Source organism: Chiloscyllium plagiosum, unplaced genomic scaffold, assembly GCF_037043375.1.
Source record: "Chiloscyllium plagiosum isolate Xiang-an unplaced genomic scaffold, Cpla_swu_hap1 HiC_scaffold_26, whole genome shotgun sequence".
Taxonomy (NCBI): Eukaryota; Metazoa; Chordata; class Chondrichthyes; order Orectolobiformes; family Hemiscylliidae; genus Chiloscyllium; species Chiloscyllium plagiosum.
Window position 1 is genome coordinate 31,344,945 of NW_028270164.1, and position 122,688 is coordinate 31,467,632.

Here is a 122,688-nt window from a genome sequence, read left to right on the forward strand (position 1 = left end):
AAGTCATCTGCCCCCTCTCCTATGAACACTTTTCCACCCATGCTCACCTGAGTCTAAGGATGTCATGACAATCTCTGGTAAAGACCCTCAGGCATTTTATGATTTTCTTGAGTGAAATAAAACAGTAACTATTGGCTTGAAGAACAAGATACTCTAACTATTTTTTTGTTTTTCTAATTTATACTGGAGATTTTGTACTTAGGTATCCTTGTACCTAAGATGGCGACTTCATATCTTTTTTGCTCTAATATGAATCCCTGTACTTAAGTCCATGTGACGATACACCTAATTCTAATTCTAATTCTAGTCCAAGAGAGATAGGATCAAGTGTAACTTTCCAATTGTTCCTTCTATTGAGATCTCATAGCTTAGCAGTGATTACAAATTCTTATGGAATATGATCCTTCATTTCTAAATTATAATTTAAATTTATAGAGCATGAAAAAAGCAGGGAGCCAGGTCACTTGATCTAACATCACAATTGAAAAATACAACTTTAAGTATGAACTAGAGGAAGAATCATCTGCTGCTATTTAAATGCACATCTAATATTCTAATTTAAAACTACATTTGAAAGGTAAAAAAGAAACACATTTTATAAGTGGCCATTCAGATACAACTGATGATTCATGCATGAAAGTAAGAATGAAAGTTAAGAGCATTGCCCTAAAGTAGGCCAGGTTGCAGTTCTGACTGCACAAGTCAGTGGTGTGGTGTTTAGTCCCAAGAACAGGCCTTCCACTGCAGAATCTGCTATATTGAGTCTGTCCACCTGCAGTTGTTAATATGTGGATCAGTTCACTTTGTACCGCTGGGCTATGCTTGAAATTGGGTGTGTGATGTTAAAGGGCATCATCTACACCTTGTTGCCAACTCGCAATTCCAAGATTTCTGCAAAACCACAATCCTGGCAGTGATTATAAGAGAAAATAGAATTGCTTATGAATGTTAGCTTAGAAATAAGTGTTACTAAGTGGCATTTGAACAAAAGAAAATTAATATTCACAAAAGGTTAACATGCTTATTTATATTAGAAATGCCAGGGTTATGATGTTCCCTTGGATGTGTTAGTCAAATTCCTTCTTGCTTGATCAAGGAAAATTTTAGTAAAGGAGTTAAAATTTGATTAGATTGTGTTCTATTTATATAATTTATAATTTCATGAAGATTGAATCTTGATGTATTTATAGAGTACGTTGAAAGGTACAGATTGTGGAACACAAATTCTGAAATGTTTTAGGGCCATCTTACATGTTTAACATTGCTTTCCAAGAAAAGCTGGCAAGGATATATCATCCACTGCTTAACTGTACCATATATGGAAAATGTAAACAGTAAGTGAACTTAAAATTGCTCATTCTCTGAGAGTCCTAGGGGAGAAAATCCATAAATTACCCTATCTATCTCTGTATGCCTTTCTGATAAAGCAATAATGGTGAACAGTGGCATGCTGTTAAACTCATGATATTTAAATTCTGATTTTAAGGTTTAAGTACGGGATGGCCAAGGTGTCCATTGACGTCCACTGAAATCAAAGAGAAGGTAAGTGCAATTTGATAACTGACTTTCAATAACTGGATAATGAAGCAGTTGGATCTGGATGGATATCAAGTACTCTGTGACAGTCCAGTGACTCTGGTAATATAAGGTAGAAAGTGCTTCTTTTGAGAATGATTGGGTAGGTTTAGCCTTACAAATGCAGGGCAAGCTGGGGCAACAAATCTCAGGCTGGTTTTCTGGAGCCTGGATAAGCATTTCTGAACCCAGAAAACTAAACACAGACTTGTCTGTGGAGTCCTATTTCATTGGATGCTAGCTCATACTGGATGGACCATGAGTTGCATCTATTATTCTCCTGAAGTTTTAATCTGGGTCCACTTGAATTGATTGGACAGTGATTTATATTTTATACTGGCCTAATGGTAGTAGAGAAATGTACAGGTGTAGAATGTTTAAAAACAAAACTTAAGCCACTCCTTGAATGGTGGCCAATGTAGGTCAGAGAACACATGGCTGATAGATGAATGCATCTTGTTGCAACACAGCAGAGATTTGGATGACCTCATGTTTACTGAGGGTAGAACATGGAAGGTCAGTGAGGAGAGCATTGGAATAGGCAAGTATAAGGTTAAAAAAAACGGATAGAGGTTTCAACAGAGGCTGTACTGAGACAGGGATAGATCTGATAATGTTATGGAGCTTGAGAATAGTTGTCCTCAGAATATACGATCACCATCTCATCTCAGAGTCAAATAAGACACCCAATTGACAAACAGGTTGGAACTTCAGTATTTCTGATGTTTTGTTGGAGTAAATATCTAATCATGCAGTACTGGGTTTTGAAAAACAATCTGGTCGTGTAGCAACAATGGAGGAGTCAATAAAGATGATCATGAGGTATAACTGGATATTAGAACAATACAGCCAGAACAGGCCCTTCAGCCCTCAATGAGAGCCATAGGGCCTGTTGATAAAAAGTAACACTCTATTTTGGATGTTGTCTCCTGTGCAGTATATAGGGGAAAGAAAGGAAATAAATATATTAAATAGTTTAGAAATAATAATAGCATGCCATACGTGGCAAATAAATTGGTTAAAGAGATGTTCTTATCTCCCATCCATTGATTATGGAATTTACTTCTGTCCATATTAAAGCATTAGGGTTAAGATTATTTAAAGAATGAGGTTGACCTTGCAATCATCATTCCTTCTACATTTTGTTTATCACTGTCAACGTTTGGAAATATCTTTGCCGTGTGACATAACTGTTGGCTTTTCCTGCAGGATTTCTGGAGCCCAATAACATGAAGGAGATGGATTATGAGCAGCAAAGATGCAATCAGCCTCAACCAGTTCCCAAATGATATCATTATCATTTATTGTTCAAACAATTCTTTAGTGAAAGGCTCCATTGAGAAAATAAACAAGAAGACGATTTTTTGTAAATGCTTTGTAAAGAGGCCCAGATGGCAAATCTCCTGTACGATTCACTCACCCAGAACATCTCTGAGTTTATATAGTTGCTTTGCCAATCAAAATAACAAAGAAAAATTGCCACAGAGCTTTCTTACAAGGTTGACTGAGCACCTCAGAGAAAATACATGGCATACTTAGCAGCGTAGTTCCATCAATAGAGTTTAAAATTGAAATGCAAGCCTGAAGTGAAATAAAAACTGACAAAATATTTTACGAGTAAGTGAAAGATATCTGTGGCATATCAAAACATTTGTCATGCTTGTTCCTGCCTGGTATATAAACAGTGATGAAGAGAAGATGTAGATTGCAGATCTGAGACTCGTAAAGGGCACAGCAACATACACTTGATATTTGCTGAAGCAACTGTAGGTTTTGGTTGCAATGATTTTGCTGCATAGGAATATTAATGCATCCAGGTATCATGCCATGCCTGTGTGGGTCAGAGAAATGAAGTACAGTCAGTTTTGATATAACATGATTTTTCCATTCTCGTGCAATCTTGTAAGAAAATCGCGCATTAGCCATGCCATTTTAGCTAATGGCTAGCCAACACAAGGAAGGAAAGTTTGCATTCTACAAATAACGGTCTAAATTCTTCAATCACTTTAATGTCAATTTGCATTGAAGAAATGCGTATTATAGCAGAACCAACAATAGTGCGTTTGACCTCAGATTCTGGGGATTGATAAGGTCGTAAGCGTAGGAAAGGGAGTGTTGTTGGTTGAAGGACTTAACAGTTAATACTTGTGTTACCTCAATACCCTGGATAATTTGGTATTTTGCCTGTTCCAGTTGAAGACAGATTACTCACTTTAATTGCTCATCAGCTAACTTGTTCTGATAAGAAAATAAATTTGTCAAAGTAGGGAGATGCACCTTTTTATAACTAGAATGTTTTATTTTTCCTGTTAATTTGCTCTCCACTGGGCAGATCCTTGAAGGTCTGCACCATATTATCTGAGTTACAGGACCAGCTATTTCCTAGATAATTATTCAAAGCAGTTGATGGCTGAAAGAAGGCCACAATATTATTGGGCTCAAACCATCCAACAGTCACAGGATATCGATTGGGATAAAACTTCTGGAGGTGCCGTACACATGGTATTATCCTGGGTTGATATGCATGCAAATGGTAGGGTTGAAGATCCATCTCTATGCCTCTCAAGACATGTCCATTTTGAAACACGTTTGGGCATTGTGCTCAGGTTGTCTATCTTATCTATGATCCTTGCAGTGAGCAAGGGACACCATATAAAGATGTGTTCATGATAGACTATTGGGAGAAATGGGAAAACTACTATGTTAATAAAATACAAGGACATTTTGCACTTAACCCTCCTGCATATACTATGTGGATTTATCCTGATGCAAATTACTTGAAACGTTAAGCAGGGCAAAGGGAAGGAGGAGAGATGGGACAAGCTGTCTGCCCCCTCCATGAAGTGGAATCCCATTGGTACAAAATCTGCCTTATGGTTATGAGTACAGAAGTTTAATCTACCTCTGCAATGTTTTACTTCAAAATAATAATGTTCTTGATTATTGCAAAGAGGATTTTCCATCTGATCCAGCAGAAGGATCTTTTCTGCATCTATGGATGAGTATAGATTAGTATGTTATATTATAAAAGCAACAATTTGCATGTGTTCAGCATCCTTGCTGCCAGGAGACTTTGCAGGAGTCATACAGTCAAAGAATCATAGAGATGTATAGCACAGAAACAGACCCTTCAGTCCATCTTGTCCATGTCAACCAGATATCCTAGATAAATCTTGGCCCATTTGCCAGCATTTGGCCCATATCTGTCTAAACCCTTCCTATTCATATGTCCAGCCCGATGCCTTTTAAATGTTGTAATTGCACCAGCCTCCGCCACTTCCTCTGGCAGCTGATTCCATATGAAGATCACTGTTTGCATGGAAAAAAGTTGCCCCTTAGGTCCCTTTAAAATCGTGTCCCTCTCATCTTAAAACCTATGCCTTCTAGTTTTTGACTCCCTCAACCCGGAAAAAGACCTTTTCTGTTTACCCTACCTATGTCCCTCATGATTTTATAGACTTCTATGAGGTCACCCCTCAGCCTCTGACACTCCAGAGAATATAGATCCAGACCATTCAGCCTCACCATATAGGTCAAACCCTCCAGCCCTTGCAAAATCCTTGTAGATGTTTTCTAAACCCTTTCAAGTTTCACAATATCCCTCCTATAGCAGAGAGACCAGAATTGTATGTTGTATTGCAGAAGTGACCTAACCAATTTACTCTACAGCCGCAGCATGACCTCCCAACACTTATACTCAATGCACTGACCAATAAAGGAAAGCATACCAAACACCTTCTTCACTATTCTATCTATCTGTGGATTCACTTTCAAGGAAATATGAATCTGCACTCCAAGGTCTTTTTGTTCAGCATCACTCCCCATTACCCTACCATTAAGTGTATAAGTCATGCCCTGATTTGTCTTTTCAAAATGTAGCAACTCACATTTATCTAAATTAAACACTTTCAGCCACCTCTCAGTCCATTGTCCCATCTGATCAAGAACCTGTTGTACTCTGAGATAACTTCCACTACACTTCCAATTTTGGTATCATCTGCAAATTTACTAATCATACCTTCTATGTTCACATCCAAATTATTTATGTAAATGATGCAATGTAGTGGACCCAGCATCAACCCTTGTGGCACACCACTGGTCACAGATCTCCACCCCCTCTGTCTTCTACCTTTGAGCCAGTTCTGTATCCAAAAAGTTAGTTCTCCCTGTATTTCATGTGACCTATCCCTGTTAACCAGTCTACCATGAGAAACCTTGTCGAATGCCTTACTGAAGTCCGTTTGATCACGTCCACTGCTCTGCCCTCATCAATCCTCTTTGTAATTCCTTCAAAAAACTCAATCCATTTAATGAGACATGATTTCCCACACAGAAAGCCATGCTGACTATCTCTAATCAGTCCTTGCCTTTCCAAATACATGCAAATCCTGTCCCTCAGGATCCCTTCCAATATCGGTCTATAGTTCCCCAACCTTTCCTTACCATCTTTTTTAAATAATGGTACCATGTCAGCCAACCTCCAGTCTTCCAGCATCTAACCTGTGACTATCAATGATACAAATATCTCAGCAAGGGGCCCAGCAATCTTTTCCCTAGCTTCCCATAGAGTTCTAGGGTACACCTGATAAGGTCACATGGATTTATCCATCTTTGTGAGTTTTAAGCTATCCAGCACCTCCTGCTATGTAATATGGACATTTTTCAAGATGTCATTTTTTTCTCCCGAATTCTATATCTGCTATATCTTTGTCCACAGCAAACACTAATGCAAAATACTCGTTCAGTATCACCCCCATCTCCTGCAGTTCCACACATTGGTGGCCTTGCTGATCTTTAAGGGGCCCTATTCTCTTCATAGTTACCCCTTTGCTCTTAATGTATTTATAAAATCCCTTTAGATTCTCCTTAACCCCATTTGCCAAAGCTATCTCATGCCCTCTTTTTGCCCTCCTGATTTCCCTCTTAAATTTACTCCTACTGCCTTTATACTCTTCTGGGGATTCACTCAATCTCTGTTGTCTCTACCTAACATACACCTCCTTCTTTATCGTGACCAAAATCTCAATTTTTCTGGTCATCCAGCATTCCCTACAACTACTAGCCTTGCCTTTCACCCTAACAGGAACATACTGTCTCTGGGACCCATATTCTCTTATTTTTGAAGGCTTCCCATTTTCCAGCCGTCCCTTTACCTGCGACCCCAATCAACTTTTCAAAGTTCTTGCCTACTACCGTCAAAATTAACCTACCTCCAATTTAGAACTTTAACTTTTAGATCCAGTCTAACCTTTTCCATCACTATTTTAAAACTAATAGAATTATGATTTCTGGATCTGAAGTGCTCCCCCACTGACACCTCAGTCACCTGCCCTGTCTTATTTCCCAAAGTGTGTGGGTCAAAGTTTCTCCTTCTCCAGTAGGTACATCCACATACTGAATCAGAAAGTTTTCTTGTACACACTTAACAAATTCCTGTCCATCCTTGACACTATGCAGTCCCAGTCTATGTTTGGAAAGTTAAAATCCCTTACCATAACCAACCTATTATTACATTGAACATAGAACATAGAAGAATACAGCGCAGTACAGGCCCTCGATGTTGCGCCGATCCAAGCCCACCTAACCTATACTAACCCACTATCCTCCATATACCTATCCAATGCCCGCTTAAATGCCCATAAAGAGGGAGAGTCCACCACTGCTACTGGCAGGGCATTCCATGAACTTACGACTCGCTGAGTGAAGAACCTACCCTAACTTCAGTCCTATATCTACCCCCCCTTAATTTAAAGCTATGCCCCCTTGTAATACCCGACTCCATACGCGGGAAAAGTTTCACACTGTCAACCCTATCTAACCCCATAATCATCTTGTACACCTCAATCAAGTCACCCCTAAACCTTCTTTTCTCTAATGAAAACAGCCCCAAGTGTCTCAGTCTTTCCTCATACGATCTTCCTTCCATACCAGGCAACATCCTGGTAAACCTCCTCTGCACCCGTTCCAGTGCCTCCACATCCTTCCTATAGTATGGCGACCAAAACTGCACACAATATTCCAGATGCGGCCGCACCAGAGTCTTATACAACTGCATCATGACCTCAGGACTCCGGAACTCAATTCCTCTACCAATAAAAGCCAGTATGCCATATGCCTTCCTCACCGCACTATTTACCTGGGTGGCAACTTTCAGAGATCTGTGTACATGGACACCAAGATCCCTCTGCTCATCCACACTACCAAGTATCCGACCATTAGCCCAGTACCCCATCTTTTTGTTATTCTTCCCAAAGTGAATCACCTCACACTTAGCTACATTGAATTCCATTTGCCACCTTTCTGCCCAGCTCTGCATCTTATCTATATCCTGCTGTAACCTGCCACATCCTTCCTCACTGTCAACAACTCCTCCGACTTTCGTATCATCCGCAAACTTGCTCACCCAACCTTCTAACCCCTCTTCCAGGTCATTTATAAAAATGACAAACAGCAATGGTCCCAAAACAGATCCTTGCGGAACACCGCTAGTGACAGCACTCCATGAAGAAACTTTGCCATCAACTACTACCCTCTGTCTTCTTCCATCCAGCCAATTCCTAATCCAAACCTCCAACTCACCCTCAATGCCATATCTCCGTATTTTCTGCAGTAGCCTACCATGGGGAACCTTATCAAAAGCCTTACTAAAATCCATATATACCACATCTACCGCTTTCCCCTCATCAACCTCCTTCGTCACCTTTTCAAAGAATTCAATAAGGTTTGTGAGGCACGACCTGCCCTTCACAAAACATGCTGACTATCCTTGATCACATTATTCCTATCCAGATGTGCATAAATCCTATCCCTTACAATTCTCTCTAAGACTTTGCCCATAACAGAAGTGAGACTCACCGGCCTATAGTTACTAGGGTTATCCCTACTCCCCTTTTTGAACAAGGGAACCACATTTGCTATCCTCCAGTCTTCTGGCACTACTCCTGTAGACAAAGAGGACATAAAAATCAAGGCCAATGGCTCTGCAATCTCCTCCCTTGCTTCCCAGAGAATCCTAGGATAAATGCCATCAGGCCCAGGGGACTTATCTATTTTCACCTTTTCCAGGATTTCCAACACCTCTTCTCTACATACCTCAAAGCCATCCATTCTACTTATTTGTGACTCAGTATTCACATCGACGACAATGCCCTGTTCCTGAGTAAATACTGAAGAAAAGTATTCATTCAGTGTCTCCCCAATCTCTTCCGCCTCCACACGCAACTTCCCACTACTATCCCTGACTGGACCTATTCCTACCCTAGTCATTCTTTTATTCCTAACATACCTATAGAAAGCCTTAGGGTTTTCCCTAATCCTACCGACTAAGTACCTTTCATGTCCCCTCCTTGCTGCTCTTAGCTCTCTCTTCAGGTCCTTCCTGGCTACCCTATAACTCTCAATTGCCCCAATTGAACCTTCACGTCTCATCTTGAGATAGGCCGCCCTCTTCCATTTAACAAGGGATTCCAATTCCTTATTAAACCACGGCTCCCTCGCACGACCCTTTCCTCCTTGCCTGACAGGTACATAATTATCAAGGACACTCAATAGTTGCTCCTTGAACAAGCTCCACATATCATTTACACTCTTGCCTTGGAGTCTACTTTTCCAAGCCACACATCCTAAGTCATGCCTCACCGCATCATAATTTCCCCGACCCCAGCTATAACTCTTGCCCTGTAGTACACACTTATCCCTCTCCATCACGAGAGTAAAAATCACCGAATTATGGTCACTATCCCCAAAGTGCTCACCTACCTCTAATTCTAACACCTGGCCTGGTTCGTTACCCAGAACCAAATCCAGTATGGCCTCACCTCTTGTTACAGATAACGCAAATTTATTATTCAATTTCCTGCTGACTATTGGGGGTGCTATAGTAATTTAATTTGTCTGTCCTACCTTGTTCTCTGCTTTGTTCCTGCCTGCCCTGACTGGTTGACTTAGTCCCTTTCCCAACTGTACCAGTCTTAAACTGATCTCTTTCCTCACCATCTCCCTGAGGTCCTCCTTTTTAAATTCCTGCCTAACTTCTTATATTCTCTCCTCAGAATCTCATCCTTTTCGCTTCCTTTAGTTTCAATGTGTACAATGACCTCCTGTTAATCCATCTCCCCTTTGAGAATATTCTGCATCATCTCCGAGATATCCTTGATCCTGCCGCCAGGGAGGCAACACACTATTCTGATTTCTCACCGTCAGTCGCAGAAACATCTGTCTGTGCCTTTGACTAGAGACTACGCTATCACAATCAATTACTTGGAACCTGACATACCCCTCGTTACATTAGAACAGATGACCAAAAGCTTGGTCAGACAAATAGATTTTAAATAATGTATTACTGGAACCAAAAAATAGGGAAATGTAGGGGTTTAAGGAGGGAGTTCCTGAGTGATAGGATTAGGGTTAGGGTTAGGATTAGGGTTAGGATCAGGGTTATAGTAGATGATCAAAAGCCACCAAGACCAGCATTGCTATGAACAAGTCTAGAAATAACAAAAATATGGATCAGGGTTTCAGCAATAGATGAGCTGGTATCGGGCAATAAAATGGAAATGCTAGATATTGCTGATGATAGCATCTAGATGATTGAAAACAGATTTGGACTTAAATATAGCACCAATTGTAATCCATCCAATTCAATTTCTGGACATCGTCAGGGAGGTGTGTATTTTGTGTCTAAGCAGCAGTGTTTAAAGTGGCTTTGAACTTCCAAATATTTAATTGGAGAAAATTTCTCCGGTCCAGTCGGGCAAGCATTATTGTCCTAGTGAAGAATGTTGTGCATGGCAAACATCCAATCCAAAAGGACCTCAATTTTAAAATACTTATTTGCGTATTCAAATCCATCCACAGTTTCATGCCTTCCTACTTGTGTAACTTCCTTCAGCTGTATAACCCTCTATGAGTTCATTCTGGCATTACTCAACGCTGGCCTGTTGTTTATCCTCAATTTTAATTTATTGTTCATTAACAGTCATTCATTCAGTTTTATTTTATTTGGTCTAGATACTCACCCCCTCCCCATACATCACTTTCAGGCACATCTCAAACTCTTAGTTCTTTGATAAGCTTTAGATCACCCATCTCAATTTCTTGCTATGTGGCTCGGTATTAAAATTGTTTGACAATGTTACTGTGAATCACCTCCGGATGTTTGCCTATGTTAAAAGTGTTATATAACTCTGAATTGTTGTTGAATCGTGCATCTGATTGGGATGGTAGATAGACTGGTCAGACATGGAAAATATTCTAATTTAAAGTCGCTGTGTCTTGTATTATACATTGAATTGTCGTGACAATGTCTGTGAAGTAGTTAAATTACATGATAAGGCTTTCAAGCATAGCAACACATTGGGATAGCTGTTAAAAACATTGGGATAGCTGAAAGCCTTAACATTAAATTTTAATAGAGATCTCTGTTCAGTAGGGATAAGCATGCAGCAACACTGGTACTCCATTCCAGGGACAGCAAGAACTCTATAGCTGTATTCTTATTATTTGCTGCTATTCATTCTTAAGGTTGTTGAGTGAGGAACAGACTGCAGATAGAAAACCAAGAGGAAAGATGCAAGATGTTTTGAATCTTCAGGGATCTAACAGTTGCTCTTTCAGCCTGACACTGCAAATACTTTCATTAATATGCGCCCTCTAGTAAAATATTAATGGAACTGATTTAATTTGTTTTGGCACTAACAGAACTACAGTATCTAGTACACTTATTCCCAATGGTTGGGATATCTATATTTATAACTGCTTTAGTCTTCATTGCATAAAAAGCATGCTTGGCAAAACAGCACTCTTGAAAGATATGTAAACAGTAATCTATATATAATGAACAGGTGTTTGTCCAAAAATAAACTAAGTTTGATTTAAACTTTTGGACTAAGATAAAGGTGCATTTGTCAAATAACTAATTTCATATAAAGAAATGCATCTATCCATTCCATTTTTTGGTTAAGAATGAATGACAATTAGTAAGCTGGGAATGAGTTTGCAAATTTGGTTCCAGTCTATCTGCATGGATAATCAGGGAATAAATATATTTACCAATTGACACTACTTTCAGTTGAATGTATTCATAAACAACATTGCATAGTTCATAAGAAGTAAAGTAATCGACCATAACTTGTGATGACAGGCAATCCAAAAGTGTCTGCTTCTTGTTAGACTGCCTTTGCACGTTGAGGTTTTTACATTTTTTGCATGGCAAGAGCTGAAAATATTGAATAAGGGAAAATTAACTAACTGAGATCTGAGTGAACACAGCAAGCAACTGTATATTTCATTAATCAGTATTAAAGTGAAAAATCATTAAATCAATTGGGTAACTACCAAGAGGGCTTTCAAAACTTTTAGAATTTCTAACAATTACAACCTGAAGGAAAAGGACTGCTCACTTGAATTAGTAAATTTTCAATGCCAGAGACTTTGAGTGATAATAATTATTGCTTATTACGTTATTAAAAGAAAATCTAGACATGAAATGAATCACTTATATTTCTGCGAGGAGTTTGTTTTATATCAACCATGCAAATAAATTACCTTCATGCCATGCAATATATGTCAATAGCAAGGCAGTGAGGCATTTTTTACAAATCTAATAGCAAATGAGACAGCAACTTTTCTGCATTTAATCTCACATTTGCCACAGCATTAAGCTCTTTTAATGTTTTCACATACATAGTACCATTAGCTTTGAGTTCTTTTTTCATATATTTTTAGAAAAGGAAAATATTACAACAATTAGAAAACCAAACAATTCAAAATCAATGTTAAAAAACAAACCCAATAATGATATAAATAAATAATAGCAAATAACTAAGCTAAAAAAAGGATAATCTTAACAATAATAGTAATGATGATAACCATTACACAGCTTGGCAAAACAAAGCAATAGCCTTCAATCATCAAGCACATAAGTTTATACGTATTCATATGTTCATAGTTCCTCCCCTCTGGATACTAGATTCATTACATAGAATTGCCCTGACTATATAAAGGCTCTTATTAGTATGGTGGACAAATCTGTACCCAGGTAATCCAAAAAGGGCCGTCACGTCTTATAGAAATTCTCAGTTTTATGGTGTACCATACTCATAAGATAGGCCAACGGGATGTGCTGTGTGACCAGCTTATGCCAGCCCGCCAGCCCACTGGGCCCAGGGGATGTTCCAACACCCACCATAACAGAATGTTCTTCCTTGCACAAAAAGTGAGGATAGTGAAAAGCCTTTTTTTGTGTGCATCTAATAAAAGTGAATTAACAAAGCCAAGAAGAATAGATACTGGGTCCATCTCCACCTCTGTCCCCAAAGCCTTCTCTGTTTCACCTACCACAGTGTCCAGTATGCTTGCAGTCTGTGGCAGGACCACATCGAAGATGCTCCCGCTTTGAATTTAGCGAGGCGGTCTGGAGCCAAATGGACCCTGTGGAGAATCTTCAATTGCAAGGCATGGGTCCTATTGCAAATCAAGATCCTTGCATTTTCCCAGATACCCTCCCATATTTCAGAAGAGATGTCAATGTCCAACTCCCTCTCCCATACTTTACAGAGCCATTCGATCTCGTCCAAGGGACCACCTCCCAATAGATGATAAGCATTGCTAACAGATAATTTACACTCAGCACTCAACAACTCGCTTCTCCATGGTGGACCTATAAGGGTCAGTTAGAAGTGTGGTCACTTTCTGTATGAAATTTTTAATTTGAAAGAAACGAAAGAGGTCCCTACTAGGCAATTCATATCTCTGAGCCAACTGGTCAAAGGACATCATCATGTCCCCTTTGAATAAATCAGCCATGCAAGACACGCCCCTCGCTGCCCATAGTTTAAACCCAGAGTCCGACACCAACCATGAGTGTCAAAAATGATGTTTTGGCAATATTGCCCTCAAACTGATACTTTACCCTCCACACCTTGATGAAATTGATGACTATTGGGCTACGGCAATATTCCTTAACTGTTCTCATTTTGTCTAAGTATAGCAGCTTATCTGAGATAAGGGGCAGCTTATCTGAGATGCTTCAAAGTCCAACCAAAATAAGTGAGGGTCCCTCCGGTCAGAAAAAAGATCAATCATGGTATGGCATTTTTTTGTGGATTCAAAAAGAATGCGAAATCTCTGCCAGTATGGTGAAGGTGCCTCCAAACATCCATCAATCCCAATTCAGCACACAAATCCCTTAATAGTTTAGATCACAAAGAAGAGATCGGCAGGCCTTTGGGCAATCTGTCTATCATAGGGTCTATGAGACTATTGAAATCCCCTCCTATGATAATATGCTGAGATGTAAGGTTAACCAGTCTAGAAAGTGCATCTGTCAAGAATTTTAGGGAGTGGGCCGGGGGACAGTAAACATTTAAGGTCCCGTATCCTTCCCCATGTATCAATGCTTTAAGGATTACAAATCTCCCGAGTGTGTCTTTAATGCACTCTAATAACTTAACTGGGAGATTCTTTCTAGCTAAAATGACCACCTCTCTACCCCTCATATTGAAAGATGAAAAATAAACCCAGTCATACCCATTCTGTTACAGCTTCAAATGCTCTGCATCACCCAAGTGTGTTTCTTCTAATTATGCAACATCTATCCTCTCCTTTTTAAGGCTGGAAAGTACCTTCTTTTTCTTGATACGCGAATGACTCCCCTTAATATTCCAGGTGCACCACTTAAACACATCCTTAGCCATAAAAATCTCTAGCACTATTTCGGCTCCAGAGAGGAAGAACCCGTACTACAGATCGCTGAGCTTTAATGCAAAAGAATCGACAAAACACAAAAACTATACAAACTAAAATAATTGCAGCCAACAAATCTACAAAACTTACAAAAACTATATACAGCAAAAACAGAAAACAAAAAATCACCAAAGGCACTGATTGGAGGAATTTACACACCCCCGCCCCCCCCCCCCGTGCCATTTAAAGGGGACACCTACACATCCTACAACCCTACTAACAAACCCAACCACCCTCTCAACTCCTACCAGCTAAGGTCATGCCACGTACACCAACCACCAGTAGAGAAACAAAAAAGACCTATAGCAAGGTTAGTACTATAGACAGGTAAACTAAAAATGAATATGTCACCCATCCCTTAACGTAACTTAGAGATTAAAGATAAATACTTTATCCATCCTGGACATCATTTTGCGCAACTTATTACCAGAAAGGAGACTCCACCAAGTCGTTTTTAAAGAAAAATAAACTTAAAAAGCTCTGTCCTCTACGACCTATACAGCCGTTAAGTCAACATGTCCACAAAGTTCTTCACCTTCTCTGGCAAGTCACAAATGTATGGATCCATTTTGATCGATCTGAAGCACTGCTGGATATCTTAAAGAATACTGGCTCCCCAAAAAGGGCTTCCTTTTCCAGACCACTGCCGCTGAGAAGTCTTGAAAAAGAATGACCCTGGAGCCGCCACATACCAACACTCTCGAATCCCTCCCCTGAGCTCTAGAGGCTTTACGACCCTCTGCTTGTCTTTATAAGGATGGAGCTAATCCAAACCTGGCTTTCATGCCACAATCTGGTGGGCTCTTTCAATTGTTATCCTTCCCTTCTCAACCTCCAAACCAAGGAATTGTGGGAACCACTTCTTGAAGAACTCCATCGGCCGTTCACCTTTCATCCACTCCAGTGTGCCAGCAACGCACACTTCTTTCTTACGTCCCTGCTTTCAAGATCATCTACCAGATCCAACAGACCACGGATCTGTGTTTCCAGGGTTTCAGTCCGGCTCTTGGAGGACTCAGTCTCTGCCTCTACTTCTGCCGCCTGGCTCTCGAGCTCATCGGTCCTTTTTCCCAAGTCTTGCAGCATAGCAGATACAGGAGCCAGTTTCTCTTTGACTTTTTTCTCGATCTGCTTCCCCAGGACCTCACAATATTTGGCCAGCTCCTCAACCAGGGTCTGGTGAGTAAGCAAGCCCGCTGCTTCAGAGGGCTGGACCGTGGCTCCCACCCTGTGTGAGCTTCCTCCTTTTTTCAGCATTCTCCAGCTGCAAGGACAAAAGTAAGTCAATTTTTTTTTCAGGTTTCTAACTCATTTAGAAAGTGTTTGGGATGAGTTCTGGCTCTGTCGGGTTGGTGTTGCAGTGCGGAGCCCAGGAAACGCGATACTAACGACACCGCCATCTTGGATCCCCTGGCTTTGCCATCTTTTTAACAGAAAATTGTGTGGCACCATGTCTTTCCTATGAACACATAGGTTGCACAGTGCCAATTAATTCAAAAGAGTTGCAGGTAAATGTTTCCATTTCCTTAGTCAATTCTCTTTATTCAAACTTTTACTAGAGTGCACTGGCTGGGTCAGATACAGTTACATGTTGTCATATTCATGGAGAATGGACACTGCACAGGCAGCTCAGTAAGCCAAAGAGCGGATTTTATTGCCACTAGTTTGTGAAGATACTGCAAAAATAAAACAGGTAATGCTTCCAGAAGATTAAACATTTCTAACAATTAAAAACTATCAACTTTATTTTAAATGCCAGTTTATTCACGGAAATCCTTTCAATCCAAAATAAATGAGCAACTTTTAAAAAGTCTATATTTAGCAATCTTGTAACAAATTGACTTCAAGAGAAACGTAAATAGAATTTGTTGGAAAAACTCAGCAGTTCTGGCAGCATTTATGCAGAGAAAGCAGAGTGAATGTTTCAGATCCAGTGACCCTTCTTCAGAACTTGTCCAAGCACTGATCCCTGTGGAACCCCACTGCTTATTAATAGCAACCTTGTCTCTACTTACCATTTCCTGCCCATTAGCCAATTCTCTATCTGCGACAATATACATCCCCAACACCATGGACTCTTAACCTTTTGTGAGGGACCTTGTCAAATACCTTCTGGATATCCAAACACAGCATATCTACTGGTTCCCCTCCATCCACTCTTGTTGAGACCTCCTCAAAAAATTTCTAATAAATTAGTCAAACATGATTTCCCCTTTACAAAGCCATGATGAGTCCATTTGGTTAGATTATGATTATCCAAATGTTCCACAATGACGTCCTTAATCATAAAAATATTTTTCATCAATAGATGTTACACTAATCAACCTGTAGTTGTTTTTGCTTCCCTCCCTTTTTGAGTAGGGGTATCACATTCACAGTTTTCCTCTGGTACTTTTCCAGAATCCAAGGATTGTTGGGAAATTACAACCAATGCATCCATTATCTCTGGAGCCACTTCTTTTAGGATCCTTGGATGCAACCCATCATAGTCAGGGGACTTGGCTGCCTTTAGCCCCATTAGTTTGTCCAATACTACTTTCCTCATGATAGCACTTAATTCCTCACCTGTACTCTTTACTAGCAATGGGATGTTCAAAGTATTTTCTGTCATAAAAGCTATATAGTTAAAAAAAATTTGTTAGTTTTTATATTCCTCACTAGTCTGCCCTTATAGTTTATTTTCTATCATCCCTTTAGTCATCCTTTGGTGGATTCTGAATTTAACCCAGTCTTTGAGGCTTTTCCTCCTTTTACGCTTTTCCTTTTATCTTTATATTTTCCTTAACTTCCTTGGCTTATCCCTCTCTTAGAATCTTTCCTCCTTACTGGGATGTCAAAGTCATGAATTGCCTCCTTGAATATCTGTCACAGTTTACTTCCTGTCATTCCTACTAATCTATCTGCCCAGTTCACTTTAGATACCTCTATCCTCATTTCATTGTAATTCCCTTTATTTAAGTTAAATATAGTTGTTTCCAATCCATATTTCTCACAAACTGAATATTAAATTCTATCATGTTATAATTACTACTTCATAGATAATCTTTTAATCAGAGATAATTTACTAAACCTGCATTATTACCTATTACCAGATGCAAGATAGCCTGCTCCCTGTCATGGTTAGTTCCATGACATATTGCTCGAGGAAGCCATCACTAATGCACTCTGTGAATTTGTTGTTGTAGCTACCCTTTTCAACTGGATTGATTCAATAAACATGAAGATAAAAGTCACCGATAATTATTGCTCTTTTTTCTCATGCTCCTATTATTTGTTAATTTATACCCTTTCCTGCAGAGTGGCTACTGTTTGCAGGTCTACATGCTGCTGCTTCTTTCCCCTGCTGTTATTTACCTACACCCAACTGAGCTCTACATCATCTGATCCTAGATCATGTCTCCTAACTGTCTTCGTATTATTCACAGTACTACTTTACCACCTTTTCCTTCTCTCCTGTCTTTCCAAAAGGTCAAATATCCCTGAATATTAAGTTCCCTGTTCTGATCTCCTTGTAACAATGCCTCTGAAATGGCTATAAGACCATAACCAGTTCTCCTGATTTGCATCATTAGTTTGCCTAATCCCAAATGTTTTGTGCATCAGGATAAAGAGCTTTTCGGCTTGCGTTTTTGTCATTTACAATCATTCAATTATTTTTGTTCTGTGGCTCTAATTGCCTCTCATCCTTGATTATCCTGTCTACCACTTTTGGTCTTTATTGTTCTTTCTTTTATTGTTGTCCATGTTTCTCTTTCTCTTGTCAGCCTGATTAGGTTCCAACCCACCTACCATTCTAGTTTAAACACACCCCAACCACATGAGCCAATTCCAGTCCTGCTCATGCAGTTTGTGCTGGTTTCCCAGACTGGTCCCAATCTCCGAGTAAACTGAACCCCCTACCTCTTGCATCATTCTTCCAGTTATGTATTCATCTGACATATGCTGCTATTTGTATTCTGATTGCTACTAGTGCATGAGATCACTTCCTTTGAGGTCCTATTTTTCAACTTACTTCCTAACTACCCATATTTTGCCTTTAGAACCTCATCCTCATTTTTTTAAACATGCATCATTGGCACCAATGTGTACCACGATCATTGGCTGTTCACCCTCCCCCTTCAGGATGTCCTGTAGCCGCTCTGACAGACCTTTGACTCCAGAACCAAGGAGGCAACCTACTTTCCAGGAGTCTCATTTTCAGCTTCAAAAAAAACCTACCTGTTCCACTTACAGCTAAACCTTTTAAGACTATTGTATCCCCATTATTTCCCCTCCTCTCCCATGCATCAAAGCCTGTGCAATGAATTTGGCTGTTACTGGTTTCTGATGCAAAGTATTCATTTAGAACACTATCTACATCCTCCGGCTCCACACACAAATAACACTGTGGCCCTTAATGGGTCCTATACATCCTTCTATCCTTAATGTATTTATAAAATAACTTAGCATTTCTCTGTATTTTCCAGCTATTATCCTTTCATGCTCCCTTTATGCTCTCCTAATTTCATTTTTTAAGTTGTCTCTTGCACATTCTGTGCTCCTATTGGTTTCTGTTCTGAGCGCTCAGTGTCTGCTATAAGCCTCCCTTTCACTCTTTATTCAATCCCTATATCCCTTGATAGCCAAGGTTAGCTGGACTTGTTGGTTCCACTCTTTATCTTTGGAACATATTGGCCCTGCACTCTACTTCTTTCCTTCTTGAATATGTCCTACTGCTCTTACGCAGATTTACTTAAAAGTATCTGCTCCCAGCCCCCTCTGGCCCAATTATACCTGATCATATTAAAATGGGCCTTACTCCAATTTATAATTTTGATTTCAGGCCCGTCCTGGTCTTTTCCCATAACAATCTTGAAGTTAATATGTTGCCCCACACCGACCAGAAGCAGCCACTTACCCAGGAAATGTGGGAGATGTGCTGGTCTGCCAGTGAGATTGAAGCAACGTGATTTCAAGAATTCCCCTTCCCCAGCACACTCCTGGCAAACTTCCAAGCTATTAAAAACAAGCTGGGTGAACTTAAAGCTAGACTCACCCACCAAAAGGAATTAAGAGACTGCGGTGTTTTTTGTTTTATGAAGATGTGACTCACTCCTGCTTCACCTGACTAGGTCTTACACCTGAGGGCTTCTCAATCCACTGATAGAGCACACCGTATCCTCAGGCTAGACACAGGGTGGAGGGGTCTGCGTCCTGATCAAGCTAGTGCTTGGATGTGCGGACCCTGGCTAGTTACTGCTCCCCAGGCCTAGGATATCTAATGGTGAAGTGCCATCCTTACTACCTGCTGTGGGAGTTCATCTCTGCTAACCTGACAGCAGTTTACATCACGCCCCATGGAGAAGTCAAGAGTGCACTTGATGAAATACACACTGCTACAAATAGCCTTGAGATGGAATACCCCAAGACTTGTTCATCGTGGCCGGTGACTTCAACCAAGCCAACCTCAAGCATATGCAGCCAAAATATAACAACAATCTCCTGTTCCATCACAGTCCCAAACACCTTGGACCATTGCAACACAATCATCAAAGACACCTACCACTCCAATCCCCGCCTGCATTTTGGTAAATCAGACTACAAGGCTGTGTTCCTTCTCCCGGTTTAGAAGCAGAAACTGAAGCATGACGATCCGGTACAGAAAGCTGTACAGTGCTGGTCCACGTGACTGCTTGGAATCAGTGGGCTGGCCCATATTCAAGAACTTGATGATCAACCTAAATGAGTATCGCCAGTACCGTCACAGACCTCATTAGTAAGTGCAGAGAGAAATGCATGCCAAATAAGTTGATCCTGTTCCCTAACCAGAAACTAGGGATGAACCAGGAGATCCAGTCCCTTTTGAAGTCTAGGTCTGAGGCGTTCAAGTCGGGTAACCCTGACCTGTACAGGAAATCTAGGTATGATCTTTGCAAAGAAATTAGGGATGCCAAGGAACAATACTAGATTAAACAAGATCCTAGACTAACCACACAACCACATGTCAACTGTGGCAAAGCTTATATGATATAACAGGCGAGTAGAAGTGGAGTTGAGTAGAATTGCTGACAACAATGCATCCCTTTCGATGAGCTCAATGCATTCTATGCTCATTTTGAACAGAAGGTTGGTGAAATGATGTTATCAGCCCCGACAGCCTTGGCCACCATCCCGTACCTTCAGATCGGCCTTCTTTCGGGTGAACCCATGGAAAGCAACTGGCCTCAATAGAGTCCCCAGCCTTCCACTCGGTTCCTGAGGAGACCAGCTGGCGGGAATATTCACAGATATCTTTGACCTCTCCTTGCTACAATCTGAAATCCCCACCTGCTTCAAGAAGACCATTATCATCTCAGTGCCAAAGAAAAATTAGGCAAAGTGCTTTAATGACTACCACCAGGTGGCTTTGACATCCATCATTATGAAGTATTTTGAGAGGTTAGTAATGGCCCATATCAACTTCAGCCTCTCAGACCACCTTGATCCACTAGAATTCACCTACCATCGCAACAGATCTACAGCTGACAGCATCTCCCTGATCCTACATTCATCTCTGGAACATCCGAATAACATGGATTACATCAGACTCCTATTTATTGACGTTAGCTCTACCTTTTGCATCGTAATACCAACCAAACTCATCTCCAAACTCTGGGATCTGGGACTCTGCTCGCCCTTCTGCCTTGATTTCCTGACCTGCACACTGCAATCAGTAAGGATAGGCGACAACACCTCCTCCACCATAATCCTCAACACCGGTGCCCTGCAGGGCTGTTTACCCAGCCCTTTACTATACTCATTATGCACTCACAACTATGTGACTAAATTCAGCTCCAACTTCATTTACAAATTTGCTATTTACATCCACCATAGTAAGTCAGATCTCAAACAATGACGAGAGTGAGTACAGGAAAGAGATAAAAGTCCTTAGCAGCATGGCGCAAAGACAACAATCTCTCCCTCAATGACAGCAAAATGAAGGATCTGGTCATCGACTTCAGGAAGCAGAGTGGAGGACACACCCATGTCTGTATCTATGATACTGAGGTGGAGATGATCAAGAGCTTCAAGTTCTGAGGAGTAAATATCACCAAACATTTGTCCTGGTCCATCCACATCAATGCTAAAGTCATGAAAGCACAGCAATGCCTCTACTCCCTCAGAAGGCTAAGGAAATTTGTCAAGTTCACAATGACTCTCACCAGTTTTTATAGATACACCATAGAAAGCATGCTATCTGGATGTATCACAGATTTGTATGGCAACAATCTGAGTTCCTCATTTCCCCTCCCCCCACTTTGTCTCAGTCAAATCCCTCGAACTCAGCACCGCCCTCCTAACCTGCAATCTTCTTCCTGACCTCTCCGCCCCCACCCCACTCCGGCCTATCACTCTCACCTTGACCTCCTTCCACCTATCGCATTTCCAACGCCCCTCCCCCAAGTCCCTCCTCCCTACCTTTTATCTTAGCCTGCTGGGCACACTTTCCTCATTCCTGAAGAAGGGCTTATGCCCGAAATGTCAATTCTCCTGTTCCTTGGATGCTGCCTGACCTGCTGCGCTTTTCCAGCAACACATTTTCAGCTTCCTTTCAGTGACTCCACCTATACTTCCCATTGCCTCAGGAAAGCAGTCAACATACTCAAAGACTCCTCTAACCCCAGTTATAATCTCTTCTACTCTCTTCCATTGGACAGAAGATACAAAAGTTTGAAAACATGTACTAACAGATTCAAGAACAACTTCTTCCCTGCTCTTGTCAGACTTATGAACAGACTTCTCATATATTAGATTTGACCTTTCTCTGCACACTCTCTGAAGCTGTATCACTATGTTCTGCATTCTGCTCTATTATCCTGATGTACTTATGTAAGGTATGATTCATCTGGATAGTTTGTAAACAATAATTTTCACTGCATCTCAATGCATGTGACAATAATAACTCAATACAAATCAAATTAAATATCTGCAATATGTTTCATCTGTGATGATTCAATCACTTCATTACCTAAAATTAAATCCAGGACCACCCCCTGTCTTGTCCAACCTTCTACAAATTGGCTTAAAAGGCTCTCATGGATGCATTTCAAGAATTCCACTCCCTCGAAACTTTTCACACTATAACTATCCCAGAAGATGTTAGAGAAATTCAAATCACCTACTACCATAATCCTATTTTACATTTAGACAATAGACAATAGACAATAGGTGCAGGAGTAGGCCATTCAGCCCTTCGAGCCTGCACCGCCATTCAATATAATCATGGCTGATCATTCCTAATCAGTATCCTGTTCCTGCCTTATCTCCATAACCCTTGATTCCACTATCTTTGAGAGCTCTATCCAACTCTTTCTTAAATGAATCCAGAGAGTGGGCCTCCACTGCCCCCTGTGGCAGAGCATTCCACACAGCCACCACTCTCTGGGTGAAGAAGTTTCTCCTGAGCTCTGTCCTAAATGGTCTACCCCATATTTTTAAGCTGTGTCCTCTGGTTCGGCACTCACCCATCAGTGGAAATATGTTTCCTAGTGCCAGAGTGTCCAATCCTTTCATAATCTTATACGTCTCAATCAGATCCCCTCTCAATCTTCGAAACTCAAGGGTATACAAGCCAAGTCGCTTCAGTCTTTCAGTGTAAGGTAATCCTGCCATTCCAGGAATTGACCTCGTGAACCTACGCTGCACTCCCTCAATAGCCAGAATGTCTTTTCTCAAATTTGGAGACCAGAACTGCACACAGTACTCCAGGTGTGGTCTCACCAGGGCCCTGTACAGCTGCAGAAGCACCTCTTTGCTTCTATACTCAATTCCTCTTGTTATGAAGGCCAGCATGCTATTAGCCTTCTTCACTACCTGCTGTACCTGCATGCTTGCCTTCATTGACTGGAGTACAAGAACACCCAGATCTCTCTGTACTGCCCCTTTACATAAATTGATTCCATTGAGGTAGTAGTCTGCCTTCCTGTTCTTGCTACCAAAGTGGATAACCATACATTTATCCACATTAAACTGCATCTGCCATGCATCTGCCCAATCACCTAACTTGTCCAGGTCACCCTGTAATCTCCTAACATCCTCATCACATTTCACCCTGCCACCCAGCTTTGTATCATCAGCAAATTTGCTAATGTTATTGCTGATACCATCTTCATTAACATATATTGTAAAAAGCTGCGGTCCAAGCACGGATCCCTGTGGTACCCCACTGGTTACTGCCTGCCATTCCGAAATGGAGCCGTTTATCACTACCCTTTGTTTCCTATTAGCCAACCAATTTTCAATCCAATCTAGTACTTTGCCCCCAATACCATGCACCCTAATTTTACTCACTAACCTCCTGTGTGGGACTTTATCAAAAACTTTCTGAAAGTCCAGGTACACTACATCTACTGGATCTCCCTTGTCCAACTTCATAGTTACATCCTCAAAAAATTCAAGAAGATTAGTCAAGCATGATTTCCCCTTCATAAATCCATGCTGACTCTGTCCTATCCTGTTACTACTATCCAGATGAGCAGTAATTTCATCCTTTATAATAGACTCCAGCATCTTTCCCACCACTGAGGTCAGACTAACTGGTCTATAATTTCCTGCTTTCTCTCGCCCACCTTTCTTAAAAAGTGATATAACATTAGCCACCCTCCAATCCTCAGGAACCGACCCCGAATCTATTGAACTCTGGAAAATAATCACCAACGCATCCACGATTTCCCGAGCCACCTCCTTCAGTACCCTGGGATGTAGACCATCAGGCCCTGGAGACTTATCAACCTTCAGACCTAACAGTCTCTCCAACACCAAATCCTGGCAAATATAAATTCCCTTAAGTTCAGGTCCTTCAGCCACTGTTACCTCAGGGAGATTGCTTGTGTCTTCCCCAGTGAACACAGATCTGAATTACCCATTTAATTCCTCTGTCATTTCTTTGTTCCTAGTAATATATTCCCGTTTCTGTCTTCAAGGGCCCAATTTTTGTCCTAACCATTTTTTTGCCTTGCACATACCTAAAAAAGCTTTTAGTATCCTCCTTAATATTCTTGGCCAGTTTACCTTTGTACCTCTTTTTTCCTCTGCGTATTTCCTTCTTAGTAATCCTCTGTTGCTCTTTAAAAGCTTCCCAGTCCTCAGTTTTCCCACTTATCTTAGCTATGTTATACTTTTTCTCTTTTAACTTTATATGTTTCTTTACTTCCCTCATCAGCCACGGCCACCCATGCCTCCTCCTGGGATCTTTCTTCCTTTTAGGAATGAACTGATCCTGCAACTTCTGCATTATACACAGAAATATCCGCCATTGTTCCTCCACGGTCATCCCTGCTAAGGTATTGCACCATTGAACTTTGGCCAGCTCCTCCCTCATAGCTCCATAGTTCCCTTTATTCAACAGAAGTACTGTCACTTCCGACTGTACCCTCTCCCTCTCAAACTGCAGATTGAAGCTTATTGTATTATGGTCACTATTTCCCAATGGCTCCTTCACTTCGAGGTCTCTGACCAATTCTGGTTCGTTACACAATACCAGATCCAGAATTGCATTCTCCCTGGTCGGCTCCAGCACCAGCTGCTCTAAGAATCCTTCTCTGAGGCACTCCACAAAGTCTCTTTCTTGAGGCCCAATACCATCCTGATTCTCCCAGTCTACCTGCATGTTAAAATCCCCCATAACAACTGTAGTGACATCTTTGCGACAGGCCAATTTCAGCTCCTGATTTAACCTATATCCGACATCCAGACTACTGTTTGGGGGCCTGTAGATGACTCCCAAGAGGGTCTTTTTACCCTTAGTATTTCGAAGCTCTATCCACACTGACTCTACATCCCCTGACTCTAGGTCCCCCCGTGCAAGGGACTGAATATTGTCCCTTACCAACAAGGCCACCCCATCCCCTCTGCCCGTCAGTCTGTCCTTACGATAGCAAGTGTATCCTTGAATATTCATTTCCCAGGCCCTGTCCACTTGAAGCCACGTCTCAGTTATCCCCACAATATCGTATCTGCCAATTTCCAAAAGAGCCTCAAGCTCATCCATCTTATGTCTAATGCTTTGTGCATTCATGTGTTTCTGTGGAATATGCCTCCACATCTGTTTTTTTATTTATCTCAAACTGTTTGGAGGGTATTGTTCAAGCCCAGCAATTGGATTTTCTATTTTGGCTTCTAAATTTGAATGATATGGCTCAATTTGAGGAGCTTTCTAAGGTGTTATCACCTCTCTACTCCTGTAATTGATTCCCTGATCAATATTGCAACAACCCCTCCTTATTTGCCTCCCTCCATGTCTCACCAAAAAACCCAATAAATCCTGGAATATTGAGCTGCCAACACTGTCCCTCTCTCAACCAAAGAAGCCATACATTGGCAAGCAGGTTTATCGGCCCGTCAAGTCCACACCACCCTACCAAAGAGCAACCCATCCTATCCCTGTAACCCTGCATTTCCCATGGCTAATCGACCTAGCCTGCACATCACTGAACACCATGAGGAATTTAGCATGGCCAGTCCACTTAACCTGCACACATTTGGACTGTGGGAAGAAGTCAGAAGCACCCAGAGGAAATCCATGCAGACACAGGGTGAATGTGCAAACTCCAAACTGGCAATCAACTGAGGCTGGTATCAAACCTGGGTCCCTGGTGCTATGATGCAGCAGTGCTAACCACAGAGCCATCATGTCACCAAGTTTTGGTGACAGTAATGACATCAGACCACCTTGCTTTAACTTGTGCCCTCAATTCATGTACAATATTTAAGATTTCCAGAAGGCTTTTGATAAAATGACACATCAAAGATTATTTTGGAAAAATAAAAGTGCACAATATAAACATAGCAAGATTAGTAGATTGGCTGAGAGAAAACAAAATATGCATAAATGAGTCTTTGCCTGATTGGCAGGGTGTGACATGCAGAGTCTTGCATGGGTCTGTGATGTGACCTCAGTGTTTTACAATTCACACTTTGGCAATGGGTGTGAAGGCAGACGAGTAAAATTCATATACAGCAAGCCAGGTAGGAAAGTATATTGTGAAGATATCATAAGGAAGTTGAAAACATATAGATAGGTTGGGTGAGTTGGTAAAAATCTGGCAGATGGAGTACGATGTGAGATAATGTGAAATTGTTCATTTTGGAAGAGACAATATTAAAAAAAAACAGAGCAATGAAGAATGACTGCTGAATTCTGAGGTGCACAGATTTACATGTTCAGGTGCATTAGTTACAAAATGGGTACACAGGTAAAGCACACAGTTGAGAGGTCTAAGGGGCTACTGTTATTTATTACAAGAGAACTTGAACCTAAAACTAAGGATATTATGTTTCAATTACAGGTCATTACTGAGATCACATTTTGAATACTATGTGCAGTTTTGATGTAAATGCATTGGACGAAATTCATTGCTGAATGATCCTGACAAAGTGAATGTGGAAAGGAGGTTTCCTTTTGTGGGCGAGTTCAAAATTAGGTTGCCCTGTTTTAAAATAAGGGGGTGATGAAGAGATTTTTTTTTCTCAATGAGGACTATGTGAATTTGGAGCTGTCTACTCAGAATGTAGGGAAGTTAATGTGGAATTTGAAACACAAACAGATCAGTCATGAACTAATTGAATAGCTGGGCAAGCTCGAGGGACTGAATAGTTACTTCTATGTATTTCGTATGTTTGTGTGTTTGGAACTTTGACATATTGGATTGAAAATCCACTGTGTAAAGATTATGCAAAATTGCTATTACCCCATACAAAGTGATGGAGTAGATTACTGTTTTGTTTATTTCAGGAGCAAAGTGAAACTTTTAGCATCAGAGGCAATTGCAGAAATCTTGCTTTCACTGACTCAGTAATGATACACATCAGGCTTCAATGTGCACTTCATCAGCAGGCCACTGATGGTCCAGGAATGCACATTCTAAGTCTTGGCTTCAGCAATCGGGAGCATCACATTCTACATGCTAATTTCTTCCTTGCTTTGTCAGCATAGCTGTAATCAGACAAAAGCACTTCAAAATGAAACCTGAAATTTCCATTCTCCAAACGTATTCAATATATATCACAGGAAGACAATGTTTCACTGCTGCTGCATTCTCACTGAAATGTAAGTATGCAACTACATGGTGTGGGATTGCAGAAGAATGTTTCCTTTGGCGGGGATGCAAAGAAGGTGGCTTACTGATGGAATTCTATGCCCAGAATAGCATTAAAACTTTGATTGCACAAAAGCTTAATTGTGTAGTGTTGCATACTTCAGGACTTCTGATGCAGGCGTGACAATGACCTCCTTGGGATGTGTCCATTCCACTCTGCGTAAAGACATAACACAAGGCTTTATTGTGATGGGTGTGAGGGCTGAAGAATTCCTTCAATAAACTTGTGTTATCTGTTTAATGTTCCCCAGGATTGTGTGCTGATAGATCTCACATTGAGATCGACATGGCTTTAGTCCTAGTTTTGACAGTTTAGAGATGGCTCATATTTGATGCTATCTGCCATCAGTCAGTCATTTGTGAGAGTTGAGCAATGCTTGGCCAGTATAATATCTTTCAATCTTGGGAAGTCTGAACATACTGCTCATCTCTCACCTGGGTGCAATCTACTCAAGTCCTACAGTGAAAATAACACACTAGATATTTAAAGAAGGCAAGTGAAGATATATTTGTGGAAAACCACTGCTATTTTTATATGCCACTGATATGCCTTCAGTAAGTTTTTCTTCTTCTCTCTCCCGTCTAACACAGCTGGGGTAGTGAGACCTTGCTGTATAGTTATATTGTTCACCTGGGAGATTTGGACAATTGTCCCCGTAGGTAACTGGGCCTAGAGAGTCCCCCTCAGATTCAGGATCACATTCTTTGCTTTGGCTTCTGCAGGTTTTGGCATCAAAGGCTGGAGGATAGGAGGAGCCAAGAACCTGTATATGAAGCACCCTGAATCTTTGCTTCAGTGCAAAGACTTTTCTCCATGTGGGCACCTGCAGTGAAGTTGGGGTCCCTTGGCCCGTCTCATGTTATCATTGATGTAGAGCATCTAGGGTTACAGCAATAGCGTGCATATCCATGTGCATATCTTAAAGACATAATACTAAGTTTGTTGGACCTTGCTTTCCCTGGATATCACCAACTACTTTTTAGACATACCCAAAAGCGCACATACCAGAACAGACATGGTATTGACAACATTGGTGTACTCTTCCATCAGACTGTACGGACTGTCTCTGAAAAGCCTGCTTACTGTTCTTGTAGCTGTCTGTGTGGTTGGATGAAGTTATTAAGAACACGGTTTGTCTTCTGCCTGTGGCTTAGTGGGTACTGGGTCTCAGAATTTTTGATGATTTAATGTTTACTGAATAAAATTAATAGCAACCTCTGGCATCCTACCATACAGTTAAACAAGACAATCCAGAAATTAATGTCAGAGACACTCTGCTCCTTTCCATTGTGCACAATTTCAGTTATTGCAGATGGAATCAACATTGAAATTATCGATTAGACACAAAAGTAATCAAAGTCTCCATTATTTCACCACAACGACAGATTGAATAGATAAGCCCAATTTACTGAAAAAATACTTCATTGAAAAGAAAAGGTAATCACTGTCATTTTTTAAAAAAATTAAATTTCCTTTCTCAAAGTTTATAATTTGCTATTTAGATGTCTAAAAGGAGAGACAATGGCCCAGTGGTATTATTGCTAACACAGGCAATGTTCTGGGGACCTGGGTTCGAATTCTGCTGAATTCACGGCAGATGGTAGAATTTGAATTCAATAAATATTTGGAATTAAGAGTCTAATGGTGTATTGTCAATTGTTGGAAAAACCCATCTGGTTCACCAATGCCCTTTAGGGAAAAAAACTGCCTTCCTTACCTGGTCTGGCCTGTATGGGACTCCATACCCACGGCAATGTGATTGACTCTTAACTGGCCTCTGAGCAATTAGGGGTGGGCAATAAAGGCTGGCATAACCACTGACACCCTCATCCCATCAATGAATTTTTAAAAATTACCCTTAATATCTTGTGTATGTTCTAACCTTTATTTCACTTTTAAATGATTTAAATGGGATTATATTCCTTACATCTTACTTTCTACTTTGCTGTCTGTGAGAATTTCCTAATCTGATTAGTTGATCAACTTGCCTGATCGGTTCCTGGATACCATTGCTGAGAATAGTGGAAGTCTGCATTCTGGAGTCACCTTTCTAGACAGCTTTTTTGAGGTTAAATGCAACACCATTTCTTTGCTATTCACTGCAAAAGCTGAGAGATTAAATTCCACAACTAAATTCAATGTTCTGACTGAATTGGATACAATTCAGAAACAACTTGAGGCAGGGATAAAATAAAAACCAACAAAGCATTATATTCAGGAAATAACTATTTGAAGTTATTCAACAAAGGTTCCTTTCTCAGTCCTCCAAATTGGATAAACATACCATTTAAATATAAAACCAGCACATATATAACAAAAGAAAATCATCAAAATAATTGAGACATTAATTTTTAATTTCATTTGCATTACAAGCATGGATTGTAATAAAAGTTCCCTTTGCATATTTTAAGGATTTTTAAAATTACACATTTTGCCTACTCTGATTTAGACATTACATAATATAGTCATTGAGTCATAGAGTCAATTAGCATGAAAGCAGACCCTTGGTCTAACTAGTCCATGCTGAACATAATCCCAAACCAATCTAGCTCCACTTGCCTGCTACTGGCCCATATCCCTCCAAACCTTTCCTATTAATGTACTTATCCAAATGTCTTTTATATGTGGCAATTGTACCCACATCCACCACTTCTTCTGGAAGTTCATTCCACACACGCACCATCTGCTGTAAAAAAAATTGCCCCCATGTCTTTTTTAAATCTCTCTCCTCTCCCCTTAAAAATTGCCCCCGGTCTTGAAATGTCTCATCCTAGGTTAAAAAAAAACCCATTACATCAATCTGTAGCCCTCATTATTTTATAAACTTATATATGGTCACCTCTCAACCTCCTACACTCCAATGAAAAAAGTTCCAGCTTATCCAACCTTTCTTTATAACTCAAACTTTCCATACCCGATAACATTCTGGTAAATCTCTTCTGAACCCTCTCCAGTTTAACAGTATCCTTCCTATAACTGGACGACCAGAACTGGACATAGTATTCAAGAAGAGGCCTCATCAATGTCTTGTACAGCCTCAACATGACTTCCCAACTCCGATATTCAAAGGAGTGAGCAAGGAAGGTAAGCATCCCAAACGTCTTTTTAACCACCCTGTCTATATGTGACACAAACCTCAAAGAATTATGTACCTGAATGCCTATATCCCTCTTCTGCAACACTACCCAAGGCCCTACCATTAATTGTATAAGCTCTACCCTTGTGTGTTGTACCAAAATGCAATACCTCGCATTTATCCAGATTGCGCTCCATCTGCTACCTTTTCAGCCCATTGACCCATTTCTTCAAGATCCCTTTGCAATCTTAGAAAACCTTCTCACTGTCTTCTATGCCACCAATTTTGGTGTCGTCCACAAATTCACTACTCATGCTTTTTTACTCTCATCCAAATCATTTATATAAATGACAAACAAAAGAGGACCCAGAACCTATTCCTGTGGAACACTGCTGGTGATAGACCTCCAGTCTGAAAAGGAATCCCCCACTTTCTGTCTCCTGCCACTAAGTCAATTATGTATCCAATTGGCAAGCTTATCCTGAATCCCACATGACCCAACTTTACTAATTAGTCTACCATGCGGAACTCTGTCGAAAGCTTTACTAAAGTCTCTGCTCTCATCAATCTTTTTGGTAACTTCCTCAAAAAGTTCAATCAAGTTTGTGAGACATGATTTTCATCACACAAAACCATGCTCACTATCCCTAATCAATTCTTGCCTCTCTAAATGTCCATCAATCTTGTCTGTTAAAATGACCTCCAATAATTTACCCACAACCAAAGTCAGACTCACAGGTCTATAGTTCCTCAGTTTCTCCTTACAATCTTTCTTAAACAAAGGTACAACATTAGCCACCCTCCAGTCATCAGGCACCTCACCTGGAGTTAATGACCCTTTGGTCCAATTTGTGCATGCCAACCAGACATCCAAAACTGATCTCATCCCATTTGCCAGCATTTGGCCCACATCCCTCTAAACCCTTCCTATTCATATACCCATTCAGATGCCTGTTAAATGTTGTAATTGTATCTGCCTCCATCACTTCCTCTGGCAACTCATTCAATACACACACCACCCTCTGCATGAACAAGTTGCCCCTCAGGTCCCTTTTAAATCTTTCTCCTCTCACGTTAAACCTTTGGCCTCTAGTTTTGGACTCCCCAACCCTGGGGAAAGGACCTATCCATGCCCCTCATGATTTTATAAACTTCTATAAGGTCACCCCTCAGCTCCAGGGGAAATAGCCCCAGCTTATTCAGCCTCTCCCTATAACTCAAACCCTCCAACTCTGACAACATTTAGAACCCTTTCAAGTTTCACTACATCTTGCCTATAGCAGGAAGAGCAAAATTGAACGCAGTAATCCAAAAGCAGCCTACAACCAATGCACTGTACTGCTGCTACAAGACATCCCAATTCAAATATTAAATAATTAGCACAGAAAATGACAATGAAATATTTGGAAGAACTTAAGCTATGATTTAAATTTTGACTGGCTATGGTAAAGGGTGTAATCTGAAGCATTATATATTTTTCCACTTTATCAGTCAGTTCACAGAACAACAGAAAACACTGACCCTTGCAAGTTAGTGATCCATTCCCCTATTCTATCTAAAGAATTACGTGTCTGATTTAATTTTTTGAACATTTTTAATCATACAATCTGCTACTTTTTTGTGTCTGGCAAGAGAAATAAATTAAGTAAGGCAGAATTATGACAGTCTAATGATATGTCATTGGAGAGAGATGTAATATTTTGAGCAGCTCAATGCCAGCCTCCACTGGTAATAACTGGTACTACAATACCATGCAGAGAAGAATTGGGTCCAAAACATGTTATGCCTTACCTGTTATAATGTAGCTATATTGTGTATGCTATTTACGTTGGATCAGTTATAACCTACGTTATTTGTCTAAGTGGTTAATAAAATTTACTGAAACTATTGATATGAATATAAAACCGGTAGTGAAGCAAATTGAATGTAATTTATTTCTGGGATCCAGAATGTTGCAAGTGCTTCCTAATGAACTGCAGTATGTGGTAGCAGCGTATTTTTCAAATAATATTCTCATCACCAACCCCATCCTTCTCCCTGACTGCTATCACAGGTTGAAAGATAATGTTTGTAACTATGTGACACAGAGCTGAGTTACCAACTCCATGTTCTATACATCACAACGACTACCTACTCAGATCTCCATATTGTTACACACTTCAGTCTGTCTACAGCTGAAATAATTTATATTGTTGCCCTCTGTAGACCTGATCATTTCAATTTTCTCTGATCAGGTCCACAATCCTTCATGCTTTCCTTCATAAACCTAAGTTTATCCAAAATGATGCTGCCTATATCCTCTCCTCATCAAGTCCTGATCACCAGTCACTCCCAATGACATTGAGCTAAATTAGCTTCCAGTCCTCCATTGCATTAAATTCAAATCTTATCTATCCCCATCCACCTCTGCAATTTCCACTCGAAGCTGTGGATTTTATACATTCCCTCCTCCATTTACTTGATTACAAGACCAGGAAACACCAAGACTACTTCAACCAGGATGACCACATCACCCATGTCCTCATTGACAAGAGGAAAGCTCACTGCGGCTAGCAAAAATAATATCACCAGCGAGGCAAACTCATTGAACAGCAAAGGCGGAGTTACAAGGATGAACCAGGGACATCTCGAACCAATGGTGTACTGAGAAAGCTAGAGACTTGCAAAACCCTGTCGATAAGCACGACATCCAGGGTTTTGTCAGTGCTATCAAGGCAATATATAGACTCCACACACTGGGTCACAAACCAGTGCAAAGTAAGGGCAGAACTCCGTTGAGAAACAAAGAAAACATCAGCCTCCTTTGGAGGGAACACTTCAAAGAACTTCTGAATCGTGCATGTTCAAGGAAATCACCCAACTCCCACCAAGTGTCATGGAAGTCAAAACCATCATTAAACACATTAAGAATAGAAAAGCTGCCGAAGTGGAGAGGATTCAGGCAAATATTTTCAAACTTGGAGGCCGAGAGCTCACCTGTCAACTCCACCAACTGTTCGTGAAAATTTACAGCAAAGAAGAATTCCCTGCTGATCTCAGGGATTTGCCATTACCAACCTATTCAAGAAAGGAGACAAAGTGAATTGTGGGAACTACTGAGGAATGTCCCTACTCTCCATTACTGGGAAGATCATTGCCCAAATCCTCTCCGGGTACCTTCTCTCCATTTCTGAGGAAATCCTTCCTGAATGCCAGTGTCGCTTCTAACCAAATCATGGAACTATGAACATGATTTTTACTGCTCCATAAAAAATGCCAAGAACAACGCCAATCACTCTGTATGGCCTTTATCAATTTGACCAAGGTATCTGATTCAATCAAGAAGTGATATGAAAGACTCTGTCAAAGGCCACTGTCTACACAAATTCATCAACATCCTTTGTCTCCTCCATGACAAGGTGTCACCACCTTCCTCACCAAGGTAAAATGACATAAACCTTCAAGAACAAGACTGAAGTCATGCAGAGATATGTCATCATGTTCTTGTTTTTCTTGATCTTCATTACCACCATCCTTTATCTTATCAAGAACAAGCTTCTCAGTGGTGTGGATGTTGTCAATAGAATGGATGAAACATGTTTCAACCTCATCTGGTTGAAATCCAATAAGAAAACAACATTGACATTGGCAATACAATTCATAATGCTGAGGACACTGTCACCTCTACTCTCTCAGAAGGGAGTCTTCAAACCTCGTCCAACACCTTTGCAGAAGCATACCAAAGAATTGGTCTCAGCCCCAACAGCAAGAAGACTCAAGTTGTTACCAACCTGTCCCTGGAGAATTTCTAGTCATGCTTCCAGTGAAATGAATGGAGAAATTCTTCAAATCATGTAAAATTCCCCCACCTGGGAGCAACTCTCATCTAAGGCTAACATTAAGCAGAGATCCAAAGCCACATTCAATCTGCAAGCTTGACCTTTGGATGCCAAAGGATGAGAGTGTTTGAAGACTGTGATATCCATATTGATACCAAGATCCTTATGCCTAATGCAGTCATCTTTCCAATTCTTCTATGTGGCTCTGAAACTTGCACTACAAATAGACATTACCTCAATATCTTGGAGAAGTAAAATCAACACTGTTTGAGACAGATTCTTCACATCAACTATAAAGTCAGGCATGATAATGTCAGCATCTTATGAAGGAACCAATAGCATCAGCAAAACGACCTTTGCTGGGTCCGTCACATACTTAGGATACGTGAGTTCTGACTACCAAAGCAAATCATCTTCACCCAGTTAACAGAAGGCACTTGGACAAGCAAAGGAAACATTTGAAAGACACCCTGCAGACATACCTCAAGAAATGCAACATAGATGTCAATGCCTTGGAAGCCCTCGGTCAGAACAAACCAACGTGGAGGAACCATCTGTCTGAAGAGACACAATTTATCGACAATACCCATCAGCAGGAGGAGCTATGGAAAAGGAGCATGAGAAAGGGATGCCAATGAACTTGAGTCTAAGGACCAATTGCATATAATGGAAACATTCAGCGTTGGAGATTTAGCTTTATGATTCAGTTCATCAGCCAATGCAAGGATCCAAAGAACCCATGACCAGTGACACAGAATCTCCTAGGTGCACAATCATACTTGTTAGCAAATCATACTGACCCATTAATTTGATCAGGTGTTTTTTGTCACTCCTCTTCATCCTTCCTTCTTCAACTCAGTGTCCATTCTTCCTTTCACAGTACATTGTTAAAGATATTGCAAATTATATGTATGTAATTTTGCAAACACTCAGTTTGGCTTTAGGTAAATTTTACTACCAAGATTTTGCTTTAAATGTTACTTTCACAAGTAGTTAAATTGCCCAGAGTGCAGTTAAGAGTCAACCACATTGCTGTGGGTCTGGAGTCACATGTAGGCCAGACCTGGTAAGGGTGGCAGTTTTCTTCCTTAAAGGGCATTAGTGAACCAGATGGGCTTTTTCCAGCAATGGATTTGTGGTCATCATTCACTCTTTAATTCCAGATATTTACTGAATTCAAACTCCATCATCTGCCACGGCAAGATTCAAACCCAAGCCCCAGAACATGACTTGTGTCTCTAGATTAACAGTCCAGTGATATCGCCACTAGGCCATTACCTTCCCATGTCCAACAATGATCTTCCCAACAATCCATAAATCACATACAATCATACAAATTAATGTTTCACGGATCACTAGGATTGATGTTTTTTATTCTAGTTTGTTATCTGATTCACTTAACAAATTCCATTCATATCAAAAGATGTTTTATGCTCTCTTTCAATAACAATAAAAGAAAGTTGGATAGAGTAACAATTCTTGTTTTCTATGACAAACATCAAAAAGCATAGCAATACAATATTTTACAATAAATCAATAAACCAGCATAATTACCCAGTAATTAGATAACATCCTCATATTCAAACAGTACTCTTAAAACTGGGTTACCTTCCTTCACATGCTTTCTTTCTCTATATTGCCTATCATGCTGAACATAAATCCTGAGAAGTTAATGTTCCGTGTGTGTTACTTAACTTGATTTGCCAGTACAATAGCAGTTAATTATATGATAATACCTTGAGCAATGGGACTGACTAAACATCATGCAACTACTTGCAGTTCACATCCCAAACCCCCAAAATAATTTGGGCAATGATAGATTTCTTGACTTCCATTCACTGCTTATTCAACTGCCAACCGTTGACAGGACTGACTCGGAGAATATGAAGAGAAGTTTTTTGGAATTTCTGGAACATTGTCTTCTACTGTTCTGACTATAAGTACTAGCATTATACTAATTGTTCACTATGTCATTTTCAATCGTAAAGTAAGGAAGCAATTTTCAAAATTATTGTAATTATTATAGCCAGATCATTAAAAACTCAAGAGTCCAGACTTTACGATGCATTATTTCTTGGAGTATTGGGTTCAGATTATATCACCTCACAATAAGTAAAGAATATTCATTGGCAGAGCAACAGGAATAGTAGTAAATAGAATATCAACATGAATAAATCTTAGTTGATTATATTTAACAGTTTGAAAACATAATGGTTAAGAGGAACCTTGTTAATCTTTAAAATAATCTACATTATTGCTGAAAAGAGTCTTGTAGAAGCTTTTCATCAGGACAGTGAAGAAGGAATTTAGAAGTAAATTTTTAAAAATTGTGAAGGAGAGTGTCGGTTGATTGACAAGTAGAGATATTGTATGGACAATGGGCCAGTTCATGGTGAATGTCAGTTAACTACCAAGTTCTGTTTAAATGTTAAACCTGGTAATTGGGCAAAAATTACCTTAAGCAATGAATCAGAAAAGGCTGCCCCCCACACTGTTGAATTGAAACAGGAACAAGAGTATACATTCTATCTGCAAGAAGTGAGTATTGTATTTTTCTACACGTAGCTTCGATATATTCACTAACAGAACGTTACTGAGCAGCCAAACAAATTGTGCCTATCACATAAATGACTATCATACAGTGCCTGCACAGATGCTAAGTATATGGACTCTATGCCCTAAAGATTGGCAGATGGAATCAAAAATCATATTCCTTTTACTGTTCACAACATGCAAGATACTGTCCGCACCCAATCAGCATGCACTTGTAAAACTCACAACAGTGTCTAACGTTAGATGTAATTCTATGATTGGACAATATTTGTTGAATAATCCTGAGTATGTGATGAATTGCACTGAAAAGTAGTTTAGTATACAGATATACATTAGTACACAGACAGAAAGAACAATGTGTCTATTTCAGTTGGCAAAACAAATGATGGTAATTCATGGGCTCATTACTCATCGCGATGCTTTGAACAACCACTTTACTTTGGTATTTCTTGTAAATAATCCTGATGAGTGCAAGATGAAGTTTCAACAACATGTGTTTTTCAGTAATACTCAAGTTATGGCCAAACAACTAAAGATATTTTAACCAGACTCATAGGCATGTATACTTTCCAGGATTTTCACTCATTAAAAATAAGAATAGAATCTTCCACTGTCATTGGGTGCCCCGCTCACTTGCTGAAGAAATGGTGGCACACCCAAGCTGACTATGCAACAAGGCCTGCAGTATCTTCCTCTAATCAGGCAATTTGGATGGCAATGATGAGTGCTCATTCAAAATCAAATTCCTGGAACTAGAAGCCCCTCTGGTGAGAACTGCCAACAATCAAAGGCTGGTGTTTTGCCCTTGACAGTGCCACTGCAAAGGCTGTGAGAACATGCTGCCAGCAGGATGTCCAACGTCCAGATGAGCAACGTCTTAGGTATGCTTTCTGTAGGAATGGATGGGGTTTGGGTTTAGGGGACATAGGGAGAAGTAGTTAGGGGGATGAAGGGAAAGGTAGGAGATTGGCTCTCAGTGGCCATAATGACTATGCCCCTCTACCCCTACCTTATGTTTAGTCCTTCGAACAGGCACAGAGCAGTGCAGATCAAGGGAACCACCCCAACCAAGTGACAGCCTGTTCACATTGGTTTACCAAGCAGTGACTGTCTCTTCCCTCTTGCCTGGAGTTGGAAATTAAAGATTCCACCCATAGTTTTATTAGATTAGATTACAGTGTGGAAACAGGCCCTTCAGCCCAACAAGTTCACACCGACCCGCCGAAGCGCAACCCACCATACATTTACCCCTTACCTAACACTACGGGCAATTTAGCCTGGCCAATTCACCTGACCTGCACATCTTTGGACTGTGGGAGGAAACCGGAGCACCCGGAGGAAACCCACTCAGACACGGGGAGAATGTGCAAACTCCACACAGTCAATCGCGTGAGGCGGGAATTGAACCCGGGTCTCTGGCGCTGTGAGGCAGCAGTGCTAACCACTGTGCCACCGTGCCGCCCACCATTTGAATTCTATGCTTAGCCCCACTAGGGGGTTGCAGAGTTTGTCACAAAGTATTCATAGAGTGGTGATGACCATCTCTTTTCTGATTTGTTCAGTCAAGGGCAGGAGCTCTGGGGTTTTACAAAATTTTCTATATTATTCCTGGCTCTGCAGCCATTGGTGCAATATGAGAAAATCCTCGGATCATTGGGTCAAAAAAGATTTACCAGACATTTATATATGTGCACATCAGCCTTTCTTTGCAGTCTGCTTGATGTCTTTGGTGAATTTAAGAGTGTTTCCAAATATAGAACTAAAAAAAAGATACATTTAACACTAAGCAATGACTATCATTGCTCCCCAGAGGAATTAGTTTCTATCTTACTGGTGGATAAAACAAGACATGAAAGATCATTTAAACATTTTTCAGGTGGTTAAGTATGAACTCACCTATTAAAGAGAAAAGTAAAGGAAAATAAATAATCCCCATTTCTTTCATAAACAAGCCTGTGATCCCCTATCTGGGTTAAATTTGCTCAAATAGTATGCTGCGACGAATTTTTTTTTAGTGTGAATTTATCTCAATTATTACACTCACTATCTTATTCTTTAATATTTAAGAAAACTTATAATATATAATTTATTATTTTGCCTCCTTCCTGTATGTTATTTAGGCTTGTATTGAATATTCCTCAGAGCCCTGTTAACTTCAGAATAGAGTATTATAAATAGAGTAACTTGCAGAGTGGGATTGTACAAGAGAAAATACCAAACATGGAATGTAAATTTGCTTGGCGTGGTTGTGGGTTTGGTTTGGTTGTGGGTTTACTTTCCACATTTTCATGTTTTTATGTTTTCTATACCTCTAAGCCTCACAAGCAGGGGTTTAGCCCACTGGCTGTCCCAGCAAAACATAAAGGTCTGGGTTTTGTAATAAAAATAACATTAGGTTAATAACATTCAATATTGTTAAGGATTAAGTGAGACAGCAACTTTTGGCAACCACACAGACAGTTAAATATGGAAATCAGGAAGATTCTCAATGGTGGATCCAGGGCTGAAATAGATTTCTAATCACTGTAAGATTCACATAAAGATCTGTGGGCAAATGTACATGCAATGAATGGCTAATACCATTCTTAAACAGATTGCAACATCTGAGCTCACTTGTCTTTGGGAAAAGGGAGAAAAATATTGGAAGAATACTGTCTAACGAAAATCATGGAGATAAAGTTGAAATGGCAGCAAGTTTGAACGGCAACATTCTTTTAGTATGTTTTTTCTTCTGTACTATTTAGAACTTGAGATTTCTTTTTGATCAGTGAATCTATTCTCACTGCTCAGAATATTCATTCAAGGTTTTCCAAGAAAACTCTCTCATCAGGAAAACAAAACAAAATCATTTTGAGCATACATTCATTGTAACATATACTGCTCTATAACTTTATACAGAATATGAAATTGCTAACATCACAAGTGTAAAAACAACATTATAGCACAGTGCTGATTTTTCATTATGTTGGGTGCTTTCTTTTCCCTGAGAACCTGTTGAAAAACAAAATGAAGATTTTAAATGCCTCACAATCAGCCATTCTAAATTTTAAAACATACATTTCAATGAAAACTGCAAAATGTAATTTTACATCTTGGTCTTTTTTCTCTAACTTATTAATATTTAGTGGAAGCCATAAGAAAATATCAAAGTAAGGGCCTTCAAAATGTTCCCCGGTTTATAATTAACAATAAGGTATTGTATGTGATCGATGACCAGAGTTAGAACTGGCTTTTCTTAAATCTGCCCAATCCTGCCTTAATTCCTGGCTTGTTTAATAATATTGTCAATTTTTAAATATTGTAATTTTCTCTTCTTCCTGAAAGTTACTGGTCCAGTCTGTAATAACATATGGAAAGTAGTAGCTCTCTGCTGTCTTATCCACATCATGACTTGCCTGTGTGTGCTCAGACAGCAAATAGTCACTGGGTATTCAGTGGAATTGGTGTCATAACTTTGCTCAATCTTTTGCTTTCTACTCTCTTGTTAGCCCAAAGACATCAATGTTTAATTGTAGTTTCCCAATTAATATTGGCACAACCTTCTGGTCTGAAAGACTCATGTTACTCCTGGAAGTGACTGCTGGTCAAGATTAGAGTGGTGCTGGAAAAGCACAGCAGGTCAGGCAGCATCCGAGGAGCAGGAAAATCGATGTTTCAGGCGGAGCCCTTCCTATCAGGCAGGATTCCTGATGAAGGGCTCCTGCCCAAAACGTCGATTTTCCTGCTCCTCGGATGCTGTCTGAACTGCTTTGCTTTTCCAGCACCACTCTAATCTTGACTCTAATCTCCAGCATCTGCAGTCCTCGCTTTTGCCTAGTGACTGCTGGTCGTTAACTTGCTAAATTAGTTCACAGTTGAATACAGAGGAACATTCTCTTCAATTTTTTTCAACCATATGTTTAATTCCAACAGTCTAAGAATGTCTGACATTTCTATTTCACAAATCAGTGGTGAGAAAGTACATTACTTCTCAGCTGAACAGTCTGTTTAGGTTCAAAATTGCTATTTTTAACAGTTTGTGTAAATGTCCCTTTGCCTCGATATTGGAAGATATTTCACCTTCTGTGGTGATCTTATAATTTGGGGTCAAAGTACACTTGACTATTCTGGCTATTTTGGAATGTGAAGTTTCAAAGAATGGGAGTGAGGTATATAAGATGGTAAAGGGGATCAACAAAGTAGATGTTAAGATGACATATCCTTATCTGGGACAATCTAGAACAAGAGGCCATAATTTTAGGATATGGAGTAGCAGACATAAAACAGTGATGAGGATAAATTATTTCTCTCAGAGTTGTGAATCTATGGAATTCGCTACCACAGAGTCCAGTGGATGCTGGGACATTGAGTAAATTTAAGGAGGAGATCGACAGATTTTTAAAATTAGTACTGGATTCAGGGTTATGGGGGAACAGGGAGGAAAGTGGAATTGAGGCGATATGAGATCAGCCATGCTTGTATCAAATGGCAGAGCAGGCTTATTGGGCTAAATTGCTAGTCCCTGCTCCTAATTCATACCATATTTTGTGCTTACAATTAGAAGGCTGCTGGCTTGAAGAAACATTGAAATCTATTGAAATAGAGGAAAATAGCAGGCTATGGCTCCTTTGTAACCAATTCTCTCATATAATGTCAATGTAAAGATCAGAATATTAAAGCATCCGTGATTAAAATGGACATGTTTGTATGTTACTATGAGGGATTGAGATTTATTTCCTCAAAGCTTTGTCGAAACTGGCAGGTTATGTCTGTCATCTTTTGTTATGCTACTTATAACGGTAATAAAACACATTTGCAAAATGATCCTGCCAGACTTTATGCACCAAAGACTGAATCTAATATAAATTATTCAACCGTGATATTCTCATTGTAGTCCTAATTGCTACTTTAAGAATAGATCGCCTAAAAAAAGCTCAGGAAATTGAAGTAGAAATGATTCATGTGGTGGGGCTGTAAAGAGATAAATACCATAATTAACAGTCACCAGTTCTTGAGTTGGAGTCATTTTCATGATTTTTTTTCCATTAAACTTGTTGAATAACAGTGATTTAATCTTCAAACAATTACATCCTGTCTCTGAATAAGAAAGCCAAAGGTGTGCCAAATATCGGTATTAATTAATAGATATGTTGGTTCTTTGGAACTTGCAGAATTCAACCCTGTTTAAATAAGGAAGCCAATTTAGTGCATTAACTTACTTCAGCACCCATTTCCCTAACAGTAACTATCTTAAGCTTGAAAAACAAATAATATATGCAGTATTAATTGGAAACTTGGGAGTGGACAATGCATAGCTCTAAGTTTGATTTGTATTTCTACATTTTGTAAGTTAAGAGAAGAACTTAGCTTGATTTTTGTGTACTTTGCATTAGTAGGGTATTTGAAATGTGTTTACATGCATTTGAATGAAGCTTTAAGAAAATGTTGAGGTAATTAGAAAAGTTATTTAGAAAACAACAGTAGAAGACAAGGATCCACATGGTAGACTAGTTAGTAAATTTAGGTCACGTGGTATTTAGGGTGAGCTTGTCAACTGGATATATAATTGGTTTAACAGGAGGAGATAGACAGTGGTGGTGGAGATTTGCTTTTCAGACTGGAAGTCTGTCACCAGCGGTGTTCCACAGGGATCAGTTCTGGGTCCTCCTCTGTTTATTATTTATATAAACGATTTGGAAGAAAATACAGAAGGCATGGTTAGCAAGTTTGTGGATGACACCAAAATTGGTGGCATAGTAGACAGTGAAGTATGTTTTCTAAGATTGCAAAGGGATCTTGCTGAAATGGGTCAATGGGCTGAAAAATATTAGATAGTTCAATCTGGTTAATGTGAGGTATTGCATTTTAGTACAACAAACAAGGGTACGGCTTATACAATTAATGGTAGGGCCTTGGGTACTGTTGTAAACCAAAGGGACCGAGTGGGTCAGGTACATAATCCTTTGAAGTTTGCATCACATGCAGACAGGGGGGTTAAAATGGTGTTTAGCATGAATGCTTTCATTGCTCAGTCCTTTGAATAAAGGAGTTGGGGAGTTGTATTGAGGTTGTACAGACATTGGTGAGGCCTCTTCTGTAATATTGTGTCCAGTTCTGGTCTCCCATTTATAGGAAGGATATTATCAAGCTGGAGAGGGTTCCGAAGAGATTTACCAGGATGGTGTTGAATATGGAAGGTTTGAGTTATAAAGAAAGGTTGGATAAGGTCTAACTTTATTTCACGGAGCGTAGGTGGTTGAGAGGCAACCTTATAGAAATTTATAAAATAATGAGAGGTATAGGTAAAGTCAATGGTAATTGTCTCTTCCCTAGCATGGGGGATTTCAAGACTAGGGGCACATTTTTAAATGAGAGGAGAGAGATTTAAAAAACAGTTTGGGCAAATATTTTACACAGTGGATGGTTCACTTTTGGAATGAACTTCCTGAGGAAGTAGTAGAATTGGACACAATTACAACATTTAAAAGACATTGGGCAAGTACATGGATAGGAGAGGTTTGGAGGGATATGGGCAGGCAGGTGGCACTAGCTTAGTTTGGGATTATGTTCAGCATTGACTGGTTGGACTACAACTCTGACTCTAAGTGAGAAAGAAAATGGGTCGTGGTCTATGAAAAATGTATCCAATGACACAGGTTGACATAATTAGAAACAACTTCCCTTTAGAGAGAACCCTCCAAATGATCAGAGAATGAGCAAGTTTCGGTTAGAGAGAACAGTGCTATAGCTGCAAAGAGGTTTATAAGTCTGTAATCTTAAAAGTGGTTTCAGCTATAATGGAGCCCTGAGTGTTATAAAGAAAGAGCAAAAGAAAGCTCCAGAAACAGAAGGTTTTGAAAGAGGAGTTTAAGGAATCCATGCTAAAATATACATGAGCTGTGTTAGTCCATTGTTTAAGTGTAACATCAAGTGACGTTAAGTAAAAAAGATAGCATCAGATGAATGAAGAGATAAAGTACAGCTGGTCTATATTGAAGAAGGAATTTTAAGATGCAAACAAAGTGATCCTTCCACTGAGATTTAAGTATCTGTAAGATGGTTATTCAGGGTAGCAGGGTTGAATTTTCATTTCTGGCATTTGCATTAGGCCAGTTTCAAATAGTTCTTACATAATTTAGTTCATTTCTTTTCCTTCTGTGCATAATAAGCATTGATGATCTTCTGTTAAAAGCACATCGGCAGCTTCTTGTGAATATGTTCAATGACTGACTACCATGGTAACCAATATGCAAAAATAAAACTTTTGGTCTATCAAGCCAGATTTCACTCTGGGATCTAACATATCTGGTACTACCATCAGCTGGAATCGCAACATTATAGTCACAATTCTTTTAAAATAGCAGAAAATGCTTAGTATAAATTTGGTAAATTTCTTAACTATTCATAATTACTAGCAAAACAATTTAATAAATTTTAAAGTAAATCTTATGGATTTACTTTCTTATGTAAGCTTCAAAATTGTAGATTTTCTATAACTATTACATTTCTCACTCATATACACTTTCTTAAAGTATAATTAATCAGAGCTTCCAAGCAAAATCACAATGAGTGGTCACAAATTCTGGATAAAACCAGTATTTTTCTTACATGGAACAAAAAACATGGTTTTGACTCAGAATAAAGCCATAACTATATAAATACAAAATCTGGCTAAATATGTAAACTAAGAAATTAAGGTCCACAGATTGGCAAATTAGCTACATGCTGCTAGGAATGTAAGTCAATTCATATAAAAGCTACATTTATGCAAGCTGTCAGAGTTTCAAAGGGGAGTAATTTTCAAACCAATTAAGCAAATAGATGATATAGGAGTAAAGATATGGAAATTAAACAAATGTGTTTCTGTATTGAATGATGCAACTAGGGCACGGGATTTCTCAGTTCGGTCCATCTTGCAGGAAGTAGGTTACTTTCAGCTTAATTAGAAAATGGGTTGCATACAGCTAACAGGCCCGAGGGAAGCTTCTATGAAATTTGAGCTTTGTCTGATTGAAAAAATAAAAGAATTCAGGCATCAGAGAGCTTTAAAATATTCTGATATTATACATTTTAGAACTTTAGTAACTGTTCATGGAATGGATGAAACAACAGAAGATAAACCCGTTACAATATGCATAAAAGTAGCAATAACACTGTCTGTAATAAACTGGTAAAGTCAAGGACTATCTTATACATGAATTGAAATCAATTGGCCATGTCTGGCAAAAGGAGGAGTGGTGGCTACATGAACAAAACTGCTTTGACACCTGCTCAATAAACTGGGTACTTTATTGCCATAAAGGACAATGATTGTCCTGTAGAAAAATTTAAGAAGTTTATCACAGGAAAGCTGTGTCTTCAAATAGACATTTAAGGCTAAATGTAACAAGAAACTAAGAAGCTACTTTTGATATGGAAACAAGCTGCAGACTAAAGGCTTCCAGAGGAATTATCAACATTTTGGATGAAAGAATCTGAAGTATCATCAGTAATGGCCCGAAGGATAAAAAATTCTATAAGAATCGAACAGCAGAACTGCCCCTTTAGCAGAACTTCAAAAAACAATACTGTACAAGGATTGAACCCAGGACACATCCAGAGCCAAACATTGTTGGTGGAATCCTGGCCATATTCCACCATAATCAGGGACTGGCCAAGTTGGATTTTGAAGCTTAACTTAGAGTCATGGAGTCATAGAGATGTACAGCAAGGAAACAGACCCCTCGGTCCAACTCATCCATGCCAACCAGATATCCCAACCCATTCTAGTCCCACCTGCCAGCACCTGGCCCATATCCCTCCAAACCCTTCCTATTCAGATACCCATCCAGATGCTTCTTAAATGTTGCAGTTGTACTAGCCTCCACCACTTTCTCTGGCAGCCCATTCCACACAGGCACTACCCTATGCATAAAAAAGTTGCCCCTTAGGTCTCTTTTATATCTTGCTCCTCTCACACTAACCCTATGCCCTCTAGTTCTGGACTCCCCCACCTCAGGGAAAAGACTTTGTATATTTATCCTATCCATGCCCCTCATGATTTTATAAGCCACTATAAGGTCACCCCTCAGCCTCTGATGCTCCAAGAAAAATAGTCCAGCCTATTCAGCCTCTCCCTATAACTCAAATTACTTGCTTACTTGAGGGATTTTATTTGGTTGCTATATGCAATAAAGTTTAAATCATTGTTTCAGTACTTCATTGTCTGTGATATTTCTTAATAAGTAGACCAAATTAAAAGAAACTTGTGATGATTTACTCAAAACAATATATATAGTTAGACATGAAACAGCATAAGTCAGGAGCGAATTTGGATCAACAGCCTTATTTGAAAAATATTACCCATATCCACATAAATCAGGCAAGATCCTCACAGAGAGGGATGAAACTGACCAGTCAGGAGGTTTGATTGGCTGGTTTGTTATGCATTCAGACTAGACCAAATCCAAGGTACAACATATTGGAATACAGCAGTACAGTTAAACACGCTATTGCGGAGATAGTCAAAACAGCAAAGGAAACATTAAAGAAACTAACTCCTATAAAATATACTCAAGCTTGGGTGACCCAGAAGATATAATGCTAGTCCTTTTTAAATAATGCTTCATATGTTAATCTTCCAGTTGGCTATTCAAGTGCTGCAGACTGCATTATATGTTTGGTAGATAAAAATAATCAACGTTGCCTATTGGCCTGGGAAGCCAAGAAATTTAAAGGAACAGTTCAAAGTACCTTAGCAGCTGAAACATTATTATCAGTACAATCTTCTAAAATAAATCCTGTTTGAGGGACAACCTGAGAAAGGATTGCACACAGAATATTATGTGGATAATGATTCTCTTTGGAACAATGTATATTTAACAAAGGACGGCACAAACTAAGAATTTGAGGACTCATCTCTCTATCTAGCGCAGAGGAAATGTTTGAAAGAAAAGAAGGTTTCCAAAAAATTGATTTCTGAAATAAAGTGGGTTGACGCATGTCATTGGTTGTCAGATTATTTCACAAAAAAATGTGTCAAATCCAAGAATTTAAGAAGATCCACTAAGGGGACACTTCATGGTATGAGCAGATATGAGAACATGAAAGAAAATCAATTTATGTTTGAGTTGCTGAATGATGGAACATGTTATTTTATTTTGTTTAAAGAATGAAGGGGGCATATAGAAAGTTGATTCTGTTTTTAACGAAGTAAGATGTAGAATATTTTAAGAATTGTTTGATTTGCATTAACTACATTCAAGAATATTTGCATGTCTTCAAAAGTTTTAAAATATTTTTAATCAGCATGGTCAGATGTGTCAGATAGGACTTAAGCCCAAACGTTTGGACCCAAAGCTATGGACTATACCACCACACTATAAGATCCTACCTGAAAAGCATTATTTAAAGGGAAGAAAGGAATCTTTTAATATATTAAGTAGCTGAGTAGGTGATTGGGGTTACTTAATTAAATATTTGGCTGGGTAGAGGGCTTTTGTGGCACTACGGTAGTGTCTTTACCTCTGAGCCAGAGGCCTGGTCTCAAGTCCCACCTGCTCCTGAGGTCTGTCATAACATATCTGAACAGGTTGATTAGAAAATATCTTTGGCTGGATACAGGTCTCTTGTGACACATGTGTAATGCCCCTATTTCCAAGACAAAAGGCCCACCTTCACGTCTCACCTGCTTCACAGGTATATTTAATGCACTTTATCAGGTTGATTTAAAAAGAAAATGCTGAGTAAATATAAAGAGGGAACAGGTGAGTCTGGTACGTGGAAGAGATGTAAGACTCAGTGGTTAATAAAGTCTATCCACAAAAAATAATATCATGTTTCTGTGCCAGCTGCCACAGATCTAAATTGACAATATGGCACGGTGTCTCAGTGGTTAGCACTGCTGCCTCACAGCGCCAGGGACCCGGGTTCAATTCCCATCTTGGGCAACTGCCTGTGTGGAGTTTGCACATTCTTCCCGTGTCTGCGTGGGTTTGCTCCGGTTTCCTCCCACAGTCCAAAGATGTGCAGGATAGGTGAATTGGCCATACTAAATTGTAGTGTTAGGTGCATTAGTTAGGAGAATGTGTCTTCAGAGGGTCGGTATGGACTTGTTGGGCTGAAGGGCCTGTTTCCACACTATAGGTAATCTAACCAAATAATTCCAGAAACTAGTCCTTCACTTCAAAAGTTAAAAATAGCCAATGACCTTTCACACTAGAACAGTTTTGGATATTAAACAGGCTTTTCTTCCCAGAACAGGAATCAAGTTTTCCTTGTTACCAATCTACATGGGAAATCCTAATTTACTTCTAACAGTTGAAACAATAGCTATTCTTAATTTGTCACAGGGAGCTAGATTTTTAAGCTATTTGTGCTTTCCCTATTCTTCCATGAGGCATCTTCTTCCAAATTAAAGAAAGTAACGTGATCTCAATGGTGGGTGGCACGGTGGCACAGTGGTTAGCACTGCTGCCTCACAGCGCCCGAGACCCGGGTTCAATTCCCGCCTCTGGCGACTCTCTGTGTGGAGTTTGCACATTCTTCCCGTATCTGCTTGGGTTTCCTCCGGGTGCTCCGGTTTCCTCCCACAATCCAAAAATGTGCAGGTTAGGTGAATTGGCCACGCTAAATTGCCCGTAGTGTTAGGTGAAGAAGTAAATGTAGGTGAATGGGTCTGGGTGGGTTGCACTTCGTTGGGCCGAAGGGCCTGTTTCCACACTGTAAGTAATCTAAGTAATCTAATCTAAGTTATCTAAGGGACTAGAATTTGCAAATGAAAAAACTATGCTTCACTCATATAGACCCACAATCAGATCCTATGTGAAGTATTACATTCAGTTTGGATACTGAATCTAAGGGAGGAGGTTTACATCTTAGTATGGGTACAGTGCAAGTTCACCAAAGTTGTACTGATGCTTAAGTTGTGAGGACAGCATAAACTTTGCTTGCATTTCTGTGACTTCAGAACATTGGGGTGGTAATCTAACCCACAACAAGAAAGGACAGCTATGAAATTAGAGTGAGCATATTTAAAATAAAATCAGGAATCACTTTGTTCACACAAGGTAATGAAAATGCAGAACGCTTTCTACAAAATAATATGCTTTCTCAATTTAAATTTTGAAGACTGAGATTGATTCACTTTTCAGATGAAGCCATCAAAGCATAAGCGGTTGAGCTCAGATCAGCTGTTATAGGAATGAGTGATGGAAAAGACTTGGAGTTTGTATTGCACGCTCCATATTCTTTTGTCTCTATATCTTTGAGAGACTGTCAAATTAGAAACAGTTTCCTCTGCTAGCTGCACAGTCTCAATGTGAAGTCAAACTGATAAGAAATGTGCAAATCAAGACAAGAGGCTTCCACACCCACTATTATTTCAAAAATAGAAAAGAATACAATCTTTCTTAAAATCTCTAAACATGCATGCAAGTCAAGGAAAGAAACACTTATAGATCACTGAAGCTTCTGTTGCTGTGCAGCGGCTATGGTGATAGAAGAATGAATGCTTAAGGTGCTGGGTGGGGTGCTAATCAAGCAGGCAGCTTTGCCAGGGATGGTGAGGAGTCGCATTTGTGTTTTTCTAGGACCATATAGTCGGTAACAGGACAGAATTACAGTGGGAACTTGGCAGCTGAAGATGGATACAAATGGCAGAATAATTAAAGTCAAGACGAAGATGTGTGACTATTGTATGATGAGATTTTTAGATCTTTCATGTTGTCAGTACTTATAGAGTACGGATATCTCTAAAGGTTGTAAAACTGGAAGAAACTACCGAGAAGGTGAGGGGACGAGTTAACAAGTTCTGCATGTGTCCTCTGATATCTGCTTACACTTGCCAGAGTTTGAATAGTGCTTCAGTGAGTGCTGTTTGTGTTAACAGCATGCAGCCAACGTACTAATGTATAATTAATCTTAAATTGAGCCTCATAGTCTCACAAGGTATTGTCATGTCTTTCAGTTGCAATGTAACAAGTTACAAAATAAACCTATGTCTTGTTCATCAACAATGAGCCTATCTTCTGCTGAAAATTTTGTGAGGGCATCCTTCCCCACATCAAATCAGTAGCTTAGACTAATATTAGCAAGAAGGTTCAGTGGCAGCAAATCTACTCCAGGCTTCCCAGATGGTTCCACAGGACACCAACATATACCAGTACCAGCTCAGTGAAGTCAGAGCCAAGGCGGCTCCAGATCCAGCATTATTGCGTGATGTCTTCACTACCTTTAATCACAAGGTTGCAAACCACCAACAACTGCTGAAAGTTCACCAAGAACCTATATACATTAATCAGCTTCCAACCTGATGGAAACTGACAAAAATTTAATAAGCACTAGCATGCCGTGCCTCCTGATGTTGAATGTATCCTCAGCTGGGTATGTTTAAGATAAGTCATTACTTAAAGTACAAGAGAGAAAATGTGGTCAAATGTGCCTTAGACACTGACTGATGTCAACTCTGCAAACCTTTGGTGCATACTCCTAATGTCTAAGCTGATGCTCTTACCAAGATAGCATTCAACAGGGGTTGTAGTGGAAGTGTAGTGGCTCCAAAATGGCACTTGTTGTGCTAAAATCATAATGTCTAAATTTTGCAGCCTGGATTTCTCCCTCTTTCTTACTTTGTGTCAATTTGGCCCTCTTCCAGTTACTCTTTTATAACTCACAAAATTTGCAAATTATTTTCACTGGCCTGATGCCATCACTCCCAAAAGCAACAATGAAGCAATGAGTTCCAAATACATAGAAGAGATCACAATAATCAGGCTTTTGCTTGAAAAATATGACTCTGGATGCTTATGCATGCACTGCACACAAAGGTGACCACACCCAACATTCTGATGCTCTATTTCACTCTTACATACCAATCAAAGCTGCAAATGTCATAGCCTCTACTTACATATATCTCCAGCTATTAAGCTGTGGCAGGATTATCACCAAAGCACAGTGGTGAACAATCACTGACACCCTCTTATACAGCACAAGGTAGCACATATCAGAAAGGAGAAGAGCACTTCCTGACCTCTACAGACAAGATGGCTCTCTGCACCACAGGGCTGACAGAAACAAAGCTAACGTTATCTGGCATTATGGGCAACATTAAGGCTGAAGAAATGATCCTGTCTTGTGGCCTTTCTCAAATCCCAGCGCACTCACATCCTGCTGTCTGGTATGATGAGCAGGCTGAAAATGATGTGACTGAGAATGGACCTCACCTTCTCACGCAATAAACCTTCTCTCATTCCGACCTTCTGGTGCTTAATTCCTGTTTTACACACCCAATCATGGCTGCATATCTAGTCAGAGAAACCCAAAGAGGAATAGTGAGTGACTAACAGCTCAGCAATGCTGAAGCAGCTCCTTCATTTGATCTGACATTCTCAGCTTGCAGTTCAGATATTGGAACTCTATGCTCCTTGTCGTGTAGGGTTAGGATGCACACCTGGTAAGTCCTGCAGGCACAAAGGTTGTATTCAGGTCAGAGCTACAGGATAGCTAACTTTCTAGTACTTTGGAGAATGAGATCATAGATATGCTCTGCTGCAGGGATTCCATTGAAGACTGTGATGGGGCAGCACAAGTGCTTATAAGGCTGACCACTGAGATGCTGGGTGCAATGGGTAGCCTGCCAAATCCATGAACTAAACACACCACCTTTTGAAGTTTGTCATTGTATTTTACTATATTATTCATTGTAAACTGTGAGTGACAATATATAAATAAATCATCATTCATTCTCAAACACCCCTGAGTATCAACAGGCATTTCGCAATAGAAGAAATTATTTTCAAATGGCCTTAACCAACTTGGCTACCTACACCTTTAAGGAAAACTAGAAAAGGCCCATCCTGCATCTCTGTGCCACTTACAGTGTGAAGTGAGCAAATGTTGCAACAACCAAGCAGTCCAAGTTAGGCATTCTGGTCTCACATCAGCCAGGTAGATTGGGTGATTAGTAATGTTGCTTCGCCATATTGTGAGGTAACATAGATTAATCTACTGGTCAATTTTTCAGGCTGCTTTCAAATTAGTCAGATTGCCCAACAGAAATCCACAACAACACATTATTTCTTACCTGTTGAGTTTGAACTAGATGCTGCAAAAAAAAGAACAAACTTCAAAAGCAACTCTAAACATGTTTAAAAGCAAACAGCTATATTTAAACGTGCATAAGTTTTCAAACCTGAAAGAGAGTAGTGTTAGGGCCAGGGAACAAAAATTGTACAACATTACACAGGTGCAATAACAGTCTGACCTCAGGATCAACAAGTATAAGCAACACTTTGCCCCAGTATGACTGTTGGCCCTTTAACCCATTGCCCTTTGTCAGTTTTTAATTAGCTGCTAAAGATTTAGATTCGGTGAGACTAATTTCAATGTAATGTGATCAAATGGCTTCTTCAGACCCTGCCAAATTTTAATCTTCACCTACTTCTGTGCAGATTAATTCTGGCAGAATATAAACAAATGGTCAAATTGATGCTATTAGTTACCTACTAAATGGGTTAAGCTAAAATTAGCCCAATATCTCTATCCTTTTATTATTATTCATTATACTTTAAATATTGTACCCAAATTTTCAATTTGATTTTATATCTCACTCGATAAAACAAATAGAAAGTCTAAACCACTTTTGAAATGTTCTTTTCTTTTCCAATTTGTTTTTATCATTCATCTGTGCCTGCTGTATTACAGAGTCATTCTTGACCACAATAAGTTAAAAGGATAATTCCAGAATCAGGAATATAAATTAGTTTTTTTTACCTCATTCTAATGTCTGAAAAATTGATATTTTTCTCATATATAGTTTAATATTAGAGTCGATGTTTCAACATGAATTATGTTTGGTGTTCAGATCTTTGTGTTCTGTGGAAAGGAATTACTTTCTTTAGACATTAACTTGTATGTTAAGCGTTGTTTTGTGACAATAGCTGCCAGCAAATGCTGAACACACTATTATATTTGGTGTTGCCAGGCAGATCCTGATGTGTTCTTGTTACTGCTTTCCTATTAGGGCTGACAATCCTCTCAGTATAACCAGATTTCTCCAACAATTAAAGTTTGCACTCCCACAGACTGCTGGAAGTCTATTTTGTAGTATGTGTACTCACCTCAGCAACATCAGCCCTCACTGTGACCCTGTGACTACATTACTCTGGCCTGCATGGGGTCAGCCACAAATGCAAGCTATAGTTTGAGCTATTAAGGAAACCTGTGTGAGATTTTCAAGCAACCTAAATCCATGCTACTCAATCAAAATTACTTACAAACAACATAACAAACTCTGACATGAAGATCAGACATGGTGATCTTTCTTCAGAAACATAAACACTGATAGATGCTTGAAAACTACATGAGAAGCTCACAGGCAGGATTGAAAGTAGAGCAGAAGTTACCTCTACACTAGGTACACAGACAAAAAGAAAAATTATTACACAAACTATGAGTACTCGAGTTTGTACAAAAGATTTAAGCTGCAACTGAAACTAGCAGGCGCAATTTTTTAAAGAGACTATCATAAATCCCTGGACATCAAAAGCATTTGTAAAAGAAAGGGGATGTAAGAAAGCTGACTATCAACTTGACTAACATGAATTGGAAGGCTGAAACATTTAGAATTTTTAAACAAATGATGGAGCTATGCTTCTTAAATTTAGCTATTGCAAGACCATGTAAGCAAGTAAGCATACAGGCGAGTGTAAAAAAAGCTGACCACTGAGAGGCTGGATGCAATGGACGGCCTGTCAGATAACCTAACCTAGGAACAGCTCAGTGGCCCAGTGGTTAGCGCTGCTGCCTCACAGTGCTAGGGACCCGAGTTTGATTCCTGCCTCAGGCAACTGTCTGTGTGGAGTTTGCACATTCTCCCCATGTCTGTGTGGGTTTCCTCCAGGTGCCCAATATAGGGTAGGGGAATGGTTCTGGATGGGTTACTCTTCGGTAGGTCAGTGTGGACTTGTTGGGCTGAGGGACCAGTTTCCACAGTGTAGGCATTCAATAATTCTAACCTCCTTTCACAATCAAGGACCATGGAGGAGACAATCTCCAGGTTGGCAGAGGTTATGACATAGAGCTTTCATTCTCCACAGCCTGTGTCATGTTGCAGACCCAGGGACACACCTCAGGCATTCCCCATTAGCTGCTGCAATCTTTGTGTGGGGGGCTCACTAAATCCTCTGTCCTGCCTGAAAAGAAACAACACTTTCTGGCAAATCCATGAACTGAACACACCACCTTTTGAAGCTTTTCATAGTATTTTACTGTACTATTCACTGTAAAATGTGAGTGACAATACATTGATAAATCATCATTCATTCTAAAACACTCCTGAGTATCTTTAAAAATGATTTTACCCATAACTTGGCGACCTACACCTTGAAGGAAAACTAGAAAAGGCCCATCCTGCATCTCTGTGCCACTTACAGTGTGAAGTGAGCAAGTGTTGCAACAACCAAATGGTCCAAGTTAGGTATTGTGCTCTCATTTCAGCCGGATAAGTTGGGTGATTAGTAATGTTGCTTCACTACACTGTGAGGCAACACAGATTAATCTACTGGTCAATTTTTCAGGCTGCTTTCAAATCAGTCACATTGCCCAACAGACATCCGCAACAAAGCATTATTTCTTACCTGATGCCTTTGATTTAGATGCTGCAAAGAAAAGAAACAAACTCCAAAAGCAGCTCTAAATATAGTTAAAAGCAAACAGCCATATTTAAGAGTACATAGGATTTCAAACCTGAGTAACCTGACCAGTGAAAAAATTGGATAAAATTACATGGGTGCATTAATAGTCTGACCTCAGGATCAACAGGTATAAGCAACACATTGTTGTAGTATAACTATTGGCCCTTTAACCCACTGACCTTTTCCAATTTTTAAATAGCTACTGATGTATTAAATTCTATGCAACTAATTTCAAAGAATGGTTAAGTGGCTTCTTCAGACCCTGCAAAATTTTAATCTTCACCTATTTTTGTGCAGATAAAATCTGGCAGATTTTAAACAAGTGGTCAAATTGATGCTATTACTTACCTACTAAATGACTTAAGCTAAAATTAGCCCAATATCTCTACACTTTATTATTATTCATTATATTTTCATTATTGAACCCAATTTTTAAAAGGAAATCTAAATCACTTTTGAAATGTGCTTTTCTTTTCCAATTTGTTTTTATTATTCATCTGTGCCTGCTGTATTACAGAGTCATACATGAGCACAATAATTTAAAAGAATAACTCCAGAATCAGGAATATAAATTTATTAATTTTTACCTCATTCTAATGTCTGAAAAATTGATTTTTTTTGCATATATAGTTTAATATTAGAGTTGATGTTTCAAAATGAATTATGTTTGGTGGTCAGATCTTAGTGTTCTGTGTAGAGGAATTACATTCTTCAGACAGTTACTTGCATTTTAAGTATTGTTCTGTGAGAATAGCTGCTCGTAATTGCTGCGCGCACTCTATTGTATTTGGTGTTGCCAGGCAGATTGTGATGTGTTGTTTTGTCATTCAGACTTCTTGTTGCTGCTTTCCGATCAGGACTGACAATCCTCTCAGCACAGAGACAAAAAACCTGCAGATGCTGGAATCCTAAGTAGACAGGCAGGAGGCTGGAAGAACACAGCAAGACAGGGAGCTTCAGGAGGTGCAATAGTCAACCTTTCGGGTGTAATCCCTCTTCAGGACGTCGACGTTTGAACCTCCTGATGCAACCCTCTCAGTACAGTCAGGGTTCCCCAACGATTAAATTTTGTTCTCCCACAGACGGCTGGAAATCTACTTTGTAGTGTGCTTACACACCTTAGCAACATCAGCCCTCACTGTGATCCTATCACTACCTGACTCTGGCCTGCATGGGGTCAGCCACAAATGCAAACTATAGTTTGATTTATTAAGGAAACCTGTGTGAGATTTTCAAGCAACCTAAATCCATGCTACTCAATCAAAATTTCTTACAAACAACATAACAAACTACGAAATGAAGATCAGAGCTGGTGATCTTTCTTAAGAAACATAAACACTGTTAGAAGCTTGAAAACTACATGAGAGACCACCAACCAGGATTGGATGCAGAGCATAATTACATCTACACCAGGTTCACAGGAAAAAAGAAAAATTATTACACAAACCATGAGCACTCGATTTTTAAAGAAATATTTAAGCTGCAACTGAAAATAGTACAAGCAAGTATTTTTTAGAGACTACCATAAATCCCTGGACATCAATAATATTTGCAAAAGACAGGGAACGTGAGAAAGCTGACTACCAACTTGGCTAAAATGAATTGGAAGGCTGCAAATGCACTATAGGTGAGCGCTGATAAGGCTGATCACTGGGATACTGGGTGCAATGGACAGCCTGCCAGATCCTTTCACAATCAAGGACCATGGAGGAGACAATCTCCAGGTTGGCAGAGGTTATGACATAGAGCTTTCATTCTCCACAGCCTGTGGTCTGCCTCTGCTGTCATGTTGCAGACCCAGGGGCACAACTCAGGCATTCCCCATTAGCTGCTGCAATCTTTGTGTGTGGGGCTCACTAAATGCTCTGTCCTGCCTGAAAAAAAGCAACAACACTTTCTGGCAAATCCATGAACTGAACACACCACCTTTTGCAGCTTTTCATTGTATTTTACTGTCCTATTCACTGTAAACTGTGAGTGACAATAAATAGATAAAAACATCATTCATTCTAAAACACTCCTAAGTATCTACAGGCACTTCACAGTAGAAGAAGCTCTTTAAAGAATGACTTTACCCATAACTTGGCGACCTACACCTTTAAGGAAAACTAGAAAAGGCCCATCCTGCATCTCTGTGCCACTTACAGTGTAAAGTGAGCAAATGTTGCAACAACGAAGTGGTCCAAGTTAGGCATTCTGATCTCACATCAGCCAGATAGGTTGGGTGATTAGTAATGTTGCTTCACTACACTGTGAGGCAACACAGATTAATCTACTGGTCAATTTTTCAGGCTGCTTTCAAATCAGTCACATTGCCCAACAGACATCCGCAACAAAGCATTATTTCTTACCTGATGCCTTTGATTTAGATGCTGCAAAAAAAAAGAAACAAACTCCAAAAGCAGCTCTAAATATATTTAAAAGTAAACAGCCATATTTAAAAGTACATTAGTTTTCAAACCTGAAAGAGAGTAATGTTAGGGCCAATGACAAACTTCGACAGCATTACACAGGTGCAATAAAAGTCTGACCTCAGGATCAACAAGTTTAAGGAACACATTATCATAGTATAACTATTGACCCTTTAACCCACTGCCCTTTTCCAGTTTTTAACTAGCTGCTGAAGAATTAGATTCTATGAGACTAATTTCAAAGTAATGTGGTTACGTGGCTTCTTCAGACCCTGTTAAAGTTTCATTGTCATCTATTTCTGTGCAGATAAAATCTGGCAGAATGTAAACAAGTGGTCAAATTGATGCCATTAGATATATAGTTAAGCTAAACAAAGAACAAAGAAAATTACAGAACAGTTACAGGGCTTTCGGCCCTCCAAGCCTGCACCAATCCAAATCCTCTATCTAAACCTGTCACCTAATTTATAAAGATCCGTTTCCCTCTGCTCCTTGCCCATTCATGTATCTGTCTTGATACATCTTAAGTAATGCAATCATGCCCCCCTCTACCACCTCCACTGGCAACGCATTCCAGACACTCAGCACGCAATACTGAAAGAGTTTTCCATACATATCTCTCTTAAACATTTCCCCTCTCACCTTGAACTCAGAACCTCTAGTAATTGAGTCACCCCACTCTGGGAAAAAGCTTCTTGCTATCCACTCTGTCTATACCTCTCATGATTTTGTAGACCTTAATCAGGTCCCCCCCTCAACCTCCATCTTTCTAATCCTCATCTACTCAACCTCTCTTCATTGCTAGTGCCCCCTGACCCCCCAGACCAGGCAACATCCTGGTGAACCTCCTCTGCACCCTCTTCAAAGCATTCACATCCTTTTGGTAATGTGGCGACCGGAACTGAATGCAGTATTCCAAATGTGGCCGAACCAAAGTCCTATACAACTGTAACTTGACTTGCCAACTCTTGTACTCAATACCCCATAAAGGAAAACATGCCGTAAGCCTTCTTGACAACTCTATCGACCTGCATTGCCAGGGTACAATGGACCTGAACACCCAGATCGCTCTGTACATCAATTTTCTCCAGGGCTTTTCCATTTACCATATATTTCGCTCGTGAATTAGATCTTCTAAAATGCATCATCTCGCATTTGCCTGGCTTGAACTCCATCTGCCATTTCTTCACCCAATTCTCCAAACTATTTGTGTTCTTCTGCATTATCTGACAGTTCCCTTCACTATCTGCTACTCCACCAATCTTAATGTCATCTGCAAACTTGCTAATTAACCACCTATACCTTCCTCCAGATCATTTATGTACTTATTTATAGAATTAGCCCAATATTTCTACCCCTTTATTATTAATTGTTATATTTTAATTATTGTACCCAAATTTTAAATTTCATTTTAGATCTCACTCAATAAAACATATAGAAAGTCTAAACCACTTCTAAAATGTTCTTTTCATTTCCAATTTGTTTTTATTATTCATCTGTGTCTGCTATATGACAAAGACATACATGACCACAATAATTTAAAAGATTAATTCTAGAATCAGGAATATAAATTATTTAATTTTTACCTCATTCTAACTTCTGAAAAATTGATATTTTTCTTGTACACACAATTTAATATTAGAATTGATGTTTCAACATGAATTATGAATTGTGGGCGGCACGGTGGCCCAGTGGCTAGCACTGCTGCCTCACAGCGCCTGTAGACCCGGGTTCAATTCCCGACTCAGGCGACTGACTGTGTGGAGTTTGCACATTCTCCCCGTGTCAGCGTGGGTTTCCTCCGGGTGCTCCGGTTTCCTCCCACAGTCCAAAGATGTGCAGGTCAGGTGAATTGGCCATGCTAAATTGCCCGTAGTGTTAGGTTAAAGGGGTAGAAGTAGGGGTATGGGTGGGTTGCGCTTCGGCGGGTCGGTGTGGACTTTTTGGGCCGAAGGGCCTGTTTCCACACTGTAAGTAATCTAATCTATGTTTGGTGTTCAGGTCTTAGTGTTCTGTTGAGAGGAAATACTTTCTTTAGATATTTACTTGCATTTTAAATGGTATTCTGTGAAAATAGCTGCTGGCAATTGCTGAGCATATCCTATTGTATTCAGTGTTGCCAGTCAGATTTTGATGTTTTGTCATTTAGTCTTCTTGTTGCTGCTTCCCTATCAGGACAGACAATCCTCTCAATATATCCAAGGTTCTCCAACAATTAAAGTTTGTTCTCCCACAGACTGCTGGAAGTTTATTTTGTAATATGTCTACACACCTCAGCAACATCAGCCCTCACTGTAACCCTGTAACTACCTTATTCTGACCGGTATAGGGTTAGATACAAATGCAAGCTATAGGTTGGGCAGTTAAGGAAACCTGTGTGAAATTTTCAAGCAACCTGAATCCATACTACTCAAGCAAAATTACTTACAAATAACATAACAAAATATGAAATCAAAATCAGAGCTGGTGATCTTTTTTAAGAAACATAAACACTGTTAGAAGTTTGAGCTACATGATAAACTGACAAGCAGGATTGGAAGCAAACAGCGACAAAAAAAAACTGCAGATGCTGGAATCCAAAGTAAATAGGCAGGAGGATGGATGAGCATGGCAAGCCAGGCAGTATCAGGAGGTGGCGAAGTCAACATTTCAGGTGTAACCCATTATAGCTGAAACGTCGACTTCTCCGCCTCCTGATGCTGCCAGGATTGAAAGCAGAGCAAATGGTACCAAGTCCACAGAACAAAGAAAAATTATTACACAAACCATGAGTGCTCAATTTTAAATAAAAAGTTAAAGCTGCAACTAAAATTAGCGTGAGCAAATTTTTTTTTAGAGACAACCATAAATCCCTGGACATTAATTGCATTTGCAAAAGACAGGGGATGTAAGAAATTTAGCAACTTGCCTAACATGAATTGGAAGGCTGCAAATATCCTATCGACATTTAGAATTTTTAAACAAAGGATGGATCTATACCTCTTATATTTAGCTATGTAAGTAAGCCGTGAAAATAGCCATTGGAAACCATTACAAATTGGAAACTATTTGAAAAGTTTTGGAAACAAGTTAGGAAAATCCAGCCAAGCCATCACTGGTCCAAATTCTGACATTTAGGACAAATTTCTCAAGTAAGCAGCAAGATTGATGATGGTGGCTGACCGAAATGCAATTGTTGAACCACCTGTTCTGTATCTAGAATGAAAGGTAATGGTCATATATCCTACACAGGCACATGTCAACCCAGAGAGTTTACCAGGTGTTGTGTTCAAACATCGAGGAAAACACAACACAGATTGAGCAACACGAAGAAAATCAAATCCAATTACGTACAAAAATAAACTTGGATAATTGGATGGCATGGTGGCTCAGTGGTTAGCACTGTTGCACTCATAGTGCCAGGGACCTGGGTTCGATTCCAGCCTTGGGCGACTGTCTGTGTGGAGTTTGCACATTCTCCCTGCGTCTGCGTGGGTCCCCTCTGGGTGCTCTGGTTCCCTCCCATGATCAAATGATGTGCAGATTAGGTGAACTGGTCATGCTAAATTGTCCATAGTGTTCAGGAATGTTTAGATTAGCTGCATTATTCAGGGATAAATAGAGGGTAGAGGAATGGGTCTGGGTGGGTTACTCTTCGGAGGGCTGGTGTGGACTTCTTGGGCAGAAGGGCCTGTTTCCACACTGTAAGGATTCTATGAATATGTGAAAGATTCTCAGGATAACAGTCAGCACGTCAAGAACATGCAAGACTCCAACATACCAAGTCAAGAACACCCAAACGTGAAGTTTAAATTTCATGAAGGTTACAAAATCCATAAGAAATGTTAAAACATCTATACATTATACAGATGCACAGACTCTTCAACTCTTCTTCAATGATTCTTTCCATGTAAATACTTCATGAAACTACCCTAATACAAACATATTGCCACTGTTATCGAGTTATCAAGTCATAGAGATGTACAGCACTGAGACAGATCCTTCAGTCCAACTCATCCATGCGACCAAATATCCCAAATAAATCTAATCACTTTTGCCAGCATTTGATCCATATCCTTCTAAATCCTTCCTATTCATATACCATCCAGATGCCTTTTAAATGTTATAATTGCACCAACATCCACCACTTCCTGTGGCAGCTCATTCCATATATGCACCACCCTTTTCATGAAAAGGTTGCCCCTTAGGTCCCTTTTAAATCTTTCCCCTCTCATCTTAAACCGATGCCCTCTAGTTTTCAACTCCTTCAACCGAGGGAAAAGATTTTGGCTATTCATCCTATCCATGTCTCTCATGATTTTGTAAGGTCACCCCTCAGTCTCTGATGCTCCAGGGAAAATAGCCCCAGTATATTCAGCCTCTCCCTATAGCTCAAATCCTCCAAACCTAGCAGCATCCCTGTAAATCTTTTTTGAACCTTTTCAAATTGCACAACATCTTTCCTATAGCAGGGAAACCGGAATTGTATGCAGTATTTCAAAAGTGGCCGAATCAATGGCCTGTACAGCTGCAAAATGACCTCCCAACTCTTATACTCAATGCACTGACCAATTAAGGCAAGCATACCAAATGCCTTCTTCACTATCCTATCTGTGAACCTGCATTCAAAAGTCTCTTTGTTACGCTACACTCCATAGCACCTTAACATTAGTCTATAACTCCTCCCAATTTGCCTTTCCAAAATGCAGCACCTCACATTTTTCTAAATTAAACTCCATCGGTCACCCCCTGCCTCATTGGCCCATCTGATCAAGATCCTGTGGTACTCTGATGTAACATTCTTCGCTGTCCATCACACCTCCAATGTTGGTGTAATTAGCAAACTCACTAACTATACCTTATCCAAATTTTTTATTTTATACTGGATTCCTATAGTGTGGAAACAGGCCATTTGGCCCAATAAGTCCACATTGACTGTCCAAGCAGCATCCCACCCAGACTCACCATTCTGCGGTATCCCTGTAATCCTGCATTTCCCATGGCTAATCCATCTAACCTACACATCCCTGGAGACTATGGGCAATTTAGCCTGGCCAATCCACCTAATCCCTACATCTTTCAACTTAGGGAGGAAACTGGAGCAACTGGCAGAAACCCACATAGACATGGGGAGAATGTGCAAACTCCACAGCCATCTGATGCTGGAATTGAATCCGAGTCCCTATGAGGCAGCAGAGCTAACTACTGAGCCACCGTGATGCCCCTTTATTTATATAAATGATGAAAAGCAGTGGACCCAGCACCAATCCATGTGCCACACCACTAGTCACAGACCTACAGTCTGAAAATGAACCCTCCACCACCACCCTCTGTCTCTACCTTCGAGCCAGTTCTGAATCCAAGTGGACAGTTTACCCTACATTCCATGAAATCTAGCCTTGCTAACCAGTCTCCCATGAGGAATTTGGTTAAACGTCTTACTGAAATCCATATAGATTATGTCCACTTCTCTTCCCTTATCAATCCTCTTCGTTACTTCTTCAACAAACTCAATCAAGTTAGTGAGACATGATTTCCCACGTACAAAGATTTACAAGGATGTTGACTATCCTTAATCAGTTCTTTTCAAATATATATAAATACTGTCCCTTATGATTTCCTCCAACAACTTGCCCACCACCGATGTCAGGCTCACTGGTCTATACATACCTGGCTTTTCCTTACCACCTTTCTTAAATAGTGGCAGCACGTTAGCCGACCTCCAGTCTTCTGGCACCTCACTTGCGGCTATTGATGGTACAAATATCTCAGCAAGGGATACCATATACCATATACCTGTTCTACCATATACCTGATCAGGTCCCAGGAATTTATCCACTTTAAGCCATCCAGCCCCTCCACCTCTGTAAGGTGGCATTTATCAAGAGATTGCTACTATTTTCCCCACGCTCCATGTCCTTCCATGTCTTCCATGTCCTTTCCCACAGCAACACTGATGCAAAATACTCATTTAGTATCTCCCCCATCTCATGCAGTTCCACAGATAGGCAGTCTTGTTGATCTTTAAGGGGCTCTATTCTCTCCCTAATTGCCCTTAATGGATTTATAAAATCCCTTTGGACTCTCATTAATCCTATTTGCCAAAGCTATGCCATGTCCCCTTTTTGCCCTCCTGATTTCCCTCTTAAGTATACTCCTATTTCCTTTATACTCTTCTAAGGATTCACTCGATCTCTACTGTCTATACCTGACATATGCTTCCTTCTTTTTTATAACCAAAACGTCAATTGCTCTAATCATCCAGCACTCCCTATACCTAGCAGCTAAGCACTTCACTGTAACAGGAACATACAGCCTCTGGACTCTCGTTATCTCATTTCTGAAGGTTTCCCACTTTCCAGCCATCCCCTTGCCTGCAAGCATGCACCCCCAATCAACTTTTGAAAGTTCTGGCCTAATATCGTCAAAATTGGCCTTCCTATAATTTAGAACTTTAACTTTTAGATCCGGTCTATCCATTTCTATCACTATTTTAAAACGAATAGAATTATGGTCACTGGCCCCAAAGTGCTCCCCCACTGACACCTTGGTCACCTGCCCTGCCTTATTTCCCAAGAGTAGGTCAAGTTTTGCATCTTTTCTAGTATAATCCAAATACGGAATCCAAATTTATTTTGTACACACTTAAACTCTTGTCCACCCAAGCCCTGAACAATGAAGCAGCCACATTCTATGTTCAGAAAATTAAAATCCCCTACCATTACTACCCTATTATTCTTACAAATCACTGATATCTCATAGAGTACACAGCACAGAAACAGACCCTTCGGTCCAACTTATCCATGCCAACTACATATCCTAAAATAATCCTGTCCCATTTGCCAAGTTAAAGTTTATTTAAAGATATGTTCTAATCAACTTGTTCAGAGATTTTGTTATACACTTCTGGAGCAGGAGGAACTTAAACCCAGGTCTTCTGGCTCACAAGCAGGAACACTACTTTTACCACTGCACAACGGAAGTGTAGATAAATAAATAGAGAAACATTTGCTAGTGATTTCTATACAGAATATTATTTTTAGAACCTCCGACTACATAAATGTTTAAAAGCCATAACAAGTTGTTTGCCCAATTAAGTAGTTTATAAATTATTAAAAAGACACATTAGCATTCAATAACTAAAGCACACATCTCAACTAAAAGAAAACAAAGATTCTTTGAAACATAATTCTGTAAAAGGTTACTTGCATAAATGTTTTCATTGTGAGCAAAAGCCAGAAAAAGGAATTCCAAGTTAAAGAGAGTTTGAAATTGGTTGAAACCATTTTGAAATGTTTTCTACAATATATGTTGTTACAACACAAATCCCCAGTAAACTAGTAAATATATGTTTTAACATGAATTTAGAGTAGATTTTACGAACAAGCTAGCCACTTCATTCGAATTTACTTAGGTCCAGTGTCCCATAAATGTGATTAATTCGCACTAAGTCAGCAGCATGCTTTTATTTAGATACAAGCTATGTACATTCTTAATTGACTGTTGTTTTATTTACTTCAGCACAAATGTTCAATGAAAAGAAAGAGGCCCACAGACAAAAGTTGGCCATTGCCTAGCGCTCAAGACAATATAGGTAGAAAACATTGCGCAAAAACGGACACTCGATTTAAATTGGGTTACTGCTGAAGGCGTCCTGTGCATGTATAGCAGATACTAATGGTGCACTTTATTCCACAAGTTGGACCTTGCTGTCATATTACTAGGTATTGCACATTGTTGACGTGGCCGGAGGTCCCCAGCTCAGGCCTTTGTCTGTTTTCCCACTGCACTGTGTCGGGCTCTGACACCAACTCAACTGGACACTCGTGCCAGCTCAGCTGTTCGATGACGTCGGGACTGGTGCGCGTGGAGGGGGCGGGCAGGGGGCAAAGAGAAGGGGGTTCAAAAGGTGGCTGACGTCACTGCAGCAAACTATTTTCCCGGGCCCATTTGAATCTCCCTCCTGTCGGCAGCAACGGGTGCCCACTCCATTCGCTGTTAAGACACAAACTCCTTTATCTTCCCCACCCCTCCCCATGCATACCCCAGTCCCCAACACACCCACCTGAAACCAGGTTTCAGCAAACACCCCTCCACTCCCGACGTCGACTCCTCCTGTCCCCACCTTCCAAACACAAAATATTTTCTAGAATCTCTTTTCATCACCTGACCCACCATCTACCCATTCAATCCCCTCCCTCCCCCAAGCCGACACCAAGCAACAACTGAACCGACCCACTAACAGACGCGTGCAGGATTGATAGGCGCTCCAGCCAATGGGCATCGGAGTTCACATTCACACGGTGCCAATCAGGAAACAGTTTGCCATTGGTTGACCAATTGGCAAAGGCGGAACTTACCGTCCCTGGCTCCACTTCCATTCCATTGGATGGAAAGAATTTACTGTAGAACAAGATGGTCACTATTTCCACAACAAGCGACCCCCAAAGCATATTAATTACAGACCTCTAACGGCTAACCCGAGTGCGTTTCACTCGCCACCAATGGCGGCAGCACGACCCAAAAGCTCAGATATTACTATCGAAGAACTCCTTTTTAAATTCCTGCCTAACTTTCTATATTTTCTCCTTAAAATCTTATCCTTTTCTCTTCCTATGTCGTTAGTTCCAATGTGTACAATAACTTCCTGCTGGTCCCTCTCCTCTTTGAGAATATTCTGCAACATATCCAAGATATACTTGATCCTGGTACCAGGGATGCAACATGCCATTCTGATGTCTCACAATTGGCTGCAGACTCGTCTGTCTGTGCCTCTGACTAGAGTCCCCTATCACAATCGATCGCTTGGAACCTGATGCACTTCTTGTTACATTCAGGCTATTCTCGGTATCAGAAACCTCTCTTTCAGTGAAATATTCCCAGGAGACTCCATCACCTCCTACATTTTCCAAAATAGTGTACTTGTGTGAGATGGGGATAGCCATCAAAGACTCCTACATGACCGGCTTCCCTCTCCTACCTTTCCTGGAGGTAACCAACTACCTCTCTGTATCTTCGCCTTACCTCATTTCCTGCAACTGTCATCCATCACACCCCACTAGCCCCTGTAATTTGCCTCTAACTGTTGCTCTAAACAATCTATGCAATTGATAGGATTCACAAACAAACACACTTCCCGCAGACAAAATCTTCAGTAACAGGGAAACCCTCCCTAATTTCTCACATGCTACAGGAAGAGGACATCAATCTACTAAAGGTTATTTTTGCACCATAACAATCTACAGATCCAGAAATTAGTATATACTAAAAATTAGTATGTAATTTTTACATGGTCTAAAAAGCACTGTTGAAACTTTATTGCTGGAACAGCACAGCAGGTCAGGCAGCATCCAGGGAACAGGAGATTCGACGTTTCGGGCACAGGCCCTTCTTCAGGAATGAGCAGAGAGTGTTCAGCAGGAGAAGATAAAAGGTAGGGAGGAGGGACTTGGAGGAGGGGAGTTGGAAATGTGATAGGTGGAAAGAGGTCAAGGTGAGGGTGATAGGTCGGAGTAGGGTGGAGGCGGAGAGGTCAAGAAGAAGACTGCAGGTCAGGAAGGCGGTGCCGGGCTGGAAGGATCCGGCTGAGACAAGGTGGGGGGAGGGGGGATGAAGAAACTGGTGAAGTCCAAGTTCATCCCCTGCGGTTGGAGGGTTCCCAGTCGGAAGATAAGACGCTCCTCCTCCGACCGTCGGGTTGTTGTGGTTTGGCGGTGGATGAGTCCAATGACCTGCATATCCTCGGTGGAGTGGGAGGGGGAGTTGAAATGCTGTGCCACAGGTTGGTTGGGTTGGTTCGTCCGGGTGGCCCAGAGGTGCTCCCTGAATCGCTCCGCAAGTAGGCGGCCTGTCTCCCCAATATAGAGGAGGCCACACCGGCTGCAGCGGATGCAGTAGATGATGTGGGTGGAGGTGCAGGTGAATCTGTGGCGGATATGGAAGTTTCCCTTGGGGCCTTGGAGAGAAGTGAGGGGGGAGGTGTGGGCGCAAGTACTGTACCAGGCTAACTTATATTTTATATTTTTAAAGTTTAGCCAAAAGACAGATCTCAATAAAACATATAATCAAAAAAAGAAGCTATTCTACTCACAATTGCAGATTTATTAAAAAAGCAGAAAGGTTACAAATTAAAAGGAGGACAGTTAAGAATCAATCACCTTGCTTTAGATTTGGAGTCATGTGTAGGCCATACTGAGTAAGAATTGCAGATTTCCATCCTAATAGGCATTAGTAAAGCAGATGACTTTTTACAGCAATTAAAGATGGTTATCATTGTCACCGTTACTGAGATTGTATTCTGGATTGTTTAGTTGCATTTATATATCACCAGCTGCCAACCTGAGTTAAAAAAGAATTAGCCTGGAACTCTAGACAGTAAAATTATCACGATACCACTGCCTCCCATCACTAAAAATTAATAGTTATTACTAAAGTTTCAATAGGGTCAAATCAACCAGCAAAGTGAATTTTGCCCAGTAGTCATATGAATCTCAAATTTATAAACTTGATAAGAAAGTACAATAGGGACAAAAATTGCTTTGACTTCCTCCACTTCATAAGTGAGGTGCAAATCCCAATTCACCTATGACCACAGTTCATGATCCTGCTGGCTTTTCAGGATCCAGCACTATAACAGTCTAATGATCAAATTTCTCATGGATGAATCCCCTAGTCATTAAACCAGTCAAAGTTAACAACCTTACTCATAATTTGTGAATTCATAGAAAGCTAGGCTCAGAAACAAAGTAAGCAGCAGTAATCAAACAATACTTTTACTATTATGTAAAGGAATACTTACCACAAAGATTATTAACACACTGCAATCCATCTGGACACTCACTGCAGGGTATTCCTCTTTTAAATGGTCTCGAACCAACTATGTTACCGCTGGAAATGGAAACATCATGCAAAACTTTGAGTGCATTGGCAAAATTTCCATCAAACATTTTAAAGAAAGAAATCCTGCCCTTAATTGTCATTTGAGTCTTTTACAGCCTTTGTAATCAGTAGCATAATGCACCAGAATCTATTATATTTACATCATGAATCTAGAAAAGAAAATAATTTGTAGTTACTGTGTTGGTGCAACATGTAATAAACCATGCAGCGGCTTATTGCCTGATGTTACAGAATTTAACAAATCCAACAGAAATATAATGCAAAAGTAGCACTTATGAAATACTATTAATATTTCAATCTGGAAAGGCAAGAGTCAGCAGCATCATAGACACACCGTACTAAAACATACCCTTGAATCTAACTTGTCCATGCTGACCAGCTATACTAAACCAATCTAGTCCCTTTCGTGAACATTTGGCCAATAACCCTCCAAACCATTTCTATTTATGTATCCATCCAGATGCCATTGAAATGTTGTATATGTACCAGCCTCCACCACTTCCCCGACAGCTAATTTTGTATACGCACCACTGTCTGTGTGAAAAAGTTGCCTCTCAGGTCCCTTTACATCTTTCGTCTCTCACTTCAAACTATGCCCTCTCGTTTTCGACTCACCTCCCCTGTTTTGACTGTTCAATTCTACTTATACTTACGGAGGTGCATAGTTGCAAACCAGAATAGACAGGTTTTTATTTTCCAGACCTTGTAGATGATCACAAAAATACGAAGCACAACCCACTTTGTTAGTAGTTGCCCAGACAACCTGTAAGATGAATAATCCTAAATGTGAATTTCAAAATTTTTTTGGCAACAATTGCAAAAGTTAACTGTGAAAGTAAGCTGTAAATATGCCATAAAACATAAGAACATAAGAACTAGGAGCAGGAGTAGGCCATCAGGTCCTTCCAGTCTGCTTTGCCGTCCAATAAGATCATGGCTGAGCTTTTCATGGCCTCAGCTCCACTTACCTGCCCTTCCACGTAACCCTTAATTTCTTCATTGTTAAAAAGAATATCTATCTTAGCTTTAAAAACATTTACTGAAGTAGTGTCAATTACTTCATTGCACTGAGAATTCCATAAATTCACAACCCTCTGAGTGAAGAATTTCCTTCTCAATTCAGTCCTAAATCTGCTCCCCCTAATTTTAAGGCTATGCCCTTTTGTCCTAGTTTCACCTGCCATTGGAAACATCGTCTCTACATCTATCTTATTTATTCACCTCATAATTGTATGTTTCTATAGGATCTCCTGTCATTCTTCTAAATTCCAATGAATATAATCCCAGTCTACTCAATCTTACCTCATAAACCAACTGCCTCAACTCCAGAATCAATCCAGTGAACCTCCTCTGCACCCCCTCTAGTGTCAGTACATCCTTTCTCAAGTAAGGAGACCAAAATTGCACACAGTACTCCAAATGTGGTCTCACCAGCACCCTATACAGCTGCAACATAACTTCCCTGCTTATAAACTCAATCCCGTTAGCAATGAAGGATAAAATTCCATTTGCCTTCCTAATTGCCTATTGCACCTACAGACCAACCTTCTGTGACTCATGCACAAGGACATCCAGGTTCCTCTGGACAGCAGCATGCTACAACCTTTAACCATTCAAGTAAAAGTCATTTTTACTATTACTCTGACCAAAATGGATGATTTCAAATTTATTAACATTGTATTCTATCTGCCAGACCTTTGCCCATTCACTCAAAGTATGTACGTTCCTCTGCAAAATGTCACAGTCCTTTGCACACTTTGTTCTGCCACTCATCTTATTGTCATCTGCAAACTTTGACATGGAGAGGTGAGTGTGAGGGTGAGTGTGACACACGGGGAGGTGAGCGTGAGGGTGAATGTGACTCATGGGGAGGTGGGTGTGAGGGTTAGTGTGACTCACAGGGAGGTGAGTGTGAGGGTGGGTGGACCAGGCAACTGATAAAGAAACATGACTAAAGATGTGAATTTCAAATTGTAAGAAACAAACAAAAAACAGCTTCTAGACAAAAAGCAAAATTGGTGGAAAAGCTCAGCAGGTCTGGCAGCTTCTGTGGAGAGAAATCAGAGTTAACGTTTCAGGTCGCGTGACCCTTTCTCAGAGGCCTCCCTTACTCGACCCAAAACATTAACTCTGATTTCTCTCCACAAATGCTGCCGAACCTATTGAGCTTTTGCAGCAATTTCTATTTTTGTCTAGAAGCCTATTTTTGTTTGTTTCTTACTATTGGTCTCTGACATTTTTCAACTTTCAGTGCCATTAATTTCTCAAATGCTACTTTTTAACTAGTACAGATTTCTTTCAGTTCCTCATTCTCATAATTCATTTCATCTGTTATTAATGGGATTCAAAAAAGTTGCAAATGTAAGTCTAGTATTTAAGAAGAGATTGGGGGATAGAATTGGGTACTGTAGATTTGTTAGTGTGATGTCAGTAGTAGGAAAATACTAACACTGATTATAAAATTAAGTGTCCAATTGGGAAAAGTCAACATTAATTATGAAGGGAGATTTTGTTTAATAAATCTGTTAGAGTCTTTTGAGAATGTCCTTAGCAGAGTAGATGAAGGGGAACCTGTTGATGTGGTGCATTGAGATTTTCAGATGGCTTTTGACAAGTTCTCACACAGGGGCTAATACACTGGCATGGATGGATTAATGGAAATAAACAGACAGAAAAAATGTGTTATTCTCAGGTTAACAGTTTGTGACCAGTGCTTGGAGTGCAAAGTCTATATCAGTGAGTTAGATGTGGGGACCAAATATAAAATTCCAAATCTATGGATGATAAAAAATTAGTTGGGAATGTATGTTCTGAGAATGATGCAAAGAGATATCAAGGGGGATGAACAGGCTGAGTGAATGGGCAAGAAAACGACAGAATGTGCCAAAGTCTGAGGTTATCCACTTCAGTAGGAGGAATGTAGGTGCAGATTTCTTCTTAAACGATGTGAGGCTAGAAAGTGTAGATGTCCAAAAGGATCTGGTTGTCCTTGTCCATAAATCACAGAGAGTTAAAATGTAGATGCAGCAAGCAGTTAGGAAAGTAAATAAAATGCTGGCCTTTGTTGTTAAAGAATTTGAGTGCAGAGCAAAATATGTCTTCCTTCAATTGTACAGAACTTTGGTGGAACCACATGTTGAGTGCTGTGTACAATTTGGTACCTTTATCTAAGGCAGGATATGATTTCCGAATGGTCCATGCACTGGAAATTCACTGGACTAATTTCTGGGTTGTCAGAACTTTTCTTTTGAGAGGAATTGAGAAGAGTTTAACAGGGTAAGGGTTAATCTAATTGAAACTTACAAACTCCTTAAAGAGCTAGAAAGGGTAGATGCACAAAAAATATTTCCCCAAGTTGTAAGGAGGTCTAAAACATAGAACACAGTCTCTGTTAAGATGGAAATGAAAATGAACTTCTTCACTTTGAAATATTTGGAAATTCTCTCTCCTAGTGGTCTGTGGAGGCTCAGCCATTGAGCATGTCCAAAACAGAGATTGCTAGATTCCTTTTTGCAATTACATCAACGGATATGAAGATTACCACAGGTGGATGATCAGTTGTGATCTAGAATAGCTAAGAAGCTTAAGGGGCAGAGTGGCCTACTCTTGCTCCTATGTTCCCATCCAAAAAGCAGCAATCAATGTGATTCCTTGAATTTGTATTTTACAGTTCTGTTTATAAATTTACAAGACATTATTGACATTGTTGATTTGGTTTCCAATGACTATTTTCTGTTAACTCAATCCATTTTTAGCAATTAACAAATTGTACGTTTCAAAAGACAGTATATTCAAGGTCTAATTCAACTTCACTATTCATTATTTGATCACTATTCATTCACTATTACGCTATAATTTTTCCTTCCTTTGTGCAGAACTTCATATTAGCTCATTCTAAATAAAAGCTGCCACTTTTCTGTCCATTTGCACTTTTGGTCCAATTCAGTTTATAACATCTAAGCTGCTTCCTCTGAATCCATTGCCCCTTCTAGGATGGTATAAACTGCAAACGGGAACAATTTGTACTGAATTCCTGAATCTAAATAAGTAATACAAATCAGAAAGTCCAAGACTTATTTTGCAGATTGAGGAAGCGATATTCAATTATTTTGATTGGTCAACTCAATATAATAGCTCAAAAGCCTCAAGCATAATTAATTAATTAAACATGAGAGACACAAATAAACCTCAGGGTAAGACAACTGCTTGTTGGTACGTTTTACTGGATATTTTTTCAAGTTTATCCTATTCTTTCCCCACACACCTTTTATGTGCCAGAGACTATAAATAAGGATGTGATTATGAACTGATGGGTCATTAGAAGAATAAATAAATTGTAGCTATATTATGCATTAGAAGATTGCCGTAATAATCACAATGTACAAACCAAGTGCTGGAAAGGGGGATTAGGATGGGTGGCCACTTTACTCAACCCAGACAGACAGGATAGGCTGAATGACGTTATTCTGTGCTTTTATTCTACTCTATAGTTCTACTAAGGAAGCAATTTGTGGTGCATACGTTTAAAGTGAAAGTGACAAAAGTAATTATTTCAAAATTATTATGAGACATGAATAAATCTCTGAAAGAAATAATTGAAATAATGGTTTTGATTGACTTCAGAAATGAGTAAAATTACATTATTTTTACAAGTAAGATGAGAGAAAGTTTGCATGCCCAATAAAATTAATTATAGTGGATAGTTGAGATTTAATGGATTAATGATTAAGTGGTTGAAAAGATAAATTGAATGGTTGGTTGAAAAACATTTTAATCGTAAGATCAATGATAAAATAGCTCACAAAAAATTTAGTTAATCAGTTAATTAGGAAAAATATCCCTTATGATTTTATAAACCTCGATAAAATCAGTCCTCAGCCTCTGATGCTCCAGGGAAAACAGACCCAGTCTATTCAGCCTCTCCCTACTGCTAAAACCCCCCCAACCTTGACAACATCCTTGTAAATCTTTTCTAAACCCTTGCAAGTTTCATAACATCCTTCCTATAGGAGGGATACCCAAACTGTCCAAAACTGCAGTACGCTTTAAAGAGTGTCTGATACCTGTCTGAATGGGTACAGCAACCATGTATGGTTGAAGAATTATTAATGATCAATACTGAGTATGAACCATAAGTGTTACTTGAAATAACAAAATCTGTGTCAAAAGTAAGTGAATTTAAAAAGGCAGAGGAAAGATTGCATGGAAAGAATAAAAGAAATGGAAAGAATAGTAAAGTTGAATGATTTTCTTTTTTTAAAAAATTAAAGTCTGAAGTTCATTTTCACTACCAGACAGATTGTTTGTTAGTAACTAAAAGTTAAACGATATTTACACTAGGATAACAGCTTTCTGATTTACACATTTAACTGCAAATACGTAGTTGCAAATGTTGCTGTCGAATTTATACATATGTATATGCCATCAGCTTCATAGGTAGTTCTAACATAAAATCCAGCCATTACACTTTTTAATCTTGATAGAAGCTTTGGAATTTTCTATTTGCTATACAGACCACAAATAAAATTGATTTCCACTGTCAGGAAGCTCCTTAAATATGATTTTAAAAATCTTAGATGTGTTCATTAATCAAACAAAGTCATAAATCTGCCCACTCTGAGGAGCAAGCTAAAATTCATACCTGTGTATAATGTCCACACATTTTCCCTGGAGTACAGCTCATATTCTCATATGTGTAATCAAAAATCTCTAAGTACCAGTCCTCGACTCCCGTTGCTGGGTCTAATGGGCCATTCGTTGCAAACAAATTTTCTCCAACATTCCCTCTGTTGATATTGTGTTTCCAGAGACATTTACTTGCATATTTCTTCGCAACTTTTTCTAAATGTCCATCCCATTTCTGAAAGCAAATATAGATAGTATACACAAAAATAGAAGTTCAGTCAAGTCTGAACTAAATCTATTTTAATTAACATATCATCAACGTCATGATTATGACAAAATATGGACTACCATAAGACCATAATACGTGGGAGTAGAAGTAGGCCATTCAACCTATCGAGTCTGCTGCACTATTCAATGAGAGTGTGGTTAATCTATCAGTTTTGGACTTACATAATCTATATTAATACCTGGAACTTCCATGAGATAAAATCATTTTAAAAATTGCTAATTTTAAAATGGCCATAAATGACCACCTGATCACAGCTTGAACAAAGCTGCACAAAACAACAGGGAAATGAATGCAACTGTCTTAACTGAAGTTAATAATTGATCAAAAGAGACTGAAAACAGCCAGGGAAATAAAAGGAAACGTGTACATCACATTTTAAATTTATACTTAAATGATAACCTTCGCATTTTAAGAATACAAGAGAAGCCTGCAATTATCCAGACTGGAAAAATGAACCCAGGCATGGAATACATGAATGAGATACATTTCAAGCAACTGTTTTGGCAGAGCAATGGAGATGAATTTCTAAGAGTAGAAAAAACACTCTCTCTCTCCTTTCTTGCTAAGGGAGGACTAATTAACTACTGACAACACAAATTGGAGAAACACCCAAACACCAAGAACTCAAACAATATTTGTCAAATCGACAACTGCTGCCCATCTTGGACACTGCCAACCAATTATGGTCTCAGGTTAAAGCCTAACATCTCAAGGACACCCAAAGGACTCTAAACTGCATATTGTTTATCTCTCTTTCTTATTCACTTTCAGCTTTGCACTTACGTCCTGTGATTTCCTGTCTCTATTATTCTTCTCGGCATTAGCAAGTACTAAAATTATTTTTCCTTTCATTCAAAATATCATTGTAATTAACTCGTTAATGTTTCTCATGAACTAATTAACTACAATTTAACTAGAGTGAGGTTTAACTGTGTTTTAAAAAGTTTTTTTCATTTCATTCATTTGCGGGATGAAAATGTTGCTGGCTAGGCCACCATTCCTAATTGCTGACAGAGCAGTTAAGAGTCAACCACGTTGCTGTGGGTCTGCAGTCATGTGGAGGCCAGACCAGTAAGGACGTCAGTTACGTTCCCGAAAGGACTTTAGTGAACCAAATGGGTTTTTCCAATAATGGTTTTTCCATTATTAGATGCTTAATTCCAGGCTCTTACAGAATTCAGACTCCACCATCTGCCATGGCAGGATTCAAACCGACAACATTACCTGGGTCTCTGAATTAATAGGCCAACAATACTACCACTAGGCCACTGCTGCCTAACATACATTGATATTGTGACCAACCGAGATCGTTGAAAAGAGGGCAGTCTTTTTACCCCTCCTCACCTGGTCAATACATTGTTAGCTCAGTCATAGTTCAAGGAAAGGATATGAAATTTTGTCCAAAACCTTTTTGGAGATTAATTAATACCATGTTTATTGATGTTGTGACAAGGTCACTTACAGTATTCAAAATTTACGATAAATTTGTGGCATTCATTTCTTTTTTCCCAACTCTTATTTGAGCATCTATTGGATTTAGAGATCCTTAACAAAATAACGAAGAAGAGGTTTTGCTCGAATCAACTAGTTCATAGCAATTATTTAGCAATATGACTTACATCAATTTAACATGAACCCATTAAACACCATGGATGAAGTTTTTCATTCAGGTGTTGTTCAAATCCAGAATTATGAGTCTGTAGTCTTTTTTTTAATCTTGTTTTTCTCTCTTTTTCTGAGAAATAACTTGGTTCATTTACATCAAACATTTATATTTATTTTAAGGGTAAAAAAAAATTCTTATACTTATGGGATGGCAGGTCAGAAAGGACAAGTGGAGTGTACATGTTGCAGTACATATAAAGGCATGGATACCATGTGTCCCAGACAAACACATCTACTGGAAGTGGTTCTGGCTGCACAGGGCTTCAGCTCTGGGCTTCAGATTTTTAGTCGTGGCTGGAATCACATATCCACAAGGCAAAGGACTAAATGAATAATACACATCATGAGCTGGTCACATCACAGATTAGAAGCATACAGGCAGAGAAGGAATTGATGACTACCTGAAAGTCAAAGAAAACCAGGCAGGTAGAGTAGGAGTCCTCATGTCTTTCTTGCTTGCTAATCAATATTCCATTTTAGAAACTGTTAAGGTAAGTAGAACTTTAGAGGAGTGCAGCCAAAGTCAAGCCCATAGCATCATGGGTAACTCAGCTGGACAGGGAAGGCAGAAGGAGAATGGAAGAGAAATATTTATAGGGGATTCTATAGTTGGGGGATCAGACAGGTGTTTCTGTGGCATTAACCGGGACTCCAAGGTGATGTGTTAGCTCCTTGGCGCCAGGGTCAATGACAGCGGGGACTAGTTGCAGGACATCCTTCTGAGGGAGGACAATCAGCCAGACATTGTGGTCCAAACTGGTGAAAACAAAATAGGTAGGAAGAAGGAAGAGGCCTAGAAAGCAGATTTTAGGGAGTTGGGAAGGAAATCAAAAAGCAGGACCTCAAGTTCAATAATCTCAGGATTATTCCTAGTGCCATGTGCTAGTGACCGTAAGAACAGAAGGATTAATTTATTGACTACATGGCTGTAAAACACATGTGGGAGAAGCTCATTTGATTTCTGAGGAGTTGGGACTGGTTCTGGGGCAGAAGTGACCTGTACAAACTGAATGGGTTACATTTTCATGGAACTGACACTGGGACTAATATCTTCACATGGAGATTTATTACTGCTCTTTGGGTAGTTTTTAAACCTGCATGTTGGGACATGAAAACCTGAAGGGTAACTCAAATTGGAAGGAAACAAAGTTGGTAACAGAAAATCGCAAAGATTCTAGAGAGACAGGAGAAACAAGGTATAATCTAATTGCAATTACAGAAACATGGCTGCACAGTGACCAGGATAAATGTTCAAAGATATTTGACGTTTTGGAAAGACAGACAAGAGGAAATGGTGGAATCGCATAAATAATAAGGGATGGGAGTAGTACATTAGTCAGGAAGGATCTCAGATCAGAAGAACAATGTTTGGTGTTTGTGTGGAGGTAACAAACTGCAAGGGGCAGCAATCATTGGGATTGAAGTTGTTTATAAGCCACTAAATAGTAGTGAAAAAGTGGAGCATGTTATGAATCAGGAACGAGAGAAGCATGTAGCATGAAAAACACAGTTATCATGGGTGACTTCAAGCAGCATATAGATTGGATAAACCATTTGGTCATTAAAGCAGTGGAAGACAAGTTTCTGGAGTGTGTAAGAAATGGTTTTCTACAGCAATATGTTGAGGAGCCAACTGCAGAACATGCTATTTTAGATCTAGAATTATGGAATAATAAAGAGATTAGTAAAGAAGTTATTGTAAAAGTGACCTTTAGTGATGCATGTTTACATTATGTTAGAATTTTATGTAATATTTAAAAGTTCGATCTAAAGCAAGGGTGCTAAATTTGAATAAGGGATGTTATGAAGGCATGGGAAACAAATTGACCGAAGTGGATTGAAAAAAGTATGATAATGGTTTGACTGTATACAAGTAATCTTTAAATGCAAGAAAGGTCAGTCATACATGGCTAATAAAATAAGTTAGGATTGTATGAGTCTAAAATAAAAGCTCTATAAAGTTGCTAGAAATAACAGTAAATCTGGTTTTTAGAATACCTTCAAAACCACAGAAATCATTCTTTGTACTATGAATGACTTCAACCCAGTGGAGAGTTCTCTCGTAACTTACTCCAACTTTAGTTTCACTCAGGCTCCTTGATGCTACACAATGCCAACGGTTGCCTTGATGTCAAGGGCAGTCACTCTGGAATTCAACTCTAGGACCAAGACTATAGAGAAGTCAGGAGGCAAGTGGACTTGCTGGAGTAGTAACTGAGCATCAGTGAGCTGGTTACTCCTTTGCAAGTTCTGCTTTATTGTACATTCAATGAGCCTGTCCATCATTTTGCTGATAATTGACTCTTCACTGAACAAATTATTCTCTCCAGCTTGATAGTAATGGTGAGGCTTTGTGGGCTATGAGGTTACAGATTTTGGGTGAATATAACTCTGCTATGAATGATGACCTTCAACACCTCATGGATGTCTACTTTTGACCTGTTAGGTATATTTAAGATGTTGGAAATGCCACACAACATGACAGGAACTATTCTCAATGTGAAGACGAAACTTCATCTCCACAAGGAGGGCTGCTGCACAGTGCTCTCTGCTTTGGAGAAATATCTGATTCAGTTAGATTAGTGAAAGGTCAAATCGATTTTTCATTCTTGTTAATTCTCTCATTTATTCCCGCAGACTCAGTTTAGTTTGGTCAGTATTGATGTTACCAAGCCACTTTTGGTGATGGATATTAAAGTTCCCCACCAGAGAACATTCTGTGTCCTTGTCACCTTCAGTGCACTCTCCAAGAGTTAATCAACATGGAGGAGTACTCAGCCAAGGGGAGGGTGCTATCAGCAAGAGGTTTCCTTGGCCATGTTTGACTGAATGCATGAAAATTCATGGTTCTGGAGTCAATGTTCAGGACTCCCACAGCAACTCTTTCCTGATTGTATAATACTGCATTGCTCCCTCCACTGGATCTATCCTGCCAGTGGGAAAGGACATAATAAGAAAGGGTAATGATGACATCTGTGAAATTGTTCATAAGGTATGATTCCACATGACTATGATGTTTGACTAGTCTGTGGAACACTGTCACACAAGGCTGCAGATTTTGGTAAGGAGAACTTTGCAGAGGTCCTTTCTGGTGCCTAGGTCAATGTCAGCTAGTCCATCAGATTTCATTCCTTTCTTTAGGCATTCTTAGTGTTGATACAAGTGAGTGCTTTTCCAGGCTATTTCAAATGGCAATTAAGAATCAGCCGCATTCCTGCAGACCTGGAATCACATGTCGATGAGACCAGGTAGAAATGGCAGATTTTTTTTCCGCAAGTATATCATTAATATGGATGTAAGTTAGCTCGCTGAGCTGGAAGGTTTGTTTTCAGACGTTTTGTCACCATGACTAGGTAACATCATCAGTGAGAGTCTCCAGGGAAGCGTTGGTGATATGTCCCGCCTCTCTATTTATAGGTCTTGATTTCTTAAGGTGGGTGATGTCCTTTCCGGTTCATTTTTGAAGGGAAGGTAGATGGGGTCTAAATTGATGTGTTTATTAATGGAGTTCCAATTAGAATGCTATGCCTCTCAGATTTCTTGTGCGTTTCTTTGTTTCACTTACCCTAGGATAAGTGCGTTGTCCCAGTCAAAGTGGTGTCCTTCTTTGTCTGTATGTATAGAAACTAGTGATAATGGGTCATGTCTTTTGGTGGTTAGTTGAAGTTCATGCATTCTGGCGGTAAGTTTCCTGTCTGTTTGTCTGATATAGTACTTTTTACAGTTCTTGCATGATATTTTGTAAATGACATTAGCTTTGCTGGTTGTATCTAATGGATCTTTTAGGTTCATTAGTCGCTGTTTAAGTGTGTTAGTAGGTTTGTGGGCTACCATGATGCCAAGGGGTCTGAGTGGTCTTGAAGTCATTTCTGATATGTCTTTGATGTAAGGTAACGTGGCTATAGTTTTTCATTGCATTGTGTCTGCTTGTTTGGGTTTGTTTCTGAGGAATAAGCAGATTGTGTTTATTGGGTACCTGTTTGTAGTTCTTGTGTGCTGCAGTGCGATGAAGCTCGTTGAAATAATGTCTTGATGCAGGTCCGTTTGTGGATGTTTAATGACTGCTTCTGAAGTTAAGTATTTGGTCTGTGTTTGTTGTTTTCAGAAATGATATCACCCACCTGAAGAAACCAAGACCTTTAAATAGAGAGGCGGAACGTACCACCAGCGTTTCACTGGAGACTCTCACTGATGATGTTACCTAGTATGGTGACAAAACGTCTGAAAACAAACCTTGCAGCTCAGTGAGCTAACGTACATACTTATCAACCTGAGCTACAAATCTTCTCAAAAATTGCTAAATCATTGAACAATATGAGAGTTTTTAAATAGTCAACAATGCTTACATGGTCACCATTAGCTTTTCTATTCAAGATTTTATTGAATACAAGTTTCACCATCTGCCATGATGGAAGTCAAATCCATATCCCAAGAACACTAGCCTGTGGCTCTAGATTACTCGTTCAGTGACATTATCATTGTGCCACAAGCTCCCCCAAGGAGTTTGCAAAAGTTTTGAGAGGCGCACAATGGAATCTTTTTTATTCTGACATCTTTGCATGACTCAAAGTTAGTTTCTGCAAATAGAAAGATGTGTGTCCTATACTAGTTAAGGAGCTTGATTCACTGTTGTTTTGTCTGGCCACGGGACACGGACCTTATGTACCATGGAAAACCCAACTTACTAAATCTCCAACTTGGCAGCATAGTGGCTGAGTGGTTAGCATTGCCCGTTCACAGTGCCAGGGACCAGGATTCGATTCCTCCCATGGGTAACTTGTGTGAAGTTTGCACATTCTTCCATATCTCTGTTGGTTTCCGATGGGTGCTCTGGTTTCCCTCCCACAGTCCAAAGATGCAGGTTACGTGGATTGACCTTGCTAAATTGCCCATCATGTCCAGGAGTGTATAGGCTAGATGGATTAGCCGTGGGAAATGCAGAGTTGCAGAGATTGGGGGTGTGGGGCAGGGGAGAGGTCTGGGTGGGATGCTTTTTGGAGGGTCAGTGTGGACTGAATGGCCTGCTTCCACACTGTAGGAATTCTATGATTCTAAATAGCTTTGAAATATGTGTAATCAGGAGAATGGAAAGATCTGCAGAGCAGAAAACAAATAACAAATGATTAAGCATGGTGGAGTCATACAGCTGTACAGCATGGAATCAGACCTTTTCGTCCAACTCATCCACGCTGACCAGGTATCCTAGATAAATCTGCCAGCATTTGGCCCATATTCCTGTAAATCCTTCCTATTCATATACCCATCCAGATGCCTTTTCAATGTTATGATGGAACCAGCCTCCTCTTCCTCTTGCAGCCTTCCTCTTGCAGTTTATTCCATACACGCATTACCTCCTGGAGAGCGAAGTTTGTCGAATACAATTAGGAGAAACTAGGTAGCAGACATTTTAAGAGGGAGCAGACTTAGAAGAAGTGTTAAGGAGGGTAGAATCGAGGAAAAAGAGAAATAATCAATGTTGGATGGCTTCAAAATTGAACGAAGAGAAGTGATTGCTGGGCCTCTTGCTGAGATATTTGTATCACAGGTGAGGTGCCGGAAGACTGGGTAAGAAGGTTGGTAAGGACAAGCCAGGGAACTATAGACCAGTGAGCCTAACGTCGGTAGTGGGCAAGTTGTTGGAGGGAATCCTGAGAGACAGGATGTACATGTATTTGGAAAAGCAAGGACTGATTAGGGATAGTCAACATGGCTTTGTGTGTGGGAAATCATGTCTCATAAACTTGAGTGAGTTTTTTGAATAAGTAACAAAGAGGATTGATGAGGGCAGAGAGGGAGATGTGATCTATATGGACTTCAGTAAGGCATTCGCCATGGGAGACTGGTTCCCCATGGGAGACTGGTTAGCAAGGTTAGATCTCATGAAATACAGGGAGAGCTAGCCATTTAGATACAGAACAGGCTTAAAGGTAGAGAGTTGTTTTTCAGACTGGAGGCCTGTGACCAGTGGAGTACCTCAAAGATCGGTGCTTGGTCCTCTACTTTTTGTCATTTATATAAATGATTTGAATGCGAGCATAAGAGGTATAGTTAGTAAGTTTGCAGATGACACCAAAATTGGAGGTGTAGTGGACAGCGAAGAGGGTTGTCTCATATTACAACAGGATCTTGACCAGATGGGCCAATGGGCTGAAAAGTGGCAGATGGAGTTTAATTCAAATAAATGCGAGGTGCTGTATTTTGAGAAAGCAAAGATCCTAGGGAGTGTTGCTGAACAAAGAGACCTTGGAGTGCAGGTTCATAGCTCCTTGAAAGTGGAGTCGCAGGTAGATAGGATAATGAAGAAGGCGTTTGATATGCTTTCCTTTATTGTTCAGAGTATTGAGTACAGGAGTTGGGAGGTCATGTTGCAGCTGTACAGGACATTGTTGGAATATTGCGTGCAATTCTGGTCTCCTTCCTATCGGAAAGATGTTGTGAAACTTGAAAGGGTTCAGATAAGATTTGCAAAGATGTTGCCAGGGTTGGAGGATTTGTGCTATAGGGAGAGGCTGAACAGGCTGGGGCTGTTTCCCTGGAGCATCAGAGGCTGAGGGGTGACCTTATAGAGATTTACAAAATTATGAGGGGCATGGATAGGATAAATAGACAAAATCTTTTCCCTGGGGTTGGGGAGTCCAGAACTAGAGGGCATAGGTTTAGGGTGAGAGGGTAAAGATATAAAAGAGACCTAAGGGGAAACTTTTTCACACAGTGGGTGGTACATGTAGGGAATGAGCTGCCAGAGGAACTGGTGGAGGCTGGTACAATTGCAACATTTAAGAGGCATTTGGATGGGTATATAATAGGAAGGGTTTGGAGGGATATGGGCCGGGTGCTGGCAGGTGGGACTGGATTGGGTTGGGATATCTGATCCACATGGACAGGTTGGACTGAAGGGTCTGTTTCTATGCTGTACATCTCTATGACTCTAAGTTGTTGAGAAATGAGAAACTGCTCAAAGATAGATATGAACAACTACCAGCACACATAATGATGCTGGCAATGGAGGAAAAGTTAATTGTTAAGTGATTCAAAAACTGGCTGGTCTCGATCTGCCAGGAGAACTGTTGTATGTCGGAACGAGTCCTATGCAAACTGGTGGAAACACTGCCTTCCCCATGACCCAGGATTGGTGAGGTACAATCAACTTTCTAACTGAGACATTTTTTTTTCTCGATCAGTGATGAGGAAATCATTTTTTTTGCTCTCTCAGCTTTTCTTCATCTCTCTTCGGAGTCACAATGAAGGAATCCATCTCACTTACCATTGTCAGCATGTTGGATGCATCGGATGCTGAAGAGCGGAACTTGTTGTGTGCATCCACTAACTCTTGCTTCTCTGCCTTGGTCAGGGTGTGGCTGAGCTTGGGGAACGCCAGAGAAATGAGCAGCAGAGCGAGCAAGCGGAGTGTTCCTGCTGCCATCCTTCCTCGCAGATCCTGTGACAAGCCTGGCCCTGACTTCATGGACAGGGCCTCCCTGCTCAGAGAGGCAGAGGAAACGAAGCGCAATGTTCATGATTGTGACCGCGGGAACAACTTTATGACGCCTTCAGGCGCCGTCTGATATCAACATTCAGGAGAAGTCAGCGCTGGAGGATTGAGATGCAAGATGCACAACTGTAACGGATCATGATCTTTATTTCGCTTAAGTGGGCTATACGTGAGCCTAAATCAAAACGGATTTCTGGAATAAACCAAAGAACCGCTGACGAACTGAAACAAAAACAGAAATTGCTGGAGAAACTCAGCAGGTCTGGCAGCATCGTTGGGCAGAAAGCAGAGTTAATGTTCCCGAGTTCAGTGACTCTGTCAGAACTGTTAGCAGCTAGGAAAAAGGTGAAGTTGAACTCGAATTTAGGTTGGGACGGTGAGAGGTTAGGTGACCAGGACAGAAGAAACACTGAAAAGGTGGTAATGAGAGCTAAGAGTGAGAAATTGGGTTCCCTGTGCTGAATATCACTCATATACTGGGTAGAGGAGTACAAGGCAGAAACCAACCCATGTCATAACAGCATGGGTGTGGGGTGGTTAAATAAAAGGTTGTGCAGGACACCTTCCTTCTGGGACACTGGGGCATTGTTCCTCGACTTCCAATACTTTCACAGCACCATCCCAAGCAATCACAGAAGGCGTAATACCATGACCGTTTACCTCCTTCCTGCTCACTATTCAAGGTACCAGACAGACCCTCTAGGTGAAGCACTTGTACTTCATTCACTGTTCACAATGCAGTCTGCTCTACTTTGGGGGGATGAAATGCAGGCAGGCTTCCCAGAACACCTATGTCCTGTCCACAAAAGTGATCCCAAGTTTCCAGTTGCCTGCCTCTTCAACACACCACCAAGTTCCTATTGCTAACATTTCTGTCATAGGTCTCAGTGCAAGCTTGGAGAACAGCATCTCATTTTCCATCTGGGAAACCTGTAGCTTCTAGGACTCAACATTGAGTTCAATACATTAAGAGCCTGATTCCATTCTACCATGTTTTTAAACCCACACCCATTCCTGTCATGATGGGCTGCTTTCAGCAATCATAGAGTCATGGACATGTACAGCATGGAAACAGACCCTTCGGTCCAACCCGTCCATGCCAACCAGATATCCCAACCCAATCTAGTCCCACCTGCCAGCACCCGGTCCATATCCCTTCAAACCCTTCCTATTCACATATCCATCCAAATGCCTCTTAAATGTTGCAATTGTACTAACCTCCACCACTTCCTCTGGCAGCTTATTCCATACCCGTACCACTCTCTGTGTGAAAATGTTGCCCTTTAGGTCTCTTTTATATCTTTCCCCCTCACCCTAAACCTATGCTCTCTAGTTCTGTACTCCCCGACCTCAGGGAAAAGACTTTGCCTATTTATCCTATCTATGCCCCTCATAATTTTGTAAACCTCTATAAGGTCACCCCTCAGCCTCCGTCGTTCCAGGGAAAACAGCCCCAGCCTGTAGCCCAAATCCTCCAACCCTGACAACATCCTTGTAAATCTTTTCTGAACCCTTTCAAGTTTCACAACATCTTTCTGATAGGAAGGATTCTGCTAGGCCTAATATCCCATTATATGGGTTGCATTCAGCACAACTAACACAGTTTCTGACACTGAGTTATTATTACCACTTATTCAGATTTCCTTCTATCCATTATCTCTTTGCTTACCGATCACTTTCATATCTCTGTCTGGGCTTCACCTCCACCTTACAGGTCACCTCCACAACCCCACTCCCCGACTCCTCTTTGGCATCACAATGATTATGATCTTTTCCTAGCTATTAACTAGACTCAAAATATTAACTCTGCTTTCTTCCAATAGATACTGCCAGACTTGCTGAGTTTCTCCAGCAATTTTTGCTTTTGCATCAGATTTCTGGATGCAGTTTTAGATAGATTCCTGACAGTATGGAAACAGGCCCTTCAGCCCAACAAGTCCACACTGACCCTCAGAAGAGTAACCCACTCAGACCCATTCCCTACCTTATATTTACCCCTGACTAATGCACCTAACACTATGGGCAATTTAGCATGGCCAATTCACCTGACCTGCACATCTTTGGATTGTGGGAGGAAACCGGAGCACCCAGAGGAAACCCACACAAACATGGGGAGAATGTGCAAACTCCACACAGACAGTCAATTGAGGCGGGAATCGAACCCAGGCTGCTGGCACTGTGAGGCAAGAGTACTAACCACTGAGCAACTGTGCTGTCCATTCACAGATCGGATAGATTCCTGATGGCATGGCTAATTGAAAGCAAGTTAGACACTTCTCTTTGCACATGTATACAGATGTTTTATTTTTGATCAATTTTCCACATTTTTAGACCAAAGCACAAAATACCAAGACTGTAATACAGAATAAAAGTAAACAGACAGTTATCTACAATCATTTTATACTATGAGCATGGACTTGATCTACATGGACTTCTGCAATGTGTTCGACAAGGTTCCCCATGGGAGACTGGTTAGCAAGGTTAGATCTCATGGAATACAGGGAGAACTAGCCATTTGGATACAGAACTGGCTCAAAGGTAGAAGACAAAGGGTGGTGGTGGAGGGTTGTCTTTCAGACTGGAGCCCTGTGATCAGTGGAGTGTCACAAGGATCGGTGCTGGTTCCACTGCTTTTTGTCATTTATATAAATGATTTGGATGTGAGCATAAGAGATATAGTTAGTAAGTTTACAGATGACACCAAAATTCGAGGTGTAGTGGACAGAGAAGATAATTATCTCAGATTACAATGGGATCTTGTTCTGATGGGCCAGTGGGCTGACAAGTGGCAGATGGAGTTTAATTTAGATAAATGTGAGGTGCTGCATTTTGGGAAATCAACTCTTAACAGGACTTACACACTTAATGGTAAGATCCTAAGGTTCATCGGTCCTTGAAAGTGGATTCGCAGGTAGATAGGATAGTGAAGAAAGCGTTTGGTATGCTTTCCTTTATTGGTCAGAGTATTGAGTATAGGAGTTTGGAGGTCATGTTGAGGCTGTACAAGACATTGGTTCAGCCGCTTTTGGAATATTGCATGCAAATCTGGTCTCCTTCCTATCGGTAGGATGTTGCAAAACTTTAAAGAGTTCAGAAAAGATTTACAAGGATGTTGCCAGGGTTAGAGGATTTGAGCTATAGGGAGAGGCTGAACAGGCTGGGGCTGTTTTCCCTGGAGTGTCGGAGACTGAGGGCTGACATTTTAGAGGTTTATAAATGCATGAGGGGCATGGGTTGGATAAATACACGAAGTCTCTTCCCTGGGGTGGGAAAGTCCAGAACTAGAGGGCATAGGTTTAGGCTGAGAGTAGAAAGATATAAGAGAGATCTGAGAGGTAACGATTTCATACAGAGGGTAGTACGCGTATGGAATGAGCTGCCAGAGGAAGTGGTGGAGGCTAGTACAATTGCAACATTTAAAAGGCACCCAGATGGATATATGAATAGGAAGGGTTTGGAGGGATATGGACCGGGTGCTGGCAGGTGGAGCTAGATTGGGTTGGGATATCTGGTCGGCATGGACAAGTTGGACCGAAGGGTCTGTTTCTGTCCTGTACATCTCTATGACTCTATGATAGCAACAATTCATTTAAAATACTTGATGAGATTACAAGAGTCAAACTGAACAGAATTCAGATACAATTTTCTGCAACTTTGCAATCATTTGTGCTACATTTTATAAATGGATGTCTTGCCATTCTTGTTGGCTTAAAGCATCTGTTAAGACACAGGCTGCACCTTTTAACCACCGAAATCAGGATTCCAGTTCAAGATTTTTGAAAATCCCTTTGTGCTCCTGATCACATTTCCAGTGATAAAGTCTATATTTTCCTGTCTATATCTACCAAGATCGAAGATACTAATGCTAGATAATTGATTCTGTTGTTCACTTTTCTTTCAATTGAGGTATTCATCCTGCCATTTTCTTCATTTGAACAGTGGATTCTGTCGCACTGTGCATCAATACAGCAATGCGCAGATGGGCTATGGCAGAACTGAAAGGATGCCAGTCATTCATTTCTTAACTGCCTTGCAATGCTTTGTACATTGTGATGCGCTGGTTGCATAGTTTTCATGTCTTTGCTTCATTAAGATGCCGATTTTATGCAACAGTGAAATAAATACCCCTGGAAATCAGTTCCAGGAATGTCATTGTTCTTACTGAATAAAAATCTTTGTGAGCAAGTGAACGCTTGAATGAAAGAAATATTTTAATTTAGTGTTGCAATTTGCTATGGTTTGTTTTCTTGGGCATTTATCTTGAAAACACAGTATAGGGCACATTCATTATAAACTAGGATTTTGTCCTAAAGTGTAATATTTCATGGCTGAAGTTGCACTGAATAAAATGAGAGACATAATGGACATGAGCAATCCACATGCTGTATGTGGCTGCCTGCTTGTTAATAACGAAGGTAAGCTTTGCGAGGGTATTCAGAAAGGACACAGTTCACCTGGTCACAATTTCAGATGTTACTATCCCAAAGCTGTTAAAACTGTAGCAATTGTCACTTAATTCAACAAAACACTGTATTCATGAACACAACCCAAGAAGATGCAAGGGTGGCAAGTCTTTCCCTTCTAATTGCAGTTTGAATGTGTGCCCTGCCAAGTGCATGCACTGCATGGAAAGTGATGTAAGACTGGAGAAGAACTTGGCATGGGTAAGGAAAGATTGAAAGGCATTTTAACACTGAGTTAGAAACACCACAGAAATATAGTTTGTTGCTGCTGCTTTAACAATTTACTTAAACAACCATAAACTGGTAGTGATGGTTTTGCTCAGGGGAGAGTGAAATATACAGCAAAGCAAAACATGGAAATATTGATCTTCTCATTTGTTAAAGAATCCTTGAACTGAGCACTGCTCAGCTAACCGAAGTATCAGTCCTGTTTAATACAACAGTAAATTAAGTTCCTGATGGTGATTGATGAAGTGGATGCTCAGTTTCTGATGTCGCATAGGTTCCCATCAATATTACTAAGACCATTAAAGGCTTTAATGAGAATTTGATATATTTTTAAAAGGCTAACTCCATTACTTTGTTTAGATGAAGAACAAGAAGCAGCAGAAAAAAACAAAAATATGGTTTCACTATATCTTCTGGTTTTCCATTGGATTTAAAGCTCATCTCAGCTGTTGCTCTTAAACTTGGTCTTAGATCACAAGTTAACAAGTGTGCAACCTGAACAGCAATGGTAAGATTAACATGAGCATCAAGTTACAACCTAAAACTAATTCAAGTATTTTTTTAAAGGCCCAGTAATGAAACTGATCAAGCTAAAACATTTTGGAAATCAGACAAATTGGAAAGAATTTTAAATTCAGTTTGAAAAATTTTATAGCTGGTATATTTAGAATCAATGTATTCAACGATGCAAACTTTTACTAGGATGGTGTTCTCCTGGGGGAGCCTCAGTAAATCTTACTGGAAGTAAGGTCATTGACACTAGATTTGTGCAAAATACAAAACCAATAACATGATGAATGTCAGAATACACGAGGAGAGTATCAAATTCCCATTGTTTACTTGTTCACCTGTTGAAAATAAAATTCAAGATGTAAGTTCAGGATTCAAACTTTAAAACAATATAATAATTCATTTACCAGCAAAGATATTGAGCATAACTTGTACAGTTTTCCTTTAATATAAATGTACAATATTGTGTTGGATAAACTGACACTCCCTTATTTATCAATGGCAGGAAACATTCCACTTGATAGTGCTTCTGCCTGTCTTTTCCTATGCGAGTTGATTTTGGCATTCCTTCATAAATTTAATTTGTTTTGTCATTTGAAGTCAGATTATCTGGACTTTGTAATGCTCAGAACAGACAGTATACAGGAAATCAACAACTTTCAAAGTGCAAAATCCATAAAACTCCTGTAAAGAATTACATGTTTGAAGCTTAAAAAGTAATCACTAGATTGTTTGATAGTTAAGTAACAAGGTTTATGATTCACTCCATTAAACGTTTTAATGTAGTGACCACACAATTTTGATTATACAGTTTTAGTCAGTCCATTTTGTTGGTGCTTCAAACCAGAATGCTAGGCGCAAAAAGCCATGAGGTACAGAATTGTAGAGGCACAGACAGAGAAAAAAAATCTGTAGACTGAAGAGCACAAAAAGCAAAAAAAAAGCAAAAGAGAAAAAAGGCAAGAGAACTACAGATGATTTTCTGTACCTACTGAACAATAAATTTCATTTATTTTATGCCATTAACATGAAGAAATAATCTGAGACACTTGTAACCCGTAGCTCCTCACTCAACAGCATGTTGGAACCAACTTTCTCACATGGAATGTACTGATTTAACAAGAAGGCTCAATGCTACCTTCTGAAGGGCAACCAAGGATGGGTAATAAATGAGTCTCTTGCCACTATCATACATGAACAATTTCTGTAAAAAAATCCAATTGGATTCAGAAGATATACTGGCAGAATGGCTTCAGTATATCTCTGGTTTTGCTGGTGAAAACACAACAAACAAAAAAATGCAGAGATTTGATGGGAATATCAATAAAACATAATAGCCTCAAACTGAATCAAGGTAATGTACTTCAAGAGTTTTAAATGAACAAGATGTGGGGTAAGGAGGACCAGTAGTCATCTTCAGGCTTTGCGGAGTGAATGCCAGAGAGCCAGGCCAAGATGATATTGTGAAGCTGCCAGCAATTTTAATATTCACTACCACAACCATAGTTTTAAAGTATAAGTTCATATCAGGGATTTATGACTATGACAATTCTAATTGATAATGTGGGACTTCTACATCTGTAGTTAGTGTATTGAAGATAGTGTATTGTCTTAAAAAGATTGTTTAAAATTGATCTTTCAGCAGTTGCATGGACACAAAACAGGCAGCAGGAGATTGGTTGCCCTACAGATATTCTCTGCTACTGAAGTCAGGGAAAGGCAAATTACACACAAGTACAATTGGTGACAAACCTGTTATAACCCATTGTATTCACCATAAAAGTTCATGGTTCCACTCACTGTCTCTTAATTTACATAGAATGGTAATTTTTTTGTGTGTCAGAACAACGCTTTAACAGATGGCAGATTTCCACCATTGATGATGCTTCATCATTACTGAATAATTGATGCAAGATAGGATGAGAATGGCAAGTTCCTTATATAACAAAGGCTGAAATAAAATCACAAGATCATAGTCAAACCTGCCTAATAGAATTAGACAATTGATTACTTCTTCCATTAGTATTTAATTCTTAGTGGGAATTCTAGAGTAATAAGAAGAGATAAAGTGTGTAAGGAGGAGAGAGAAAAATAAGGAAAAGAAAGATGATCATAGACAAAAGAGGAACAAAAAAGAAACATAAAACTGAAATGATAAAATGACTGGTGTTGCAAAAATACAGTTAAAAAAATCAAACAGTAGGGTATAGTCCAACAGGTTTATTTGGAAGCACAACTTTCGGAGCGCTGCTCCTTCATCGGGTACCTCCAAAAGCTAGTGCCCAAATGAACCTGTTGGACTATAACCTGCTGTTGTGTGATTTTTAACTTTGTTCACCCCAGTCCAACACCAATTCTTCCACATCATGAAAAAATACAGACCAAGGAAATGAGTGTGCAAAATTAATTTTACAATCTTGCTATGTATTAAAAAGAACTCACCTCCAAATGAGCACTTTGATGGAAAAGGTATTCAAATCCTGACTCTGACTGCTCAATCTTTATTTCTACTATTTCTCCAAATAAAATTCAAATTCATTTAAAAAAAACTTATTACTTTGTTATTTAAAACCTACATTTTCCAATGAGGTATTACTGGGGAAAATAATTTTAAAAATGAACAAGTGAATTATTAAATAAAAGTTTAAATTTCAGTTTGGATATTCTGGCTCACAATTAAGTAAAAGAGGGAGTTCATATTTATTCAGAATAAATGCAAGGCATTTGCAGCAGGAAAGAAGACTCCATGTCAGAGAGCATGACTATGAATCTGCGAGAAAGCAAATGGATGAGAAGGTGCCTGTAAAAATGACAAAGATGACACGATCATCAGATCAAGAATAATTTCTTACATTTTGAATGAGGCAGAAAATTTGGGTCTTGGAATATCACTGTCCATTTCATCTCTGGGTCATTCTTTAGATCTGGCATGGTCTTTTCCTCTGTCTGAGGCTCCAAAGTTGTCCCTGGCTTTACTTTTGGCTCCAGAGTTGTCCCTGGCTTTACTTTTGGCTCCAGAGTTGTCCCTGGCTTTATTTTTGGCTCCAGTTTAGTCTCTAACTCTGGGGTTGGCTCTAGTTTGGTCTCTGACTCTGTGATTGGCTGCAGTTTTGCTTCTGACTCTGTGATTGGCTGTGGTTTTGTATGTGACTCAGTGATTGGCTCCAGTTTTGCCTCTGACTCTGTGATTGGCTGTGGCTTTGCCTCTGCCTCCATTTTAGGCTTTGCCTCTGTGACTGGTTCTGGTTCTGGCTCTAGTATAGATGCTGTAAAATAAATTTTAAAAACAACTTCTGAGTTGAACTAAAATCATTTGTTAAGAAGAATATATACTTTTAATGCTCAAACTAAAATTTCACGATTTTTTTTGAAAGTCACATTTCACAAGACATGCTTAATTGATCCGATTGTCTTTCATGTCTTTTACTATATGTATTAGAGCTGAAAGTTGGTGTGGGGATAAATTCTGCACTTCTCATCAGGCAACATTTGATCAAGTATTACATAAAACAGCCCTAGCAAAAGTGGAATCAATGGTGGTCAAAGTGAATGTCTTCCAATGGCTAGAGCCATGCTTGGCAAAACACAAACTGGTTTTGGCTTTCAGAGACAAATGTTCACAGCTCTGACACATCAACGAATGAATTCCTCAGGAAAATGAGCTCAGCCCAAATTCAAACGATTCATTAGAGTCACTGACAAATACTTGGTGCATAGAATTGGTGCTGCATCCTGATGATTCACAGTGTTTCATTCCATTTATAACTTTCCAACTATGAAATAGTCATGGCTGCCTTTGGAAGACATCAGGGCTTCAATGGGCAAGTCATAGATAAAATTTGCAAAACGTGGGTGTTTTTCACAATAATGACCATCTCAAATAGAGAAGCCAGCCATTGTCCTTTGAATTTCAACCATATTACCATCTCAAGTCCCCCATCAACTCTATGACTCAATGTCTTGGGATAACTATTTAACAGAATGTGAACTGTACCAACAATGTGACAACAGTAGCAGCGCTCAATTCTGATATTTTTGATTTCCTCCTGTGCCTTTTACTATTACAATATAAAGTTTGGTAAGAAATGAACTGGTATTAGCGTAAAATTCAAGAAACATCCCACTATCCAAGACTTAATATCTCACTTTATTAGTTTGCCTGCTATTGTATTCAACACCTACTTGTTTCACCTCAAAGGCACTGCAGCTGGAATAAGTATTATCTACAGTTTGCTTTGTAACTTGCCAGAGTTTTTTCAATGGTACCTCTCTCACCTTTGCAGCTACCAACAATGACAGGGCAGCAATGCCGTGGAAACAGCATCAACTTAAAGTTCATGTCCAAAATCACATACCATTACCACAATATTTGCAGCAGTTCAAAATATTCATTTTCTTTTGGCAACTTGGGATGGTCTATCCAACCGATATACAAATAATGAAATCGATTTGAAACTGGCAGCTTGTCTCTCATTCCCTGCTTTTTTTTCTCTACAGATGCTCACAGAACAGCTGAGTTTCTCTAGTTTGTTGTTTAATTCATTTATAGAATATAGTTGACTCTAGCAACGGCAGCATTCACTGACTATCCCTAACTGCCCGAGGAGGTTGTGATGAATTGTCTTCCTAAACCATTGTATCGGTGGTAAAGGTATTACCAAAGTTTTAATAAGCATAGAGTTCCTGAGTTTTGCCCTAGTGACAAAGAGCAATAACAACATATTTGAAAGTCATGCTGCTGTGTAATCTAGAGGCAAACTTGAAGGTAATTGTGTTCCATGTGCCATTTGTCCTTGTCTTTTTAGGATGGCAGGGGCTGCTAGTTTGAGAATTGCTTTGATGAAGCCATGTTGATTAATTCATCCCATGCATATTATGTTGACTGTTGAGAAAATTGAGATATTGTAAATGATAATCGAGAAATTGATTTTAATTTATACCTGGATCAATCTCTCAGGGCTTCAGGAGTGTGACACAGCTAAAAGTCATGAACAGAAAAGACTTCTGTCCATTTTCAATAAACAGGTATCATGTAGATTTTCAGATTGGTCTTGATGGAATGATATCAGGGCTGGTTGACAATAGTGGGAACTAGGACAGGAGTTGTACCCTGGCAGGGCTCAAGAGAGTAGAGCATAAAATATGAAAAGACAGTTGCCAAACAAATGTTGGTTGCGTTTGGAGAAGATGATGGAAGCAAGGCTGGAGCTGAAGTAGCTGAGGTATTTTCAGGGGACTACTCCTGTAACTGTGATACGAGTCTGGAACTCACAGCCTGTAAGAGTGGTTAAATTAAAAACTCTCATCACATTTAAATAGTATTGAACGGTTCACTTGCGTTGCCATAGCCTTCAGGGCCACGGGTCTAAAGCTAGAAAATAGGATGAGTTTAGTCAGATTTTTGTTGGCTGGTGTGGACACGATGGTCTGAATGATCTTCTGTTAACATCGATGAGTCTATGAAAATCACAAAGAAATTAGTATGCAGGTACAGCAATTGATTAGGAAGCGAATGAAATATTGTGGTTTAGTTAAAGTGGAATGAAACATAAACGTAAGGAACTTTTCCTCCAACCCTACAGGGCCTTAGTGAGATCACATCTGGAGAGTTGAGTGGTATATTCCTGTTCCAATTCCTATATATAACTAGATACTCACTACAAAGCATATCAATGCACTTAGTTCCATCTGGGCATTCACTGCAAGGTATTCCTTTCTTATATGGTTTTTCTCCAATTACATTGCCTCTAGAAATACAAATATAAATACAGTTTGAGTTGGCTCATAAATTCTTTGATAAAAAATGTTATATAGACAAATATCAAAGAAAGAGACTTGACTTTTATCACATCAGGGCTGTACAACTATTTAAATATGATATCACAAAAGACCAAAATAATTAATAGTATTTAAATTTAAAAATTACAGTGTCATAGCATTAGTTTACTTTATGGGATTTAACTATAAGTAAGCAGTGTCTAGTGCAAAATAAAAACACCCCTATGTCATACTTTAACTTGGAAGAACTAGAAATGGTTTTGTAAAAATTTATACTTACGGAGGGAGATAGTTGCAGACCAGAAGAGACAGGTTTTTATGATTCAGGCCTTGGACTTCTTCACACATGTGACTACTACAGCCCACTTTATCACTGTCTGCCCAAACAAGCTGCAAACATCATTTAATCACAGATTTTAAAGAAATCAAAATATGAGCAATGTGAACTAATGAGAAACAATTTTCCGTGGTAGAATTAATAATTGCATGAAAGATGTGGATTTATTTAAAACAAGCAACATGAATTTATTAAGGTAACATTGTGTCTAACTAACTTGGAGATATTTTAGTGAGGCAAGGAAGAGAGTTGATGAAGGGAAAGCCATTGATGTGATTCCAAAACACATTCAACACAACGGACTTGTGAGAGAAGTGAGAGGTCCTGGATAAATCAATAGCAATGTGACTACAACATTGCCTGAGAGATAGGGAACAGACAATAATTGTTAATAAGTATTTTTCAGGCTGCAAGAAGGTTTTTAATGGAGTTTCACAAGGATTGGGACCCTTTCTTCTCCTGATAATATATATTTACACAAATGATTTAGATCCTGGTATAGAAGAGACAATTTCAAAAACTTGAGAGAATTGCAAATTGAGAAGTGTAGAACTTCACAGACCATAGGCACATAGGTGGAGTAGGAGGATAGGTGGAAGATAAAGTTAAAATGTGGACGGGTATGAGGTGATGCATTCTGGTATAAAGAAAATGGAAGCATAATGAAAACAAAACATACTTTTCGAAAGGATATGCAGAAGCAGGAGGACCTAGTGTATCTGTACAGTCATTAAAGGTGGCAGGATAGGTATTTATAAAGCATTCAAGGCTTTATAAATAGAGGCACAGAGTACAAGAGTAGGAAGACTATAATGAAGTTATGTAAGACATTGGTTAGACTTCGTCTGGAGTACTATGTGTAGTTCTGGAGGGTCAGACTATGGGAAGGATGTAAATGAATTGGACAAAATACAGAACAGGTTTATGAGAATGGATCCCAGGGATTAGATACTTCAGTTATGAGGCAAGACTAGAGAAGTTCAAGCTGTTTTCCTTGGAAAGGAGAAGGTTACAAGGAGATTTGATAGAACTTTTCAAGATCATGAGGGGCAGAGACATAGAAAATAGAAGCAGGAGGAGGTCATTTAGCCCTTGAAGCCTGTTTTATATTCAGTGTGGTCATAACTGATTATCCAACTCAGTATCCATGTTCCTGCGTTCTCAACATACCCTTTGGGATTACTTTAGTCCTAAGAGCTATGATCTCACCAATGCCCTGTATAATTACAGCAAGATGTTCCTGCTACTGTTTTTGAATCATTTGCCTCCTTCACTTCCTGCTGCAACTGCATTCTGACTTTCAGTGACTGGTGCACAAGGAATTGTGAAAGATGATCTCCAATGCACCACTATTCTTAGGGCCACTTTCTTAAGTACACTGGAGTGTAGATTATTGAGCCCTTGGGATATATTGGCTATCAATTTCCCCAATACTATTTCCCAACTAAGATTGATTTCATTCAGTTCCTCCCAATCACCAGACCCTATGTTCCCCAACATTTTTGTGATATTATATGAGCCCTCTTTTGTAAAGGCAGAACCAAAGTATATATTTAAATAGGAAGCCATCTTTGTGCTCTCTATTACAATATCCTCGTTTTTTGACTGTAAGACAGGACAGAGTTAGAGAATGACTGTTACCACACATAAACAAATTTAGAACCAAGAAGCAAACATGAGATGAGAAATAAATACTCTTCAACTTGTCAGTAGTTAAGGAATGAAATATAGTGCTTATGATTGTGGTAGAGGCAGATTTAACGGAGGCATTCAGAGGACATTGATCGAATATTCTAATACAAATGATGTATAGCACTATGTTAAATGTGGTTGACTCTTAGTTAGCCTTATGTTAAAATGTTCAGAGAGCCAACACAGATTTCATAGGCCCAATAGCCTCTTTCTGTACTGTAACACTTCTGTAATTCTGTAAATTTGAGAAGCTTCTTGGTGTCAAATGCAGTTACAACAATTAATTTTAAATATAATGCAGTAAAATTAAATGATCAAGACTAATAGGTTTGCTAAATCGAATTCAAATATGCGAGTACAGCTACAATAATTAATCCTGGATTTGCCTGGTAGTTCTCACCACAGTCAAGCCACACTATTAAATAGCCCATCATAATGAACATTAAAATCAATTTCATGGATTAGATGGAAAGTGAAATTCACCACCGCCTGCACACCAATTAGACAGAGATGACTAGTAGTGAATTAAACATGAGGGTCAGCAGGTGAGGGACAAGGTTATGAGCATGAGACCTACATGGTAACCTCATCCAGTACAGGGATGGAACATGCTCTGTTGGCATCACTCTGCATCACAAATCACTCAGACAGCCAACTGAATTCACTAACACTCAGATAAAGCCACACTTGGTTTTAGCAATTTTGGGAAGCGGCTTAATTATAACAAAAAATGATAAGTAAGCTCTTATAGCAAATTAATAAAGGAGATCAAATGATTTAATTTATTAACGTAAAGCTTCCTACCTGTGTGTAGTGACCACATAGCTTGTTTGGAGTACACTCCATTGTCTCATATGTATAATCTTTAACTTCGAAATACCATTTCTTCACTGCTTCTTTTATATCGAGTAGGCCAGTAACTGCATATAAATTTTCCCCAGTTCTTCCTCTTTCCTTATTGTGTCCCCAGATACATTTCTGTGCATATTCAATAGCGATTTCTTCCAAATCTTTATCCCAATTCTAAAAATGAAACATTCATAATTGTACAAACAGGTGTCAAAAAAACTGCTACAAAATATTGCCTCATTTGAAAATCACCTATTTAAGAACAGAGCTAAATTTAATTCTGATATTTCCCAACTGAATAAAGTAAAGCAGGCATTGCTCGGTCATCATTGAAAGTGGTAAATATTGGAACAATTAATGCAATAATCATAATTTTTCAGCCAGAGCAACTGATAGATGGGCAAGGTCTATGTGGAACAATATTCATTCAATAGCCTTTTGTAGATTATCATAAGGTGTTCAAACAATGGACAGCCATTTTAATCCATATTTTGGCAATACCTAGCATTAAATAAAACGTTTGTATTTTGGCAATGGATCACAAGTAGTAAGTGGACATTACTGCTGTCTTGGAGCCCAGCATACAGCTAACATCACGGATGAGGATGACAGGGAAAGACAGAACCTTAAGGACATTCCAAACTGCTACACAAGCAAGTACTTTAAGTGTAGGAACTGGCAGCCAATTTGCAACAGCAATATCTTGCAAACAATACTGAGATAAATGATAAGATATTCATTTTCAATGATATACATGTTCTAGTATGGTTCTTCGGATTTTCGTACAAACTCAGGTCAGACCTTTGGGTTATTTTTAAACAATGTTTATTAACAAACTGTACGTGATGCAAGGCTGTGGAGCAGCTTTTTGATGAATGGATTCCAACCTTCATGTAAGTACCAACCTTCATGTAAGTTAAATTGCACCTTACTTCAGAAGCTCATCTATGTATTCACAAAACCCTACCTCTACAACTACCCCTAAGTACTGTCTAAGTTTCTAACATTATTAATTAAAAGTATTCTTAACATTATTGGCTGAAACATTAAACTATAGGTATTTATATTTAACTGAATGATTTTCCCACCCTAACATCTTCCCCTAAAATCAGGTTCAATTCTCCCATATCAGGTCATTCAGAATATCATAGGAAGTCAAAGTTCTCGAGGCTAGCCTTAAACCATACATTCAGAAGCTGAAACAAAAAGCATACGATTAGTAACAGTACCTCAAAGCTCATTTACTGAAAAGACTACCTGGGCGTGGCCTGCTCCATTAGGATGAAGGTAAGTAAGTAATCATTGAAAGTATCATTCCCCCTTGACTGGACAAGTTTGATCTCTTTCACAATACCTTCTGTTGAAGAGAAAATTTGACAATGAAAAGTGACTGAATGGCGACGTTGCATCATTAAGATAGGGCTGAGGAGTGTCACCATTCAGCTAAAATTGCAACATAATGACTTATTGAGATTCTTGTGCCATATTCTGAAGTTTAGGACAAAGGTAGTGTTAAAGTGTGGGTAATCATATTAACAAATCTTACAATGGCTTTATTTTCGCTTAAGAAGAAACTGATAGTGGCTATTAATTGTCTGAGCACATTTAGATAGGCAACACCTGTAACACATTGTATGGGAGTAGCGTGGGGGCTCCTAGGAAGAAGCAACAAGACTGGGTCATCAACAAACTTATCCACAAAGGAAACTGTTTTGGCTTTCTGTCTCACCAATAGGATGGATCCAGATTGTCATTGCTCATAGAGAATGGTTGCGTAAAGCTGACGATTGGAAATTATGAGTTTATTTTTAGATGCAAGATAGATATTCTAGATGACAGGGTTTCTCTCTCTTCCACCTTCTTCCATTGGACAGAAAATAAAAAGTTTTAAAATAAATTCCAAAAGATTTAAGAATAGCTTCTTTCCCAGTGTTATCAGACGAATGAACAGACCTCTCACATATTATAATTCCTAATATATTATATATTAGAATTACATATATAAGATATATCTCATATATTAGAATTGCTCAGTGTATTTGTAACACTATATTCTGCTTTCTGTTCTATTACTCTAGAACTAGAGCAAAATTAATGTATACATTGAACTACTGGACAGGGGTAATCAATTGTACCATTCTGGTGCATATACACACAAAAAACAGTGATTCCTGATGGGACATTAAAGATTAAAGCCAGCTAGGGACTTGACTTTCAACATTACTGAACAATAATCATGGTCCAGACTATCATATTCTGCTGTAGGACCAGCAATATCCATTTGACCAAGAAAGTGTGTAACTTTCATGTCTTCTTCTTGTTCAGTTTGCTGGATTCATTTTTGTTGTAGAGATTATCTGTCTGATTTTGAGAGATTATTTTGCTTTGCAATTTGCTGAAAGTGGCCACATTGGCCACAATGAATGTATTGCACAACCCCGCCTGGTTATTGTTACTTGCAATGCTTTCATCCACCACAACACCAGCACTTCAAATTAGCAGTCCCCTGTTTTCCCTCATTTTGGTTAGCCTTTGTATTGGGTGCAGAAGACATCATTGGTCTTAGCCAATTGATGGATTCGAACTGAACTTTTGATTCACGTTGAACTGCAATCCCCACTACCTCGTCACCATCATCAATGGCATATGCTTTGTTGATTATTTGTGTCAGCTTTTTCAGATTGGAAAACCTTATGCCATCAAGAATTTGAATGAGCCTACCATCAATGCTGTATGATTGCATGAAATGACCACACAATATAAATCTTAAATGGAGTATACCAAGATAACTGGCTGCTGGGATCCCTGTTTGGACAGGCTGCATTTAATAATAAAGTTCTTGGGAGTAAAAATAATGAATGCGAACAGAATGGACTGAAAATCCTTGCTGTTGAAGGATCTCCTTGGCAATTGGGCCCACTGCATCTAGGAAAGTACCGACCTAGAATGGTTTCTAATTTAAATGGAGATCTGAGGCTGCTCTGTATCTGTGGAAATGTGCTTCCACAATTTCCAGCTGACTGTTTCTATCAGTCTTTCAAAAGCATCAACAGGCAGGGACTGCTGGCTAGTGTGGACTTCTTTCCACTCAGGACCATGCTTCATTTTATGTCATTTCAAGCAAGTCTTCAACCACTTCACCTCATTTCAGGATGTTGCCAATTCATTATATTCAGAAAGAAAAAATCTTCAGAAGACTTCATCATTCCTAATCAAATCTGCCAAGTCCTTAATATGGCTTTAGCCTTTGTCGTTCCCTAATCTTGCCCACTGGTTGTTTAATCTTGCCTTGTGGTTCGACAGATTCATCTGAGAAAATGATATCTACCTTAGACTAGTGTCTCCACTGCAGCCACCACATTCTGGAGTAGGTTTTCCAGGTGATTATACAAGCTCAGGCCAGACTTCTAGTTTACTTTTTAACAAGATTCAGCCATCACTATGTACACACTATATAACACGTGCTGTGTTATACAGGTTCCAATCTCCTAGCAAAGTACTAGCACACAATTATGGATGTTAGAGTTACATCACAGCTTACTTCAGCGGCTTATCTACATATTTATTTAACTTTGTCTCTACAGTACAAGGTTCAAGCTTTGGTGAGAACACCAGGAGAATCCAATTGCTTTTATTCAAAAAGTATCTACTTTTATTACATCCACCTCCAAAAACAGAAAGGTCTTTTGCTTAACATCCCATCTGAGAGACAATGTCTCAGGCCACCCAGCATTGGAAATCAGTTGATTATAATACGACCATGTCTTTGGAGGAATCCTTCAGTCCATAAACTCCTGATAAAGTAGGGGAAGCACTGTCATTGATTTTAAGACTGACACATAAGGCTTCATCATACAAACGAAACAGCAAACCTTATTATATTTTTTACAATTTTTCTTCTGACTATATCCAAGCAAAGTGGACACACACAAACGTGGCAGCAAGCCAATTGCCACAATTCATTTATTGACACTTGCTCAATTGTATAATCTTTGGAAGAAGACCCTGAAAAATGAAAGCCATTTTGTGCATTTTAGAATTTCCTCTCGATGAAGACTGAGATGATAAATTGCACATCACTTCCAATATGGCAAAAGTGAGGACTGTAGATGCTGCAATCAGAGTCGAGAGTATGGCACGCCGCATCTGAGGAGCAAGAGAATCGTCATTTCGGGCACAAGCCCTTGATCAGGAATGAAGCTTGTGGGTCAGGGCTGAAAGATAAATGGGAGGGGGGGGTGAGATTTAGAGAAGGTAGCTTTGAAAGCGATAGGTGGATGAAGGTGAGGGAGAAGGTGATAAGTCAGAGGGGGCAGTGACAGGTGATAGGTTCAGAGGGCAGTACTGAGTTGAAGGCTTGGGACTGGGATAATGTGTGGGGAGGGGAAATAAGGAATCTGTTGAAATCCTCATTTATCCTTTGTGATTGCAGGGTCCCAAGGCGAAATACGAGGCATTCATCCTCCAGGCATCGGGTGGTAATGTTTTGGTGGTGTAGGAGGCCCAGAACCTGCACATCCTTGCCAGAGTAGGAGGGGGAGATGAAGTGTTCAGCCACAGGGCGGTGTGGTTGGTGGGTGTGGGTGTCTCAGAGATGTTCTCTGAAACAATCTGCAAGAAGTCGTCCTGTCTCCTCAATGTAGAGGAGACCACACAGGGTGTAAGGAAAAGTACCATTGAGGACTCTGATCTCAAAATCGAAACTAAATGTAAGATTTATTGGGCAGCAGTGCTCCCTGTGCTCCTACATACTTCAGAGACTTGAAACAACTGTCAACAGGCACCTCAAGGCACTGATTTCCTTTGTGAAGGCTTTTCCACAAACCTTGAGGAAACTGGGGTTTGTGACCTTGATATGTCATTGACATACTAGAAGACAATATCTTAGACAATAGACAATAGGTGCAGGAGTAGGCCATTCTGTCCTTCGAGCCTGCACCACCATTCAATATGATCATGGCTGATCATCTTTAATCAGTATCCTGTTCCTGCCTTATTTTCATAATGCTTGATTCCACTATCCTTGTGAGCTCTATCCAACTCTTTCTTAAATGAATCCAGAGACTGGGCCTCCACTGCCCTCTGGGGCAGACATTCCTCACAGCCACCACTCTCTGGGTGAAGAGGTTTCTCCTCGTCTCTGTCCTAAATGATCTACCCCGTATTTTTAAGCTGTGTCCTCTGGTTCGGCACTCACCCATCAGCGGAAACATGTTTCCTGCTTCCAGAGTGTCCAATCCTTTAATAATCCTTTTTGTCTCCATCAGATCCCCTCTCAGTCTTCTAAACCAAAGGGTATACCTGCCTGCCTATGGTCCAATACTGCTCCACCACCAAAAATTAAACAGTAAGTAGTATTTCTTCCAGAAAAAAAAAAGAACTTCATAGAACTGGGGAAAGAGGGGCTTATCTGGAAGCATTGGGATGTGTTTCATGATTTGGTAGGATCTTGAGATGGATCTCAGCATTTTAAACACATTAATTGGGACATTCTAAGATCACATTGGACAGATGTTAGTGGTTGGAATCAATCAGAGAATGATCCTGTGTTCTGGGTACTTTAGAAAGTTTACTCTTAGGCCCTGAGAACATTTCTGAGATCAGAGAACATTGGGATTACAGCTTGAAGAATTGAGTGTTGGGACATAAAGAGATGTCTGAGGAGGTTTATGTGGTACAACAGAACAAAGAAGCATTTTGGCACTTTGTATAGGAAAAGAGTCCAGCAGCATTGGTGACTGCAGCTTTTGGACTATATAGCAGGATCATGTCGGGTAGGGAAGTGCAATGGAAAAGGAAATGAAACACCAGTGGCCCCAACAAACCCAACCCCTACAGTTAGAGTCATAGAGTCATAGAGATGTACAGCATGGAAACAGATCCTTCGGTTCAACCCGTCCATGCCGACCAGATATCCCAACCCAATCTAGTCCCATCTGCCAGCACCTGGCCCATATCCCTCCAAACCCTTCCTATTCATATACCCATCCAAATGCCTCTTAAGTGTTGCAATTGTACCAGCCTCCACCATATCCTCTGGCAGCTCATTCCATACACGTACCACCCTCTGCGTAAAAAAGTTGCCCCTTAGGTCTCTTTTATATCTTTCCCCTCTCACCCTAAACCTATGCCCTCTAGTTCTGGAGTCACCGACCACAGGGAAAAGACTTTGTATATTTATCCTATCCATGCCCCTCATAATTTTGTAAACCTCTATAAGGTCACCCCTCAGCCTCCGACACTCCAGGGAAAACAGCCCTAGCCTGTTCAGCCTCTTCTTGTAGCTCAGATCCTCCAACCCTGGCACCATCCTTGTAAACCTTCTGAACCCTTTCAAGTTTCACAACATCTTTCCGATAGGAAGGAGACCAGAATTGCATGCAATATTCCAACAGTGGCTTATCCAATGTCCTGTACAGACGCAACATGACTTCCCAACTCCTGTACTCAATACTCTGACCAATGAAGGAAAGCATACCAAACGCCTTCTTCACTATCCTATCTACCTGCAACTCCACTTTCAAGGAGCTATGAACCTGCACTCCAAGGTCTCTTTTTTCAGCAACATTCCCTAGGACCTTACCATTAAGTGTATAAGTTCTGCTAAGATTTGCTTTCCCAAAATGCAGCACCTCACAGTTATCTGAATTAAACCCCATCTGCCACTTCTCAGCCCATTGGCCCATCTGGTCCAGATCCTGTTGTAATCTGAGGTAACCCTCTTCGCTGTCCACTACACCTCCAATTTTGGTGTCATCTGCAAACTTACTAACTGTACCTCTTATGCTCGCATCCAAATCATTTATGTCAATGACAAAAAGTAGAGGGCCCAGCAGCGATCCTTGTGGTGCTCCATTGGTCACAGGGCTCCAGTCTGAAAAACAACCCTCCACCACCACTCTCTGTCTTCTACCTTTGAGCCAGTTCTGTATCCAGATGGCTAGTTCTCCCTGTATTCCATGAGATCTAACCTTGCTAATCAGTCTCCCATGGGGAACCTCGTCAAATGCCTTACTGAAGTCCATATAGATCACATCTACTGCTCTGCCCTCATCAATCTTCTTTGTTACTTCTTCAAAAACCTCAATCAAGTTTGTGAGACACGATTTCCCACGCACAAAGCCATGTTGACTATCCTGAATCAGTCTTTGCCTTTCCAAATACATGTACATCCTGTCCCTCAGGATTCCCTCCAACAACTTGCCCACCACCAAGGTCAGGCTTACCGGTCTATAGTCCCCTGGCTTGTCTTTACCACTCTTCTTAAACAGTGGCACCACGTTTACCAACCTCCAGTCTTCCGGCACCTCACCTGTGACTATCAATGATACAAGTATCTCAGTAAGAGGCCTAGCAATCACTTCTCTAGCTTCCCACAGAGTTCTCGGGTACACCTAATCAGGTCCTGGGGTTTTATCTACCTTTAACCGTTTCAAGACATCCAGCACTTCCTCCTCTGTAATCTGGACATTTTGCAAGATGGCACCATCTATTTCCCTACAGTCTATATCTTCCATATTCTTTTCCACAGTAAATACTGATGCAAAATATTCATTTAGTATCTCCCCCATTTTTTGTGGCTCCACACAAAGGCCACCTTGCTGATCTTTGAGGGGCCCTATTCTCTCCCTAGTTACCCTTTTGTCCTTAATATATTTGTAAAAACCCTTTGGATTCTCCTTAATTCTATTTGCCAAAGCTATCTCTTCAACCTAACAAGAATATACTTTCTCTGGATTCTTGTTATCTCATTTCTGAAGGCTTCCCATTTTCCGGCCGTCCCTTTACCTGCGAACATCTGCCTCCAATCAGCTTTCAAAGGTTCTTGCCTAATACCGTCAAAACTGGCCTTTCTCCAATTTGGAACTTCAACTTTTAGATCTGGTCTATCCTTTTCCATCACTCTTTTAAAATGAATAGAATTATGGTCGCTGGCCCCAAAGTGCTCCCCACTGACACCTCAGTCACCTGCCCTGCCTTATTTCCCAAGAGTAGGTCAAGTTCTGCACCTTCTCTAGTAGGTACATCCACATACTGAATCAGAAAATTGTCTTGTACACACTTAAGAAATTCCTCTCCATCTAAACCTTTAACACTATGGCAGTCCCAGTCGATGTTTGGAAAGTTAAAATCCCCTACCATAACTACCCTATTATTCTTACAGATAGCTGAGATCTCCTTACAAGTTTGTTTTTCAATTTCCCTCTGACTATTGGGGTATCTATAATACAATGCCAATAAGGTGATCATCCCTTTCTTATTTCTCAGTTCCACCCAAAAAACTTCCCTGGATGTATTTCTGGGAATATCCTCCCTCAGCATAGCTGTAATGCTATCCCTTATTAAAAATGCCACTCCCCCTCCTCTCTTGCCTCCCTTTCTATCCTTCCTGTAGCATTTGTATCCTGGAACATTAAGCGGCCAGTCCTGCCCATCTGTGAGCCATGTTTCCGTAATTGCTGTGATATCCCAGTCCCATGTTCCTAACCATGCCCTGAGTTCATTTGCCTTTCCTGTTAGGCCCCTTGCATTGAAATAAATGCAGTTTAATTTATTAGTCCTACCTTGTCCCTGACTGTTTGATTCACTTCTGTTCTCAGCTGTACCCGTCTCAGACCGATCTCTTTCCTCACTATCTCCCTGGGTCCCACCCTGCCACCTTACTGGTTTAAATCCTCCCAAGCAGCTCTAGCAAATTTCCCTGCCAACATATTCGTCCCCTTCTAATTTAGGTGCAATCCGTCCTTCTTGTACAGGTCACTTCTACCCCAAAAGAGATTCCAATGACCCAAAAATGTGAATCCTTCTCCTATACACCAGCTCCTCAGCCATGCATTCATCTGCTCTATCCTCCTATTCCTGCCCTCACTAGCTCGTAGCACTGAGAGTAATCCAGATATTACTACCCTTGAGGACCTCCTTTTTAAATTTCTGCCTCACTCTGTAATCTCCCCTCAGAATCTCTACCTTTTCCCTTCCAATGTCATTGGTTCCAATATGGACAATGACCTCCTGCTGGCCCCTCTCCCCAGTGAGAACATTCTGCACCCTCTCTGAGACATCCTTGATCCTGGCACCAGGGAAACAACACACCATTCTGCTTTTTCTCTGCTGGCCACAGAAACGTCTGTCTGTACCTCTGACTACAGAATCCCCTAACACAATTGATCTCTTGGAAGCCAATGTACCCCTTGTTGCATTAGAGCCAGTCTCAATACCAGAAACTTGACTGTTCATGCTACGTTCCCCTGAGAATCCATCACCCCGTACATTTTCCAAAACAGCATACCTGTTTGAAATGGGTATATACACAAAAGACTCCTGCACTAGCTACCTACCTCTAAATTAGATTACTTACAGTGTGGAAACAGGTCCTTCGGCCCAACAAGTCCACACCGACCCACTGAAGCGCAATCCACCCAGACCCATTCCCCTACATTTACCCCTTCACCTAACACTACGGGCAATTTAGCATGGCCAATTCACCTAACCTTTGGACTGTGGGAGGAAACCAGAGCACCCAGAGGAAACCCATGCAGACACGGGGAGAATGTGCAAACTCCACACAGTCAGTCACCTGAGGCAGGAATTGAACCCGGGTCTCTTGCGCTGTGAGGCAGCAGTGCTAACCACTGTGCTACTGTGCTGCCCTTCCTGGAGTTAACCCATCTATAGGATTGTATCTGAGACTTTCCCCTCTTCCTATAACTACCATTGATCACATACTGTTGTTGTTGCAAATTCCTCATTGCTTCTATTTGTCTCTCCAACCGATCCACTCGATCTGATAAGATTCACATCCAACAGCATTTATGGCAGATATAATCCACAGTAACCCTTAAACTCTCTTTAAACTCCCACATCTGACAAGAAGTACATATCACTGCAAAGGCCATTTTTGCTCCTTCACAATCTTACAGACCCAGAAAATAACACCGTCTTATTCCTCTATAAACACTGCCGCAGGTTAAATTAATAGCTATGGCTTATATTTTAAGTTTAATCAAGAGACTTATCTCCAAAAACATATAATCAAGAAAGAATCCACTATACTCACTACTGCAGCCTTTCTCTTGGACAGACTTAGAACAACAACTAACTTATCTGATTCTGTGCTGTGAACTTCACCCAACAGTTCCTCCAAGATTAGTTGTGAATTTCACTGTTTGTTAATTTTCTCAGACGCACTTCGATGTTCAGCGATTCACAAATTTAAACAGCAAAGGCAGTAACTGTGCAGGTTCTCTCTCTCTCTCTCTCCTGCACTGTCCTCACCACGTGCTTCCTTTGTCTGCTCTTCTCCCTTTTAAAACTGCTGTTGTTTTGACTTTTTTTTTCCAAAGTTCCAAAACAATGCAACAGCATATAAAACAGTAATTGCTGCTCCTGGAATTCAAGGAAATCACCTCCAACACCTAAAATACCTCAAAAAAAAAAGGAGCAGCTCTTACAGCCAGAAATTTTTCCTGTCCTCTATCTTGGATGCACAAATCACATTCAGTCCCAGGAAATCCCTCTAATTACAATGTTCAGGATATGCACAAGCAATTGAATGCAACTGAAACTTCAATTTCTGGTTATAGTTGAGAATAGAAACTGAGGCCTTGTGGTATTTTTTTATGAAGTCATCAAAATACTTAAATAGCCATCTAACTAATGTATTTAATGCTGAGATTTGTAAAGTTTATATTCAGTTTGCTTGAACTATTTTATGTATTAATAACTTCAGTTGATGGAAGACAATATCTTCTTGATAAAGCATTTTGAATGTGTTGATTTGTATATTGATAAATATTGTTGACCAGTGCAAAAACAAATAGGTGAGCAAATTTGCTCCAAAAAACCCTGGAAAATTCAATAACAGGTAAAATCAGTGAACAATCATGTAAGCAAAACTGTCATAATCTCCTAGGAGCCGCTCCTCCAACCATCAATGGGTTCTTCTTGAAAATGTTGGTTTCTGAAGGAACCATGTGGGATCCTAGGAGACACTCATTGTCACAAATCCTTCTTCCTAATACCAGTCGAGGTTGCTATTACCATGTGAAGAAGGAACCAATACAAACCCTTAGTAGAAGATAAGCTCAGTCTTGATGAACACTGATTAGGTTTATTACATATTATCTAGTAGCTATGAGATACATAATTGTTCCTTATGAGACTATCAAACTCAACTTAAAATCCTGTACACATTACAAATTGAAGATTGATTGTAAAGAACAATCACAAAAGCATCTTACACGTGCTGGTGAACACATACAGAACTCATAGTTACACAAAAGTGGATAGCTCCTCCCAGCAACAGACCCTTATATGCTGATGGGCTGAATTCAACTGGTGATGTTGGTTAACCCTTTCAGGTCCTAGGAGATTTATACATCAGTTCTCTCTAGGGTTTGCTGATGATAGACTCACAATGGGTGAGAAGCAGCCTGTGTGACATCGGCAGAAGTGAGAACGTGAGTGGCTGCAGGTAGCAAGGCTGGAGGTAGTGAGGAGAGGGAGGAATCACAATCAAAGCTGCTCATCTGGCTGGAACAAGATTGGGGTTTTGGAAGGAGGAGCTGTGACGTAGGGAAACTACAATGGAAAGAGAGGGTCTGCCAAGATGGTAAGGTGGCTGCAAAGGGGATAAGAGAAACCTCAAAGCAGATATGAGGGTCTGCAAAGAGGTGAGAGCAGTTTTAAACCTTCCAACAAACAAATACATAGCCAACTGGGTATGAAGAAAACAAACAGCATTAATTCCTTGCAAATGAACGTGGAGCCTCTTGTAGCTCAAGACTATAAGAATTCAGGAGCAATTATGCAGTGGTAACTTAGCGGATGCTATTGTAATGAACACTATGTCAATTAGGTAATTCAGTTTAATAATGAATGGACCAATTCAAAACTGGGTATTTATGAAGCTCTGTGGGCCATCAACTGAACAGAATTGGATAAAACTGTAATCTATAACCTCATGGTCTTGAATATTCCTTATTCTACCATTCCCACCAAGCCAGGGGATTAACCCTGGTTCAATGAAAGGTGCAAGAAAGCATGCCTGAACAGCACAAAGCATACCTAAAAAATAAGGTGTAATTATTATAATAATTATAAAAAAACACCAAATCTATGAAACAGGTAGCTACATACATGCCTAGCAATGTAAGAAGCATGCAATAAACTGGACCGAGTAATTCCATTTCTAACAGATCTGACCTAAGCGCTGCAGTCCTTCCACCATCAGCCATGAATGCAGATGGACAATTAAAAACTTAACAAGAGGAGGACACTTCACAAACATCTTCACCCACAACAATCGGGAGTTGAGCACAATAGCACAATAAACAAGCTTGAAGCATTCACAAGAGTTTTCTGGTGGAAGTGTTTAATGAATGATTCTGTCTGACCCACTCTCAAGGTCCCCAGCATCCATCCTCAGCAATTCAATTCACTCTATATAACATCAAGAAATAGATGAGAGCATTGGATATTGCAAAGGCTAAGGCCCTGATAACTTTGCTGAAGACTTGTGCTCAGCAAAGAGCCATATCCCTAGCCAAGCTACTCCAGTACAATTTAGAGGAGATGGTGGTGTAGAAATAATGCCACTGGGCTAGTAATCCAGAACCATAGACTACTATCATGGGATTTTCTTTTGAATCCTGCTGTGGCAGATGGTGAAATTTGGATTCAAAAGGGAAGTATGGAATTAAAAAATGGCAACCATGCAGCTACTACATCTGGTTCACTAATGTCCATTAGCAAAACCAATCCACATTCCTTACCTGGTCTGACCTCATGTACGTCCAAAGCCACAGTGATGTGGTTGACTCCTAACTTTCCTATGGACAATTAGAGGTGGTCTAACCAGTGACAACCACATCTCATGAACAAAAAAAAAATTACATCTACCCAGCAAAATGGGAATTCATCCAGGAATGGTATGTCCCCAAAATGCAGGACAAATCCAATCCAGATAATTACTGCTCCATCAGTCTAGATTCAAATATTAGCAAAGTTGTGGAGGGAGTCATCAAGTGGCATTTTCTCAATAATAACATGCACACTGATGCTCCATTTGGGCTACACCAGGTCCAATCATCTCCTGTGCTCAGTGCCATCTTGTTCCAAACGCGGACAAAAGGACTGAACTGAAGAACAAAAGTGAGGGTGACTGCCATTGGCATCAAGACAGCATTTGACCAAGTTCAGCATCAGGAGCCCCACAAAAATTAGAGTCAATGGGACTCAGGGAAATCTCTCCACTTGCTGGAGTTATACCTTGTACAAAGGAAAATGGTTGTGGTTGTTGGAAGGCAATCACCTCAACCCCACAAAATCACTGGAGTTCCTCAGGCTAGTGTCCTAGGACCAACCATCTTCAGTTGCTTCATCAAGGACATTCACTCCAATACAAGTCAAAAGTCAGAATATTCACTGCTAATTGCATGATGTTCAGTTCCATTTGCGATGTCTAAGATACTGAAGCAACCATGTCCAAATGCAGCATCACCTCAAAAATATTCATACTTTGGCTAATAAGTAGCAAGTAAACTTCATGGCACAAGTGCCAAGCAATGACCATCTAAAATAAAACAGAATTTACCCATCATCCCTTTGCATTTAATGTCTTTACCATCACTAAATCCCCACTATCAACCTCCTGGGAGTTAACATTGATCAGAAACTAAAATGGACTAACTGGCTGAGAATTCTGCAGCAAATAACTTGTCTCCTGACTCCCAAACGTTTGTGCACCGTCTACCAGGCACAAATCAGAAATGCGAGCGAATACTTTTCTCTTGCTAAGATGTGTGCAGTTCCAAAAACACTCAAAAAGCTTGGCACCACCCAGGACAAAGTAGCCTGCTTGACTGGCACTCCATGTAATATTTACTCTGCATGCCATTGATGCACAGTAGCAGTACCAACACAATACACTGCAACAACTCACCAAGGCTGATTAGCAGTACCTTCTAAACCCATGTTTTCTACCTCTTAGATGGACAAGAGCAGCAGATAAGTGGGAACACCACAATCTATAAGTTTCCCTCCAAGTCAGATGCCACCCTGACTTGAAAATGTATTGCTGTTTCTTCATTGCTGCTGGGTCAATACCCTGGAATTCCCTCCCTAACAGTAAACCACCTACACTAAACCACCCTTTCTCCAGGACAATTATGAATGGGCAGTAATTGCTGAATGATTTTTTAAAAATGTCATACATTTGCATTTGTGAACATCTTATACAATGTGAATATCTGAGTGGTAGCAGCTGTGTTAGAGACAAACATGCAACTGTTTAGTTGCGACCTCACCAATCCATGGAAAGCATGCTTCGGGTAAGGGCTTTTATGTATAAAAAATGAGTTTCCGGGTTTTAAAAGCAATGCTAATTTATGCTCGTTGCCCTGTACCGTTAATGTTTTGCTTGTTTGTTGTAGCTTTATGTTTAGCGGACCAGTCATGATTATTGATATTGATTTTTTTCTCAGTTTCTGTGCGAGTCCAAACACTACCACCCCCCACCCCACCCCCCCTCAAAAAGATATCTAAACTGCTATGAATGGTAATGATACTACACCACTTTACTAAAGAGTTTGAAGGAAAAAAAAAGAGCTGTTGGAAACCAAAAGGTTACCCTTGAAAAAATGAGAAGCCCTGAGAGAAAAATAAATATATTTTGGCTCATGGTTGACACAAGAACATTAAATGCAAAATGTGGACATAGGAATCTATAATGGGAAATGTTCGCGCACAAGTATGACATAAAGAAAGTTTTAGAAGTTAGGTTTCGAGATAGGAAATACATTGACGGAAATTATATCTTAGTAAAGTAATTATTCGGATTGACATTGGTAAATATTCTATGAACTGTTAATGTTGGACATCTATTTTCCATTGTATTGATTTGGGTGAATCAGTGAATGTTGATGAAAGGTATTTAAAGCTGTCACTACGACCTCACCATTACCCCATTTTACAGAGACGCCTCCAGAATCCGGCAGAAAATTGGAACAGAGACAACTGTGGGAGACAGCTCCCCACCAGACTGCTGACCCCAAAATCCACACCCAAGTCAGGAAGAGACTTCCACTGGTGTTCCTGTTTCCACAGACTCAAGTTCCTTTCCCCCACACAACAGAAGAAAATGCCGTTTCCAAAATTAACATGTTCTCTGCCCATTCATGTCTCCTCTAAATTTCTGTATCCAAAAAGAAAAAACATATTGAGGAAATAATAGGGCATCGCGATTAAAATCAAATTGCTGGAAACTTTATATTTTTCTTTTAAATCATTATTGTCTCAAAAAGAAGTGAAATGATGCTGGCTGAGTTAAGTAGCGAACAACTTTTGTTAGTGAATACAATGAAAATAAACATATCTTGGTAATTGAATATTATTGCCGATCTGATAGAAATATCATTCCCTTCAAAAAGAATAGTTGCACTCTTCCTGCAACAAATTACAGATGTATCGAATCAACCCAATGTTAACATTAGCTTCTGAGGACTAAAATGCAAAGGAACTTTAACCTCGTGGGTCATAATGCAGTAAAACAATCAGGTGCTCTTAAATTCTGAAGGAATCGCACCCCTTACCATTTTCAGCATGTTAGATGCATCAGGTACTTCAGAGCGAAACTGATTGTGTGCTTCAAGCAGAACCTCCTTGTCTGCTTCGGATAGTGCGCTGGTAGGTTCGGGACATGTTAGATAAATGAGCAGCAGCACTTTGAATGAACTAGCTGCCATTCTGCCTGAGATCCTGTGTCGGCTCAGGAGCAGATCAGCTCGACTTTATAGGTTGGGTGGTCCCAATCAAGGCGCAGAGGAAAGGGAACGCGATGCTTATAACCATTGGAAACAATGACGCCAGCATTGCATTGTATTGTACAGTTTTAAAACTTAAGCCGCTGCAAGCCCATATCGATTGTGATCCTGAAACCAATTGGCAATGCAAGAGGATGTAAGCATTGAAAGAGAGAGCACTCGTGGGACTGGGAGGGGAAGAACTAAATCATATCCCCAGAAATTCAAAAACCTAAAACGCATTTGTCAACTCCAGATAGGAATAGCATTCAGGCAGGGTCCACTCATCTCACTGTTAAATTTTACCCTGGATATCAGAGCCAACTGTATGGGATCAGTAGCTAGATAGAACTAGTTACAATTTGAATGGAATGCTTGGGTTAGAAGGGAAGATGTGAATATGTCCTTCCCCCAAAAAATACAAGAACAATTAAATAACCTAATCTAAATAAAATGGAAGACCCAGGCAGGTAAAAAAGGGCCAAGAATTAACCAGCAGTAGAATTTATCCAAGAATATCCAAATGCATTAGGGAGAATATTTGTGAGGCATTGAAAGATGGATTAGTCAAGAATAAGAACAAGGAATATCAGATTTACTGATAAGTGGCAGCCAACGTAGATTCAGGAGGCAAGCTCCTGACAGACCAGCTTTCTCGATTTGAGGAACTAAAATATCAACAAAATGTTGAAGGCACTACTACATACATGACCTCGAAATGTGGCTCTCTCATGACAAGCAGGAAAATGCTTGTACATCTTCAACTTTATCAGAATCCTTGGGGTAGCATGCTAGACATTAAGCTCAAGTATTCCCAGAGTCATCACACAAAGTTAAAGGCTTTTAAAAAATACACAAGAAAATTCTCGAACCTCTCTAATTTTTAGACCTAGGTTGATACAAAACATGGACCATGTTTCTATAATTAACAATAAATCATACTTTAAAAAAGATCATTTGATTTTTAGCTACAATTAGTCTAATTGCCTAAGTAAGCTTTACAAATTAAAAGTCTAAACTCTTTCTTAATTTCCCCTTATACACAGACAAACTGGGGGGAAAAACAAATGGGTATGGAGAAAACTGAAAAAAAAAACAGAACTGTGACCTTTGTTCACAAGATCTGTTGGGTGGTTCATGTTTGGATCTTTTTCTGAATGCTTCCATGGGTTTGCAGGAGGTGCAGGGTGGCTGATTTACTTATGAAAGGTCTTTGATGTACCTAGTTCAAAGTTACAACTTGCTGCACCTGCTGAAGCCAAGGTAAACTGGCTCACTGCAGAGAACAGAGTGTTTTATTAGATGCTGTGGATCTGGTTTCTTTTCTGATCTGAGCAACTTCCCACTATCTTGATCACAGCCCAAACTGTTCAGCTAACTGACAACCATTCACCTTATTGTTGACAGTTACAGGATCGTAGTAATTGATAGTTGGTTCAGAGTCCACAAATCTTCATTTGTAAACAACCTCTAATCTTCAGTTCGTCTGCACATTGTGGAATCCACAGCTACACAGAGTTTACAAAAAGTATCAGATTCCTAACTTTTAAACCATGCAGCCAACTTTGTAAATCCCCGGTCTGAAGCAGTTCTTTCTCATTTCAGTCCACAGTTATCAAGTCAGAGAGTCATAGAGATGGACAGCACAGAAACAGACCCTTCAGTCCAATTTCTCCATGCTGACCAGATATTCTAAATTAATCTAGTCCCATTTGCCAACACTTGGCCCATATCCCTCTAAACCTTTCTATTCATATACCTTTTAAAGATGCCTTTTAAAGTTGCTGTTGTACCAGCCTCTACCAATTTCTCTAGCAGCTCATTCCATACACGCACCAGCCTCTGCACGAAAACATTGCCGCTTAGGTCGCATTTATATCTTTCCACTCTCATCATAAACCTATGGCCTCTAGTTCTGGGCTCCCCCAACCCAGGGAAAAGATCTTGTCTATTCACCCCATCCATGCCCCTCCTGATTTCATAAACTTCTCTAAGGTCACCCCTCAACCTCTGACGCTCCAGGGAAAACAGCCCCAGCCTATTCAGCCTCTCCCCATAGCTCAAACCCTCTAAACCTTGGCAACATCCTTATAAATCTTTTCAGAACCCTTTCAAGTTTCACAACATCCTACCGATAGGAGGGAGACTAGAATTGTACACAATATTCAAAAAGTGGCCTAACCAATGTCCTGTACAGCCACAGCATGATCTCCCAACTCCTCTGCTCAATACTCTGACCAAGATAGGAAAGCACACTAAATGCCTTCTTCACTATCCTATCTACCTGCGATTCCACTTTCAAGGAACAATGAATCTGCACTCAAAGGTCACTGTATTCAGCAACTCTCCCCAGGACCCTTACCATTAAATGTGTAACGATTTGCCTTTCCAAAACGCAGCACCTCACATTTATCTAAATTAAACTCCATCAGCCACTCCTCAGCCCACTGGCCATTCTGATCACGATTCCATTGTAATCTGTGATAATCTTCTTCACTGTCTGCATCTGCAATTTTGGTGTCTTCTGCAAATTTACTAACTATACCTGCTATTTCACATCCAAATGACTTATATAAATGATGACAAGCAATGAAATCAGTGCCCAGATTTTAAAACGACACAGTCTTTATAAGATGAAAGTAACTCTTTCCACTATATTTTACATTGGCAACAGAGTGATCATTGCAACGGTTCAAAATGTTGAAACAATTTACTTAAATTTTGACTGTGTTCTTTCAGGAACCATTCTCTATTTTGGAATAAATTCATATATAAATCAATACCTACTTAACTTACAGCATAACATAGTAAGGCTCTCAGTAGAATGTGATGTCAGCAGCAGGAGAGTTCCTTTGATATGTGCATTAAAAGACAAACTTATCCCCACTAATGCCAGTCACTCATTCTCTCCTCCTGTAGGTACCGGCCCTCACTTTGACATCCTGGTGAATGCCATCCACTATTGGGAACTGCAGCTTGGATCCAGGATCTATTGTTCCTCTCCAAGGGTCAAACTGACCTCTACACGTGTCCCTCCCTTCCTCTTCATCCCTTTCCAATTCGGTGGCCTCACTCATCTATTGTTGTGTAGATTCTTGGAACTCATGAGAATTCGCTGAAGTCTTTCTCAGATTACTTTTTACTTAGCTTTGTACCATCTCTACTCAGCAGCATCTCTTTTCAGCTTTTCCATCATGCAAGCTTTTGTATTTACATATTTGAGTATTGACACTTGAACAGCTTCCTTTCTTATTCAGCCAAGGCCTCATCCTTAATGTTACTTCAAATGGGCTGAACTTGATTTTAAGTTGCCCAGCTATTGGGAATGAAGAGGCAGGCATCCAGTAGGGCATGGGAAATTCAGCGTCTGCACCATCACATTATTTCTGGATTTCCTGATCATTTCGCCTTAGTGTCATGACTGACAATGACACATCTCCAACCATGGAAATGATTCACTCAGGAGTCAGGAACAGAAGAGAAGGGACTGACCAAAGGCTCAACTTAAGTTTTGTGATGCCTCCTTGGGTGTGTGAGGACAGCATATGGAGGGGGGGGGGGGGGGAGAGGTAATTTTTCCTATTGATCAGAGGATGAATTTTGCCAATGAAACATAGCTGTGAATAGAAAGTTGCTCATGAGCTCATCAGTGGGGATGTAGTACCACATTCATGATTCAACAGCAAAAGAGATTTAATGACTTAAACAGGAAAAGAAAGGTTATTGAAGTGGCACATTCAACAGCACTTGATTATTGTGTCATGCAAAATTCTCATAATGCCTTCCTAAACCTACCCTCGCATAATACCTCACTCATTAACTTACTTCTCTCACCCACTGTGCACTTCCTCACATCTCCATGTGCAAATACACAGACACTTACCCTACTTTTTCTGGAGTCATGCCTCTTTCTCAGTCACTCCAATAAATGCTTTCCCATCCTTCCAATCACTCTACACAAGCCATCACTCTCTTCTATTCTTTCGGGTAGAAGAAATTGCAGAACATATGGGAGGGGCAGAGAACTAGCAACAGCCTTCCAAATATCATGCAACTGACTGCAGAGGAGATAGTGCTGGACATGACTAGAAGCTCACGTGTGCTTGGCTGTTGGAGATTGAGGTCACCCAGCTCCTGGTGATAAGAAATAGTATGATAATCTTACATATGCTAATTTGAAAACAGCCAACTAAATATGATTGCACCTGAGGTCCAAAGTAAAACAGCATTGTTCATCTGATCGAGTTCCAAAATTCACCAGAACTATCCAACCAACAAAAGGTGTGAATTTAACTTCTCAGCATAATACTGTAAAGATCTTGCTGATGCTAGATAGACAGCAGCTCTGAGTTGTCAATACTTAGTGGTGTATTTTCTCGATACATTTTCAGAATCTAAAATTGCTGCTGTACTCTTGCTTTCACCAGCAAGGTCCAGGAAACCCATGAACTCAACCAAATTGCAAAAACCTTAATAGTAACATGGGTATTGAACTATTAACCTTCGTGAAATTCTTGGGAGAGGATGTTGGTTTGCATGTAGCCTAATAAGCTTGATTTAAATGGAGATGTTGGATTGTTGAAGCTGGTTTCCCAGTAAGGTCAATTTGCCCACTTTTACCAACACCAAACATTGCCAAATGCATGCTCCATTACACTAATTACCCCAATATGGTCGAACACCTCAAGTATTTTTAAAGCACAAGGAACATGCCTATCTCCCTTTTATACAGACACCAATTTGCCAGATCTACATATGAGATTTCCAGGGATTATTGTTGAGGAAGGAACTATATCAATGCTCAAAATTAGAGTGGATTTTGCATTAAGGAAAAATCATTGTGGGTTAAGGGATTACAGCGGACAAATGTGATTAGAACTAACCACTTCTTTAGAGCAGAACTGCTGACATGGATTGCCTGAGTTGAAAGATATTGCAGTATTGTAATTGCTGTGTGTTTGCTCTGAAAGAAACATAACCAAAAAAATCTACAGAATCAAGACCTATATTTCCCTTTATAAATAGTGATGGACCTACTGCAAATTCTCATCATTTTCTGTTTTTATATCTGCAGTCAGAACTGTCACAAAGGTAGAAAACTAATATTATTTTTAATGAGCCAATAAAATGTGGAGCTGAAAACGCACAGCAGTTCAGACAGCATTGGAGGAGCAGAAAAGTCAACATTTTGAACTAGGACCCTTCATACTGGGAAGGGGGAATGGAACTCAGAAATAAATAGAGGGAGGAGAGTGGGACTGGGGGGAAATGTAAGTGGAATGGTCAACGTGGATGTGGGAAAGATAAGTGGGATGGTGGTAGGTGGATGCAGATGGGGGTTATTGTGATTGGTTAGTGGGAAGGGTGGAGCAGATAGGTGAGAAGGAAGATGGTTCGCTCAGCTCAAGGAGGCTAGGAGGGGAAGGAGGGCTGAACATGGGAGAAGGTTGCGGTTTGGGGAGATTTTGAACCTTGTGAACTCTATGTTGAGGTTATTGGGCTCTAAGCTCCTGAGGCAGACTATGAGGTGTTGTTTCTCCAGTTTGCATGTGGCCTATTTTGATGGTGGAGAAAGCAGAGGATGGACATGTTGCCAAGGTAGTGAGAGAGGGGAGTTGAAATGCCTGACAACTGGAAGGTGTTGTTGTTTGGAGCGCACAGAGTGCCGATGCTCCACAAACTAATCCCTGAGTCTGTGCTTGGTCTCTTCGCTGTAAAGGAAACGATATCAAGAGCAACAGATGCAATAGACCAGGTTAGAATTGCAGGCGAATCTCTGCTGGATTTGGAATGATGTTTGGGGCCTTGAATGGAGGTGGGAGAGGGGATGCAGGAGCAGGTATTGCACTTGCTGTGGTTGTCAAGTATGGAGGACAGGTTAGTGGGCAGTGTAGATGAGGGAGCCACTGAGTGAATGGTCCATATAGAAAGCAAATAGGGGTGGGGAAGGAATTTTTTTTGGTAGTGGGGTCTGACTGCAGGTGGCAAAAATGGCAGAGTGCTGGATTTGGAGATTAGTGGATTGGTGAGGACCAGGGGATCTCTACCCTTATTGGGAGTTGGGAGGAGGGGGTTTGTGGGCAGAGATGCGGGAAATGGAGGAGGTACGGTTGAGGGGATTATTAATCATAGGAGAGAGGAAATTAAAGTCCTTGAAGGAGGGGGAGATCTGGGATGTTCTGGAGTGGAATCTCTCATCCTGGATGTGGCAGAAGTGGAGGAATTGGGAGTACGAGATTGCATTTTTGCAGGAGGGTAGTTGAGTAGAGGTGTAGTGGATGTAGCTGTGGGAATTGGTAGGTTTGCTCAGTCAGTTACTGGAGATGGAGATGGAGAGGTCCAGGACGGGGACAGAGCTGTTAGAGATGGTGCAGGTGAATTTATGGTCAGGGTAGAAAGTGTGGGTGAAGTAGATGAACTGTTCGAGCTCCTCATGGGAGCACAAGACAGTCCCAATAGTCAATGTAGTGGCGGAAAAGGTAGGGGATGGTGTCAGTGTAGCTGCAGAAGAGGGACCATTCAACACATGCTACGAAAAGGCAAGCATTGCTCGGACCTATTGTGGGTACCCATAGCCACCACTCTGGTTTGTAGGAAGTGGGAAGATTGAAAGGAACAATTTTGTTGAGGGTGAGGTCCAGTTCCATCAAGTGAATGAGAGTTTTGGTGGAGGGGGACTGGTTGGGCTAGTGAAAGAGGAAGAGACGGAGGGCTTTTAAGCCTTCCTCATGTGGGACACAGGTTTAGAGAGACTGAATGCCTACGGTGACGATGAGGTGCTAGAGCCAGGGAATTGAAACTCTTGGAGAATGTAGAGGGCATAGGTTGTGTTCTGAACGTAGGTGGGGAGTTCCTGGACCAAAGGGGAAGAAAATGTGGGTGGCACTGTGGCTCAGCGATTAGCATTGCTGCCTCACAGTACCAGGGACCCGGGTTTGATTCCAGCCTAGGCCAACTGTCTGTGTGGAATTTGTACATTCTCCCTGTTTCCATGTGGGTTTCTCCAGTTTCCTTCCACAGTCCAAAGATGTGCAGGTTAGGTGAATTGGCCAAGCTAAATTGCCCATAGTGTTCAGGGATGTGTACGTTAGGTGCATTAGTCAGGGTAAATGTAAAGTAATAGGGTTGGGGAATGGATCTGGCTAAAAGGATGAAGTCGAGATAAGAGATAAGTTCATTGGGGCAGGAGCAGACAGCGACTACGGGTTGACCGGAGCAGTCAGGTTTATGGACTTTGGGTAGGAGATAGAAACGGGTGGGGCGGGGTTAAGGAACTATCAGCTTAGAGGCTGTGGATGGAAGATCTCCTGAGGTGATGAGATAGTTGATGGTCTAAGAGATAGTGGTTTGTTGATGAGTGGTGAGATTATGATTGAAGGGATGGTAGGAAGATTAATGACACTGGTAATGCTTCAACAGAAATGTAAAGAGAAAGATGGATATTTTCTTGGAGTGCAATTGTTTCTGTTCAGCTGTTTGTATTTGAAGGCTGTATTCCAAGATCTGAAAAAAAGACTTCCAGCAGTTGAATTTTGGCAATAATAAATTTTATCTTTCACCCGAGTGTGATCCAAATTATGATTCATTGGAAATGGGAGTTGTAAGCAAAATAACTAGCTGTTTCCATCTCCACCCTTGTGAACATGGATACAAAGCACAGCTGCATGTTATAAAATGATCAGAGAGGGCAACACCCTCTAGAGAAGAGAAATTGCATTGATATTGCACAGTTCCACATTAAGGGTCAAAGTATTTCTCTTTCAATTAATTACTTTTGAAGTATAGCACGTAAATAGTGCACGGAAAGAACACACAAAAATCATCTTGTTATTCTTTACATAATTTCCTACGCAATATTATTACTACTTGATGTGGTATCTAGATGATGTATTACGTAAGATTGATATTAAACAAAGCTGAAAGTTTAATGATTCCCTCTAACCATTTATTATAGAATTCTATCTACAAAGATATCAAAGATCATTTAACACGATTCACAATTACCCAGCAGTATAAAATTAGATGTGTTACATTAATTACACGCCAGCAAACTTTGCATGCTGTAAGGAAATGTGGAGCGAAATAAAGGATGGAAACAAGCTTACGAGATCAATTTTGCTCATGTCAAGTATCTGAGGCCCACTAGCAATCTGCTTGTATATGGCAGTCTATTAGACTCTAATAGTCCATAAAATCATTTTACCATCTTTGATTGTCTGTGGTGACAGAGATTTTCAGTGTCCTAGGGTTGGTCAATTTTGAAAAGAAATTTATTGGACCACATTGACTAACAATCCTGGAGTATTACTTGGTAGTTTCAAGAAAACATAGAACATTAACCATATATTGCAAAAAACAGACGAGTTTTAATACCAATATTAAATTTTAATAATCTTTGCCGTATCCATATTAGCATTCCTATTTGTATTTTACTTAAAAGCAACCTTTGCATGGTCAGGAAGGAGAAATCGCATCCGCAATGAGACACAACCCGAGTGAATATATCGTTCAATGAATTTGGAAGTGATGTAGGAATTCGGTGCAGACAAGAGGTACTTTTTGTTAGTTTTATTTCGGCTCACATTTGTAAGGATTTTTTAATAGGATAAATTGAAGCCCAGGTTCAGGGGCCCAGCAAAGAAGGGTGACATCACAGGTAAACCTGACATCAATGATTGGCAATAGCTGCTAATTTGACTATTAAGGTTACTTTTAGATTGAAGGCAAATTGGGGAAATATTTACAAGCTACAGACTAAAAGACCAGTATAATTTTTCTCGAAATAAAAGAACTAAGCAGCTAGAATAGAGATGCCGGCCAGGCAATGTGTTATAACTGCATGATATAGGAGTTGGTGGAACTGATTGTGGTGCATAGTGATGATACCTGTAGCAAATGTTGGTTGCTTAAGAAACTCTAGCTCAAAGTTGATGAGCTGGAGTCTGAGTTTCAAACACTGCAATACATCAGGGAGAGGGATGATTTACCTGGATGCTGTGTTTCAGAAGGCAGTCACACTCCTCGATTAAATATCTAAATATCTAAACTTTGGTCAATGGTCAGGGACAGGACAGTGTCATTACAAGGAAGACAGGTCCAGGGGTCCAGGTGTTAATGCTGAAGGAGCCTCAGTCCTTGAGCTTATCTAACAATTTTGAGAATCTCCCTGTGTGGATGAGAATGGGGGCTATATGAAGAATGAGCAAACCGACCAGAGCGTATGAATTGTATGACCCTTTGACCATTTCCTTATAAATTCTGTATCTAAGGTCTTCACTACCATCTGATGAAGGAGCAGCGCTCTGAAAGGTAGTGTTTTCAACTAAACCTATAGGGACTATAACCTGGTGTCGTGTGATTTTTGACCTTGACCAGGGTGTGGTATAGGGAGCGATTCAAGATGGGGTAGAAAAGAGAAATCTAATCGTGATTGGGGTTAATATAGCCAAGAATAGACACTATTGTCTGTGGCCAGGATCCAGAGTCCCGAAGGCTGTGTTGCCTGCCTGGTGCCCAAGTTCAGGATATCTCATCTGGGCTGCAGAGGAAGTTGGTTGGAGGGGAAGACCCAGTTGTCCAGGTAGCAATGATATAGATAGAAAAGGAAAGGGGTCCTGTTGAGGGAATATGAGCAACTAGTGGCTAAATTAAATGGCAGAACCAGAACGTGGGGAAGAAAATAAATCAGGAGTTAGAAAAGACATGTAAGAAAGACATGTAAGAAAGACACTATTACAATAATCATGGGGGAATTCAATATACAGGTGGACTGGGAAAGTCATAATCAACTGGGAGAAAGTGAGGACTACAGATGTTGGAGATCAGAGTCAAAAAGTGTGGTGCTGAAAAAAATACAGCTGGTCAGGCACATAAAAGGAGCAGGAGAGTTGACGTTTCAGCATAAGCTCTTCATCACATTCTTGAAGAAGAGCTTATGCTCAAAACATCAATCCTCCTGCTCCTCGGATGCTGCCTGACCGGCTGTGCTTTTCAAGCACCACACGTTTGACTGGGAAAGTCAAGTTGGTAGCAGATGTCCCGAAAAGGAATTTGTGGAATGTCTGCGTGACGGTTTTTTTTGGTAGCGTCTACAAGGGAACAGGCAATTCTGAATTTTGAGTCTCCTGAGGTAAATGTG

General features: G+C 40.1%; 2 protein-coding genes across 2 annotated transcripts; both read right to left on the reverse strand.

Annotated features, from left to right (window-relative positions):
* Positions 1–16,639: 16,639 nt before the first annotated feature.
* On the reverse strand, positions 16,640–82,824 carry LOC122563212 (peptidase inhibitor 16-like). Its single transcript, XM_087973392.1, has 8 exons — positions 82,666–82,824; positions 73,464–73,682; positions 68,476–68,585; positions 67,722–67,810; positions 56,885–56,905; positions 54,477–54,497; positions 51,923–51,943; positions 16,640–16,935 (listed from the first exon to the last, which is right to left on the reverse strand). Exons 1-8 carry the CDS (start codon positions 82,822–82,824, stop codon positions 16,640–16,642), a joined length of 936 nt encoding a protein of 311 aa, XP_087829518.1.
* A 2,354-nt stretch (positions 82,825–85,178) lies between these two features.
* Positions 85,179–112,610, reverse strand: LOC148145126 (peptidase inhibitor 16-like). Its single transcript, XM_043716772.2, has 6 exons — positions 112,341–112,610; positions 96,706–96,924; positions 94,153–94,262; positions 93,753–93,841; positions 90,947–91,360; positions 85,179–88,432 (listed from the first exon to the last, which is right to left on the reverse strand). The coding sequence occupies exons 1-6, from the start codon at positions 112,491–112,493 to the stop codon at positions 88,344–88,346; spliced, it is 1,074 nt and encodes a 357-aa protein (XP_043572707.2). The 5' UTR covers positions 112,494–112,610; the 3' UTR covers positions 85,179–88,343.
* Positions 112,611–122,688: the final 10,078 nt, after the last annotated feature.

Coding starts and splice junctions, on each gene's coding strand:
- LOC122563212 (XM_087973392.1), bottom strand. CDS start 82,824: ATGGCAGCAGGAACACTCCGCTTGCTCGCTCTGCTGCTCATTTCTCTG. Junction 68,586..73,463: donor TGTGTGGACATTATACACAG/GTATGAATTTTA, acceptor TTCATCTTACAG/GTTGTCTGGGCAACTACTAA. Junction 67,811..68,475: donor GTTTGCAACTATGCACCTCC/GTAAGTATAAGT, acceptor TTCCATTTCCAG/CGGTAACATAGTTGGTTCGA.
- LOC148145126 (XM_043716772.2), bottom strand. CDS start 112,493: ATGGCAGCTAGTTCATTCAAAGTGCTGCTGCTCATTTATCTAACATGT. Junction 96,925..112,340: donor CATCTAACATGCTGAAAATG/GTAAGGGGTGCG, acceptor TTTCATTTTTAG/AATTGGGATAAAGATTTGGA. Junction 88,433..90,946: donor TTTTCTGCCTCATTCAAAAT/GTAAGAAATTAT, acceptor TATTTTCAACAG/GTGAACAAGTAAACAATGGG.